Source organism: Girardinichthys multiradiatus, chromosome 22, assembly GCF_021462225.1.
Source record: "Girardinichthys multiradiatus isolate DD_20200921_A chromosome 22, DD_fGirMul_XY1, whole genome shotgun sequence".
Lineage (NCBI taxonomy): Eukaryota > Metazoa > Chordata > Actinopteri > Cyprinodontiformes > Goodeidae > Girardinichthys > Girardinichthys multiradiatus.
The window spans coordinates 23,750,407-23,880,897 of NC_061814.1; the positions used below are offsets into that span (position 1 = coordinate 23,750,407).

Consider the following 130,491-nt stretch of genomic DNA (forward strand, 5'->3'; position numbering starts at 1 on the left):
AGCATGTTGTTTTATTTTAGACCCAATCTATGAACCACTGGATCAAGTTGCATAAAAACACTGATGTAAAAAACAAAATTTGATGTGGCAAAGATAAAACATATCTTTTTAACATAAATCAATGTGAAATCCACTGATATCAATGGCTATTAGACTTGTGTTCTTCAGAAAACTGAAGAACAAAGTCAGTCTATGTTCAGCTTTCTTTGTTTCAAACCTTTTCAGACCTGGAAAATTATAAAAGCTAATTCCATACTTTAAGACTGTGCAGGAAGCCTGAAGTTGGTGTTAAGTAATATTAAAACTAAGTTTTTATGACAATACCATTCCTGAGTTTCAAGAAAAGTAACAGGAAGATGCCAGCTCACAACCAGGACCTCCCAAATGTGGAAAACATCATCTACAAACTTATATTTAGGCAATGAGGTCAAACAAGTAGGTTGTGCTGAAATTCTTCAGACATCAGTAAACAGACTTTTAAATCAAGAGTCACAGGAAGTCATTTTTTCCCCCACGTTTATTTGATGACAATATACAAGAACATCTTGAGCACGAAGACACCAGTCGGCTGTCCGGGCTCACTGCAAAGAGATAGAAGCAGTATTAGTATTGCAGCAAATGTAACTGCTAAGAACAGCATGATCTGTACCTTCATTATTCTGAAGTTAGAGTAGCAAACAAAAAGATAATTAATTGTATTTTCAAACAGTACAGTTCATAAGACCTTAAATTTCAGAATAAATATCCACACACAACCAATCTTTAGATTCAGTTGTTCCAGCCCCACAAACTCACTTCACAAATCTTTCTATCAACATGCGGTTCTCTGCATCTTAGGTTCAATCAACTAACGTTGGCAATAAAAGCACTCGTGTTTGAATTGAAGTGAAAACAGGGTAGTGCCTAGTAGATAATCCCATTACAGCAGAGAAAGACTAAAACACAGGAGAGGAAGAAACACTGAAGGAAAACTAATGGAAACGTAGTGTGACATGCAAGGCACTGCTCATGGCTATTGGTTTAGGATGCGCAACACAATGGCACTCCATGCTTTTTTGCTTTGATACCTGCAAAACTGAAAACTTCACTTCTGCAAAAGAAATCCATGGGAAGCAAAGTAAAGAACAAAAACAAAATGGAACCAACAAAATTGACATGTTACAAAATTCAACCATGGAATAGAAAAGATCTCTGAATGGACCTGCATTCATCAGACCCCGCAGCGAAGCCAATATACAGAATAATGTTCTTTTTGCTATTTAAGCAAGAACAACACACTCCAACTGTATGATAAATCTAGGTGAAACTAGCTCTGTAAATCCAGAGATCAATTCTAAAACAGACTGGTGTCATAGGGGGGTGGAGGAATAAACAGGGTTCTACTGAAACTACACCAGGGGATCTCACTGGTTAGTACATCTGTAGCAGCTAGTTGACCAGAGAATCTCCTTCCACCATCAATGGTTTTTCAAAAAAAGAAAAAGAAAACATCTACTACATTAGTTTTACTGTGGCATTGATTAGTATGAGGAAGGGGGGGATAACCAGCGCACTAATGGTTCAGTTTCTTTAACATTGGATGCAGCATCTACATCCAACAGGAAAAGCGTTATGGCTTCTCAGTTAGGCGAGGGTGCAAAGGCAAGAGTTAGCTGCCATCTATGACGCCAGGATTATCAGCACAATGCAGTTAATCCTCTTATGGACTACATTTACCTTCTACAGTTTCCGAAGACAAGGTGATAAAGTCGGAAAGATGAGGAAATAATTAAAATAGTAAAAAGCAGTGAAAAAAAAAACATGATTAAAGATGCTGGGAAAAGAACAGGTATGCAAGGAAAGGCCAGAGAGCTCAGAAGATTACAAATAATGAGCTCTGCTTTTAAAGATGGGAAACTTTTGCTGGCATAATCACTTTTGATTGCATATGTGTTTAACTATCAGAATACCTTTTTGCCAGCAGCTCCAACACTGGCCTTCTTGATGCCTCGTACTTTCTTCATTCTGTTCTTGCGTTCCTTGCGCTGTTTCCTTGAGGTCTTCTTTTTCTCATACAGACCATGCTAAGAAGGAAACAAACAAGAAAATATTACTAAAACCACGCTTTAATACCCGCACAGATAGGCCACTGTAACACTGCAGGCAAACACCTTTTATTTAACCGTCAGATATGAGGCAATCTTGTGAGGTCACTAAAAGTGTACTTGAATTAGACATAAATCAGCGAATGGCCAAACGGTACCTAAGAATTGCAATTTTGTCCTTTTTCGTACCTGTAAACCCACCACTTCATACCTGTGCATCTAAAGAATGATGAATCAGTGAATGTTGTAGTCCAATAATTAAATTAATTATGAAGAAATCTGTCTAAAAACCTCAAATCTAACATTGACTTAAATTCTGTTGTATATTGTCTGAAAACTTTACATTTAATTCCCATTTATTGCAAATCTGATCTGTTTGGGCCATTTGGCCGATAAAATACAAAAGATGATATATTTGTATATATCATGTGTATATAACCACATTTCCTTACAGTAAATGAGGGCTGAAACAATTCATGGAGTGACTTGAGTACCTCCATTTGCAAAATTCCTCCAGGCAAATGATCTATTTTGAGACTTCGTTAAATTCTGTACAACTATTCAGCGTCCGTGTTCCAGCCGGGTGGTTGGTTGTGTTGCACAAAGCTCTCACTTTCACTAATGGTAGCCTGATACATGGATGCCAAGTGCAGTTATCCATCAGCTATGACCAAAAACCTCGAAAGTTATGAAATGGTGAACGGGAACATGACCAGCAGCTGGGATATTTCCATAACTAGGAAAAATGTTGCACCGTCAAAACACTAATGAACATACAGGTCCTTCTCAAAATATTAGCATATTGTGATAAAGTTCATTATTTTCCATGTCATGATGAAAATTTAACATTCATATATTTTAGATTCATTGCACACTAACTGAAATATTTCAGGTCTTTTATTGTCTTAATACAGATGATTTTGGCATACAGCTCATGAAAACCCAAAATTTCTATCTCACAAAATTAGCATATCATTAAAAGGGTCTCTAAACGAGCTATGAACCTAATCATCTGAATCAACGAGTTAACTCTAAACACCTGCAAAAGATTCCTGAGGCCTTTAAAACTCCCAGCCTGGTTCATCATTCAAAACCCCAATCATGGGTAAGACTGCCAACCTGACTGCTGTCCAGAAGGCCACTATTGACACCCTCAAGCAAGAGGGTAAGACACAGAAATAAATTTCTGAACGAATAGGCTGTTCCCAGAGTGCTGTATCAAGGCACCTCAGTGGGAAGTCTGTGGGAAGGAAAAAGTGTGGCAGAAAACGCTGCACAACGAGAAGAGGTGACCGGACCCTGAGGAAGATTGTGGAGAAGGGCCGATTCCAGACCTTGGGGGACCTGTGGAAGCAGTGGACTGAGTCTGGAGTAGAAACATCCAGAGCCACCGTGCACAGGCGTGTGCAGGAAATGGGCTACAGGTGCCGCATTCCCCAGGTCAAGCCACTTTTGAACCAGAAACAGCGGCAGAAGCGCCTGACCTGGGCTACAGAGAAGCTGCACTGGACTGTTGCTCAGTGGTCCAAAGTACTTTTTTCGGATAAAAGCAAATTCTGCATGTCATTCGGAAATCAAGGTGCCAGAGTCTGGAGGAAGACTGGGGAGAAGGAAATGCCAAAATGCCAGAAGTCCAGTGTCAAGTACCCACAGTCAGTGATGGTCTGGGGTGCCGTGTCAGCTGCTGGTGTTGGTCCACTGTGTTTTATCAAGGGCAGGGTCAATGCAGCTAGCTATCAGGAGATTTTGGAGCACTTCATGCTTCCATCTGCTGAAAAGCTTTATGGAGATGAAGATTTCATTTTTCAGCACGACCTGGCACCTGCTCACAGAGCCAAAACCACTGGTAAATGGTTTACTGACCATGGTATCACTGTGCTCAATTGGCCTGCCAACTCTCCTGACCTGAACCCCATAGAGAATCTGTGGGATATTTTGAAGAGAACGTTGAGAGACTCAAGACCCAACACTCTGGATGAGCTAAAGGCCGCTATCGAAGAATCTTGGGCCTCCATAAGACCTCAGCAGTGCCACAGGCTGATTGCCTCCATGCCACGCTGCATTGAATCAGTCATTTCTGCCAAAGGATTCCCGACCAAGTATTGAGTGCATAACTGTACATGATTATTTGAAGGTTGATGTTTTTTGTATAAAAAACACTTATTTTATTGGTCGGATGAAATATGCTAATTTTGTGAGATAGGAATTTTGGGTTTTCATGAGCTGTATGCCAAAATCATCCGTATTAAGACAATAAAAGACCTGAAATATTTCAGTTAGTGTGCAATGAATCTAAAATATATGAATGTTAAATTTTCATCATTACATTATGGAAAATAATGAACTTTATCACAATATGCTAATATTTTGAGAAGGACCTGTATAGCTTAGCAGCAACTCACAGAAATTAAAGAAATTGAAAAAGAAACCAATTCAAACAATACAAGGAAAAAATCTGTTTACATCATTTTTATGGTAGGCCAGCAAAATCATGCCTTAATTTTAACAGCTGATCATTTATTATATTAAAACCTTCATTTATTCCTGAAGAATTTTGAAAAATGTCAAAAACATCAAAAGAGGATCATATAACATATAAATATTCTCTAGTTTTACTGATAGGGAAGAAAAAAAACTGGCTGGTGATTCTGGATTCATAAATTCTTCAGGAGCTGGACTTCCTCTTTATCTGAGCTCTGTGTCACGGTCCTAAGAAAAGCCTATCCAAATACATTTAGTTCTTTAAACATGAAGCACTGTCCATCATCCTCCACATAATCTACATCAGATTCTGCTGATCAAGGCAATTCTTACATTATACAGGCACTGGAAGGTCATCAGGCATTTCTGCTGTGGACTGTGGTGCTTTTTGCTTTATTTATATAATTCAACTGGTTCCACAATCCCCTTGTCCCCATCCAGCTCAAAGTGGAGAAGATTTTGTGACTACCTCCCAAGGTAGGTCAGAGGTGTAACATTGGTGTAACAACTTTAACTCCTAATTCCTTGTTGAAAACTTTCAGCTGACCTTTAGCTGTTAAGAATATGTGGTGACCACATATTGAAAGGTTGATCTGGAAGGGTCTGCGTACTGAGTACAGTACTGATAATAAACTTAATTTAACTTCAGGAATCTCTTTAGAAGCAAAATTCAAACCACTCTTTAAACCAAAGCAGTTCAGTGCAGTATTGACTCTGCAGGATCCTAAGACAGGCACATAAGACAGACAGGACTGTAAAGCAACAGTGAGTCTCGCAAGAAAAAGTCCTAATAAGTCGCATGTCTTCAAAAGTTCAGCGTACACCACATAGCGAGATTACTTCTTAAAATACAACTATATAATTAGAGGAAATAGAAGAAAAACTGCTCACAGAGCAGTCTCAACCTCAAATAAGTGTCCACATTAAGATATTTTGGAAAACAAGTCGCACCACACATTACGTTGTTGTTGTTGTTGGTGATTGTGGTGTTAAAGGTGTGTTTAAAAACTACTTCAAGCGCACAGTGCGCAAGGAGACCCACCAGAAAGTCCTTTTATTGCTACCTGCCAACAACTTTCTATGAAACTGCATTTTACATCCACAACATTACATTACTGTTCCGCAGAATAATAAATCAGAGCGCAAAACAAGTTGTGCTTCATCAATAATCACCAGCTTAAATGTTGGGGGACAGAAACACCAAAAAGTAGTCTTTTTTCTTAGTCTGTCAAAATGCACAGAGAAAATTGTTCCACACTCACCCTGGCAAGTCTGTGTTTGGGCTCATTCTTCTTGGCATAGTCTAAAGAATCATAGACCATAGCAAAGCCTGTTGTCTTGCCACCACCGAACTGAGTCCGGAAGCCAAAGACGAATACAACATCGGGGGTGGTTTTGTACATCTTGGCAAGCTTCTCCCTGATTTCAGTCTTGGGGACTGTGGCCTTGCCAGGATGGAGGACATCGACGACCTATGTTGACATTGAAGCACTGTGTAAACATCTTGTTTGACAGACACCCTATAGAAATAGAGGCAGAAGATGTAAAAACTTACCATCTGCTTCCTCTGAAGCAGTCTGTTCGTCATGAACTTGCGGGTCCTGACTGTTACTGTGTCATTCTGTGGATGTGAAAAAAAAAAAAGATCGATTACAGAAGTTGCAGCTGTGACCTGAAAGGTTTACTGTTGGTACCACTGCTCCTAAGGGGTATAGAGGTCACATTTGTTTTTATTCTGTGAGTAAAGTATTAGTAATATATCAATTAGTATGTAGAATAGAACCCTTCAGAGTGCTCGAAGTTAGCAAGTCTATGATTCTGACAGCTAAATAGACTTTTAGCAATTTCAAACAAGTCAAATGTTTAGATCTGTGGGATAAAAAGCTAAATTAGCAGTTGAATCACCTGCTTGTATAGAAACAATAAATAGTTAAGCTAATTAAGCAATGGTCCCTTGTGAAAGTGTAGACTATTACCCACTAAATTTCTAAATCAGTTAAACTAGGGGGAATTCGTTTGACTGTTATCATCAGTCCACTGCTCTGACATTTCCCATAGTCTTCTACAATATGGCATCTGTCTGCAACAGGTAACTCTTACTTTAACTACATCTTTAAGTGCACCAAAGGAGGACAACTCATTTTCTGTTCATAAGGACATTTCACCTCTTCACCAGTCCTTACCTCTTAACTGACAGTTACAGACTTTATTTCCTTGTTCAACCAGAGTTGCAGTTTAATTTTCAGGGCTTGCATCTCTAGCAAACACCCAAACTCAGACTGAGTAGTTTTACTAGACTGATTCTATCCAGAATCGTTTTCTTATTAGATTACAAGCAAAACCAGGCAAAAAAACAATCCTGCACAGCCACCATATATGCCATATCAAGTCGTTAAACACGCATAGGTGACAATGGCATGAACAACCCACAGACTGAGCAGATGAATACTGCAGTTAATCTTTAGCAACTTGCAAAGAACATATGTTCCAACAGCATTTTCACAACCCCCCACTAAACTAAACTGCCAACAGAAACGACTTAACTACGAGTTTAAGATATCTGGGAATTCAAGAAGCTATCAAACCCTCTACAGTTAAAAACGACAGACATTCACATCCGATTGAGTGTCTCTCGGCTAACTACTGGAAATAAAAGTTGACGATCTAAAAGATTAAAGGCTTTCACACCCTAATGAGCCGTATTTCTACCATTCCATGAAGGAGGTGCGGCGACTGGACTACTGTACACATTTTAAAATGTCTTCACACACACATGGGCCGCGTCATTAGCATCCTTCTGCAGTGCATGCTAACGTTAGCGACATTAAGCTAACAAATGTAGATTCTACCTTTTAGAAACGCCACAAATTAGGGAAGCGTCAGTTTATTATATCTAACCGTGAATGTGAACAAATAAAATGACTGAAGCTCATTTAGAGCAGGGACAAAAGGCGTGTGTAACAGTCGGAAACAGTTATGCTACATTTTGAAATGTACTGCAAAACTTTATCCAAACCACTTATTGTTGATTCATATTTCCAGATTACAATATAGTAAACACAACGCTTCTGTTAATTTGTAGTACGGGTGTGTTGGTGTACGGATGGCCTCGATATTGAACAGATTTTAGTTGTAGTTTTCTTCCCAACACTCACCATTTTGACGCCGGCCTCGCTCAGGGACGTAAAAGAGGAAGAAGGACCAGCGGCAGCCCGGATTATTGCCTGCACAAAACTGAAGAGGGAGCGTAGTGGTACTGCCTGACGTAAAACACGCAATATAAACAAATCTACTGTACATATCTAGCCTAAATATTAGTTCTGCATTTTCACACTCCCTGGTTACTCAACTAGCTTACATTGTTGGCAAGCAAGTTAAATGGGAAAATGGTCACTCAACTTTGAGAAACACAACATCAATTTAAATATGAATGGAAATGTTGCTCTAAAATTCTAAGTTAACTTAAGCAAAAATATGTTCTTAAAACATTGTATTGAGTTATTTTAAGTCATATGTTTTACTGTGTTACCTTGGCTGAGCCTACTCAAGCTCATTTGAGTAGCTGTTTGAGTAGACCTTCAGTTTTGCTTTTATTTTTTGATTAATGGAATGATAAAACTTGCCAATTGAACCAGCAAAACTAATTTAACTACTGTGCAAACGTAAATACAGTAAAATAAATCACTTAATCCCTAATCATCTGAATCAACGAGTTAACTCTAAACACCTGCAAAAGATTCCTGAGGCCTTTAAAACTCCCAGCCTGGTTCATCACTCAAAACCCCAATCATGGGTAAGACTGCCGACCTGACTGCTATCCAGAAGGCCACTATTGACACCCTCAAGCAAGAGGGTAAGACACAGAAAGAAATTTCTGAACAAATAGGCTGTTCCCAGAGTGCTGTATCAAGGCACCTCAGTGGGAAGTCTGTGGGAAGGAAAAAGTGTGGCAGAAAACGCTGCACAACGAGAAGAGGTGACCGGACCCTGAGGAAGATTGTGGAGAAGGGCCAATTCCAGAACTTGGGGGACCTGCGGAACCAGTGGACTGAGTCTGGAGTAGAAACATCCAGAGCCACCGTGCACAGGCGTGTGCAGGAAATGGGCTACAGGTGCCGCATTCCCCAGGTCAAGCCACTTTTGAACCAGAAACAGCGGCAGAAGCGCCTGACCTGGGCTACAGAGAAGCAGCACTGGACTGTTGCTCAGTGGTCCAAAGTACTTTTTTCAGATGAAAGCAAATTCTGCATGTCATTCGGAAATCAAGGTGCCAGAGTCTGGAGGAAGACTGGGGAGAAGGAAATGCCAAAATGCCAGAAGTCCAGTGTCAAGTACCCACAGTCAGTGATGGTCTGGGGTGCCGTGTCAGCTGCTGGTGTTGGTCCACTGTGTTTTATCAAGGGCAGGGTCAATGCAGCTAGCTATCAGGAGATTTTGGAGCACTTCATGCTTCCATCTGCTGAAAAGCTTTATGGAGATGAAGATTTCATTTTTCAGCACGACCTGGCACCTGCTCACAGTGCCAAAACCACTGGTAAATGGTTTACTGACCATGGTATCACTGTGCTCAATTGGCCTGCCAACTCTCCTGACCTGAACCCCATAGAGAATCTGTGGGATATTTTGAAGAGAACGTTGAGAGACTCAAGACCCAACACTCTGGATGAGCTAAAGGTCGCTATCGAAGTATCCTGGGCCTCCATAAGACCTCAGCAGTGCCACAGGCTGATTGCCTCCATGCCACGCCGCATTGAAGCAGTCATTTCTGCAAGAGGATTCCCGACCAAGTATTGAGTGCATAACTGTACATGATTATTTGAAGGTTGATGTTTTTTTGTATTAAAAACACTTTTCTTTTTTTGGTCGGATGAAATATGCTAATTTTGTGAGATAGGAATTTTGGGTTTTCATGAGCTGTATGCCAAAATCATCCGTATTAAGACAATAAAAGACCTGAAATATTTCAGTTAGTGTGCAATGAATCTAAAATATATGAATGTTAAATTTTCATCATGACATTATGGAAAATAATTAACTTTATCACAATATGCTAATATTTTGAGAAGGACCTGTATGTAACTAAGAGAACAATTCTCGAGAAATAGCTGTTTTGACCATCCACGCTGAAAAAAAAGGTAAATAAAATACAGAAACATACAGTAGTGCAAGACTGGTGTTTCAAGATCAACAACACGTTTTAGAATTGTGCTTTAGAAAAACAGAAGATAGACAATAACTTATTTAAAACCCATCAAGAAATAAAGTAACACCTTGAGTTAATATATCTATTACAAAACTATTTCAAAAATAATAAAGCCCTTGATGTAATTTGCAGTTTCTTTTTTCCTTAAACCCGACTATATCTTTCTTTGCTATGACTAATGTAAGCAGGTATGGATAAAATTGTCTATTTCAGTGGGATAGAGCCAGAGACACCTGAGAGTCTGTTGATTTCATACCCAAATATCAAATTCTGAGTGCAAGCAGGCAAGAACTAGAACAACTCAAGGAATTCAGAGGGCTTGTACTCTAGGAAATGATGAAATTGATTATATATTTGGGGAAAACTTGATAACTAATAACTAACACCTACAAACCATTTATCCTAGGAACACTATGCTAGTTCAAGGCTAGACCACCTTTTGTGTTAAGTCTGGCGACATTTGCCGCATGTTTTCCCCTGTCTTCATTCCCATTTTCTGTCTATCTACTGTCAAATAATACTGGAAAAATAAAGGCCACTAGTGCCGCAAAAAAAATCTTTAAAAAACAAAAATATTCCTCAAAGATTTGGGTCCATATTGACATGCTGGCTTCACGCAGTAGCTGAAGATTTGTCAGCTGCACATGATTCAAATCTCCCATTACACCACATCCTAAAGGTGTTCTATTGAATTTTCAACACTTTCTGTTGAATGTATAGGCAGTTGGAGCACAGTGAACCTATTGTGTTTAAAAAAAAAACAGTTTGAGTGGATTTGAGCTTTGTGACATTGTGCATTATGCTGATGGAAGTCGCCATTAGAAGATGTGTTCAGAAAGGTAATGGACAAGGTCAGCAATAATACCTAAGTAGGCTGTGGGTTTTAAATGATGCTCAGTAGGTACTAAGGAGCTCAGTGTTCCAAGAAAATATCCCCTACACCATAACACTCCCACCACCAGTCTCAACCACTGACACAAGGCAGGATGGATCCATGCTTTCATGTTGTTTTCATCTAACAAATGAATGTTGCAGCTGAAACTGATTCATTGGACCAGGCAGCATTTGTTCAATATATGGTTGAATTCTGGTCAGCCTGAATGAATGATACCCTCACATTTCTCTTGAGCTGTCAAGATTTACACTTGGTGTGGTTTTCCACTGCTGTAACCCATCTACTTCAACTTCTGTACTCAGAGATGGTATTCTGCACACCTTGGTTGTAATAGGGGGTTATTTGAGCTACTGTTGCCATTGTATCATCTTAAACCAGTTTGCACACTCTGCCCTGACACCAACAAGGCATTTTTATCCACACAATATCCACTAACTGGATATTTTTTATTTCTGACCATAAGAGATGAAAGTTCCGAGATCACAAATATCTGAAGAGCCCGTCTGTAAGACAGGAGGCAGTTCAAACTCACCTTAATGCTCTTTCTTTCTGATTCTGATGTTCAATTTTCACTTCTGCAAGTCATGTTCTCTACGTCTAGGTTTTTAAAAGCATAGAGTTGCAGCTATGTGATTGGCAGAATCAGCATTTGTGTTAAAAATCAATTGGACCAGTGTGGGTAATAAAGTAGCAGGAGAGTGTGATAGGAGATTCATGCAAAATACTTACAAATAGACTAAAAAGGCTTTACATAAGGAATTGTTACTTTTTCAAGCAGTATACAGCATAAAAAACATGATGGTAAAATACAGCAGCTCCAAAATTATTGCTCTTCTACAAATACAGCCAGAATGGCTTTATCCAAGCCTATGTTCAGTGGTTTATTTTATTTAATCATTATTCTATCAGGATGTCTCTTCAAATTAACATCTCTAGTTTTAAATTGACATAAAAATACATGAACAAAATTTGTTTTCATCATGGTCAGTGTTACAAAATATTTCACCTTTGTGCTAAATTGTATAAAATAAAATAGAGACAAGAAGACAAAATCTGTTACAGAATTTTATTGATCTTGCAGCATCAGTGTCCACTGACATTGGAGTTTCATTTGAAATAAAGTTATTTAAAATCAGAACAGAAGGTTACAGTAAGTTTGTCTCCAATCTTTCAACACATATTGTTAAGCCCTCATTGTTGAACCAAAAGGATTGGAAATAAATTTGCCGTCTGGATTACAATGCAAAAACATAACGACTTATTGGCCAAAAGGTGCAATGCAAACATAATTTAAGCAACTTGTGGATAAAATGTTCACCAGACTTTGCCAAAAGTAACTACAAAGCTAAAAGGAATAAGAAATAATATTTGACAAAGATCAGGCGGTGGTTCCAGTCATACAAAGAGAAAGAAAATTGAATGGAAAACATGATCTGCACGATGATTTGTTTGCAGAGTAGAAGATAAAACTTTGGAGTAAAACAAATCAACTAATCATTGAGTTAATATAAGTGGCACTTTTACCATGTTGCTGTCTAAAACTTCAGCTTCTCGTAACGTCACGTGTGCCATCACACCTCCAAACTTCACACCAGTCTGAGTAAGAAAATTACCAAGAAACTAAAATACCTTTTGCTCATTGGCCAAGCAAAATACAACCAGTTTTAACGCTGTTGTGCAAAAATAAACATCTGTCAGAAAGTACAAATCGATGACAAGTAAACTTGTCACTGCATTTCATGTTAAATAAGGCATGGGCTGGCAGGATGCATGGAAATTATGTCAAACGGAAAGATTTTTGGATTTAGGGAGAGCGTCTATTAAGCCCAATGCACAGGGTTTCCTGTTTCCTTGACAAAAAATCCGAAAGGCTTGACCAAACCAGACCGAAGACCCCGGTGAAGCCTCAATGCTAACAAAACGTCTTCAAACACAAAATGTTAAAAATGTCTAAATTTAAAAAGGAAATTTTACAGCCAAATGTTGGTGAAATTTGAGACTAAAATCTTGGAATGGTGTTAGATCCTTTCCTAATAGAAAAACAAAAATAACAGCATTTTTCAGATACCATCACAGGAAACGAAGCTGTCCAACTGGTTATGGATCGTGGAGTTATTCAAGTAGTTAAAAAAAAAAAAAAAAACAAGCAGGAAAATAGAGAATCGCATAGATAACGTGCTAACTGGGGTCTTTAAAAACAAAGACGGAAGAATATCAAAGCTTTTAAATGTTTCTAAGGTCACAAAGAAGTACCACTTCCTACTCAAATGAATTTGGAATAATGTCCGTTTCTCCAATCTGGACTCACAGAAAACTGTAAAATGAGAACTAAAACTGACTATTCGTGTGCAAAATATTCAGGTCCATCTTTATGTAAATGCTTAAAATTTGTACAGCGATCTGTTGTTACTCCGATAAACCGAATTCTCCGACTTGGCCACTCTGTATGTGCATCTAAGGTATACTGAATCGCCCTGGGTTTACACACGTTACATCCAGCAGTGAGACAAAGAGCTAACAAAGATGGCTGCCATGGGGGCTCACAACATTGGGTTCTACAAGCCAAGCCACTGGCACATACAGTGCCAGGTTGTTTCCTTATGCTGGTGTGGCAGCAGATGGTTAGATGTCCATTTCAAACTGGGCGTCGTCACCTTAAAGATAACAATAAAAAACAACAAAAAAGAGATTTGTTAAAAACATTGAATTACTCCAAGCCTTTCTAAAGAGCACCTCATTAATATATAAATAACAACAGAAAACAATTATGTAAAACTGATTACAAACTGTTGTCTAGGAAAAGTTCATCATTTACAAATTGCCCACTGAAGTGGTTCCAGTGCTTGACATGTACAAAAGCTTTAGCTGGTACCAGACAAGTTCTTTGTAAAGAAGATCGGTTTGGTTTTTCCACATTTCTGGATTTATTTCATTATTACTTGAAGCACATTTTTCAGCAGAAAGACGACTGATCGACCCAAATTGTCGTATTCCTCTAGTTCTTTCCACAAAAAGATGTCTTAATATCACATGCTCTAATTTCTTAACATTGTTTAAGAAAACAGATGGTGCTTGTAAAAGACTGGCATTTCTGAGCGAGTTTTGGTATTTCAAAATAGTTGTTACATAAATTGTTTTAAGCAGCATCTATAATCTGCATCAGCAGGTGATCTTAACTGTCCCAACAGTGTTTTTTTAATGTTTCTTGGCCTTTATTTAGTGGCCTTTATTCATTAGTAGATGGACAGGAGGTAGGGGAGAGAGAGAGAAGGGAAAGACGTGCAGCAAATGGCCCAGGGTCGGGAATTAAACCTAGGACAGTTGCAACAGGGACCGCAGGCTTAGCACATGGTGCACCCGCTCTACCACTCAGGTACACGAAGCTCCCCAACAGGGTTTACGTGGCTATTCCAAAACTTTATTTTCCCTCTCATCGAGTAATTATTTTGTTGATTTGGATGTTTGCTTGGACTCACTGTGATGCTGAAAAATAAAATTCCTCTTCATCTTCAGCTTTCTAGCATGCACCTGAGGGTTTTGGGTCAAACTGTCTGGCTTTCGGAACTGGTTAAAATTCAATTACTGAAAAAACCCCCCCCAAAAAAACACACACTATGTGACAAAAATAACCCCAGAGCATGATGCTGCCACCCTCATGTTTTACAGTGGGTTTGCTCTTTTTGGATATATGCAGTGCAAAAAATAGCTTTTGGAATTGTGGCCCACAATGTCCACATTTGCACTTTCCGACCTTAATATATTTTCCTACAAGGTTTCATCAACATCGTTGACTGTCTTCAGTGTAACATGGTACATACATGCATATGAGGTTGTGGATGCTACTGTATCCTGCTTCTGACTGATACCTTTGTACTTTTTTTTTCCTTTGAGACCTCCTTGCTAATTTTGGCTTCAGCTAAAGGATGCAAATGAGCAAATGTTAGAAAAATCCTCCTAATACTTAACTGTACTGCAGGCTAATTATATTCATAAGAATTGATCGCAGGTGTGAACCCAAGAGGACTAAACATTGAAATTAAACCCAAAGCTATTTCAACAAAATGTCAATTCAATGTTGTGCACATTTATGCAGCACAGGTTATTGTACTTTATTTTTTATTTTTCATGTTTTCCTCATAACAGATTTGTTTTTCATCTAGAAATTACATACATGTAATAATAAACGTGAGAAAACGTTGAAAATTATTTATCATGTTTTTTTAAATTTATTTTACATTTCAAAATCCAGACATTTTAACAAGGACACTTTTGAGGGTTAACTTTAACAAGGACAGTTTTGAGAGCCACTGTATGAACTGAGATGTAAATTGCCCATATAAATTCAGATAAAAACTGCAGTTGTATGTGGTCCCATTACCTGCATTCACTATGCTACAGGGGTTGGTGAAGCAAACAATAGAAGATGTGAGACAATGACAGAAGCTAATCCGACTCCTCATTGATCCTGAAGTTTAGTGAGGTTTTTCTGTCTTGAATAAAACCTGGCTCCGGGTCAATTTGCCCCTTTGTCATACCATCCTCTAGTTTCTCAACAACCTACTTCCATTTTTCACATGAGAACAACTCATTATATACCCATCTACTTAACCTTTGGGTTTAGGTTTATTTTTCTGTGTTGTTAAGCATATTCAAAGAATTATAAAGCTAATCCTAATAATGCTCAAATTTCACAGATAATGTAAATAAATAGTACATGTCCTTCTGGAGAGTTTATATTACTCTACATTTCTATTGATTGTGGCTCTGATCACCTGTTTGGGTGGGTCGATTCTTTTTAAATAAGACAGATTACGACACTTTTTTGAACCAAATTATCCTGGAAAAATCTCCTTGTGGTGAACATGAAAGTTTGGTCTCAGATACCCAGATTTCCTTTCAGTTAACGTTAATCAGATTCGACAAAATTACTCTAAATCATTGGTAGGTGGGTAAAAAAGCTTTACAAAGCAGGATCATATTGACACCCTGTTGGTACCAATGACATGCGCCTCCCTTTCAAGCCCCCAGGAATCTGGACCAAAAAGAAATGATCAAGAACTGCAAATACAAAAAATGTCGATTAGACATTAGACACACCAACAGTGAAACTAGGTGGAAATTTTAAATTAACACCCAATGCCAGATCTTGATGATGACAGTTCCTTGCTCTGGTCCAGTAACAGCTGGTTCTACTGAAGCACTGTTTTTTTTTTTTATGCTAAAGTCAATGCTTCTGTGGTTAAAACAGATTGAACTGCCGCCAACCAAGATCTCACTCATAGTGGAAACCCCCCCGCCCTAACTGAACAGGTATAAAATTATCCGACTGACGACTTTAACCTGTTTTTCTTGTCGTTCACGTTGCCCGCACAGATTGTGCAGTTCTGTCTATTATGGCAAGCAGCTTTGGACAATACTTACACAAGCTAATTTGTCATTTGATGTCAGTGTCTGAGTACTAAACGGGTCTCTGCAGAATTTGTTCGTAGACAGAGAATGTAACTTCAGCAGATGTCGGACCCCGCCACATTACGTAGAGTTAAAAAACTAACATAGGACAAATGGCTCTTTATACAGAAATATTTACAGTACTGGGAGATTAGGAATAGAAATCAAATAAAAAACCTTCTGAAAATAACTGCTGAGGTAGTATAAAAAAAATTTGTTTCTGGAGAGGAAAGAATTAGGACACTCCATATTTATTCTGACTTAAAATCCCTAAAATTACACACACAGGCATATCACATCAGTTGCACATGCTAAGAACGTCATTACTCAGCCTTTTTGAAGGAGGTTTGCCTTGTTTAAACCTCAGACATTTAGTATAGAATGCTCCTGACTGTTGACGTGAGAGGGAACACCATGGTGGGTCCAACCAGCTGTCTGAGGCCTTCAGAAAGAAGATTACAGCAGCTAGTCTAATAAGGGATTAAAAGAAATCTCGAAAGAATCTGAAATCAGCCCTTCCACTGTATGGACAATAAGCTACGATGGAGGACATTCAAAACAAGTGCCAACATGCCCAGGCCAGGCCGTTTAAGCTAGTTAACTCTGAGAGCAGACTGCAAGACGCTAAAAGAAGTCTTCAAAAATTCTAAAACATCATTACAGGACTTACAGCAGACTCTAACAACTGTTGATGTAAAAGGATAAACTTTAACTCTCCAAAAAAACATGAAAGCTTGACTGAAATGTTCCAGAGAGAATGTGGACCAGGCTGAGGACGTCTGGAATGTTCTTTGGACAGATTAGTAGAAGACTGTATATTTTGGACACCAGAACAGAGGACATGTTTGACATAAATCACAAGTAGCATTTAAGGGGAAAAAAGCCTTCTACCAACTGTGAAGCATGAATGTGGAATGTTATAGTTTCTGGGATGCTTTGTGGGTTTCTTAAATGTTCATGTTGCTATAGAGGCAACATCAGTCCAATAAAAGGTGTCTCAGATTACTTATTTTTAGTTACCATATCAGGCAAATGAACTATTCAAGAACTATTTTAGTTCTTATAAGCACAATCATCTTAATACTTTGTCTGTGTGGTAATAACATCTATGTTTTACCGGTTCATGTCATGCTAGCAGATGCTCAGTGTGTGCAATGTGCAGATGTTCATTTTATGGGGTGACAGTCAGCAACACATTTATAATATAATAAAGATTTATTTACTGTCTTTTGTTTTACACACAGACTGGGTCTGGACCAATAACCATAGCTTTAAAAGACCAATATCTTACCATTCTTTTATGACAAAAACAGCTTTGCTGCTCAGCTGGTTTCCAAATCACCTCCATCTATGAACATGAGATTTGGGCTGGGAGGTTTCAACTGCTTTTTAGATCCTCATTTTATTTGTCAGTTCATATGAGGTGTTTTCAGAAGTATTCTTGCCACTCCTTTTTCCTACAGCCATTTGCCCGATGGTGTGAACATCACTTTAAAGCCACAGGTTTCTTATCTTGGTCTGTCCATGTAAACACTTTAATGCAAATTGTGGTTTTGTGGCATTCTCGTTCTTTTTTTTTTTTTTACCCAAATCTACATTAAGAAAAGACAATCATCTTTTTGACCAAATATCACCTGTAGTGGGCTTGCCATCATGGTTTTTGATGTGGTTGTTGGCTGCGTTCTTCTGGTTCTCACTCAGGACACGTTGGCTAGTCACTCCAGGGATGACAGGCAGATGTGCAGGAGGAGTCTGAGCGATGGGAGAATTACGCCTGTCCAGCAGGAACTTGCGATCGTAAATGATCCGGGTTCCTACAACGAGACGCATAAGGTTTATTTTTCTGATCTCCTCTACAACTAGCAGGAGAAATACTGAGTGGGTGCAGCCAACAGCTGTTTACACACATTTGTGTGTTTTCCATCTTTAGTGAGATTTAATGATTAAAATGTATTTGACTCAGTTTCAGTCACTGCTTTTTAATACAGCAATCCATTCTGTTGTACACATTTCACAGATAAATTTTTACAAAAACTAAATGCAAAGACATCAGATGTTTGGTAAAACAATAAGGTTGTTTGTTATAAAGTAAACGTGTAGCTGAATTTTTAGGCTAAATCCCATTTCAACCATAGTCCCTCACTCTGCACCCTTAACCCTAACTTTCTAAAAGGTAAGGTGTCCCAATTACCTCTGTGAAGTAGTGGGAGGGGTAAGAAAACAGCTTCGTAACCCTTAAAAAAATGAGACTTTTCAGGGACAAACTGAAAAGGGTGAGGGGTTAGGGTTAGGGTTGGACAAATGGAAATGAAGCAGTAAGATCTGAGCTTACAAATGCATTCATAAATGTAAATATTTTCTTAGTTAACATTCTGATGATGCAATGACCTCTGTAATGTCATACTAGGACGTTTTCCAATATATTGCGTTTGTCATAACTGTTCAATGTTACTAGCAATACAAAAAACAATTTCTTTAAATTTTTAACCATTACACAATCAATATACTGTGAAGTACGATGCATATCAATGTATTTCTAAATATGTGTTTTAGGTTTTCTTTAAAAAAGGAAAAATAAAAAAGCATTATGATTCCCTGTTGTACACAATGTCACAAGTGGAAAGAAACCCTGCACAGTCCAGGCTGATGTAAAGGGATTCCCAAAGCCGGGGTCAGAAACCCGATGGAGGCTGTGAATCAACAGGTATGCAGTCATGAGATCCTCTTCAGAAATCAAACAATTACAACGCTAATAATTACTGTACGAAGTATAGTACTAAGTGTGTACCTAAGTACAGTATTTTTCCCTTCTCTGTATCCCTCAGAGGTAGGTGAAGTTGTGCCAGAAAACAGTCATGCAGCAATATGTTGCAATACCTTTAATAAGTTCATAGGTCGTCTTTTGCAATCCGTCTTGTAATAAATCATCCATCTGGCTCTGCTCCAGCAAAGTCATCCATAGCTGTATTATAGTAATTTCACAGAATCACATGTTAAATTAAATATTTTAGACATATGTGAGCCTAGTCTTCGATAATCAAATGGAGAGAAGTTCTGCGCTGCCAATAGGCCAATCAGGAAGCAGCCAGAGAACAGGGGGGCGGGTCTAATCTTTGTTTTTGTTTTGATCAGGATGACGAGGCAGCCTAGGCCACGCTGACAGAAACCAGTACCAGTTAGTGAAAATAAGACAGTTACATTTGATGAAACGGCAGAGTAAAAGAGGTTGCTCACCTCCAGGAGTGGTGGAAAATAAAGTGCCTCCAGGGGTGGTACAGTAGTCATGAGGTAGCTGCGTTGTGTCGTTGATCAACACCGTTCTGGTCGGGATGGCCCTGCTCTCGCTAAGCTGACGACTGGTCGACATTTTTAGGCGCCTGTTCGATGACAAATCCAGCAGCTACAGAAAACTGTGGTCTTATCTCCCGACGGACGGTGGAAAACCGGGCCGTTCCCCACTCTTTTATAGCTTCCCGAAAGCTTTCTTAGCTCTCCTTTCGTCCTCCCAGCCGTCAGCACCGTTCCCTCCCTCAGCAAGGCAGGAAGCACGACGAGCTGCGGGCGGATATGACGTTCTGAGCGCTACGTCACCATCAGTTTGAAAACCTTTTTTTTTCTTTAGAGTTATAGATCGGTTGGATAGATAATAAAGAAACATAAACTGACTTGATTGAATACTGTTCTTTACAACATGTCGTAACAAAAAAATACTGCAGGTGTAACTCATTGAATTAGGATATATGAAAAACTTTCAGCTTAAAAAGTCAAACTAGTACCATTCAGATTTAGATTACACAAACGTGTTTACTTCTTTTATTTTGATTTGGATGCTCATGGCTTATATAATCATCAGTTGTATCTGATTATTAGAATATTAAGAATATAATTATACCAGCTCTGAGCCAGTGATCATCCAAGCTATTGTAAGAAGCTTGTGGAAGGATACCCAAAACGTTTCACTCAAATCACACAATTTGAGGGCAAATCTACCAAATACTATGTCTATGTCTGTAATCTTCTCATTTTAAAGAAAGTAATGACAAATTCTCAAAAACATTCTCTCTATCATTATCTCCTCCCTGATCCTGACCAGGGCATCACTGAGCTCCTAGACAATCTGAGGTGCTGTACAATGTTGCAGGAACCATAACGTTCACTGTAGCTTCTTCAGACTCTTTTATGTCTGTCACATGAACTAAGAGCGAGCCGTATGTACCATCCTGGTGGAGTTGCACTGCCTGTGCAACCTTTGTTTTCATCGTTTCATTTTTGCCCCTTTTGTTCACCTGCTGTTTATTTCATTAACACCAAAACATCTGACACTGATTAGCAAGCCCCTAATTTACTGACCAGACTAATATTCCAGACGTTTAATTGACTTGATGTTATACTCTGCTTAAAAGGTGTTCCTTTTAATCACCCTTTACCATCTCAGCTCTTCTCTACACCCATGGCTTCTTAAAAATTGTCAATATTGCACACATGTAGTTCCACTTATGGCAAAATTAGCATCTCACTTGTAAATAGCTGAAATCTGAGTACCACTAAAGGGAGATTGGGTACCACCAGTGGTACACGTACCACAGTTTAAGAACCCTTGGTCTAAAGTCAGATATTAATTCTCTACTTAAAAAGACAAATATTCCCAGTAAACTTAGTGAATAACTGGTCTATGAGCAATCCTATATTACATAAGGAATCTAAAAGTGTCCATTACACCAACATGACACATCTTCCCCTCTGTTAAATCATACAAAGTCCTGCTTCTGTTTTTAAAGACATTTTTAAAATCAAAACCAAAATCTCACAATTGGGGATCATACAAATATTTTTAATAGGACACAAGTCTAACTCAGATTCATTTTCTGACTTACATTACATGGGCTGCATGGTGGTGCAGTTGGTAGCACTGTTGCCTTGCAGCAAGAAGATCCTGGGTTCAATTCCCAACCAGGGGTCTTTCTGCATGGAGTTTGCATGTTCTCCCTGTGCATGTGTGGGTTCTCACCGGGTACTCCAGCTTCCTCCCACAGTCCAAAGACATGCCTGTTAGGTTAATTGGTCTCTCTAAATTGCCCTTAGGTGTATGAATGAGTGTGTGCATGGTTGTTTGTGTGTTGCCCTGCGATGGACTGGCGACCTGTCCAGGGTGTAACCTGCCTCTCGCCCATAGACTGCTGGAGATAGGCACCAGCTCCCCCGCGACCCACTATGGAATAAGCAGTAGAAAATGACTGACTGACTGACATTACAAATGTTCCCAGTAGATTTGGTCAATAAAGAAGTAGATTACTGGGCTATGAGCAATCTTATGGTTTTGAAGGAAAGCTAAAAGTGTGCATTACACCAGTATGACTTATCTTCTCATCTGACACATCCTGATTCTTTTTTACTGGACTTTTTGTTACACTAAATAGCACAACCTCTTAGGGAGAAAAAACAAATTATACTGTTATATTCAAGAATATTTCAACATATTTCTTTACTCGATAATATATTGACAAGTACTACTCAATAATGCAATACGTTTAATGACAGTTTGTAACTTTCCAAACAGATTCATTCTCATTTTTAGAATTTAAGGGTTGGGAATCGTATTTTAAGTCTATATGACATAGGTCTATATTGTATGTTTTCCCTACACAGGTTGTTTGCTATACTGACCATTTTTTTTTCCTTGTTAATTTTTAGCCAGCTTACCCATTTTAAAATTCTTTGTAAGCCATTTTAACTGACATTAACGTATATGGATAGATGTGTTACTTATTTGTGCATTGGTTTGTGTCTGTAAAGCAGTATTTCTTGCATTGTCATTGATACTGCAAACCAATGTAGTAAATTATAAAGGATTTGTAAGAGGAAATAACCAAAAAGGAAAGTGATGGCTGTTCATAACAGGTTGAACAGACGGGATGGGATTAAATTAATTTATAGTTCTTCCTATTTTTAATCATATTAGGTTATTTATTGATTTTTCTTACTATTATTATTTCTTTAGCTGTGTTGGGTTTATTTGATCATAATTATTCAAATATATTCGAAGTAAAGAGTTATCATTATCATTCTTGTCACAGACTTTTCCGACAGCTCGTGAAGGCCGCATTAACGAATCGCTGAGGGCGCATGCGCGATGGCCCCAGTTGCTACCGACCTGTCGCTGCTGTGGTCTTCCGCCGCCATCGTCAACCCCGGAGCAGCCAAAACCAGAAACCCGCACTTAAACATGAGCTTCACCGTCGAAGAGAGGGGCAACCCGAACTCCCCGAGCTACCGCCTGTTCTTCAGTAAGTAAACAAGGAGTAAAACAGCAAATGTTTATCTTTCTTTGCCACTTTGACGTCTCTCTGTTGATATCATAGGCCAGCAGCAGTCTCCCACGTGGTAGTAATTCGTTTAATCTCAGTGGTTTTAGTTTAGAAACGGTGGAAATATGGGAATCTTACTTTTTCCCTGTAATGTGTTAAGTTTGGTTCGTTTAACTTTCACTTATCGGATCTTGTTTTTACAAAGTTAAAAATAAGATTTTAATTCTTTTTCTTTATGTTGTATAGATAGTTCTCAGTCATTGTTCTGGAAAAGGAACTTCATAGATTGAAGGATGTTTGGTATTTCTGGAAATCATTCAAGGTATTTTAACACGTCACACAGAAACCTAAAGGGGTGTGGCCACGTCCTCTGTTCATAATAAAGGCATTCATAAATATAATCTTTGGGACAAACAGTGCTTTGTAGCTTATGTTTATGTACCAGTTTTATTGTTTATTTTGCTCAAACCTAAATGAGTTCAGGTACAAGATATGTTTAAAAGTCATTGCAATGGTGTTAATAAGAATACTCGAATAAAGGCTGACTCCAGCTATTTCAGTAATAAGACAGAGCCTAATATTAGTAAAGTATAATACATTGTTTAGTACGCAGTTGGTTCCTAGTAGGTAATTCAAACATAATCTGAGGTGAATGAAATGAAAGTAAAAGTTTTGAACACTATGTTAAATTTCCTTATTGTGTTGAACACTTGAATGATGGCATAAAATGGGTCAGGTGCTTGCAGTGCTCATTTAATGTTTAATCTAACCACTTCACAGAAAATGGAGAAGGAAAGTACATCTCCCCATTCCATGACATACCAATATATGCTGATGAAAGCCAGGTGAGGAAGCCATTTGAACCTTTGCACAAATACATGTGTATATTTACACTTTTATGCACACTTTAAATCCAACCAGTGGTTAAATTCTATCCAGCGTTGTTGCAGAAAATGCAGTTCTGTGGCTCCTCTATCACAGCACACGACTGCTTCAGATAATACTCTGCACAATATCAAGGTCACAGTCTGTTTAAAAAGCTGCACCTTTTACTCTTTGCTTTCTAAGGGGTATGTCAATATCTCTCTGGGCTGCAGTTGAACAAATCTAATTTTTCAAAACGGTTAATTCAGCTCTGGTGTTTTAAACGTGTCTGCATATGGTACAAATGAAATTGAAGTTTTGTTTCTCTTTTAGAACATCTTCCACATGGTTGTTGAAGTACCCAGATGGACAAACGCAAAGATGGAGGTGAGAGAGCATCTTTTTAAAATTGTTTATAAGTTTAGCAGGTGTAGGTTCTTCTGTGTCACCGTATACTCGGGTGTATTTTCATGGTTAGGACCCCGTTTCATGAGCTTAAATACAGAACAGACACTAAAGTTTACATAAAGAAAACTTTTATTGTTATAAAAAAATGTGGTTAATGTCCTGGGGTTAAAGTGCACAAGAATAATCATCTGTAAGAGTTTAGTGAGCTCATGGGGTGAGATGTAACACTCCTATCAGCACCTTATCAGCAAAGCTTTAACACAACCCAAAGCCTAATTTGCAGAAAGTAACTAAGGGCATTTATGAAGATATTGGACAGATGTAAGGTAATAATATCTTTAAATTTTCTTCTGCTTTGTTCTTGTACGACAAAGCTTGTACTTTTTACTCCTCAACGTTTCAAATCAGTTTATTTACAGTATATAGCACCAAGTCACAAGAAATGGAATCTCAATGCTCCTAATGAGACAACCGGGTCCAGTTCACAAATTCAGATCTGTATTATCCAATCACATAGTCTGACCCAGAGGAAAGAGACACAGCTAAACACAGGATCTGTGGTACAAGTGTACCTTCTATCGAAACAATAAGATAGGGCAAGAACTCCACAAGGATTTGGAGTTCTTGCGAATGCCTCTGGTGTGGGTTGTTTAGTTGGAAATAATTAAGGGTGCATTTTTTTGGTGCACCGCCTGTGTGCTTTTCCTTTAAAAGTAGACAGGGAGCCTGCCAAGCCAACAAAAGCTGAGAACTGGTTCAGCAGAAAAGGCGCCTGATAACTGAAAGCTGTTTCTGCCAGTCGGAAACATTTACGATTATTATTGCTAACTGCTGCTATGTCATGTCTACTTAGTTTTCCATTTTATTTAACATGAATTAAATATTTTTCAATGAATAATCACATCTTTAATACTAAAACTTTTGTATTTCTGTTTTTCAGATTGCTACAAAAGATGTCTTAAATCCAATAAAGCAGGATGTGAAGAAAGGGAAGTTGCGCTATGTGGCTAATGTTTTTCCTCACAAGGGCTACATATGGAACTATGGAGCAATCCCTCAGGTCAGTATGCTCTGTAAAACACCTGTTGTGTGCATTGGATGTTATCATTATGTATTAATCAACAATAAGTGGTACTAATTTCTTTCATGCCGTTTAAGACATGGGAGGATCCAGCCCATAAAGATAAAGACACTAACTGCTGTGGTGACAACGATCCCATTGACGTCTGTGAAATTGGCAGCAGGGTACATGTTTCGTTTCTCTCTTTTGTTTTTTATTGTTTATACACATTCCTGGGACACTTTATAAATGAGTGAAAACCTGAAATGTCCTCATGAAGGTGTGCATCCGTGGAGAGGTCGTCAAGGTGAAGGTGCTCGGTATCTTGGCCATGATTGATGAGGGAGAAACTGACTGGAAAGTCATTGCAATCAACGTAGAGGACCCTGAAGCCAATGAGTTCAACAGTGAGTTTCCTCTTTTTTTTTTAATGCAACTGCACTCCTGAATCAGTCAAATCATGGTAGTTTACAATGTTCCTGTCCATGTTCAGACATCAGCGATGTCCAGCGCCTGAAACCTGGTTATCTGAAGGCCACGGTGGACTGGTTCAGGAGGTACAAAGTGCCAGATGGAAAACCAGAGAACCGCTTTGCTTTCAACGAGGAGTTCAAAGACAAGGTTGCTCTTCCTAAGACACATCATTAATCTTGTCTTTATTTCAGCTGTTAAGAAAGGATTCTGATTAAATAGAAGTCCTTAATCAGAGTTTATAATTTCCTTTTACTTGTTTTCATGTGCTGCTTCAATATAAAGTTTTAGCAAAGTTCAGGAGTTCGTACATAGTCTGAAACAATTAGGAATCCAAGGATTTTTCTGGTCTGGATAAGGATTGAAAAAGGAATTAAGAGTGTTGAAAAATATTCATATTTCCAGACGGTCCTACTGCCTAATAAAAGCTAGCAAGGTTCCAAATTTAATTTCTGACCACTGTGAAAGTACAGTAACATTTATTATAAACTTAAAAAATGCTGGAAACTTTAAAATTTGGTTCTGGAAAAGTATGGAAGTATGGTAGAAAAGTGTTTGGTGAACCTGAAGTTTGTCTGAATTCTTAGCTCCCACTCATTTCTGTTTTAGGACTTTGCCACTGAAGTGATCAAGAGCACTCACAACTTCTGGAAAGCCCTCATTTGCCAACAGACGAAAGCTGGTGAACTCAACTGGTAAACACTGCAGTCCAGTTGCTGCATTGATTTCGGCTCAATATGTTGCTTTTCTAGATATAAAAAAGTAGATTCATTCATTAAAACGATAACACTGTCTTACAAACAGCAAAAACACATGTGTGTCAGTTGGCGACAGCCCGTACTGCTGCTCAGCAGATGAGGCCAAAGTTGCTGTTGGTGAGGTAAGATTTTCCTCACCCCCTTTTTGCAACATAGCAGACGTTTCAACACCGAGACTCATAATTTACCATTTCACTCTGATTTTAGACGTGTCCTTGTGGAAAAGAAGAGCCTATCCCATCATCAGGTAGACGTTTACGTCCCGTCTCAAATTGAAAGATTGTTTTTAATATCTGCTGAATATCACTGATATATTTTTGTTTTTATTTTACATTTACAGTTGATAAATGGTTCTACTATGAGAAGAAGTGATCCAGGAGCTGAGTGGTTGCAAGAACAAACAAACCGATCTGTGACAGATGTACTTGAAGATTAACTTAAATTCGACACTAGTGGGATTGCCAGGTAGTTGCGTTTAGGTCCTCTGTCGACCTGTAGGTGGAGTGGTAGTGATTAGATACTGACAAAAATCCAAATGTACTCATGACCAACAGCGTTTTCCCTTATTTAAACAAAAATCTCTGTAGAGTTGTGCTGTCAGTACTGGAAATGTGCCTCATAGAAATGTGTGTGCTGTATGACACTGATCTGCTTTAATAAAGCTCTGCCTAAATTATTATCTGACTGTACGTTTAATGATTAGCCATGAGGTGGAAAAAGTAGAGATTTGCTTGTCTCATATTTATTTTTTTTGTGTGGGTAAGTTTGTGTTTTATGTGTGTGTAACATTGTGTTGACAGATATTAAAAGGTTTACACCAAAAAATGGGGTTATTAGATGATAAGTAGACATATAAATCAATGTTGTAAGTTAAGACTGATGACTTTAGAAGTAAATGGAATGCATTAAAAAGGTAAGCTTTAATTAGCTATATAAGGTTTTCTAGAAAGTAATTTTATTTGGCTGTGTCAGGGGTCTTCAACCTTAGTCCAGCTAAATAAAACTAGAGCCTCAAATGTTACATGATATTTTGAAAAAAGGCAACTTAGTGTTTGATGAATTACTACTATAAGAAATTTGTTGTCATTATTAAGGCACCACCAGTTATTTTTTTTATAAAGTCAATGTGATTAGTCCATGAAAAAAGCTGCATTTGTTATATCAATATTTAAAAGCAATAGTTGCTTTTTTGTCATTTTAACCAATGCTATTAAGAGCCCCGTGGAAGGTCCAAAGAGCCACTCCAGAGCCCCAGGTTTCAGATCCCGGGCTATATTGTTAATACTATAAAAGATTAGAGGTGAGGTCCCTAGCACTTTTGTCACACTGTAAGTCTTGGGGATTGTGAAAAGTTACAGCTTGGACAGGACACAATGTTTCAATATATTTAAATGTCCATAACAGGGTATAAATAGACACTGATGTTATAAAAAAGCCAAATAGTTACATCGTATAAAAATATCGACAAAAACGGTAATATTAGGAGCGTTAAACACTGAAAATGGTGGAAAATGTCCGTAATCAAGATCTAGTTACCCACCAGTATGCCACTACATGCATTTTTATAGTCATGTTGGTAAGGCTATGGTGCATTGAGGTCAACACTAGCTTATCTGTACTGAAATAAAAGAAAAAGTACAAAATAACTTTGTTTTATCAAATGTGAATTAAGTCTTTTTCAATACGTGCTTTGGTTTTAACAAATCAAATCTAAAATGCTCCAATGTGAAAAAAAAAAAAAAGCTCGGTAATATACACTGCTCAAAAAAATAAAGGGAACACTTAAACAACACAATATAACTCCAAGTAAATCAAACTTCTGTGAAATCAAACTGTCCACTTAGGAAGCAACACTGATTGACAATCAATTTCACATCCTGTTGTACAAATGGAAAAGACAACAGGGAAATCTTTGGTGATTAGCAAAACACACTCAATAAAGGAGTGGTTCTGCAGGTGGGGACCACAAACCACTTCTCAGTACCTATGCTTTCTGGCTGATGTTTTGGTCACTTTTGAATGTTTGTGGTGCTTTCACACTCGTGGTAGCATGAGACGGACTCTACAACCCACACAAGTGGCTCAGGTAGTGCAGCTCATCCAGGATGGCACATTAATGGGAGCTGTGGCAAGAAGGTTTGCTGTGTCTGTCAGCGTAGTGTCCAGAGTCTGGAGGCGCTACCAGGAGACAGGCCAGTACACCAGTAGACGTGGAGGAGGCCGTAGGAGGACAACAACCCAGCAGCAGGACCGCTACCTCCGCCTTTGTGCAAGGAGGAACAGGAGGAGCACTGCCAGAGCCCTGCAAAATGACCTCCAGCAGGCCACAAATGTGCATGTGTCTGCACAAACGGTTAGAAATCGACTCCATGAGGATGGTATGAGGGCCCGACGTCCACAAATTGATCCGATTGAGCACATCTGGGACATCATGTCTCGCTCCATCCACCAACGTCACGTTGCACCATAAACTGTCCAGGAGTTGGCGGATGCTTTAGTCCAGGTCTGGGACGAGATCCCTCAGGAGACCATCAGTCTCATCAGGAGCATGCCCAGGTGTTGTAGAGAGGTCATACAGGCACATGGAGGCCACACACAATACTGAGCCTCATTTGGACTTGTTTTAAGGACATTACATCATAGTTGGATCAGCCTGTAGTGTGTTTTTCCACTTTAATTTTGTGTGTGACTCCATATCCAGGCCTCCCTTAGTTAATACATTTGATTTCCATTGATGATTTTTGTGTGATTTTGTGGTCAGCACATTCATCTGTGTCCAGAACAAAGTATTCAATGAGAATATTTCAATCATTCAGATCTAGGATGCGTTATTTGAGTGTTCCCTTTATTTGTTTGAGCAGTGTATTATTTAACATAAACCTGATTTCAAGCTTATTTGGAAGCAAAATCTAAAATCAAGGATGGCTTTTCCACAATAGGCAGTCATTAGTGTCGGTTAAATTGTTCATTCATCACTAAGTGTTTTTGTGTGTGTTTCTTCTGAGTTGTCAGTGGCAAGGCCCTCAAATGTAAAAAAAAGTAACCGAATAAAGCCTCAGAATTAAATAATACTTTCACCAGCGACTAGTACTGTTTTGGATCCCATTTTTGTTGTCAGGACTGCCTTAATTCTTTGTGGCAGGCATGTAGCAAGGTGTCAGAAACTTTCCTCTGGGATTTCAATTCATATTGACATGATAACATTAACCAGCTGGTGCAGAAATTTAAATTATTTTTAAAGAGATATAGTCCATTGTAGGAGCTAACAATCTTTCATTCTTACAACAGTGAGAACAATTTCAATAATATTCTAATTTGTGGAGATGCACCTGTATTTGAATCACTTTGTCACATTGTAACTGTGCAAATAACACTTTTGATTTAATTGTTTTATAAATACCGAGTGTATAAGATCTGGTTAAAAGCGATTATGGGGAAAATATTGGTGAAATAAGCACTGCTTCAGCCTTCATTTTTCTGTCACTTTGGGTTTGTGTTTGTTTATTACACGTTTGTATTGTTTTATTTTGTTTCTCTTCTTTTTTGATTGCACGTTGAAAAAAAAAAGGTAAAATGACACTGAACAAACTTTAAAATGGTCGAGGATGTAGTTCAGAACGTGTGAGCAGTGATGATAGTGAACGATCACAGAATTAAATTAAATTATTTTATTTTATTAGTGTACGAGATGTATTTGAATGCAGCATGAGGTTATCGCCGGTGGCCATAAAACACCGTGTAGAAGCGCAACGACCCTGACGGGGAGGCGCATTTTCTGGACCAATTCTATCAGACGACGGGGTTTCACAAGGCAGACCAAGGTATGGCTAAATAAGAATGGAAGAGTTTACTTTAGTTTCCACATTTTCTGTTAAGCGTTTTCTTTCGAATTGTTTTTCCTGACAGAAAATAATCGACTCATTTTGGCTATTTAGGATCACTCGTGTTTTCCAGTTATATTATTTCCTGACATTACAAGCCGAAAGATGGTAGTAATTGAGAAATTAACAGGACACATACCTATTAGGAACTTAAGTTTGGGAGTAGTGTCTTATAGTGATTTCTTGTTTTACTCATATTTCTGGAGTTTATTTTAATAAAAAGTATTGACAACTTTTAAAGACACAGCAACCCTTTCAGGCATTGGGCAAGAATTATGTTTCTGTGTTAATCTATGGAGGATGCACATAAATATGTTTAAACTATGTGGTGTATTGTTTACCGGTGACCCAGGTTCAATAATCAACAGCTGGGTTATCTCTGGAAGCCTCCACTCACTAAAAGCGTCTCTATTCAACAAGAACATTGAGTTGCCAGAGTGACAGGTGCTGGTGTGCCCATGAGGCAGAGGCCAGGGACACTGTCCAGATCAGATGTCCTTCTCCCAACTTGTCATAAAAATAGTCGGAGAAAGATCAGTGCAGCAGAGAGAAAGAACGAGACGACTCTCAGAACAAGCACTTGGCTGTTTTTCATTCACGTTTCAAAACTTTGAATGTGATTACTCAGAGCTTATGCATACCAGTGGAGTAATCCTGGGCCAGAAATAACGATTACCAGTGAGTCTCAGTTTTGGCCTCCATAACAGAACAAGGTCCTTTTGCAATATATTACATTACTGTCTCGTATTCTTAAATCAAATTCAAAATACCAGAAAGTCAACTCTTCTACTTTAGTGAAAGAACAATCATGTGTTTTCATCTTTCATTCCATGATGTGTAACTTCAGGTATGTTTATTTTAGATTGTCAACAGAGATGTCTTTTATATTTGACTGGATCTACAAGAGCTTCAGTAGTGTCCTGCAGTTATTAGGTATAGTATAATACAGGAATTCTGTATCTGTTTCCCTACAACAAAGTGTCGATTTAATATGCATGGAGCCAAGAAGTACTGTGTTGACCACATTTAGTCTAAAGTCCAGCTTTTTAGAGTCCAAAGCTCAAAGTGGACAGACCTTACGGCTTCTGCTGTAACATTCCCTTATTGGGTTTATCTTTTATTTCTTTGTTTCGTCTCGGATTTGTGCTTGTATTACCAACTCCGTGATATTTGGCTTTATGTTCTTTGTAGGTTTGTTTGGTTCTCTCTAGGGCAGCACAATAATATAATCCTTGGTATTGCAATATAAGTTCTGAGCATTGCAATGGATATATTAATTATTTTTCCTCACTGTACTTTTTCTTTTGCATCACCACAATATCCTCATTGTTGTCCTGCAACTTTGTGATCTAAGGCATTAATAATTGTGAACATAAAGAACACTGAAATCCCATCAAAGTTATCAAATATATGATTGGTGAGATGAGTTTTAATGCGGGGCAATCCAGATATTATCTAATCAATCCTTTGTGACTGCAATATCAGATACTGACAATACAATGAGGGTGCTGATTTAATGTATTCTGCAGCTCTATTTCTTGTATGCTTTTAATTTCTTCGATTTATTGGTGTTTAAAAGCACCTCTTTAAATTTTATTTCATAAAAGCAGTCCTAATCGTTGCTTCTCAGGATGTGTTTTCCTAGTTGCCCTGGCTTTTGTATTTCTTTGCATGGTAGTCCTGTTGGCTGCATGGTGCTACTGACTCTGTGGTTAAGATTTACACTGCCAGTCAGAGGTTTACATAGACTCATCATCTGCATGAAGGTCAGAATAATTCCGACCTTTTAACAACGCATTTGCCATGCTTTTGTAAGGTATGCTTATACTACAAATAACTTAAATGACTTTTAAAAACAAGGACTGGGTGCACAAATTTGAACTTATTGTGGATTTCCTCTAATCTAGACCGTTTCAAAGGTGTCTCGGTGATTCCAAACATATATCAAAAAAGGTCTTGGAAGGCTTTCTTAATGGCCCCCACCAAAGCCACGACCTTAATTTGATTGAAATTTTATAGAAAAGGCTTGAAAGTGGGCTCCATGCCGGGAAACCAAGCAATTTAATTTAGCTCTACAATTTCTGATAAGAAAATTGGTTAAATATCCATCCAGAAATATGCTAGAGCAACACAGGGTTGCTGACCAAATGAGTGTGTCTATGTTCCTAAATTATTGGCTTCCATGTGACTTCATGCTGGTCTCTAATTGGTAACTTAAAGATTCCCTCTAGGGCACAGCTCTCTGCGCCCTAGAGGGAAAAAAAGCAGATAAAGGAATTTGGACCGGACCGACCAGACTTGAAAATCCAGCTGCAGGCAAGTGACCCTGGACAGATTTATGTTGTGTTGCAATCCACGGCCTCTAGTGCGACTCCCACCAGCCGTCACTGCATCTGACCGATGCTGTAAACAGACTATTTGTTGTAAGTGTATTTGTTTTCAATTTTAAAAAATATGTATTTAAATTTTTATTTTACCTTAGTATTTTTGACAATTTTATGTAAATACACCCAACATACAGTTTTTTTTTCTAGGATTTAATGCAGCTTCACAGAAACATATTTAATTAATTAATTAATGAATTATTAATTACCATTCATATATAAAAGCTCTCGATCCTCTGTTAGATCATCAGTCTTCATAACCTTTAGAGCAGGAGCAGCTCATTTCAATGCTTTTTAAATGTTCTTTTTCTCGTTAGGGTTGTACAAGAAGACTGGGAAGCTGATTTTCCTCGGACTAGACAATGCTGGGAAAACAACTCTTCTGCAGATGCTCAGAGACGACAGGCTGGGACAGCACATGCCAACAATGTACCCAAGTGTGTGCAGTGAAATTGATGTTACACGGTCCGCCTTGTTTTATGGTTTCATCACTCTTCAAAACGTTGTGCTCTCTTTCTGCTCGCAGCATCTGAGGAGCTGACCATAGCTGGAATGACATTCACCACTTTTGACCTTGGAGGTCATACACAAGGTAAGAGTACAGAATATGCTGCTTAAATGCAGATTTATGCCAAAGAAAGATGTACTAATGCATTTGTAGGGTGTCACATAAATCCTGAAATGCCCTCACAGCTCGAAGGATCTGGAAGAATTACTTCCCAGCAATTAATGGGATAGTCTTTTTGGTGGATTGTGCTGATCATGACCGTCTAGCGGAGGCTAAAGCTGAACTGGATGTGAGTTCATTACATTGATGTCACCTGTTTTATCAACACAGCTGCCTATTTCTGTGATTGTGAGCACTAATGTGTTCATCTGACACTTGTTGGGGATAGGCGCTGTTAACAGATGAAACCATCGCTAACATCCCAGTTCTTATCCTGGGGAATAAGATAGACCGTCCAGAAGCCATCAGTGAGGACGGACTCAAAGGAATGTTTGGTCTGCATGGACATACAACTGGAAAGGTGAAGGACACAGAGTGTTATGTAAAAACCAGAACTTTATCACGGGTTATATATCATATATGCAGCTATCTAGAAAAAATGAAACAGCTGCTCAATATTATTTTACTTCTTTTTCTTAAATAACTAATGACTACATTACTTATGTAAATGCAATGGGAAGTTACTGGCTCCCATCGCATAACTATTGCAGTTTTTGTGTCAGTAGTGTATAAATCCTCTAAGAAAACAGACCACAATGATTTAAAGTCCAACAGCAGGACATGTTTTAATGATGAATGTGAGTGTGACAGGCGGCAGCTCTGCAAATATGCCCCTTAATCTCTGTTCTGTTGTACCTTGAAATGTATTTATACCCCTTGAACTTTTTCACATTCGCATAGCAACCACAAACTTTTATGTATTTTATCGGAATCTAATGTGATAGGCTTAAAATTACATAGTTATGGAGTGGAAGGAAAAGGGTGTGTGGTTTAATTTTTTTTGACACATAAAAATGGGAATAATATTGCCAATATTGGCACTGGCCAACTTACATCCCCAACACACTATCGCCACAGTGAAACATGGTGGTGGCAGCATTGTGGTCTGGAGAAACTTTTCTTCAGCAGGGACAGGAAAACTAGTTTATGGGAAGATGAAAGGAGCTAAATGCAGAGAAATCCTGGAAGCAATGCTGTTTGATGCTACAAAACACTTGAGACTGGAATACAGGATTACCTTCCGCCAAAACAACGGTCTTCAATATACAGCCAAAGCTACAAGGGAAAATTTTGATTAAAGCATGGTAGGGTGGCCCAATAAAAGTCCGGACCTGAATCAAATTAACAATCTGTGGCAAGACTTGAAAACTGATGTTCATAGATGTTCTCCATCTTATCTGACAGAGCTGAATATATTTTGCAAATAACCGGCAAAATTTGGATAGTGGATAGGCCACAATTTAGTCTTCTCTAATAAGACACATACCCAAAGCCCATGCAGCTGTAATTGCAGGCAATGTATTTCTACAAAGGAAAAACTCATGGGAGCCGAGTACCAATGCACACCAAACTTTTCTGATTTTCAGCAGTCAAAACAAACCCTATTTAATTTTTCTATCACTTCAGAACTATGCACTAGTTTGTTTTTGTGTCACATAAAATCCCAGTAAAATATAATGAAGTTTGTGAAAATGTAGAAAGGGTGTAATGAATAAGCCACTGTATAAGCAAGAAGTGGCACGGTTAAGAGATGGAATAGGTCTTATTGGTTGTCTGTGCATGATGGAGCTGGATGTTTGAGCAGAGAATACATAGCTTTTCTGACTGATATATATTTCCTATTTATTTTCAGGGTAAAGTTTCACTGAAGGAGCTGAATTTGAGGCCAATGGAGGTGTTCATGTGTAGCGTGCTGAAGAGACAAGGTTATGGAGACGGTTTTCGCTGGCTCTCTCAGTATATTGACTGATTATGGTATCTTTTAATAGCATTAATTGGACTTCGTTGCTGCCTGTACACACAAAAGCGTGTTTTGCAGAAAACTATCTGCAGTAAGCATAGGCTTTATCAAATATGCCATTTCTTGCACTTTGACAGCAAGTGAGGAATACATGTAAGCATTAATTTTCCTATATGAAGGTGAGGGTAGAGGTAATCATTTATACTGCATTGCTACCCTATTTTTAAAGCATGTAGAAAAATATGTGATGCTGTGACCCGGTGTCAGAGCTGGGTTTATATTTGGCTGCTGGTGTTGACTTACTGTTGACATTATATGGATGAAGAATCTCCCACTTGGGTTAAACTGTATAATTAATCTGTTACAAAGAACTAAGCATGAAGGTCAATGCAAATTATGCTAATATTAACACAGTAGCAGTCACTGCTACCTCCTTAGATACTGACCTATGTATTGATTGCATGTAGCGAAGAGCTTGTGGCTACAGATGTCATGATAGCCTGACTGTTAAACATATGCAGGACAACTGCTTCAGCATTGCTAAGTAATGTAAGAAACTCGTAGTTTAATGCAGGAAAGATGCTACACTGTTATCATAATGGGTCACCTGAGTACTTTGTGATTAGTTGCTGCTCACAACATGCAGTGATTTTATGAGAGTACCTGCACTTGAATACAATTATGCACATTTGCAGAAAGTAACGGTGCAACAGATACATATATTTTTTGTGTAAAGTACCTTATTTATATTTAGAAAAAATAGTCTTACCTCGTGTTATAAATGTCACACCGAAATATGAAGTGAAGTCTGTTACAAAATGATGTGATTCTATTGTATGTGACAATGTAGCACAATAAATACTTTTGGCAATTATTACAATGTTTTTTCAGTTATTGAGCAATTGTTATCGATTTTTTTTTTTAGATGTACAAATGGCTTTTATACTGTGTTTTTTTTATTGAGACCTAAAATAATTTATCAAACATTTTGGTAAAATTCTCACAACAATAACTGAGAGAATAGTATGTTTTTATTATGAATATTTGTGGAAACCTACAGCTTCTCTGTAAAAAGCTGACAAGCTTTTTCTGCACCTAACACAAGTATTAGAAGTGTCTCCTCTTGAGGTTGATTGTGGTTAAAACAGTTTATTATTAAATTTCTTGCCAATGAAACTTCAACCCCTGAGTTAAAGCAGGATCTAGTAAAATAACAGAATACATTAAAACACATTTTGATAACTGAACAATTAACAAGGAAATGGCTTTCACAATGTTTTCAAATTTCTGAGCATGTTTTAACTAAGTATTATCATTTACCAACAACGGTATACATTAGTAAATTGCCTCATTAATGTAAAACAAACAACAAAATCCCTTTATCAAACCCATCATCACTATACATCTATCGTTCCAGAATAAAATCATGTGTGGAGAGAAGTTATGGTTAAAATTATTTACTAGTACAGCAGAACTACTTGACAATTGACAATTTCTGAATATAAAAATTGCATTTGATCCAAAATTTTCTGTCACTGGATCTTCCTGGGAGATGAAACCAAAGTGTTTTTCCGATAATGACTGTAGTCATTTGTATTTATTAGGAACCATCCTTTGGCAGAGAATCTATTATATTTAACCCACCTTCCTCGATCCATTTCATTATTTCTTGTCACTCTTGATTACTTTCAAGATCCTTGCCAGTGACAGTTTAGAAGGCACACAGACATAAAAACAGAAAAACCTACTAAGAACATTATAAAGTAGCTTATTTTGTGCAAAGACCTTTATGTAATATTACATGTGTTTAGATTAAGACTGTTTTTTATTGAAACAATTTGATTGTAATTATTTTATAGTATTTTGAGTGATTAATATAAAACTAAATTGAGTTTTGATCATATTTTATTATTACATAAAAATCAGGTTTCATTTCGAAAAGCTCGTTATTCTTAAAGTTATAAATAAAACTTCGGTGACCTTTCGTGGTTTAAAATAAGGATTTACTTATTTTGGAGTAATCTTAACATGGATCGTCTAGTGTACGAGTTACCCTGAATGCAGCATGGCTTTAAAGCGCAGCTGTAAAACTCTGTGTTGAAGCGCAACACTATTTCCAAAAATCTCAACGTTTTTGTCAGCAGTTTAGCGGGTAAAAACACTTTGCAGATTGGCACTGATATGGAAAACGCACTCGTGGGCAATGAAGTGAATACATAGGAGCATTTTATTGTCAGTTGTAAAGATGCGGCTCCTTTAAATTACCTGGCTTCTCTTTCTTGTTTCTTATTTGTTAGATAACTTCACATTCTGACCAATCGTGTAGAACATTGAGGCACAAACAGGAAATGAGAATTTATTTGTTAAATGTACTTGCGATCAAGCTGTAGTTTAAATTTAAATTCACTGCCGTATTTTACTTTGTAATGCAGGCCTATCTTTTTTTTTTTTTATCGTACCATTGTACCGTAACAGTTTTTAGTGCATTGCCTTTGAGTGATTTTTCATAAAGTTGATCTACGCCGCTGGACTATGGAGCTGACGGATGTGGAAAAGTGTTGCTGTGTGGTGAAGGTTTCTGGGACACCAGGAAGGAAACCCGCCAGCTGCAGTGGAGTAATCGTCGACCCTCGGTCTGGTACTGTCGTATGCACCGGCCTCCCGTTTTCCCGGTTTGTCACCGACAGAGAGCTCCTCTCCTCGGACACAGAGATCCTGTTTCCCCGCAGCTTCAGCGACACACTGAAAATCCGCGTCTGCTTTTCAGATTCTAAAAGGAGCAAACCAACCCGGCATCGGGAGGTTTCAGGTGAGCTCCTGATGCTGGTGAACTGTGTGGAGTTCAAACAGGCCTTTTTGGGAGTTTTCCAAGAAGCAGACCAGTGGCGTTTCCATGGCGATGATGAAGATACTGAACTGATCAGAGATGCCCAGTCCCTCAGCTGGTTTGCAGTTCTGAGGGTGTGTTTGGTGGTGGAGAACAGCAAAGATCCAGGACCTATCCCCTGGCAGAGCAGCTCATTTATACCGAAGGGCTGCCCAGTTGTTGCATGTGGCTCTCCTTTTGGCTCTCTCTGCTTAGACCTCTTCCTTAGCACCCTCAGCAGAGGAATCATCAGTAACCTTGCTGGAGAAGACAATGCTGTCATCCTCACAGATGCTCGCTGCCTACCAGGCACAGAGGGTGGAGGGTTGTTTGTGGTGGAAGCCCCAGACAATGTCCATCTCATCGGTCTGATTGTTTCTCCATTTGGCTGGAAGTCAAATGAGTGGATAGGCATCACTTTGGTCTGCTCTGTTCACTTGATCTTCAGGAACATCATCCGTTACACAGGATTCCAAGATCGGCTTTGTGGGGTTTGTCTCCAACCAGGAGAGGCGGACATCCACGTGTCTAACACAGCTCAGGTGTCTGAAGCTGTTAGATACCCCACTGTGTGCTTTGTGGACAGTGGACAGGTCTGGGGCTCAGGGGTTGTGGTCACCACAAAGCTGGTTGCAACTTGCCGGCACGTAGTTAGCGGGAAATCTTCGGTCGCCCTGAAGTTTCATCAAGGGGGCAGGTGTATCATCATTTCCTGTTTTATTATCTGATAATTTTTTCATACTATCACTCACAAAAAGGGAAGAATTCAAATATGTCCGAGAGTGAGTGACTGCCAATCAGTTATATAATAACACTGTCCAAATAAAGAGAACATAGCAACATCTTCCCATGTAGGCACAATGCAAAACAAACAAATAGATCTCAGACATCTCAAAAATGTACAGCGTCTTGCAAAAGACTGAATAGCTCTTTACCTTTTCCACATTTCTTCATATGAGAAGCACAAACCTGAATGTGTTTTATTAAAATTTTATGTGAATAGATCAACACAAAGTAGTGCATCACAGTGGAGTAGAAGGAAAATGCTAAATGGTTTTTAAAGTTTTTCATAAATAAAAATCTGAAATGTGTGGCGTGCTTTTGTGTTCAGCCCCCTTTAGTTAATACTTTGTAGAACAGCCTTCCGCTACTATAATTTTGAACATTTACAGATTAAAATGTTCATTTCTTTGCAACCTAGCTCAAACTTAGTCAGGCTGGGCAGAGTGCATAATGTGAGCATCAGCCATTCCAACATGTGAATATCTTTTAATCTAAATCATTGTGGCTCTGACTGTCTGTTTAGGATTATTATCCTGCTGGAAGATGAGCCCCCGCTTGGACTTCATGATGCTGTTTCCAATGTTTTCGAACAAACCCGTAACAGAACATTTAGCTTTATTCTGAGATGGGGGGGGTACATTTGCTAATTAGTTGGTTGCACTGGTTTTTATTCAGGGGTGTTAGATTAATGGGGGCGGACTACATGTTCACTGCACAGTTTTCAGATTTTGTTTTGTAAAACGTGTCAAAAACCACGTATTATTTTCCTTCCGCTTCACATTTATCAAATTATTTTTGATGGCTTTTTATATAAAATCTCAATACAATACGTTTAGGTTTGTGACTAATTTGACAAAATGCAAAATAGTTCACAAGGTGTAAATACTTTTTAAAGACACTGTATGATACAGAAACACCAGAGGGAAGATAGACATACAGGTCCTTCTCAAAATATTAGCATATTGTGATAAAGTTCATTATTTTCCATAATGTCATGATGAAAATTAAACATTCATATATTTTAGATTCATTGCACACTAACTGAAATATTTCAGGTCTTTTATTGTCTTAATACGGATGATTTTGGCATACAGCTCATGAAAACCCAAAATTCCTATCTCACAAAATTAGCATATTTCATCCGACCAATAAAAGAAAAGTGTTTTTAATACAAAAAACGTCAACCTTCAAATAATCATGTACAGTTATGCACTCAATACTTGGTCGGGAATCCTTTGGCAGAAATGACTGCTTCAATGCGGCGTGGCATGGAGGCAATCAGCCTGTGGCACTGCTGAGGTCTTATGGAGGCCCAGGATGCTTCGATAGCGGCCTTTAGCTCATCCAGAGTGTTGGGTCTTGAGTCTCTCAACGTTCTCTTCACAATATCCCACAGATTCTCTATGGGGTTCAGGTCAGGAGAGTTGGCAGGCCAATTGAGCACAGTGATACCATGGTCAGTAAACCATTTACCAGTGGTTTTGGCACTGTGAGCAGGAGCCAGGTCGTGCTGAAAAATGAAATCTTCATCTCCATAAAGCTTTTCAGCAGATGGAAGCATGAAGTGCTCCAAAATCTCCTGATAGCTAGCTGCATTGACCCTGCCCTTGATAAAACACAGTGGACCAACACCAGCAGCTGACACGGCACCCCAGACCATCACTGACTGTGGGTACTTGACACTGGACTTCTGGCATTTTGGCATTTCCTTCTCCCCAGTCTTCCTCCAGATTCTGGCACCTTGATTTCCGAATGACATGCAGAATTTGCTTTCATCCGAAAAAAGTACTTTGGACCACTGAGCAACAGTCCAGTGCTGCTTCTCTGTAGCCCAGGTCTGGGGAATGCGGCACCTGTAGCCCATTTCCTGCACACGCCTGTGCACGGTGGCTCTGGATGTTTCTACTCCAGACTCAGTCCACTGCTTCCGCAGGTCCCCCAAGGTCTGGAATCGGCCCTTCTCCACAATCTTCCTCAGGGTCCGGTCACCTCTTCTCGTTGTGCAGCGTTTTCTGCCACACTTTTTCCTTCCCACAGACTTCCCACTGAGGTGCCTTGATACAGCACTCTGGGAACAGCCTATTCGTTCAGAAATGTCTTTCTGTGTCTTACCCTCTTGCTTGAGGGTGTCAATAGTGGCCTTCTGGACAGCAGTCAGGTCGGCAGTCTTACCCATGATTGGGGTTTTGAGTGATGAACCAGGCTGGGAGTTTTAAAGGCCTCAGGAATCTTTTGCAGGTGTTTAGAGTTAACTCGTTGATTCAGATGATTAGGTTCATAGCTCGTTTAGAGACCCTTTTAATGATATGCTAATTTTGTGAGATAGGAATTTTGGGTTTTCATGAGCTGTATGCCAAAATCATCCGTATTAACACAATAAAAGACCTGAAATATTTCAGTTAGTGTGCAATAAATCTAAAATATATGAATGTTAAATTTTCATCATGACATTATGGAAAATAATGAACTTTATCACAATATGCTAATATTTTGAGAAGGACCTGTAGAACATGATAAAATGCCAGGCAGGATGAATAAAAGGTTTAGATTTATACATAAATTACGGATTTAAAAAAAAAATGTTTTGTGATTGTTTTCTCCTCACAGAGTCCGTGACGCTGTGGGTGATGTTTTGTTCTCCACTAAAGCATCTTCACCCTATGACCTGGCTTTAATTGAGCTTAGAGTCTCTGTCCCAGAAGCTGTGATCCCTCGAATGTCACAAAATTTTGACCTAGGTATGATTTCAGAGTTAAAATTGGTTGGTTAAAGGAAAAGCAGGGTTTATTTACCTTAATAAAACTGCTGTGAGATTAACGCTCAGCTGAGTTTTATTTTTTTACGGTTTCAGGTGAAGCCGTGGTTGTAGTGGGGTATGGTGGGTTGGGCCGAGTCTGTGGTCCATCCCTGTCATCCGGTGTCCTCTCCAAAGTCATCTGCTTGAATCGGCAGCCTGTCATGCTCCAGACCACATGTGCAGTACAAGCAGGAGCCAGTGGGGGTGCTGTGGTGCAGAAACATTCAGGAAAGCTGCTTGGTGAGAAGCTGTCCTTAAAAACAAAAAAACAGCATACTCTTGTTGAACACTGGGAGGCGCACGACCACCGCAAGAAAACCTCTCTGTAATGCACATGTGTAGACAAAGCTGGACTATTCTAATCAGTTCTCTCAGTGGTTGCAGTTTTAAGAAAGGGTCACTTATTTGCTCTGTTGCAGGAATCGTATCGAGCAACGCACGAGACCTGGCTGCAAGGGTAACATATCCCCACCTCAACTTCATCATCCCAGTGCTTGTTTTCCAAAGACTGCTGCAGGAGTTTCACCAGACAAGAAATGTCAATGTGTTCAGCGTGCTGAACACAACAGAAAAGGATGTCAGACGGGTGTGGAGGCTGCAAGGCGCGCAAAGCAAACTCTGACCTGCAATTCATCCCCGTTGAGACGTGAAGAATTCTACTTAAATTATTTTGGACAGACACTGAATTAAATATGCGGGCATTATTCCTACTAAACTGTCTCAGAATCATTAAACATGACATTAAAAAAAGATGTTATTATATAGTAATACCCATGTATTTTGTTTCAATTTAATTTGACTAAAATAAAGATTCCCATGTTGTTTTTAACTGAGTTTGTGGTTGTACACACTTTCCAAATGATCTCTATTATAACAGTTTTAACACATCCAATAAATGTGCCTTCCCTGTTAAAGATGTGTAAAATGCCTTTAAAATAAAGGCTTCTTTTATCACAGTAGCATAATCTTATGACAAATCTAGAACAAAATCTAATCTGAACATATTGAGGGGAAAGAAACACCTAACCCTGACAGAATTTTTAATTAAACGTACCTTTTATCCACACAGTCATAAATAGGTGCAATATGTTAGAAGAAGGTACATTTGATCCCCACTTATTTTACAGTTACAGCATCAAGGGTACTATTTCTGGTAGCATTTGTGAGGGGCTAAATCTGCTTCCGCTGCATAGGGTTTATTTTTTATTTTTTACAAGCAGGAGCAAGATTCAGCATAATGAGCTGACAGGTTGCTGGAAATGATTGGTCCCTCTGGGTAGCATGAGAAAGCTGCTGTGTGTATATATCAGGTATTCAGACATCTGTTGGCAGGATCATTCAGTCACAGCGTGCACATTGGAGGTTTCAGCCAATGGGACCTTACTGGTGCTGATTTCCATTATCACAGAAACATGAAACTGTGAGATGACATTTCCAAGGATTGGTTACTGTCAGTTTTTACAATGCTGAGACAGGCGTTCTTGGCGTGTACCTTTGAAGACTTGGAGTATAACATACTGAAGGGTTTCTGTTTCACTGTTACCAGAGTAAATCATTAGCGGAGGAGAGGCTTGAGGACATGCAGGTTTCTGTAGGTATTGGTCTTTCAGTCTCAAATGCAGACTGAGGTTTGAATCCAATTTGTACTGGTTTCCATATAAGTGACATTTCAATGGCCAGCGTGACGCCTTAAAATGAATGGTTGTCATGGAAACCTGGTGACCATAAGATGCCACTCTTTGCTGCAGTTCCTTTATCACTAAGCTTAGAGATTTATTGTTGGCCTCCCTCACCATCCTTCTCACGGTGCGTGGTGGTCAGACAAATGTGGGAGCTCGTCCAGCCTTGTTTTGGCAACGTTTAGTTGTTTGAAAATTTTCTTTGACTGGAGATATGGGAATGTTTTAATTACTTAGCTATTTTCTTGACTAATTCAGATTAAAATGTGCTCTAGCTGAATGGCATGTTCTCTTGTCTTGTTGATTTTGAAGAGTTGCAGACAGACAAAAAGGAAGGAAGGAATTATTCATGGCAAATATATTTGCCATATTCATGGCAAAAAAACAGATTATATTCTATTGAGAAAAACCTTACTAAACAAAATAAAAATGACTCCTTGTATGTTCAGTGTAATTCTGTTGTAGAAATTTCATGCAGATATGTCATAAAAATGCTGCCAATCTACTAAAAACTTTTTCATTGCCTTAATATTTCCAAATACTACACAGATCTGTATTAGTTTTGACCAAAGTTATTAAGAGCAACTGTGAAGGGTCTGAAAAGCAGCATGCTGCAGGGTGCAGAGTAGACCCCTGGGCTATAGGCCTCGGTAGGCCAGTGGTGCTTAAAAGACAGGCAGCTCGTAACTTGCTAACCCTAGTCCTAAACCCTTATTTTATTAAGGGTGATGGGTGGAGCTCATTTTGGTAATGCCATCAGTTTAGTACCTGATTATTGTCAGAGAAATGTTCTGCTTTTTACTTATTTATCACACCTCTGACCAATCAATATTCAGGTTTATAATGTCTCCTCAACTCAAGGGACTAACCAGAGTTGTGCCCCAATATAAGATACATTAATGCATAGACCTTCATTTCTCTTCTCAAGGTGAATTATGTAGTAAAAAAAAAATCAATCATTGCTTCAACTTTGAACGAACTGTCATCAGAGCTGCTCGGGTTAAAAATCTAACATGGAATGAAAAGAAAAAAATTGCATATCACTGCGGACCAGTTGACAGCACTTTTACATATGGAAATATTTCCTTTTCTGGTCATGATGCACTGTAATCTGGTCACTTTATGCCCTAAAAACGACGGCAAGCCTCAAAAAATCACAATCCAGACTCAGAAGAACGGTGGCCAGACCAGCCACATAGATAAGATTTATTTTATTTGACAATTTTTTAATTAAACACAATAACCGATGCACATTATATTACGATGTACACTTGTCAGCTTAGTGGTAAAGCTGCCAGTCTTTCAAGGCATTGACCAGCAGGTGACATTCTGTCTTCTGATGCACACAATATGTACAAGCTGAGGAGTGATGTGTGAGAAACTTCTTATGAATGAGACAGAGCACTACTGTCACATATGAGCTTAAGCGTATGAGGTGAAAACAATAAAGTCAGAGGGTGCTTTTCAATATTCTAATGCAGTTTAATTTCCTTTACTGGGAGCTTTCAAACTAAAACCCGAACTGGTTTTGATCTGCACACATAGAAGATTAAGAAGACCAATCTAGACTATTGAAAAGCACCCAAACTGGATAATTTTTTTATGCGAGCACCTGCAACTTCTTAAAATCTCAATTATGCATCAGCTAAAAACAGCTCATAGATAGTTCAAAGGACATACAACAAAAGAGAACAAAGATTCACAATTAAACGGCAATATTTTTTTAAACTCCAGACCCAGAATTTTTGTATAACATTCCCGATTTCCTTTTTCCCAAGACAAGAACAATCCTGCAACAATAAATACACCCCCCCTTTCCAAATCAGGACTTTCCCCCATGTTTTTCTAATCAAGTGTTAATCTGTGTGGAGTGACTTCATCACGTCCATCGTCAGCTGTGTGTGTGTGTGTGTGTGTGTTTGTGTGTGTTTGGGACCCTTAAAATGCTCCCCCAGAGAGGTTGGACTAAGCGCTGAACCTTCACCAGATATACCCCCCATCATCCACTTCTCCCACCTCTCCCTCCTCCTCCTCAGCCTCCTCTGCAGTCTCCTCGGCTTCTTTCTCCTCCTCGTCTTCCCATCCAACTGCACTGCCGAAATCCCCTGAATATGTCATTTCAGAATCTGCAAAAGAAAGCACGCAGAGAAAGTGAATTAAGCTACTGTGTGTGTGTGTGTGTGTGTGTCTGAGTCCTTTCTGTTTCAGAATATTGATGGCGGTGACAGCTAAGGGGGACATGTGTTTGACTTTGTCTGGGTTTTAATAGCTACTTCTAAACGGTGCCAGGGGAACCATTCTTATCAGGCGCCGGTTCCGTCCAACCAGTCCCCCCCCATTTATCTTGAAAGACTTTTCTCACAGCGACAAACAGCGCTTTAGAATGCCAATGACTTTAGACATTTAAATGAGGCACCAGTCTCTGAATCAAGCTGTGTTTCAGTGTGGCTCAGTTCTTTAAAAAAAAAAAAGGGGACCTTTACAAAAATGCTTGTGAGGTTGCCCCCCCGGCAACCTCACAAGCATTTTTGTAAAGGAGCGAGCAGGTATGCTATGGTTACTTAGAGCTGTGTTTCTATCATTCAAATCCCAACATAAAAACTTTATGAAGTCCTTGACAGCTGTAAAATCTGCAGGACTTACCACAATTCGGCTTGCCGCGAATCCTTGACCCTGCTAATTCTCCTCCGTTCTGGTCAACGCACCAGCACTCGCCTCTGTCGCATTGCTGCTTCCTGTAGTAGCCGTCCTCGTTGCAGCTGGGGATGAATCGACCTGGATCAACCACATACACAAGCTTAAATCAGTCAGGCGTGGACCTTACCTTGCAAACCAGGTTGTTTCTATCCCCACGATAGAGACCACAGGATTTGCTTGTATTGAGGTATCAAGATGAGATTCTGCAACCAGTGGCTTTCCATTATTGCAAGTTCATACAGTGTTTCTTGTCCCCTTTTGCCCAGCCATGAGCGCTTCCACCACAGTCTTCCTCTTCCTCTGTTCAGCATCCGACTCTAAGTGCAATAACACCTGTAACTTGCTGTTCATGTATTGATGGATTAATATGTCTTCCGTATCTTTCTGATGCGATTATGCTGCACCATCAAGTCATGCAGTCTGGCATCCTCCGTTGTGCAATTTGACAAGAAGGCCTACTATCGAGGCCCCTGTTTATTAAATTAAGACACTGTTGAGTTCCCAATATGTCTCGTTTCTTCGAACTTCAATTATTCAATCCAATAAATGATGCCAAGCAAGAGTCAGTTGCAGAATTAGCTATTTGGTAATGATAAAATTTTCATGGGCATAACCCACATACTTGACTCTGGTGCTCAACGCACAAATGCATTTCAAGCAAAAAGTGGCATCATTTAAAGGCGTTCCAGTTGCTTTCCATTATTGCAACATGTAAAGTGTACATAGAAAAAGATGGAACTATCCTTTACTCTCCGAAATTAGGCCAATTTAGAAGTGCCTTAACCTTTCATAATATCTGGTGGTCAAGGTGCTCTGGTGGTGATGGATGGATGGACAGTTTATATACAGTTGTTTATAAACTGTTTGACAATTTGGATCTTTTGAAGGAAAGATGCATAGGGGCAGGCCTGAGTTTGAGCTGAAAGACAGCTTCTTAGTGGGAATGCATCATTTTCTCAGTTCTCAAACCGGTCTACTCCTCGCCAGAACTAAAAGAATGTCACAGAGATGGAAGAAATACAGGCAAACAAGGCTGTAATGGTTTATTTTTGGACTGTACCATTCACACCTAAGCAGGAAAATTACATTTCTCAGATATAGACAGATTGGTTGGAAAATGAAATATTCCATAAACTCTTTACTATGTGGTAAAATAAATAAATAGAAGCCAAATCAGAGAATTCATCCAATCTTTCAGGGGAACATTTGAGTGTCTTGCTGGCAGGCAGCTCTCTGCTTGCCACCCTGTGTCCTTGGAGAGTCCTGACTCAGAGCCCAGTCAGCCAACCAAATTCTGCAGTGCATACACACTCTCACACACTGATATCCAAATATGCACATTTAAATGACGTCCATCTGCTTACACACGCATTCAGTACGGACAGAGGGCTGTGCTATGTGTTAGCACTATATATTTCCCACCTCCCTCTATTTATTTAATGGTACCCAAATAAAGATATCTAGGTCTAAAAGTGTTGGCATGCAGTTAAAGAATGTAAATACATACCAAGCTTTTTCTTGCCGCCATCCAGTACTTGAATCCTCTCCAGTTCTGCTAGGCAGGGTGGTTCTTAAACAATATTAAGAAAATTATTTTTACAACGGGTGGTGGAAACCCATTTAGGTTCAGTTACAGGGCTGATTTAGAACCATACTGCCAACACAGTGACAATTTTACCTTACAAAGTGACAGAAAGCTGAATTGGAAGACAAATATCACTGGAGCAACACATAACACGCAGGCAGCAGAAAATGTCAGCAGGAAGACACAAAACGTGCCTTTGGATATAAAGCTAGCTCCAATCAATCTCAGGAATACTCACTCTCTCTCCAGAAGCAGAGGCACCATTCAGCAGTGGAAACCTTTCCGTCCCTGTACGAGTCACAGGAGTTGAAAAATGGCCGAATGCAGACCTCATATTTGTCAAGGTTGATGGCAGCCAGCTCAGCCTGATCCAGGTAAAGGTCATTATTGGTATCAAGCTTGGAGAACATCCAACCTATGGAGTCCTTACAGCTGGCGACCAGGCTCCTGTCCAGCACTGCCGAAACACACGCAGACACACACTTATTCATTATTAAATAGTACAACAAATCAGGCCAATGTACTCAGGATGGAGGCGCCCGATTAGGAGGATGCAACTGTGGTGATAAAACAATCTCCAAAGCTTACTGTTAAAGAGCTACAGAAAACAAAATGAATTTTGGGTTTAGAAACTCTCCTTAGGAACCATATTAAACATGCTAATGTGAGTACTGGGACTTTAACTGGAACCATTTGCTTTGGTCAAATTAAGATTGAGCCTTTTGACAACTAACCCTCCCAGGTTTGTCTCGTATAAAACAAAACATGAATATGTAGAAGAGTACCTCACAGCCACTGTTAAATATGGTAGAGGATCTGTGAAGCTGTTGGCCTGTTTCTCTTACAAAGGCCCTGGCGTCATGAACTATTTGAAATAACAAGATGTTTTTAAATAAATATCTGGTGACCTCTACCAGAAAACTGAAAATGGGTTATCATTAGCTCATTCAACAGAATAATGATCAAAGTTCTAATCAACATAAAATGGTTCAACAGACAAAATTAACCTGATGTCATGGTTATTTCAGTTGTAAATCCTCTAGAAAAGGTGTGGGAAGGAGCTGAACAGAGAAATGCATACTCTGGTTGATCTAGAGCAATTATGTCAAAGACCCTACTCTCTGTATTTTTAAACCGTTTTGATTCTAATTAATCTTACATTTTGTCCTTTTGTCGTTTGCATCCTGACTGCTTGCTGCTGCACCTGCACATTTGATCTCCCACCTTCTACTACACTCCTAACTAACAAATATTAATGGTCTGATATGAAGCTGCACAATATCAGGAAAACCTTTAATTCCAATACTGAATATTGCAATGACAGTATTAGTTATGATCAACCCATTTCTCTGTTCTTTCTTTCATTCACAATTGTCTATCAGGTTTAGCTTCTCAGCTACTAAACATATACATATACATATATGCAAAAGTATTCGGCCCCTTTGAACTTTTCAACCTCTTACCACATTTCAGGCTTCACACCTAAAGATAGAAAATTATAATTTTTTGTGAAGAATCAACAACAAGTGGGACACAATTGTGAAGTTGAATGAAATTTATTGGATGTGTCAAACTTTTTTAACAAATAAAAACTGAAAAGTGGGGCGTGCAATATTATTCGGCCCCCTTGCGTTAATACTTTGAGGCGCCACCCTTTGCTGCAAATACAGCTGTAAGTCGCTTGGGGTATGTCTCTATCAGTTTTGCACATTGAGAGACTGAAATTCTTGCCCATTCTTCCTTGCAAAACAGCTGGAGCTCAGTGAGGTTGGATGGAGAGCGTTCATGAACAGCAGTCTTCGGCTCTTTCCACAGATTCTCGATTGGATTCAGGTCTGGACTTTGACTTGGCCATTCCAACACCTGGATACGTTTATTTGTGTACCATTCCATTGTAGATTTGGCTTTATGTTTTGGATCATTGTCTTGTTGGAAGATAAATCTCCGTCCCAGTCTCAGGTCTCTTGCAGACTCAAACAGGTTTTCTTCCAGAATGGTCCTGTATTTGGCCCCATCCATCTTCCCATCAATTTTGACCATCTTCCCTGTCCCTGCTGATGAAAAGCAGGCCCAAGCCATGATGCTGCCACCACCATGTTTGACAGTGGGGATGGTGTGTTCAGGGTGATGAGCTGTGTTGCTTTTATGCCAAACATATCGTTTTACATTGTGGCCAAACAGTTCAATTTTGGTTTCATCTGACCAGAGCACCTTCTTCCACGTTTGGTGTGTCTCCAGGTGACTTGTAGCAAACATTAAATGATACTTTTTATGGATATCTTTGAGAAATGGCTTTCTTCTTGCCACTCTTCCATAAAGGCCAGATTTGTGCAGTGTAGGACTGATTGTTGTCCTATGGACAGACTTTCCCACCTCAGCTGTAGATCTCTGCAGTTCATCCAGAGTGATCATGTTGGCTGCATCTGGTCAGTCTTCTCCTTGTTCGAGATGAACGTTTAGAGGGACGGCTGGGTCTTGGTAGATTTGCAGTGGTCTGATACTCGTTCCATTTCAATATGATTGCTTGCACAGTGCTCCTTGGGATGTTTAAAGCTTGGGAAATCTTTTTGTATCCAAATCCGGCTTTAAACTTCTCCACAATAGTATTTCGGACCTGCCTGGTATGTTCCTTGGTCTTCATGATGCTCTCTGCACTTTGAACAGAACCCTGAGACTATCACAGAGCAGGTGCATTTATACAGAGACTTGATTACACACAGGTGGATTCTATTTATCATCATCAGTCATTTGGGACAACATTGGATCATTCAGAGATCCTCACTGAACTTGAGTTTGCTGCACTGAAAGTAAAGGGGCCAAATAATATTGCACGCCCCACTTTTCCAATAAATTTCATTCTACTTCATGTTTGTGTCCCACTTGTTGTTGATTCTTCACAAAAAATTTGAATTTTATATCTTTATGTTTGAAGCCTGAAATGTGGCAAGAGGTTGAAAAGTTCAAGGGGCTGAATACTTTCGCAAGGCACTGTACATCTAGTGAGGGGACCAAGGTTAGTTAAGAGTCAATCTAACTGCCCAAATAATTATCGGGATGCAAAGTGTGAATGCAGGTCAATGCAATTTGATATATCGTGCAGCTACAGTGTATTATTATGTGTTACGCAACATTACCTTGATTGATAGACTATTTCGAAGAGTGTTACCAGCATGTCTGGGACATCTGGTGGAAGCAACAATGACAGATCAATAATTTTTTCTTTGCTTGTTTTTTTATTTAAAAAACAAAACACAAATCTGAATGGTAATGTTTTAGGAATATATGGGAAACAATCCCACTCAGAGTACTGTGATCATTGTTTTCTCAGAAGCAGCATTTGCCAATCAAAATTTTCAGTTCTCTGAGGAAGTACACTCAATAAAAAAGCCGATTTTGAGTGGTGAATATCTAAACAATTTACTCCGTGTTGTTTTCCTAACGTTGTTGTGACTCATTGAGAAAAAGCTCTAACCTGACGTAGTGCTGGCTGCCGAGGATCTGGCCCCTTGCTTGCTGTTGTTGTTCTGCTTGGCATTGCTCTGCAGCAGCTGGAACCAGTCCCTCAGACGCTCGCCCAGATCAGACAGATCCTGCCCAGTACAGCTCTCTGTGAAAGCCAGATGGAGGGAAATGCATGAAGTATTTTTTGCACCTAGTAGAGGGCATGTGTCAAGGGAATAAAAACGAGAAGCCTGATTTAACACGTATGTGGTTATCATGCCTATGTGCCACAGTTATTAATTATTGTGTCACAGATTTGGATCTCACCGTGTTTCCCCTCCCTGGATGCAGGGGCTGCAGTTGGGCAAGGACACAGACCTGAACACTTCAGGGTGAGAGCTTTCCCAGTAAGGCACGCCTGCTGCTCCAGCTTGCACTGCAACACACACACACACACACACACACACACACACACACAAGCCAGCAACGTCGACAAGGGGACTCAAAGGTGAACCAAAATGAGTTATTGCTGCAACACAGATCAAATATTCATGAGGTGACTGACTGTAAGCCCTGATTCAAATATGAGACTTGCTCCTAAATGTGCCGATGTCCAACCTCTGCTAACATACAAGGTCAGGAATAGGGATCCACAAGACAAAGCATTAATCAATAAACACACAGGACTCTGTCACCACAAGCCGCCAATTGGTCCCTCTGAGGGAGCATATCATGGCTCTTTGTCCTAGTTTTTAAGGAAAGAAGTTCCTTGGTCGGCTCAGCTCAGAGCGTACTTCTGTTTTTAATCCCAAACTGCACAGTACGCTGTCTGAATATATAACAGATTTAGAGCTTTTAATAGCCGTGTGTGTGTTGTATCAATTCTTCACACAACATATGGTTCCTAAACACGTATTTAATAACCACCACACTAAAGGTGATGTTTAACCAATGCATATATTTCCATATTTTTACTGCCTCATAAAGAAGAACGCAGCCAAGATTTTTATCCCCCGTCGACTTTATGTACGTCCAGTCATTATTTCTGTTTAATCCTGAGAAAATAAAATAGTTTCTAGCCATCTGAAAGCGACAGAAATAAACTGTGAGTAAAACACAGATGAACACATTAACACCTTTAAGAATATATAGTAAACAGAGGAGCGTGGGAGAAGATAATGTGATTCAGTAGAAATAAACAAACTACAGTCAAATTCAATAAATTAGAATATGTGCTCTGATGAGGCTCGTCTGTCAGATGTCAGAAGTACTTTTTGAAAATAATAACCTTTCAGCATCTATTAAACATGCTTTCATTGAGCCCACATTTCTGTAATAAAATGTTTTTATTGGTGTAATGTAATATTCTAATCTTAAATGTCATGTTTTTATTAGCTGTAAGTGGAAAATCCTCCTTAACAGAATTAAAGGCGTGAAAACATCAATCTGTGTGTAACTGATCTATGTTATGTTTGTTCACTTAGCAAATTGAGTTACTGAAATTAATGAACTTTTGAAAATATTCTAATTTAATAAATGGGTCTTTACATTCTGTATGTGTACAAAAAACTATGCTATATTTTTCAAAAGAGAGGAAATTCTTCTTTCAGTAGTCTACTACTGGTAGAATACAATATATCACAGTAGAGTAAATGCATGTGAAAGCAAAGTGGGATCACTTGATTTCAAGTTGTCACTTTCTACACCACAAGACATTATGATCAAATTACTAGTTAATGCTTTTTGCCAGTAATAAGATCTTACAGCAAAATTACATAAGTAATAATATCAAATGAAAATGACATCATAATGATTGTATGATTAGGACCCAAACCTTAATCATGATACCCTAATCCTTCCCAGGAAATTAATTAATCTGAACCCTGAGACTCTGTGGCTATCGCTGACACCGCCGGTTGGAGCAGGAGAAGCAACGGGTGAGTTTTGAATGAGTTTAAAATACGTCTTTGACAAGAGAATTAACTTTGCCTGCCTCAACAAAAGGTTAATGGTGGATCCTACAATCAGAGATGTTTAAGCACCGTACCTCCACAAAGCGCCACTCCAAACGTTCAGGGTATAAATCAAAAGTAGGCGACTACCTACCAACCAGGGTTGTTTTCTGGGGTACATTTCTACCCATGAAATCTGTTTTCCCTCTGATAGATTTAGTGAAAACAGAGGGGAGTTATATAATGACCCCTCAAAACTACTATAATTCCTGGAAATAATAGAATGTGCAGAAACCTCAGAAAATAAGTAAACTGCGAACAAAGACTTAAAATGAACAGTGTATATAAAAGATACAACAACAAAAAAGTCAACTCAATTAGGAAAACACAACATTTTATTCTATTAAGCAAAATGGACAAAGATAAACAATAAAGCAATATTAAATTTAAGGAAAACACAATGACCAAACCCTCCTTAAAACCTGGCAACAACTCTCTAAAACAACAAAAACCAACAATACAAAAGCTATTAAACATACACTGAGACATTTGTTATATTTGTTATATTCAAATGTTATGTTTTTCATTGCGTTATTTGCTACAGTTTAAGGAAAAGGTTTCTGGCCTGTTGCTTCACTTCGAAAACACACTGATTTTTCAGACTGTAATGTTGTTTTGGCATTTTAAGCTCTCTCTCTCCTAAATAAAATGTGTCTTAATGTGTCGCTGGTTTTGTCGTGTGAGCTTCCACAGTATTCATTCGTACAGCCCCTCTAACCACAGGAAAGCATACCTTTGAGGCGTAGTTGTGTCCATCTGATCCACACACTGGCCCGGTGGAGGAGATGGGACAGGGCTGGCAGTTCCCATCAGGAGAGCGGAGAGTGGGCTGCTTCAGTCTGTGAGACAGTGGACATGCAAACACTTCACCCTTACTTCCTCAAGCTGAGACAGCCACAGCCATGCTAACTCAGAGCACAGACACAGCAGCTTCAGGCTGAACAAGAGATCATGATGCAAACAGTCCCACTCCATGTTGTCTGAATGTATTAGCCTCTCATTACACAGCAGGAAACTCTTATTGTTCGTACTCTGGCCAGCAGCAAAACACATCCCACTCTAGCAGCAGTGTAGACTATCTGTGTTGACCTCATGTCAGTGTGCTGGAGGAGCATTTCTGACTCTGTGTTTGGGGAATTAGTCATCCGTCTTTCTACACACGCTCACCTGTGCTCGATTTTCTTGCGGTTGACGCACACGGCTTTCTGGTAGCCCTGGGCGATGCACACCTTGTGTCGGCTGCACTTAACCTTTTGACAAGGGTCCTTGGTGGTGTCTACATCTGGGGAAAAACAGGAAATTAAATGTGAACAATAATGCTTCCATAGCTTCACTTTTCTCATATCTAATGGATTCTGCTGCTCATCTTTTTACATTTTGCTGCCAGTTTTAGTTCCCACGTGCCTCGCCTTGACTTACTCAGAAAGACATGAGAGTTGGTCTAAATTATTATATAAAATTACACTCTGATACAGACTGTATTTTACAAAAAGGATGAATCCCGAGAAGGGTGAGGGATGCTGAAAGACCTCGTTAACGATCTAAAGAACAGTCACCATGATGACCATTGGTAACGCCCATCTTAATTTGCCATTGAACATCTAAATAATTCCAGAAGGACTTGGGAGAAAGTGCTGTGGTAACATGAGACCAAAATCAGGTTGTTTGGGTTGGAGAAAGCTAAGGTTACAGAATGATTGAGAAGCATATGGATGGGGTCATGAACCAAAAAAATATTGGACGAGAACCTTCTCGCAGCCAAAAACACTAAAAATGGTCTGGGAATGGGTTTTCAAGCATGACTATGACTACTGCTGACATAATGCTAAGATATTCATCAGTCAGTTTTTCATTAATGTGTAACTGCTACAATTTCTTTAATTTATTTATGGAAATTAAATACTAGACTTTAGATGACTCTGGAAGACAAAAGCTTCTTGGAAATTAGACTAAGTCTGGATTGCTCGCTGTATAAAACTCCTCTAGCAACTAATGCCAGCCAGTATGTCAGCCTTTCACTACACACTCATCTGTCACAGCTATCTACTCTGAACAGGCCTCCCAGTGCCTGACCTGGATGTGGCCCTGCAGTTTTTCTTTTAGCACTGCCGGCCTTTCATTCGTCTACATATCCGTCAGTGCAGCAAACAGAAAAGAAGCGGCTCATCTGTGTGACAGAGCTGCCTGTAAATCATGCTTGAATTCATCTCCAGCTCTCAGTCAGAGCTGTTTTATGGCTGTATTATCATCAAGCAGACAGGCTTATTATCTCCTCTCTTGTCCCTTCCACTAAATCTATTAGTGTGGCAGATACCTTTGGATTATTGTAGCAGTCCGACATATATCTGATTTTAGAAGCAAATCCAAAACAATACGACAAGATGTCAGGACTGAGAGAGTTGCATGACTGACTGACTGACTGGCTGACTGCAGGACCTGTGAAACTCTCAGGTATTAACGCCCAAATGCAAACTCCTCATCCATTTAGACTGTCAGCATTAGAGCCTCACACTTCGTCAGTCGGCTTACTGTATGCTTTCGGTGTAAGTATCTCTAGCCTTGTCTACTGTATTTTTTTTGTCCATCTTTCATTTTCCTGCAGCTCTGTGGTTTATTACCTGTCAAAGCACAAGTAAAATCAAAATGCAGCACCAGGAGTCTTCAAGAAATTGATTGAGCTGCACGTATAAAAAAGTACATTATTCGAAATTATTTTAACCAAACCTTTTGCTAAAAATAAAAAAACGATAATCCTGTCTTCTAGGAAGGAAACATTTCTGATGAAATGTTCCCTGCGAGCAGCTAGAATACTGGCACAGTGTTGTGTTGTAAGTGCAGAAGCATATGGTGGCTGCCTGAGCCTCATGTTAACTTAACAAGCTTCCACGGATTAAAGCAGCGCCTGCCATGATGACGTTTCCATAGCAACAGGCTCTCCGTGGTCTGAGAATCATTTCTTGGTAGACTGTGATTTGCAGTTCAATCTGCTGTTTCTGAGAATCCTCTCTCTAGATGTATTTGAAACCTACCAATGTCCAATCGTCCCACTAATCGGCATTTCTCTCACCTTTTAGCATTCCTTTGTGTGGTTCCTGACTTCCGAACTTCTGAGTCTGCCTTGTGTGTGCTTATAATTTCCTCCATGCATCCCTTCTTTCTCGGTTCAATCCCTGAAGCCTCCTTCTTTCTGAACGACTATCCTTTGGTATTAAACTAATGCATGCAGTGGAAAATCTCTCCTAATTAAACCTGCCAGTGCTTCTGTCTAATCCAATCCAGATTTGCATGAGGTTATCCCAGCAGACCGAGGATAACCGGAACAGAGCTCAGGCCACATCCCCTTCATCAGCTCTCTTATATTGGGAAACAATGAATTTACTGAACTTTTGCACTGAATGAATGTTTATGGTTGTTGTCCTGCTAGAAGTTGAACCTTAGATCCACATCTTGAGCAGCCTCTAACTGTTTTTTCCAAGATTGCCTAGTATTTAGCTCTATCGTTGTCGCAACAACCCTGACCAGCTTCACCACAGCATGATCCTGCCACCACCATGTTTCATAGTGGTAGTGGTATTTTTAGCGTGTTCTGTCTTGTTAGCTTTTGTGAATTTTAGGCTTAAATGTTACATTTTGGTCTCATCTGACCAGAGCATCTTTTTTTTTCCATGTTTGCCTTGTCCCCTACATGGTTTTAGGGGTTAAACATGACTTCATTTAGGCTTTTTTCCACCTATATGAATTGCGATTAATAATTAGGTGACTTCTGATGGTAGTTGGTTTTACTTACTTTTATTTAGGGTTATTGGAGTAAAAGTGGCTGGATATAAATGCACACCAGTTTTCAGATTTTGATTTAGAAAGAAAACTTTAAAAAAAGATAGGGAAATGTTCAAGAAACACTGTAGCAGTTCAGACAAATCAGCGCCAATAAGAAGGATGCTAAAGAACTGAGCTAAAAATCTAAAAGGAAAAGGTTACACAGGATTTATTTTGATGCAAATGGGATGATGTAGCTTTAACTAAACTGTCCTCTTTACAACCTTTTACGTAGAGTACAAATATAAAAAACAGACTACCTTTAGTGTCTGTGCATTTGAAGTACCCAGCCCCCAATAATCTATCGAAGCCTCAATAGGTGTTAAACTCTAAACCTTGCAGAGTGTGAACTCAGCGTGTTTTTCAATCTTCTTACTGTCTGTCATTGATCTAAAGCCAAGAGTTTGCTGCAAAGTGTATGTTCTCTCTGTTATTGGTGTCTAAAGATCCAGTGTAAACCGGAAAGCATGGAAGGATTAGGCTTTTTCAGAGCTGTGAGCAAGCCTTAGACTGTTAGTGTGGGTGTGTGCGTGCACTTGTTTGATCTTACAAGTCTAAATTACAAGCGCCTCGGCTGCAGTGTTTGCTGTCTTAACAGCGAGGTGATTCAATCAGCAGCTAGAATGATGAATCAACTGCAGAAATCAGCTTCAAATTCCCCTGACATCTCCCTCGCTCAGCACACTGCTGACTTAAGAGCAGTCAGCTGCTGCCGTGTCTGAATGCAAATTCAAACATCAGCCTGTTGTCGTCATTGACTTTCTAACTCTGAGTGTAAGGAGTGTTGACAGTACTGAAGCTCTGCCTTCCTGTGAACGGATGCCTGGCTGAGAAATGACGCCCGCAGGCACAGAGCTCCGGAGTTAAGACATCACACTGATTTAGGAATGTCTCAAAGGGACAAATCTCTTTTCGCTTCTTCGCTTCATTAGGTCACTCATAAAGGAAGGCAGATCAATGGAGGGAGGTAGAACAGTCTCATCAAAAGGAGGAAAGGAAGTAGATTAAAGGCTTGAAACTGTATAAAATTAAAGTAGAAATTCTCCTTTCTGACACAACCTTAATCCTTGAAAATGTCACTGGATAAATTCTGATCGATGATGGTTTGGCTGGCTGTGAGTCAAGACAACAGTTGTTGAATAAAATAATCTCCAGTGCTTGTTGAGATCTTAATGAGCCAAATTGTGCAATATGTGACATAGAAACAAATCAAATTAACAAAAGTCCCACCTTTTTTTTTCATGCAGGGGCTGAATTGAGATCTTGGAGAATTTTGTTATTTTTCTTATCTACATGAAGACTGTCTCATGAAGTTTCTGTTAGCATGTGTCTTTGTTTGGTAAAGTAGGTGTCAGCTATTAATATGAGCCAGAAATATGAAGATTTGCGGTTTAAGCTTTAAATTTTGATGTTTGCAATGTTTGTGACTCTAATCTAAGAGTCAATTAAGCCTCCATCACTTTTTAAGAAGGGGCAATTTTGGGAATCAAAATAAAAAAGCAGATACTAAAATTAGCATCTGCTTCAAAATGTCCTAATTCTACACTAAACAGAGATTCTTTAACCCTCCAGGGACATTTTGTCCCATTCATCTGTTTTTATTTTGGAGCCATATTGGTTCTTTTGAAAGATAACACTTTAAATTTTCTAGAGAATATTTATCTTTAGAAAGTTTTAGAATTGTCATCTCAGTACACAAAATTAGCCTAAAATCACTAAACTACATAGAAACCAACACATTTCTTCCTGAGGAGAAAACAATGCCCTAAAACAATTGAAAATGCCAATTGGGATCCCAAGTTAATCTTAACTAATGCATTCCTTAATGGCAAGATACCTTTATAGGTATTTAGCGCTATATAGCTATCAATTTGTCAACCAGGTGGAGATACTTTTTCTCATTCAAAGCAGAAAGCCAAATTTCTCACATTTTACTGTTTGCTGTGAGTTGCCTTGCAACTGCAATAACTGTGTGTTGCTTTTGATGATGAATAACATTGCATTATGTGCATACACAGCTTTTGCATTCGGCCCCATCAACTCTGATACCACTAAATAAAATCCAGAGAAAACATTTGCCTTCAGAGGTCCAGCTGTGTGTAATTTAATCTCAGCATAATTGCATGTCAGAGTGAAGAATTAAAACCTCCCATACACGGATGCTCTCCATCCAATCTTACTGAACTTGAGCTAAAACAAATTGAAAACTGTTTCCTTTTCCTGTGAATTCCTAAACATGTGCCACTTCATGTCAGTCTATCACAAGGAATCCCTACAAAACATCATGGAGTTTGTGGTTGGAACACAAGATGTGAAACTTCAGGGCGTATGAATACTTTGCTTATGTTTTATGCAAGCTGATGCCGATTGTGTATACTTTGTTGTATAATTATTGCTCATTCATATCTGCCTTTGATTTTAAATCTCAACAGTCCTAATTTCCTGGTAAAACAAAATGTACTATAAAAACAGGCATGCAGGAAACAGCTAGTTGATTCGAGAAGATGTAACACTGTGATACCTTGCTGCAGTCACTGAAACCACTAGCGAAGTCCCAGAGCATGCAAGAGTTTTTCCTCTTATGTTTATGCCAGCGAGTGCTCTGCACTTCCTTCATATAAGCCATTTGTTTGGAAAGCTGTGAAAGATCTGCATGTTTGTCCATGTGAGTCTGTTGGAACGAGCAAAGATCTAGTTTTTCATTACTGAACAAATCACAGCTCCTTCAAAGAAAGGGATTAGATTAGAGCTCACATTGCTCTGTTTTTTCAAGATATGGAGCTATAAGATGTTTGAACGGCTTCAAGTTAGTTTCGATTATTTTGCCTTTTTTTGTGTCTGCAGTTCAAATTGTGTTTGCTCATGTGCACCACTCATTGGCTTCCTTTCAGCAGTAGTTTCATTTGTGTTTGTGCAAACAATATCTTTTAGTTTAAAATGCTTGCATGTCAAATAAAATTGAACCAGATTATATAGAACAAATACTAGGTATGAAGAACATTAGATCAGCTTAAGAGCCATGAAATGTCAGGTATGGTTTAAACCAGAATATAGCTGTAACAGCCAACAGATCCCCTAAATCCCACTAGTAACCAGAAATCTAATCTAGCTGGATAAACTGGGAAGGTGATGTTTAGATTCAGATTGAAAGGGGTTTTATGGTCTTGCATAGGTGAATTCTGTTTTACGGTGGTAGAAAAACACATTTAGGCCATATTGGTCAAGATAAGACAATAAAAGAAGGTAAACTGTAAGGCATAAAAACTAGACAACAAAACTAGAATTTGGTTTTCAGCACGACGCTCATAATGTTTTGATTGGCTGTTGTACCACATGTTACTGCCCTTACCTCCTGATGAAGGTGGTTCTTTTCTCTGGTCCAGCAGCATACTGGTGCTGGGTGAGCAACAGTTCTTTTGGAGGGGGCGCAGAAGTTGAGATTGCTTCAGTGAAAGCACAAAGAACTGGTGCTTATTAGGCACTCACACAAGTTAAGCACTAGAGCGCAGCACTGGAGGCCACATTATTCACTTTTTTATTTCAGTTTGGAGGTCTTTATGTTCAGTCCAGTCCATGGCTGTTTATATTTTGTTACTTTTCCTTCAGGCTAAAGGACCTCAGCTTCATCTTTAGAAACAAACCATGAAGAAAAACTTACATTTTCAGCTGAATCGCACTCTTTCTAAAACAGTGAACTTTTTTTTTTTTAACCCTGTTCTCTTTGTCCAAGTTGTCTTAAACTTGGCAGGACTAATGTAGATGTCCTCTCTTAAAAAATAAATCAGAGCACATTAGTTCCCACTCTCTCCTCCAATGCCGCTACCTCTCTGTCAAGCTTTTTATGAGAAACTATAATTAGTCTTTCATTAAGCTCTTTGATATTGTGCTAATGTACTCTGCCCCTCAGCCGACTCCACTTAAGCTGCAAATCGGCCGAGAAAGACAACAATGCCTGACAACTTGACTCCGTGTCATGACTTCGTTTTGCAGAGACTCAATTAGGGCCGCAGTTGCTGCAGGAGTCAAGGAAGCGACCACAGACATTTGGGCTCTACGCATGACTCCAGCTTCAGCTCCAGCAGAGACAAGTGAAAGAAGGAGGAAACGGGGAGGTGCTGCTGGGTTTAAGTTAAGACAGTGTAGAGCGGTACCTTGAGGGAAAATCACTGGTACAAACAACATCTTTCAGAGGAACTGTTTTTTTATGAAAACCTCCTCTCATTACACAGTTAATGTTGAGCTCTCAAATAAAACATATTGTCGTCAGTGCATCTCTTGGATGTATTAAGGTTTTATTTGAAATTATATGGATAAACAGTGGCTTAAAATATCCTTACTACTAATAAATACTACCATACATTTATTGCACTGCTTAGAAGAATTTAAAATAAACTATGCAGATGTTTTGTTTTGGAAGAGGAACCAGTAAAAAATGAGCCTGTCTGCTCTATTTATTTTATCTGAAAACAATGCTCGTTCCTGTCTGTTTTTCATTATTTTCTGTAAGTGTTTTTTTCTTAAAATTTACAACTTATATGCTTAGAATTATTGGATGTACTTTGTGAATATTCAGATGCCCTACTAATAAATGTATGACTTTATTCTGATAAATTCTTTTTATATTTTCTTCCTGTTTTTTTTTATTTATACCTCAGGGTGTAACAGTGTTGATGTTTGGTGTTAGTTTACCACCGACTTCTAAACTGTGTTCCGTGGTCTTCATGGTGACATTTTTTTTCCGTCTAACAAACCTCTGAGAGATCACAACGCAGACATATTAAGATGAAGACTAAATCATTCACAGCTGGACTCTATTTAACAGTCTTGAGACTTCTTGAGGCAGTTGGTTACACTGTATTTTTCTTTAGAGTTTAGATGTCCAAATACAAAAGTGCAAAACACTTTTCAGACTTTTATCCTAAGTTTCTTTCTGGTAAATGTAAGACCCTAACTCTTGAAATTTAAAATTATATTTTGCAATTTATTCACTAAATTAGGATTAAAAAAATTAATGACATTTGTTATGAAAAACTAGTTGTTGACAGAAGGGCAAAGTAAATAGAAGAACTAAATGGTTGCTTGTTTCAGGGAGTAACTTTGCTGAGATATTGCCAGCAAAAACAAGCAATTTGTTAGCTCTCAGGAACTGAACTAATCACACTTTCAGACACAACACAGGTAGTGTGAGACTTACTGTCATTAGAGCCTTGGTTTTCATCCCAGGTACGCACATAATCATCCTGCAGAAACATGGAAAAAGTCAACAATGTTATCAGCAGCCGCAAGGAATAAGGAACAGTGTTGCAGGTGGTCTGAAAGATATAACATCTGAGCATCACACAGCAAAAGAAATATGATTTTTTTTTATCACTACAAACTGACTATGATGTGACGACTGGCATGAAAAGTGACTATCAGCAGGGTAAAACCGTGTTCTGCATGTTTTGTATGGAAATGAGCTTAACAAATCTGCACCCACTGCTGATAAGTGGAACATTTGCCATCACTGGGAAGGTATTTTAACTGGGCTGCTTTCCCCCCATTTAATTAGAACATTATTCGTTCTATTAAATTGCAGGAGATGGATGAAGGAAAACATACACGACACACAAACAGATAAAGAAACGGACCATGAATGCAAAAGTAGCAGAGAAAGGGAAAAGAACTGACCTCAACCTCCTGGTGAAACGTGAGCAAAAAGAGAGAAAAGAGTCAGTGTTAGTAAAGAGAGAAAATTTCATTTTACATTCAGATATAAAACTGCATGCAGCGATATTAGAATTTGATGAGAGAAGCACACAAAGTGATTGTTCTGATTAATTTAAACATGTCAGAAAGGCAAGAAAAATACAGAAAACTAAATGATAAGAATATTCTTTAAAATAAAACTCAGTCAGATGCAAATAAAAACCTGTGTTAGCAAGTATTTTAGTCTAGAAGAAAATTAAAATAATCATTTACACCCAAATCTTAAAACACCCACATTCGTAAACGCATTAATGTACATGTGTTTGTGACTAAATCTGCTTTAAATCAGGGAACCCCTCAGGCTAGGCTGCATATGTAAAGCTTTTAGTGCATATTGCCCCATCTGACATAATACAAACATGAGTCATCTCAATCTCATCTCAGTATTTCTGTTTGGTCACACAACCAATCCTTAAGCGATGACTTACTCATCACTCTAAACATTTGCTGCACTGGAGGCGAGAGTCAAACAGCTCCTCGGGAGGCGATAAATCCCCAAACAACACGTGAAATAAGCAGTCTTCATTAAAGCACGGACTGCTGCTACAGTTTTTTTATTCACATACTAACATGGACTTCAGCATTACTCTCCTGAATGTCCATTGCAGAAGTATTCACACCTCTTGAAATTTGTCTCTATAAAACCACAAATTTCAGTTTGTTTTTGTTGTATGCTTGATATCAACACAAGGTAGCACAACTGTGAAGTGGAAAGAAAGAGGTAAGTGAGTGATCAAGTTATTGTGCAAAGAAGGACACTTCATAAATTGAAGAACATTATGGAGAACCCTGAGCATCCTCTTCATGAGACTGTCCTACAACAACAGAGTCTCTTCAGTCAGAGGCTTCTTCAGATCTGCTGTAAGACAAACCTCTACAGGGGATCCTTCCTGCCCACAGCCATCAGAATCTACAACATCTTTGAAGAAACCTGCATAACATGAGCTACAACAACTTTTAATTTCCCTTTGGGATTAATAAGGTATTTTTGAATTTGAATTGAAGTTTTCCACAAATACAAATCTAAAAACAGTTTTTGTATTCAGGTCCCCAAAGTGAACACTTAAAGCCATATTCAATGAATTAAAATATGTGTTCCAATGAGGCTCATTTGTCAGAAGAAAAGTACCTTTCTAAAATAAAAACGTTTAAGCAGGTATTAAACATACTTTTCATTAAACCCACATTTCTGTATCAAAATTGTTTTTTTTCATTGGTCTGATGCAATTTTCCATTACAATTGAGTTCAAAAAAGTAACTTGACGTGATTTGTATGTGACACAAACAGAAAAACAAGGACCTGGTGCTCAGTCTATGGCTGTTGTCAAAGTGACTCTAGATAAGTAGGAGGAGAGGGGGGGAAGCCATGGAGTGGTCTCAAACCAAGGGTAAGCTCGTACTCGTCATCTTCCGCTTATCCGGGACCGGGTCGCGGGGTCAGAAGACTCAGCAGAGACGCCCAGACGTCCCTCTCTCCAGACACCTCCTCCAGCTCCTCCAGGGGGAGTCCAAGGCATTCCCAGGCCAGCCGAGAGACATAGTCTCTCCAGCGTGTCCTGGGCCGTCCCCTGGGCCTCCTCCCGGTGGGACGTGCCTGGAACACCTCCCGAGGAAGGCGTCCAGGAGGCATCCAGTATAGATGCCCGAGCCACCTCAACTGGCTCCTCTTGATGTGGAGGAGCAGCGGCTCTACTACGAGCCCCTCCCGGATGGCCGAGCTCCTCACCCTATCTCTACGGGAGTGCCCGGCCACCCTACGGAGGAAGCTCATTTCAGCCGCTTGTATCCGGGATCTCGTTCTTTCGGTCATGACCCAAAGTTCATGGCCATAGGTGAGGGTAGAAATGTAGACCGACCGGTAAATTGAGAGCTTTGCTTTTCGGCTCAGCTATCTCTTCACCACAACGGACCGGCACAGTGCCCCCATTACTGTGGCAGCCGCACCGATCCGTCTGTCGATCTCCCGCTCCATTCTTCCCTCACTCGTGAACAAGACCCCGAGATACTTAAACTCCTCCACTTGAGGCAGGAATTCCCCTCCAACCTGAAGAGGACAAGCCACCCTTTTCCGGTCGAGTACCATGGCCTCGGACTTAGAGGAGCTGATCCTCATCCCAGCCGCTTCACACTCGACTGCGAACCGCCACAACGCATGCTGTAGGTCTTGGCTAGAGGAGGCCAGCAAGACCATGTCATCCGCAAAAAGAAGAGACGAAATCCACTGGTCCCCAAACCAGACCCCCTCCGGCCCTTGGCTGCATCTAGAAATCCTGTCCATAAACATTATGAACAGGACTGGTGACAAAGGGCAGCCCTGCTGGAGTCCAACATGCACCGGGAACAGGTCCGACTTAGTGCCGGCAATGCAGACTAAACTCCTGCTCCACTTGTACAGAGACCGGATGGCTCCCAATAAAGGGCCCCCGATTCCATACTCCTGGAGCACCCCCCACAGGGCATTACCTTGGACACAGTCAAATGCTTTCTCCAGGTCCACAAAACACATGTGGACCAGTTTGGCAAACTCCCATGAACCCTAGCATACCCTGTAGAGGGTATAGAGCAGGTCCAGTGTTCCACAGCCGGGACGAAAACCACACTGCTCCTCCTGAAGCCGAGGTTTGACTATCGGCCGGACTCTCCTCTCCAATACCCTGGCGTAGGCCTTACCAGGGAGGCTGAGAAGTGTGATCCCCCTGTTGTTGGAACACACCTTCCGGCCACCCTTCTCATGAAGGCAATGCGGACCAAACTCCTGTTCCGCTCGTACAGGGACCGGATGGGCCCTAATAAAGGGCCCCCCATTCCATACTCATGGAGCACCCCCCACAGGGCATCACGAGGGACACAGTCGAATGCCTTCTCCAGGTCCACAAAACACATGTGAACCGGTTGGGCAACTTCTTATGAAGGGGGACCACCACCTCAGTCAGCCAGTCCAGAGGCACTGTCCCCGACCGCCACGCAATGTTGAAGAGGCATGTTAACCATGACAGCCCTACAACATCCAGAGACTTGAGGTACTCAGGGCGGATCTCATCCACCCCCAAAGCCTTGCCACCGCGGAGCTTTTTAACCACCTCGGTGACTTCAGCCTGGGTGATGAAAGAGTCCAACCCCGAGTCCCCAGCCTCTGTTTCCACCACGGAATGCGTGATGGCAGGATTGAGGAGGTCCTCGAAGTACTCCTTCCACCGCCTGATAATGTCCTCAGTCGAGGTCAGCAGACTCCCACCCCCACTATAAACAGTGTTGGCGAAGCACTGCTTCCCCCTCCTGAGGCGCCGGACGGTTTGCCAGAATCGCTTCGAGGCCAACCGGTAGTCCTTCTCCATGGCCTCACCAAACTCCTCCCAGGCCCGGGTTTTAGCCTCTGCCACAGCCCGGGCTGCAGCACGCTTGGCCTCACGGTACCCGTCAGCCGCCTCAGGAGTCCCACAAGCCAACCACAGCCAATAGGAGTCCTTCTTCAGCTTGACAGCATCCCTTACTGCCGGTGTCCACCACCGGGTTCTGGGATTGCCGCCGCGACAGGCACCGCAGACCTTACGGCCGCAGCTACGGGCAGCAGCATCGACAATAGATGCGGAGAACATGGTCCACTCTGACTCTATGTCTCCAACATCCCCCGGGATCTGGTCGAAGCTTTCCCGGAGGTGGGAGTTGAATACATCCCTGGCCGAGGGCTCTGCCAGACGTTCCCAGCAAACCCTCACTATGCGCTTGGGCCTGCCAAGTCTGTCCGGCTTTCTCCTCCTCCAGCGGATCCAACACACCACCAGGTGGTGATCAGTGGACAGCTCAGCCCCTCTCTTCACCCAAGTGTCCAAAACATGCGGCCGAAGGTCTGATGATACGACAACAAAGTCGATCATCGACCTCCTGCCTAGGGTGTCCTGGTGCCAAGTGCACTGATGGATACCCTTATGTTTGAACATGGTGTTCGTTATGGACAATCCGTGACTAGCACAGAAGTCCAATAACAAAACACCACTCGGATTCAGATTGGGGAGGCCATTCCTCCCGATCACGCCTCTCCAGGTGTCACCGTCGTTCCCCACGTGGGCGCTGAAGTCCCCCAGCAGAATAATGGAGTCCCCGGGAGGGGCACTATCCATCACCCCCGACAGGGACGCCAAGAAGGCCGGGTACTCTGCACTACCACTCGGCCCGTAGGCTGAAATGATAGTCAGAGACCTCTCCCCAACCCGAAGGCGCAGGGATACGACCCTCTCATCCACTGGGGTAAACCCCAACACGAGACCTCTGAGCTGGGGGGAAACAAGCAAACCCACACCAGCCCGCCGCCTCTCCCCGTGGGCCACTCCAGAGTAGAAGAGAGTCCAACCCCTCTCAAGGAGATGGGTTCCAGAGCCCACGCTGTGCGTGGAGGCGAGCCCGACTATTTCTAGTCGATATCTCTCGACCTCCCGCAGAAGCTCAGGCTCCTTCCCCCCCAGCGAGGTGACATTCCACGTCCCTAGAACCAGCCTAAGCATCCGGGGATCGGGCCGCTGAGGTCTCCACCTTCGTCCGCCACCCAATCCTCTTTGCACCGGTCCCTCACGGTTCCCCCTGCAGGTTGTGGGCCCAATGGGGGATTCTTGAACCACTCTTTGTCTTACCTGTCACCTAGAGCCTGTTTGCCATGGGAGACCCTACCAGGGGCATTTAGGCCCCAGACAACATAGCCTCTAGGATCATTTGAGCACTCAAACCCCTCCACCACGTTAAGGTGGCGGTTCAAGGAGGGGGCCGAGGGTAAGCTAATGCTACCTAATGCTAGCTTGCTATAGTGGTCATATACACAATAAGCTCAGTGTAAAAATACTTAATAGATGAAAATTTTAGTTACTGAAATATGCTGTGACTACCTAATCAGTGACTGACAGTCTTCAGACATTTTCGCCATGACCCGGCACGGGTGAAACCATATCCAACCAGGTACTAAAAATAGTAACAGTTCCACATAACCATTACTAATGGAAAGCATAAAAACCAAGAAGAGCTGTGCTGAGTCGCGCTTAGTAGGGACTATCAGAAAAGGGTCATTTGTAAAACCAGTTTTCACCACAATTATGGCGGCTCCAGAAACCAAACTTTTTTTTGCCCATTGTTATTTGCAAAATAGCTTAGTGTCGACATTGACTGGGCCATTTCAACAAATAAATCTAGGATGGACCTGCTGTATATTTAAGGTTATTGTCTTTCTAGAAGGTGAACCTCCCCTCCAGTCTTTTGTAGCCTCTAATAAATGTTCTTGTGTTTAGCTGCCTTTCATCTTTCTATTAACTTTGACCAGCTTCCCATCCCCGATGAATGATGCTGCCAGCACCATGTTTCACTATGGGGAAACTGTTTTCAAGATCATGTGCTGGTTTTTGTCACACACTGGATTTTGATCTCAGACCAGAGCGTCTTCTTCCATGTCTACTGTGCCCCTACATGGCTTGTGAGAAAGTGCAAAAATGACTTCTTTCCTCTTGGGATTCTTACATAAAACCCATATTTGTGCACAACTTATAGTTTTCCTGTCAACAGCTTCTCCCACCTGAGTTGTGAATTTCAGCAGTTCTGCCAGAGTGTCTCTTGGGTGCATCTCTAATTAGTATGTTTCTTGAAACAACGTTCTCACGTTCTGTGAGATGTTCAAAGATTGGGATATATTGTTTTATAATGTAACTCTACTTTAAACCACATCTTTATCTCTGACCTGTCTGCTGTGTTTCTTTGTCATCGGGCTGTGATTAGTTCACTAATGTTTTCTAACAGAGACAATCTGTATATTTACTAAGATTAGAGTAGACTAAGAGGTTTTCTACTAACCAATTGCATGACTTCTGAAGGTATTGATTGCACAAGGTTTTCATGGGTATCAGAGTGAAGGGTGTTGGATACAAATGTGTGTCACGCGTTTCACATTCCTATTTGAAAACATTTAAAAACCATGTCTCATGTTCCTTTCACTCTAGTTTTACTTTATGTCGGTCTATCACATAAAATCCCAGTAGAAAACAGATATCTTTGTGGTTGTAATGTGCAAAAATGTGAAAAGGGATATAAATACTTTGGCAAAGAGCTGTGTTCTGCGCTTGCTGCAGCCCTTTTATCATCAAAAAAGTGCACCTGCAGTGAGCTGTCTTTGCTAGCTGAGCTTCATGAGTGATTGTCAGTTATGTTGTTCAACCTTGTCGGGCCTGACGGAGTCCAACATAACAGCCGGGTGAGACCTCAAACAGTTTACGACCTGGCCGTTAAAATCTGATGCCTCCCATGCCTCCTTTATTGATGCCACGGCTTCTGCATTATTTAGCAGTCTTTCTGTATTTGTGCTCCTGCCAGCACAGATAAGGAAACCATCCTGCAGCGCTGACAAGACGGGAAATCAATGATTTTATAAAAGAGAGGCAGCAGAAAATGTATTTGGGGGAGAAATAAATTATCCTGACTGAACACTGAGAGTGAGCTTGAAGCATGTAGAGAGGTGAAACAACTGAGAGGACACACCATAAGTATCCTCACAGACAAAATGCAGGTGGAAAAGACAGGTAGGTTTATCAGTGAAGTGACTAAATGAAGCAGATTGAGAGATGAAAATACTCAAAAATATCCAGGAGCTGTAGGATCAAGCTGATAAGATCATAAGGACCTGAGAAGCTTAGCATCTATAATAAAGTGCCAAAATACTGATTGAAAGAACACAATCCCTCAATGCATCAGGGGGCGAATCCCTATCTTCGTGCTGAAAAACATGGCTAAACACAGACAAAAGCAGGAGTTTGACAGACAGAACCGTATCTGTTTGGCTGGTGGACAAAATGACAAACAATGAGGTTACTGAAATGTGTGGATGCGACTTTCTGGGTTCGTTTGACAAACTGCTTGTGTCACTGACAGGAGTTGCTGAGCGAATGTCAGTTGTCACCTGCAGCCTCTGTTCTCTGCGTTCAACGGAGGGGTTTGTGCAGAGAGCGTCGCCACGTCTTCGACACTAAAGGACGCAGTAATAAGCCTCATCTGTAGAGCTCTGCTGCTACCAGATGAAGGTTCCTACTTAACCTTTTTCTTGCAATTACTGGTGATATTGTCCTTCAGTGGATTCATGAACCACATTAAATATTTTTTATCATTTATGCAATGTTTTATTTTATCTGTGGCGGTGAGACGACAACAAAAAGGAGCTGGTAAGCTTTAAATGTTTCCACATTTACCTGGGATTAAAAAATAAATATTATGTTCATGTTAGAATAAAGGTTGTCCAAAAGTTTTCATACCTTGGTCTCTTTAGTCTAAAAATACAGAGCAGTTTATACAATATTTAGGATAATAATCATTTTGAAAGGTTTATGTAACCCTGAGTGTTTCCATCCTTCCTTCTGTCAGTCAGTGTTAGCTTTACCATTATTTAGCTTCTGTCCCACACTCTCATGCAGTGTTTTATAATGTAGCTGAATTCCCAGGGAATGGCTCTAATTTCCTCTTTCTGACATCACACAACTGACCGAATGTGAAAAAGTCACTGCAATAAGGCCTGTTGGGGTAGCTTATTAGGCATCATTCCCTGACTCCAAAGCCACCCCCAGCAGCTGGTTTTAACGTTGCCTCAGGAGGGACTGAGTTTGCATGTTCGGCTCACAGTTGTTTAAGGAAGGAGGTCAGAAAAACGTGGCAAGAAAAGCAAATGCTGCTTCTTCTACTGTATGTTCCTTTGTTTAACATAAGCTACAAATTTTCCAAGGTTTTGCAGGCATTTTGAAAAGGTGCCGCTTTTAAAGGGCTTAGTGACCAAGGTTTCCAGCTGGCAACAGACAGCAGAAGTATTCTTTTATCTGTGAATCAGAGAGACAAGTATGGATTTGTATACAAATTTATATTATCTTGGTCAAAATGACATTTAGGATCTTGTTAAACAATTTTTAGAGTTGAACATATTTCTTTAAAAACTGAAAGCCATTAACCCTCTGGAAAAAGTCCAGTCTGCTCTCTGCAATTTTAGTGATTTCATCTGCTGTAGATAAAATAAAATGTATCATATATCAATAAACATTAAGGGCTGCTGTTGTTAGCGCTGTTGCCTTGCAGCAAGAAGGTCCTGGGCTTAGAACCCCATCTGCATGGAGGTCGCATGTTCTTCCTGTGAGTGTAAGCATGCATTGTTGTTTATCCTTTATCTCTCTGTTTTGCCCTATGATGGACTGGCAACCTGGTGTAACCCACCTCAATGGGCGGAGTGGTTTGAGATAACGGAAGGGCAACAAGGGCTCAAATAAACCCTCGTTACAACTACGATATGCAGAAAACATCTTAGAACCTCCAACGTGTGGAACCTTGAAACATACAATGCACAGGAGCAGAAGACCACACTGGATACCACTCCTGTCAGCTAAGAATAGAAGGTGCCGAATGAAGGCTTACAATTCACGCACACTTACCTAAAGTTGACAGTATAAGAAAAATGTCTGGCCAAATTGAGTCTCGACAGCTGTGACATTCAGATGGTAGGGCCAAAATTCGACATAAGCACTATTAAAGTACTGATCCATTCTTCCTTGTATCAGCCCCTTAGTACTAACTGAGTATTGTTTAAGCACTACAGCCTACCTCAGTATTGCTCCTGATCATGTTCATCCCTTTATGATTGCAGCGTACCCATCTTCTGATGGCTACTGCCAGGAGGGTAAACCACCATGTCACAAAGCACAAATCATCAAACTGGTTTCTTGAACATGACCTTAATCCTAATTGTTGGTTCTTACTGCCTTTTAAAAGTGCAAAACACTACCCCCTGCACTAATTACTGTTGTGTAACAAGTATATCTTGAATTGTAGCACCTTTGTGGAAAGGCTTATCTTATAAAAAATCTAAAAAATGCATTTTATCATCAGACAAAGGACTCAACTAGTTTGGTCAGACCTTGGGCCAACAGCTATACGGACCTTCAGTAGTGATCACCATCTGACATTTAAGATCCGCAGGCCTAAATCTTACTGCTAAAAGATCTAATTTCATCTTCTTTTCAATGATCAACAAGAGGGAAGTTGTCTTTGCACAAAAAAGCAAAGCTTGACAAAGACAATAAGCCTTTTAAACCTGCAAAACATTAACTTAAAGTAGTTGATTTGTCAAGTGATACGGCCATTTAAGCGCTGATTTCATTTAACTTAATTCAGCATTTGTGGAACAGAAATCAGCTAAGTCAGTATTTGTTGTAGCTGGACTAAATGACTCCCAAACCTCATAAGATACAATTTATTATAAAACACAGAGCCACTATGAGGTGTTCTTCACTATAATATATAATGCTGCATTCAACATCATTACAATTCCTCCCACCTAGTGGTTCCCATAAGCATTTACTAGCAGTTCACAGTTTCAATGCTTTAGTGTCACACAGAGCATGGCTGAGATGAAACAAAGCTCCCTCCCTCACCACTATTCTCATTTTATACATTTTCTTATCTTTAGTGAACACTGGGCTCCAGGGCATGAGACACAATCCTTATTCCTGCTTGCACACAAGAGGACTTTATATTGATGCTTACGATCACAGAGCACAAGCATGAAATGAGAGGATGGAAGAGAGGCTTATGTAAGACAGCTTGGAGTGATGGGTAAATGAAAGGTGAAGCAGAGGTGAGCATTCTGGAAACCTGATTAATGGTTAAAACAGAGCAAGAGAAACAAAACAACTACTGGTTTCACGTAAAATCACAAGAAACAATTCTGGAAAAGAGCAAATAAATTATTTGGAAGATAACAAAGATTTCAAACCTGTATACTTATGTTATTTTCTTCTCATTTTGAATACATTTTAAGCAATGAAACAAATCCTATGCTAACAAATATTTGTTAACATAAATTATCAGTGCCACAATCACTGGTGACCCTAACTGTTACTACTAAATATAACACCAGTATTGTAAAATTTGCACTTCACTTTATTTGTACTTCACTGGATTGACAAAAAAATCCTGTGTGACATTAATTTTGTCATCTGTACCTGCCCACCAGAACCTCTGCAGACATCTGCATGCTGCCACGATTTCTGTGAGTGCACTGGCAATAACATTCCCAGTCAGAGCAGGCCAAATACACAACAGATAAAGAAACTGACACATCAGAAAATTGGCAGAAGAAGAAAAACAACAGCAAAGTGTTTTTTAAAGAACCATAATGGGAAGAGATGTGCTGTTTTCCCAGTGAGGCAGTTTGTGTATTCTTGTTGTTTTTCAGAGACAACAAGGATACACAAACTTCACTGACAATTATCATGAAAAAATCTATTTTTCTTTCAAGTTCTTTTCTTCTTCTCCTCTTAAGTAGACAGGGTACAAAACAGCTCATCATCCCCTCCAAGAGGGGCATGAATAGGACTGAGTGATTACCCACAAAGGTCCATAGAGAGGTATGTCCAACCCTTATAAATGACAGAAAACAGAGGTCCATTTCTATTAACCTTAGGCCATCAGGCTGGACAAGGAACCAAATTTATCTTGCCACCACATACAGGTCCTTCTCAAAAAATTAGCATATTGTGATAAAGTTCATTATTTTCTATAATGTAATGATGGAAATTTAACATTCATATATTTTAGATTCATTGCACACTAACTGAACTATTTCAGGTCTTTTATTGTCTTAAGACGGATGATTTTGGCATACAGCTCATGAAAACCCAAAATTCCTATCTCACAAAATTGGCATATTTCATCCGACCAATAAAAGAAAAGTGTTTTTAATACAAAAAACGTCAACCTTCAAATAATCATGTACAGTTATGCACTCAATACTTGGTCGGGAATCCTTTTGCAGAAATGACTGCTTCAATGTGGCGTGGCATGGAGGCAATCAGCCTGTGGCACTGCTGAGGTCTTATGGAGGCCCAGGATGCTTCGATAGCGGCCTTTAGCTCATCCAGAGTGTTGGGTCTTGAGTCTCTCAACGTTCTCTTCACAATATCCCACAGATTCTCTACGGGGTTCAGGTCAGGAGAGTTGGCAGGCCAATTGAGCACAGTGATACCATGGTCAGTAAACCATTTACCAGTGGTTTTGGCACTGTGAGCAAGTGCCAGGTCGTGCTGAAAAATGAAATCTTCATCTCCATAAAGCTTTTCAGCAGATGGAAGCATGAAGTGCTCCAAAATCTCCTGATAGCTAGCTGCATTGACCTTGCCCTTGATAAAACACAGTGGACCAACACCAGCTGCTGACACGGCACCCCAGACCATCACTGACTGTGGGTACTTGACACTGGACCTCTGGCATTTCGGCATTTCCTTCTCCCCAGTCTTCCTCCAGACTCTGGCACCTTGATTTCCGAATGACATGCAGAATTTGCTTTCATCTGAAAAAAGTACTTTGGACCACTGAGCAACAGTCCAGTGCTGCTTCTCTGTAGCCCAGGACTGGGGAATGCGGCACCTGTAGCCCATTTCCTGCACACGCCTGTGCACGGTGGCTCTTGATGTTTCTACTCCAGACTCAGTCCATTGCTTCCGCAGGTCCCCCAAGGTCTGGAATCGGCCCTTCTCCACAATCTTCCTCAGGGTCCGGTCACCTCTTCTCATTGTGCAGCGTTTTCTGCCACACTTTTTCCTTCCCACAGACTTCCCACTGAGGTCCCTTGATACAGCACTCTGGGAACAGCCTATTCGTTCAGAAATGTCTTTCTGTGTCTTACCCTCTTGCTTGAGGGTGTCAATAGTGGCCTTCTGGACAGCAGTCAGGTCGGCAGTCTTACCCATGATTGGGGTTTTGAGTGATGAACCAGGCTGGGAGTTTTAAAGGCCTCAGGAATCTTTTGCAGGTGTTTAGAGTTAACTCGTTGATTCAGATGATTAGGTTCATAGCTCGTTTAGAGACCCTTTTAATGATATGCTAATTTTGTGAGATAGGAATTTTGGGTTTTCATGAGCTGTGTGCCAAAATCATCCGTATTAAGACAATAAAAGACCTGAAATATTTCAGTTAGTGTGCAATGAATCTAAAATATATGAATGTTAAATTTTCATCATGACATTATGGAAAATAATTAACTTTATCACAATATGCTAATTTTTTGAGAAGGACCAGTACAGTGAGCATAGCGGTAATAAAAATGTCAGATCCCCTCACTGTTAGAGAACTGCATCAAAGAATGGCATCTTGGGGTCACCGAGTCTCCATAACAACCATTAGATGCTATTTACAAATTAATTGGTTGTTTTTGGATTTATGCCAGAAACAAAGTCTTTTCGGTCCCCACTTCACAAACCTAAATACGTGATTTAGTTCAACTCTACTGGGATTTTTAATGGAACAATGTTCTTTGTTCAGGTGAGGCTAAAATTAGACTTTCTAGAAAAAAAACACTCCCAGGTGGGTCTTGTGTGAAACAATGTAGGAGTATGTAGAAAAGCACTTCATGCTCAGTGTTAAGTATGGTGGAGGATCTGTGATGCTGTGGGCATGTTTGTCTTGAAAAGGGTCTGAGGAACCAACAGGTGATTAATTGAGTACCTGTGTATTTTTACCTGAATAATTTTCCTCAAATAAAAAGTTGGCTTTTTCTAAATTCTTCACTCAGACATGATGTTACTGCAATAAAATATGTCTCGTTTTGTCCTAATACCTAATACTACTAACTACTAAGAGGTTTTAGACTGTAACAGCTTTAAAACAAGTTTCCATCATACTCCAAGTGTTTAAAATCATTTTAATGAGAGGCCAGAAAAAGCGCCAGAGTCAGCTGTTTTTTAGAAGTCACTTAAAAGTTTCCCCCGTTTGGAAATTTTTCTGGTCGTGAAAAACATGAACTTTCCTTGTGTGGGTACCAAACCTCAGGCTGCAAGGTTTTGTATTTGTCAGTACCTATGCTTCACGACAAGATGATCTCTGGTTTAAATCTGGGCTCCTCAGACCTCTCTACACTTTGCATCTTCAGGTGCTCAAATATTTCCCCACAGAATAAAAAGAAACATGCATTGTTGTTGGTTAAGAGCAAGCCTGTACATGCATGGTTGTCTACGTGTTGGCCCTGTTATAGATTTTGAGATTCTTTCCTTAACCTTGCCGATTTGCAGAACGCACACAGAAACAGCCATAAAAATTCCACTTGTCCCACAAAATGTCTGTGCACTCAGGCAGGCCCCTGTACTCACTGTCTATAAATAACGGAGACCCTTGTGCCTCTCAGGGCCCGTGTGGGAGATAAGGAAACAGTCTGCAACTCACAAGAGAATCAGGTACAAACAGCAAGAACCTTCACACTCCACTGGAGACACCAAGCTCGATGGAAAAACAAGACTTGTATGACAATGGAAAATCAATGGAGTTGCCTAGGTGAGAGATACATGAAGGATGAGAATTGGGCCCCACGACTTTAGGGAGAGGAGGCTATAAGAAGTTAACTGAATAAGAGGCTCAAATAGAGCAACAGTAAGAGGGCTAAATTTGGCTCCTTTTGAGGAACAGCAGACTGGGAATAACATTTATTGAGATTTTAGTAGAGTTTGGATACATCATATTGCAAAGAATCAACAAACACAAACAAATCGTAACAAACCTCCAAAAACTCGATATCCATGGTCTCTTTTCTGCCTATTTAAGGTTGGCTTGTCCTTGTCTTTTTTTAGCCTAGAAAAATACTTTATTTTTGCCCATATGTCCTAAATTTAGACTAGACAAAGATGCTGAAAGTCTGGCTTTTATAGGCCATTTGATCAACCTTGACCATCTTTCTGTCCCACATTTAGACATAATCAGACATGTTTCAGTAGATATTTTTCATCTTTCATTTATCAACTATATTTTCATGTTGTTTAACCAGTAGACATCATTGTCTTTTGTGTTAGATTGATAAAGAAAGTCTTGAAAAGACCTGCTCATGAATAGATTGTATTTCAAGCTGAGTTTATTCCCAGCAGCACTCATATTTTCATTATTTTCCATTTCTGGCTAACGGTCTTCCAAGTGTACTCTGAAAAAGCTCACTTCCACAGCATGTTTTCATTTTGTTTCTTCACTCCTCTGTCATGCTTTCATGTAGCCTTTTTTTATTCCGACAGTCTCCATCTAATACTGGTTGCCAAGTCTCTATCCAATGTCAGTGACCTCTTCCACCAACAGCAGCAGGGTAAAAACTCCAGACACAACTCTCCTTTGACTTTCCACTTTAAATTATACATATTATGCTTATTATACATTTTGTAGAAAATCACCAAATATTTGGTACTTACTGGTAGTTTGTGCCAAAATGTCCTAAATAACTAATTTATTTCTGTTAATATTGTTAACTGTATGTTTTCCTAAGCTTGATGGGGTTGTCCTGTTTGAAGTTACTGTAATAAAATGCTAGCTCAGACTGTTTGACACATTTCAGATTATTTCTAACAGCTCTGCTTTGAAACTTCAAACCCAGTATAGTTTTTTCCACGTTTTGTTACATTAAGGCTTATGTCTTGCATGCCTTGCCAATTCTAAAATCGATTTGAAAACAATTTTGAGGCCTGAAATCCAGGCCTCATGTTAGGAAGAAAAACAAGTACAGCTCATCATCTGAATAACAACACTCCTACTGTAAAGCAAGGTGGTGGCAGCATCATGCTGCTAAGATGTATCTTCTGCAGCATGAACTGGGCGGCCAGTCTGCATACAGAGTAAGTTGACAACAGCCGAATATAGATTCTTCAAGAAAGTCTGCTTGAGAGTGCTCTGCGCTAACGAAAAGTCTCATGACCCGAGCTACAAAGCCAAGATAAGAAAGAAGTGTCTTCAGAAGCAGAGCTTGGAGTAAAATCCAAATTGGCAAATAGCTGTCTGCCCACGCTACCGCTCCAACCTGACTGGGCTTAAGAGGATCTCCAGGAAAGAATGGGGTAAAAAAATACCCTAAAACAGGTGCGCCAAGCCAGCAGAGATTTACCCAAGAAGACCTGAGACTCAGTCATTTCTTCAACAAAATATTAGGTCATCTGTGTAAATGCTTATAAAATACTTAATAAGCTTTAGTCAAAAAAAAGAAATTTGCACATTTTTCTAAACAGCTAGAAATACTCAAATCTATTTTGGAATAAGTCTGTTTGGCTTCAGGCCAAACGGCAGAAAGGGTAGGGACAACTGCTGTGACTAAAGACTTAATGGGACCTACTGCTATGTCAGGTTTTGCATTCTTCATGTGAATCCACATAACACCCCAAACTCGATTAAAATTCAATCACATTTTTACTACGGATAGTCAAAGCGGGCCTACAGCACAAAAGAACAAAGCAGCTGCTAAGGACCAAACCAAGAGCGGCCAAAGAGCACTAGAATTGTCACACAAGTCATTAACAAATGCAGATTTTCTTTGAATGAGCGACAGATCAGAGGTAATGATGCAAAACAAAACTTCATAATATTTAACATGTTATATGTAAATCAGGGTATTTTGGACTTTAAATACTCTTACTGAAAAACCATTTAGTCGTTGACTATGTTGATGTGTTAGAAGCAGCATAGCTTTTTTTGTGCTCCGCCTTTCTTCAAGTGACAATCCAATAAATACCAAATATTATGTTTTGAAGGAACAAAATGGAGATTAAGGTGTATTCTTTTAGATTATTTCTATCTGCTACTTAGGCAGTATTACCTGCTATATGCTAAAATGTTAAAAACATTTTGTTTCACTTCAATTTCTTTACTTCTTGTGTGCTCTACACACTTTGCAGGGAACAGTAGTTATCCTTATGTTTAGATAAAAAAGATATTACACTACAAGCTAATGAAATAATTAGTGTTGTTTTGGTGAATAAAAGATAGAATTGATGCTTAGAATGTCATTTTACATCTGCCAACTAATCTATAATTCATAACTTATCTTTACAACACATGTGCCTTCAGCTGTGGTTTAGATCATTCTAAGAGGCTGTTTGCTTTTAGTCTTCAGTGCAATCACAGCCCCACCATACCTCTCCTAACCAGCCAAGACACCCCACAGAGGCACTGCTAGTCATTTCAAGCCCTGAACAGCGATGAATGGACCACCCGTCCCAGAACAGTTGGACACGATTAAGATGCAGTCCATCTGCCTTTGCTGCAAAGTTTCTGGATGTTCGAGGTTGCAAAAAGTATCTAGAATACGATAAGAAATGACTCATGGCTGGTGCAAAAGCATGACTAGGAAGACTAATGGGTTTCAGATAAGCTGTTATCATCCATGTTATTAATGCATCAGAGGCAGTCTATTTGAACATCAGGGAACCCTGGGTGGCTGAGCCAGACCGAGTTCTTTTGCTGATAATTTACCGTTTCTACAGATTGTCTTTAATGGAATATTTGGCTCTGATGTTACAGATGCCATTATCCACAATTATGCTTTATATGTCATAGTGTAATGACAAACAAAAACAGGAATGAACATATAAGCACAGTTTCTTTAAAGGTGTGATGCCAGTAAAAGCAAATGATGGACTAGAAGAAAAAAACACTGCTTTAAAGGTTTAAAAGAGGATAGATCTGCATTGAAATGTTATCTAAATGTAAACCAAACAAATGCAGCCTGACATTGAATTCATAATTCAGTTTCAATTTAGTTTATTTATATAACGCCAATTCACAACACATGTCGTCTCAAGGCACTTCACAACAGTCAGGTTCATACATTCCAATTAATCCTAATCATTGAACAGTGCAGTCAGATTCAGTCATTTATTCAAATTGGATAAAAAGCTTTTCTGTCTAAGGAAACCCAGTAGATTGCATCCAGTCAGTGACTTGCAGCATTCTCTCCTCCTGGATGAGCATGTAGAGACAGTGGACAGTCACTGGCGTTGACTTTGCAGCAATCCCTCATACTGAGCATGCATGTAGCGACAGTGGAGAGGAAAAACTCCCTTTTAACAGGAAGAAACCTCCAGCAGAACTAGGCTCAGTGTGAGTGGCCATCTGCCACGACCGACTGAGGGTTAGAGAGAACAGAGCAGAGACACAAAGAGAACAACTATGAAAAGCTTCAGCTACTGCACCTCTCTGCACACTGAATCTACTGACACTAATGAGGGATCTGGTGGTTTTGTTTTAATGCACAAATGTTTTTTCTGCTCATTAACAACAAACCTGAGAGAACAGGTGCAGGAAGGAATGGTTTTGGATGGTCCATCCATCCATCCATCCATCCATCCATCCATCCATCCATTCATGCAGTGAGTACAGGTGATATGTCCACCCGCCTCGAGGCAGGTGAAACAGGTCACCGGTCCATCAAAGGGCAACACACAGACACACAGGACAAGCAATCATGCTGTCACACACTCACGTCTAAGAGTAATTTGGAGAATCTAAAAGAAATGTCGCAGCCTAAATATATTATGCTGAGAAACTGTACTGGAAATCACAGAAAAAAAACAATTTGTGGCCATCGACAGTAAATAAATAGAATAATAACCTTTGGTTTCAAGAATGCTATGCTGGAAAAACAAAATAAATGACCATACATCACTGTAACTGCCATTTAAATTCAAACTGACACTAATGATGTTATTGTTTAGAATAAAGTCATACATTTGCATTCATTTCCCATGAAGGTCTTTCCTGTTGCCCGGTTTATCTTTTTTTTTTTCCTCAGGATTTAGTGCATTAGAGGAATGAAATGCTGAGTGCACCTGTCAGATTAAAGGATTGAAGGTATCCCCCATTATTATTTGTTGAGTGTTACTGTTAAATTTAATCGCCTTGTCTTCCTGTGAAATAAATTGAATTGGAGCGTGGGAGCGGTTTTTTTACTTGAAGTGAAAGAGCCTCTTATCCTGATTCTGCTTTTACATCCCGTGGAAGAATAAATATGAAATATTTACAGTGTACCCTGCACACAGTCCGCAGTGCTGCATGTTTGTGTTTATCTGTGTGCTTACATGAGAGACGGGGAGAGGCAGAGCTTTTCTTTCATGTTATGTGGCTTTGATTATTGCTTACCAGACTTAGATTTATAATATTCCAGTTCTAATCTCTCAGAGGAATATGTATATCAGCATCAATTTATTTACTTAGAATTGTGTCATTGGCAGTAATTTGCACTTCAGGGCACGGCCATACGTCTAAACTGGTTCTCTTCTTTCTTTCATTTTCTTTTTTTTTTTTTTAGCTCAAAGGCCAAGAAAAAGCACAGCCAATTAAAGGTTAATTTCATTTACTGTTAGACACTGCTCATTAGGAATAATGAGAAAGATATAAGCAGTGTTATTTTAGCTGTGGAAGTTCACAGTTTTTAATGATTTGAAGAAACTTAACCAAAAGGATGTTTTTTCACTTTCCCTCCCTGAAGCAGGGCTGGTTAAGGGGATAGAGTCATCAAACTCCCAGGGATCCATCCTCCATCTCAGTGCAGGGGATGCTGTTGCTACAGCAGCCAGCTGAAATCAAAGTGGTTTCCATCGGCGATTCCCGGGGGAGGTTGAGCAACTCACTTCTCTGACGTTTTTCCTGTTATCTTCATGATCACCAGAGACACCACCACTCTTTAATGCAGCGGGATCAAAGTCCTGTTTATACGCTTGCACAAGTATTGACAGCAATCACATATCTGTAAACATCTGAATGCACATGTAGAAGTTAAGGAGTACTGTTCATATAAGTGATAGCTGTCAGGGCTGTTTGTGCTGTTAAGGAACTCACATACATGGAAAAGCAGAGCAGGTGGCATCTTCATGATGAAAGAGAAGCTTTGAAGGGGATATGCCAGTTTTATTTTAGGTTAAACCTTCAAAGGAGTTAATATCACACCGGAGGTAACTGATCCGATATCTTTGCTTAGTATAAATCCAAATTAGTTGGACCTGGTGTCTGAAGCTAACCGCTAGTCAGAGAGGGACGAAGACCACCGCTGACTTTTACTGTCTTAAAACAGCTCTGGTCTCAAAAACCTCACTGAGGTTTATACAAAAGCTATTTTAGGAAAGTTAAACCATTGCCCCGTTTGCACTGGGCTGCTTTTTACACAGACACAGAGGCCTACTTACGTGGCTAATGGAAGTAAGAGGCTGTGCACCACCAATGAACGTTCTGTGTGAAATATGATAAAAAAAAGAACATGTAAAGTGTTTCCTTTCAGAATAACTGCTCTATATAAATGAAAACGATGTAAAAAGCAAAGATTATTCTTCATCTAATTATACACTGTCTTACTTTGCATAAATTGGTGTTGATGTCATGTTTGGTGTAAAAATAAAATTCACCTTTTTTCACAGTCAGTGTTTAAAAAATTACAAACTGTGTTTTAAAGAATTTGATCAACATGGAATATTCCAATTCAGGTTTATTTAGCCTCCATATTGTGGAATATATGTATGTCTAATTCTAAGATGATCCTAATGCATTAAAATGCTCCTTTTTTGTGTTTACATGAATAGCCTAAAGGTGGTTTATATTAGTATCATTGACTGTCTGTTCAGGGTAGAATTATCCAGTTACGGCCTGATCAGTCTCAAGGTTTTAGATTTTGAACAACAGGTGATCAAATGCAATCCAGACTCATTAAGAAACTGAAATATCTCTTATTGCTTATAGGCGTGGAAGTAGATAACGATTAGTCAGTCATGATATTCCCACAGTGTTTACTATTTGTTTGTATCTTGCCTGTAACGCTGCTTCTTTTTTCAAACAAGGAAATAAAAAGCTGCCACACAGACACAGATGGTGAGGCTTCTTCAGTGCTTGTGTAACCAAGTGTTGTAAGTCAACCCAATGAGGTTTTTTATAAGCTGATTATATCAACACAACAGAGCAATGACTCAAAAACTACTTCATTTTATACTTCAAAATAAGAGTGTAAAACAGGGTGTTAAGCTTAAAGCACTCAGCTCTTACATCTGTACTCATAATATTGGATATATACACTTTCTTCACCGACAAAGTGACCAGCTGACAGTATAGAGTTCGGCGAGACAGATTTCACTTTCATGAGAAATATTGTGGTGTTTTAACTTCGTGAAATCTAGTGTGACGAGATCCTGTCACAAATTAGGCAGTTAAAGATATTTTCAGCACTAGTATAGCCTATATTTTTTGACAGTAGGCAGACAGGAAAGAGGGGTAGAGAGAGGGGGAGACGTTCGGCAAATGTCGCCGGGTCCGGGACTCGAACCCGGGACAGCTGCTTCGAGGACTGTAGCCTCAGTATGTGGTTGCGCGCTTAACCCCTACATCATCAGCGCCGCACCACAAATTAGGTAGTTAATCTGACTTAAAAAGACCTTATAATTTATTTCATCCTTGCATCCGTGTTTCATTTAGGAAGATTATTGGTGATGCACCACCTCCAACCTTCATTTCCTATGTAAATAATTATTGGCTTCTGTGTATATTTTCGCCCAATGCACTTGTGACTTTGACTTAAAGGTTAATAAAAAAGCACTATGATGATTTTGAATTTGGACTTGTTTTAGAACAACCTTTCTTAAAAAAATCGTAAACTGCACCTTAGTACTAGAAGGAGCAAGATTCATCGACACATGGTAGAGGCTTTCTTTGTTGCATGGCCAACCAAGATGTGCTGAATTCTGAAGGTCATTGTTGGTAAAGCAAACATTTTAGATCAAAGCTGTGTAAATATAGATCAGCATCCGGTGAATCATAATCCCACAATAAATCCAATTTAATCTTTCCATCCACAAAATTTCATCACTTCCTTACAGTTCCAGACAACGTGTTAATCTTTTAGTATTTACAGTAAAACAAAACCTCTCTCTTTGTTTCAGGGCCTGGTTTTAAGGAGGTTTTTTACTGAACTGACACTACAATCACTCTGAAAGAAAAAAAAAACCCCAAACATTCTCAAACACCGTCAGCAACTTCTATTTCTAATCCAATAATAACACATTTCAAATGCAGAATGCAGTCTCGCAGGATCAGTTAAAACTAAATTAACATTGGCCATATGCAACCTAATCCAGCTGCAATATACTGTCCAAATCCTGTTGGGGATCATTAGTAATCATTTCACAGAGCCGGAGGCAGAGCAGCACCCATACGTCCACATACATGGCAATTTGTCACCAGGCATACCCTGCAGGCTTGAATCAATCCCAGCAACCCAGATCCGTCTGTTCAATAGGTGCATGTGCACATCAATCAATCAATGAGTGCACTCTGTCTTAATTGCTTAATTCTCTTGCTTGTGAAATCCCTGGAGTCACCTCTGAGGTGAAACACCTAAGGATGAAGGGCAGTATGATGGTTTGGGCCCATAATGCCGTGCAGAAACAACTGAGACATTAATTGCTTATATTAGAAACAGAAAAGCATTGCTGCGAGTGAGAGAGTGAAATAGAGGGCTAGGCAGTATGTTGTGTGTTTATATTGAGTGTGTTTTATCTCATGCAAGTTTTCTGATTAAATCCAACTTTGGCTACCAAGATTTTCCTGGAATAAGTTATATAAAAAAAAAGCTAAAAATACTCATCTGAAAACATTTTCTTCCAAACAAACAAACAAACAAACAAACAAACAATCAGAAATCAAAATGCCAATAGCTGCATCAAAGTTTTAAATATTTATTTATTCGTGTTCACTGAGTGTGGCTGGCTGTAAACCCGCAGAAAGAACCAAGTTTGTGTGAAAGATGAAGTAAACATGGCAGCGTTTCTCCAACAGCGCATCCACACCGCATTCTCTCTCAGTCAACACTTACATCTCGGAAGCGATTCCAGTGCTTGATCTTGCGGCTGTACTGTGAAATGGTGGCCAGCCACTGCTCGTCTTCCATGAAATTCCCGGATTTTTCCGCATCTCGGACGCTCTTGTCTTCCGCCTGAAAGGTGGACCCCGCAAACATCAGCAGCGGGACGAGAAGGCATACCATATCCGACATTTCCACCATGTTTAACCGGAGAGGGGGGGAAAAACGAGCACACAGGACACCTCCTCGCACGTAGCAACACCGTCTGTCGGCTCTCCTCTTCTGGGAGGCGGCGGATGCTGAGGCTGGATGGAAAGCTCCACCTGATTAGCCTGTAAGATGCTCCTTCAGATGGGAGGGAGGCAGACAGAGTGATGGTGGTATACAAAGTGAGTCCCCCCTCAGGCTGCCGTGAGACACCTTTTGTTAATTTCATATAGGGGTAAACTTTGGATTTATTATTCCAGAGGGATGTAGATATTTATAAACTGGTAAATAACTTCTACAATTATTTAAAAAAAATTAAAGGATCCAGTATTTGTATACAGCTCCCTTTGAGCTCTTGGAACCACCATCCACTTCAATTACAACTGCAGATTTATGCCAAATCCAAATCAAGAAACAGAAAATGTTGCCCATTCTTCTTTGCAAACTAGCTGAAGCTCAGTCAGGCTGATTGGATGGAGAGCCCATGTGCACAGCACTTTGCAAGTCTTGCAACAGACTCTCAATTAGATCTAGGTCTGAACTTGGACTGGGCCATTCTGCTTTGATCTAAACCATCTCATTGTTGCAGGAGCTCTACATTTAGGGTCATGTAAATTATTTCTGTTCTTTAAGTCCTTGATGCATTGCTTACGTTGTGTTCAAGTTACGCGGTGTTATCACCCAGGAGACTTAGTCCAGGAGACTTAGTTACAACTGGCCAAGGAATATCAAAAGATCATTAGGTTGGGTTTACTTTCACATTGAACCTTTGAAGGCAGACAAAATACCTGGCCATCATGCAGGTGCTTGTATGGGATGCATCACAGAAAGCTGGTAGAATTATCTCATTGGTCTTTGTGATACTGTTTGTTCATTGATAATAGAACAACCGTATTTATACTGAAATTAAATCACACACAGGTGGACATTTTTAGTAAACTGACTACTGAAGGGCAACTGTTTATTTTGGATTTTATTTATTGCTAATTCGAGTAGAGTGGGCTGATCTACAAATAGATGTCACCATTTTCATATTTGCATTTGCCAAAAAGAACCCCATTGTTTTTAATAACTTCACATATAAACATTAGTTTCATTACATGAAATCCCAGTAAATAAATCAAAGTTTGTAGCTGTCACGGGACAAAATGCAAGACACTGTATATGATGCAAGCTTTAAAAAACATAAGTAGTATACTGGTTTTTTTTTTTTTATCTGCAAATTTTTAAAAGTGTGCAGTTTGTGTGCAATGAACACAATAGCTTTTCTAAAATGTATTGGCAAAGAGAAGACCCACATAGATTACAATAGCAAAATAGGTAGGTTCAATCATTGTACTCGGTTGATTTGTTCCTTTAGAGCTGAAGATGTTTAAGGTCTCAAAAGAATGATTAAATTAGAGGATCTCCATGTTGTTTTAGACAAACTAAGTTTGATTTGAAGGTCACAAAGAATTCATTATAGGAAACACTTTATAGTACTGCTTATTTCTTTAGATTTGTTTTGAAGAGAGTGTCATTTAAAGAGAGACTTTCCTTTATTGTGATGCTGACCAACATGTATCCAGGCTTTCTAAGGGTTTAAATATTTTTTCTTTGTTGGTCTTTTATGTTTGTTCTGTCATCTTCTTTCTTGTTTTTGACCAAGATCATATTTTACCTTTGTCAATTTTATGTATCTTGAATGTTTGGCGCTTTGTAGATTTAATTACAGAAATGGGAATGGCTTGTGTCTATGAGGGGTTGCTGGTAACACCAGGAAATGTTCATACAATGTCATTGCTCAAGGTTCCTGAAAAGGCTTTTATAGTGAACATTTTGTATAATGTGTTAATAGTATGCTAAAATTTTATTTTTTAATTGATTCCACTAACTAATAAGATTTTCATGAATCTTTCTGCCTATAAAGAATTATTCAATTTAAATTAATCTTTTATTTATTTATAATAATTTAGTTTCAGTAACACTCAGCTGCATCACAGTTACAGCAGTTTCTTATTAAGATCTCAGTAGGAGGCACTATACACTATAAATAAAATAATTGACCAAATTAAAGGTATCCAGCAGCACTGCACCTACACAGGGCTAATTTACCTGCTTTTATAAGACACTTCAAATCTTTTCACATTAGGTAGATGGAGCTGTCACTGGGATAAATGTGTCAGCAATTTTTCTTTATTAAATAAATGGAATTAGTGATCTGAGTAGTAAGAAATTAAATATATTGCTCTTAGGTTTTGTGGACTCTATGTTTTTCTCAAGAAAAATTGGCAGGCCTTAACAAGAAAAAAATTTAACAATCTTCCTCATGATTCACTTAAGAATAATATTTTTGCAGGAGTGTAGAAATGTAAATAAATATTAAATATGAAACAATAATTGAATGACTATAGTTTTCCCTGTGAAATGTTTTAGGTCACAAAGAACGATAACCATGAAAATAATAATAATCAAAGTTAGTCACAGGAAATATTAAGTTTTAATCTTAGTACTTTGCTCAGACCACTCTTATTCTAAACAATTTGCTTAAATAAAACCAGGAGTTTATATGAAAGTTAAATTTTGGGTCAATAACATTGCTTTCCCTCTGATTTCTCACTTGAACTGATAAGGAGACACTAAAAACTAGCTGTTTTCTGAGTGTGATTTACACCTTTGTTCATAAGCATTCCTGTGAAAGCGAGTGCTTGCATCACGAGTCTGACTGCACCATGTTAGCTTGCTCTACGTCCAGCCCTAGAGAGTCCCATCAAACAGGTTGTTACTAAAATGCTGGATTAACTGATGCCATTTGATTCCCATTGAAGTGTCTTTAGGCTGTCCTGATAAGGTCAAGCACCCAACAAGGGGTCATCTAATCTCGGCTCAACCCGATCAAGTTCAAGGAAAGACAAAGAAACAAGAACAAGAAACTTTGATACCATTATCTTCTGCATGCAATTGATCTTGTCTTTATGCAGACACATTAACAGATGTAAAAGACTTATACACGTGCACTCAGTTATGCTACATGGTCAGCTGGGAAATGAATTATTCATGTTGGAAAAGACCTACAATGCAGTTATTTGGAGTTAGACTAGGTTTTCTTTTTAGAAACTAATGTGTGGTCATCTTCTGACCTATTTAAGGCTGTACCTCTGCAGCAGCTGCCATCTGCTTTTACGCCTAAAGACGTTATTTAAATGTAATCAGTCAAATCAAGAATAATGTATTTTAGGGCATATATCAGAGGCTGAAGTGAAAGCCCTGAAGCTTTTTCACTTTTGGGGGTCAACTGCAGTCCTGCTTTAGTCATGTTCTGGGGACAACAGCATAGCAACAACTTTTATCTCATTCATGGAAGGTAGTTATAAATAGTATCATTTTTGAGTAAAAGAACAATGGGTGGTTTTATTTAACGTCATACAAAACAAGTAAAATCTCTTTGTGTATTTTTAAGTGTTGCTGAGCTGATTTTGTTTGACAGTAATTGACTGCAGCCAATTAACAGATCTGAATGTGGCGTCAATATTCTCATCTTTCGGTAGTTTACTACAAAGAGTTTACATGTCACATCTTGATCTCTTAAGATTTGACACAATTCACCTCTTACATTCTCTCAGGTCATACATACAACCATTTACCTCCCACCTTCAGCAGCGCTGCATTCCTCCTGTCACAGCGGCTCCCAATCTTCTCTGATTCTTCTTCTTGATTATTTGTGCTTGGCAAACAACACGTTGGTGCATTACCGCCACCAAATTTCCTCTGATTACTCCTCTGGGTTGGTTGTCATTTCTCCAGCCCTGAATCTGTATTAAAGCTCTCTGCTTCTCATTATTCTCCACTGGATCCTTTCATTACTGTTCCCTTTTTCCTTCTCGCCACGCTCACATCTCTTCATGCCTTTTTGCTTGTTTTGTATTTGATTATTATTAAAACAAAATTTTTGCCGATTACGCTCTGCGCTTGGGGCCTTCCTTGAACACATCATGGACAGATGATTTTTAATTCTTATGGTTGACTATTGTTGCAGTGATAGTTTTCATGTTTTAACGTTTTTGTTAAGCACTGTTTTTGTGGTTTAAATGCCTTTTAAGATTTCTGGTGTCTTTTTAAAAAATGTCTCCTTTCTTGTTAAAGTTTAATTGAGGGTTTGTCATTCAAGCTCTACTAGAAGAATATTATATATCATATCTAGTATTGTGCCCCTTACTGATTGGTTTGAGAGACTTACCAAATTCCCCACTTTAACCCTATGGTTCTCCAAGCCCTCACCAAGCCACTCTATAAAGTTCTGCCTGATTGTCTGAGCCCACTGAGACTATTTTGGAAAATCTTCTGTTTGATTTTCATCACGTTGGTCTAATCCTGCAGTGCAAGCAAAGAGACTTTTTTCTGTCGAAATCCCTAAGAGACTGTGTTTCCTATCACTTCACTTGGAACCTCTGTTAGCCACAGCTAGAAAGTAAGCCATTTTATCTCATTTCCTCCTCCTTTCTCAGAGGAAATCAGGCCAGTGCTTAGGGCTTCAGGGCTGTTTTGACAGAGAAAGAGAATTTTGAGTTAGTCCCTTTTCCCTGCCTGTTTGCTGGGACCCCGAGAGCCAAACAACGTGTTACTGATGTTTCCAATCAAAGATGAGGTTGGAATAATTCTGTGGTGCTCTGCTGATCTGAAACTGGAGAAAATAGATGTAGAAAAGAGAACTTGTACCAATTTACCTTTTCCCATTTGATCTGGGATAGAAATCGTATAAATACAAGGGGACCTTTCCCCTCGAGGTTTTTGAAAATCCGATGAAGACTGAATTACCATTAGAGCTTGATCTGTTAAAGACTGCTGAACATTAATTCACCTCCACAGAAGTTTAATTTTAATTCTTATCAGTATAAGTAGTTGTTTTCCATTTCTTCTTTCTAATGTCTTTGTTTGGCTATTAGGTTGTTACTTTTATTAATAGTCAGAAAATGCATGCAATTCATAATTGATTTAAACTTTGATTTAATTGGTAGCTAATGTTGATTTATTCATAGAATTTAGCTGTACAGTATTGCTAATTTGTTAATGAATTGGAGCACATAGAAATAGGAAATATCTTTCTCATCTATTTAAATATGTGAATGTAATAATTTATTAGACAGGTAATGTATTCCCTTCAGCTTTATAAATTGATAAACATTAGTTACACAGTATAGTTTTATCATTTTAAGCATAAAGCTACTAAACATTGAAAGTAACAGAACCGCCAAGCAGGGCTTGAGAAGTTCTGAACCATCACTACTGAATAATGCAAATGTTTCTAAACTGAGTGATCACTTAGGGACAGATGCATGTAGGAATACTTCAGAAATATTACGCGATTCCTTTCTCTAGGTAGTGAGATTTGCTTACCCTGTATTGGGCATTATGTGCCAAAAGACATTTGGTTTATATTAATAATAAAATTGTTCAGTGAAATTACAGTACAAACTAGATACTATGAATCAATATCCTATGGGATTTTAATGTCAGACTTGCGGAAAACGGAACAAAACCATACATATTTAAATGTTTTTGTTGGTGCTTTGTTGTTGCTGTAGTTAAAAAAACAATGGCAAACAAAAACACTATGTAAAATATCTGCTTTCGTACTTTTTACAGAAAATGTTGAGTTTATACCCTTTTCATTACATAACATTATAGTTGGTGTCTTGCAAAAGTATTAGTATCTTGAACCTTTTTACATTGTGTCATATAACATCCACAAAGTTCAACGTATTCTGAAAGGATTTTTTGTGATAGTCCAACTGAAGTAATGCAAGATGTGATGTGGAAGGAAAATGATACACAGTTCTTAACAGGTTTTACAAATAAAAGACTGAAATGTGTGGCATCCATAAGTATTAAGTTCCCATGGGTCAGGTTTTCATCCAGGATTACCTTGTATTTAGCTCCATCCATCTTCTCATAAACTCTAACCAGTTTAATTGCCTCTGCTGAAGAAAAGCATTAGCACTGCATGATGTTTCCACCACCACAAGGTTGCATTTGGGCCAAAAAATTAAATCCTGGGTCTCATCTGACCAGAGCATCTTCTACTACATGTTTACTTTGTCCCCTACCTGAGTTAGCAACTGTAAACAGGAATTCTTATTGCTTACTTCTTAAAACTCTTCGATAAAAGCCGGATTTGCAGGGTGCTTTAAAAAAAACCTATATTGTTGACAGATTTTTCCGCATGAGCTATGGATCTCTACAGCTCATCCAGAGCTGCCATCGGTGTCTTTGTTGCTTCTCCGATTCATCCTCTCCTTTCGCAGGCTGTCGGTTTAGATGGATGGCCATGTCTTGCAAGGTTTGCAGCTGTGCCATACTCTTCCCATTTTCAGATGATGAATTCAAAAGTGCTTCATGTTCAAAGCTTGACATACTGTTTTATAATTTAACTCTGCTTAAAACTTTATTCCTGACCTGTCTGCTCTGTTCCTTGGTCTTCATGATGCTGTTTGTTAACTAATGTTCTCTAACAAACCTCTAAGGCCTTCCCTAAACAGATATATTGAGATTTAATTGCATACAAGTGGACATTGTTCACTAGAGGACTTTTTTTGCACTTCATTTTATTTAGGCAATTTGGAGTGAAAGGGGCTGAATATAAATAAACAGTAGACTTTACATATTTTTATTTATAAATAGTTTTATTCTTTTCCTTCAGCTTCACAACTATGTGCCGCTTTGTGTTGGTCAGTCACACAAAATGAGTATAAAATATTTTTTAGCTTGTGGATGTAACTTGAAAAAAATGTAGAAAGATTCAAGGGGTATAAACGGTTTTTCCAGACACTGTAGTACTTTGTACTAATTCATACACATGCTTTGGAGCAGCTGCCACATAATCCATTGCACAAAAAACATTTTTGAGCCGACCTTTCTTTAAATCAAACAATAATGATAAGAGAAAAAGTCTAGATTAATCTACAACTGTACTAATATTTGGAGTAAAGGCCATTTGAAAATGGCATGTAAAATGTTAAGGCTGTGATAAAGAAGAGCGTGCCTCAGCAAAACTTGCCACACATCAGAGTTTGGCCTCCCTAGAGAAAGCTGCTCTGATTCTGCTTCCTCCGGCAATAAATCAGCTCCAGCTCCAGGTGATGCAGGATTACAAGGCCAGTTGAGAGGGTTGAATCGAGTGTTGAAGGGTCTCTTAACAAGCAAGTGAATTGTATGACAGAAACGACATGCTCACAAAAACTTCTAGGATGTCTTTGTTAAAATAATCCCCTTGATGTTACAGAAGCACTTTGTTGCTATAGCCACAACCTATAAAAACATATGAGAACTACTGAAGTGTGAATTGATGCAGGCATTTTCCCAAAAGCTTAAAAATGAAGCGGGCAAATAGACTTGAAAATTACATATTTCTTTTTATTTGGTATTCACATTGAGGCTTGGGTGAATAAAACAAACTGTTTAAGAGAAAGTCTCTTTATAACTAACCATTAGTCAGGAGGTCTACCGCACATAAATTACCAAGGCAGCCCAGACCCACAGTTCTCCTAGGCTGATATGAATTGTAAAACAGTATCTGACTCGTCATGGGTGCTCATAGAAAATGGCAAATCCATGGTCAGAGGCACATAAAACAAAACACATGCATTCACAACTTATTGCTCCGAGTGTCATCGTCAGGTGGCCCTTTAGCGCCATCATGAGGTTAATTTGTTTCTTCAACGATTCCATTTAAGATTTTAAAGAGAGCTGGTTTTGTAAGAAGATTAATTCACATTTACTTACAAGACAGTTGCTTCTGAGGATGAGATTTTACACAATTACAAATGTAAGAAGTCTCTAAAATCAACATAAAAATAAACAGGTGATTTTTTCCACTTAAAAATCTGTGCTGTGACAGCTGGGTTGGCCAAACAGAATGTTGTTTTTCAATTAAACGTTTGACTTGTGTGTTTTTTTGCCCCACATAGGCTCACAATTAAAAGCAAGACATAAGGATAAGGCAATAGAATAAGACTAATTAACAACAATACAGTGCATCCGGAAAGTACTCACAGCGCTGTACTTTTTCAAAACGTATAAATTAGTCCACTCTGCTTTACTGCTCCACTTTCTTCTACAATTTTTGAAACCAGTTCAAACTTCATTAATGCAGGCTTCAGGATAGGACTTCCCATTTTTAATCTTGCAGAACTGAACATCAGGGTCATATAATGCATTTTTACCACAATAGTTCAGGACATTTTATATCCACTAAATCTGCCACCTGGAACAACTACTTTTTGGAGACAGTATGGGACCCTGAAGTGCAAAAACCACTCTTGGAACAAGCCCTTTACTATCAGCCATAGCTGCCCTGAACAAGCGAACACATTGGGGAGTTTTTGTGACATGTGACACAGGAACCCTGCCAGCACTGCCTTTGTCTTACAGTTACACGTGTCTGTTAAATTTTGTGCCGTGAAAACAAAAGGCCCACCTAGGTACAGGAAAGTCAAAAGAAATTGGTGCATTAAAAATTGCACATTTAAATCATCAAATATCTGAGACGTAAGCTCAAAAAACTGAGATAAGATGTGTGTATCTGGACATTTAGGTTTGATTTCAACATACAAATTGAGCCAGTTTTGCTTCAAGCAAATAAAATGTGTGGCTGGCAAGCCGAAGCTTCACTCTCAATTAAAAAGAAAGAAAGAGGGACTTACTGTATTTTTTTTTGTTTAAAGCCTTTATGTATACAATGATTATTACCTCCAGTAGGCTTTTGGTCCATGTTATGTTTTGATAATTAGATTTTCTCATCAGAAACAACTACGAGGAAACATTATGGTTTTAAAAATAAGAAATATTAAATAGAAATCCAAGCCATTTTAAATTATAATTTAAAGTTGTTTTCTTTTATGAAACAATAAAAACATGCAATCATTAGTAAAGAGAAACTAAAAATGAGGCTAAATTCTCATATTCTGAGACCAGTTTTGGGCTCGCGCTTTGTTAAGATCATCAGTGTTTAAGATTATTGTTAATTTTATGTTCAACATTATTTTGTAATTTAGAACAAAAATCAAATCATCTCTCGCTTCATGTTTTTCTTTTACAGTTTTTGATTAAAACATTCAGTTACCACAACATGCAAGAACTGCTTCAAATGAAGCAATGTCTACCAGCTCTTATTATTAAGAAGTGGGCAAATTATAAATACCATCAGTATTTTTCTTTCTCTGAAGAAAGCATGTCAATGCTTCTATCATTGGCATACAAATTTACAAGGATAGTCCTATTTGCATGACTTACATAGGAGACTTCTAGAAACTTCTCAAAGGCCTGTGTTAATTTTACTCCCCCACCACCACTGCCTTAGACCGGGGAGGGGGGAGGGGGGGGGGGGGGGGGTGTTTAGGCAGAATAAATGTGAAAACACAGTGCTGTGGGTGGAAAGTTATTTCTTTGCTTACAGATTTCTAACCACTATGAAACAAAAATGGTATCTAATCCAACCAAACCCTATGGGAAATAAACAGGTGCCTCTCTTATTTAGGTTTAAATTAACACCACTCTTTGATGGCACAGAATTCAGTTTTTTAGAAAGCTGGGCTGCTTGCCACATCCGGAGCTTATTAATGCCAGAAATGTTGAAATAAGGAATCACTTAAAGAGAACTGGTCCGACCACATGAAGTAGGCCAACAGATCTCAAAAATCACAGCATCATACATCGACCTAAAGAAATAAAGAACAAATCAGAAACAAAGTCATTGATATCTAAAGAAAGAAAAGAGCTGCAAAGCCATTTCTAAAGTCTGTCACAAACCAGCAAAGAATAGTTGCTCTGTGCTGAGGTTTTTTGTAATCTCAAACTGTATCCTGCTAAGGATAAAGTGTGAAATATAATTTTTTTCCCTCTACTTACCTAATGTGGCCTCTTTTCTCATCTAGCAAGGGCAGCACCTGTGAGTGGGCAGCAAAGCCTCGGTGACCCGTCCCCCCATTGTCTTGTGTCATGATGGATGTTTGGATGGGTTGTACTGGAATTCTAATTTCCCCTCGGGGATCAATAAAGTATCTTTGAATTTGAATTAGCTGTTGTTCATAAATCACTAATCAAGCCAACGGTCACCTACACAGATGTGATCTTTAAAAAAATCACACCATGCATCATGGAAGCAAAGGAGGTGAGGGGTAGAGCACAGCAAGGCTGTAAGAGAACATCAACACAAAATGAGTGTCATCTCTATAGGATTAAACACATGAGAGGCATGAGATACCTTTTAGTTTTTATCTATTTTATCTAGAAACCAAAATATACTTACCTGAAGTCAACAGATCTGTTATGTCTTGCACTCTAATGTCATCCGTGTGGATTTATGGGCAAATATTGTGGCTCTGGGACTCCAGCGAACCACAGGCAGCCAACCAAGATTCTCCAGGAGAGCATCTATAACCCATCCAGTAGTTCAAAGAACCCAGAACAATGTATGAAGCTTCATAGGTCTCACTTGCCTCAGTTAAAGTTAGTGTTTATGATTCAAAAATGGCATGCATGGAAACCACTGCTGACCAAAACAAAAAGCATAAAAAAAATAGAAAGGCCTGTAAAAGTTTTGCCAAAAAATAAGATTTACAAAAACTATTCTGTGGACTGATACCTTTAATAAAATACCATAAAACAGAATTTTGCATTTATCAAGGTTATCTTTGTTCGAGACATTTGTTGAAACAATGAAAGGGCAAAAACAGCAAAAACCAGTCAGTATAGCAGACACTTTTTATAGCACCTTAGATATTCCTCCTCAAAACTTTAAGTCTAAAAAGATTGAAAGCAGAAGGAACACCTTTGTGATGTAAACAGGTGGGGCAGTCAACTATCCAAACAGAAGTGATTAAGTCTTATTTTGTTGGAAGGTGGATGCTTGTGTAGAAATAGTGTTAAACGTCCGGAGGAGTTACTCATAAACGTTGCTTGTTTTCTAATGCTCTCTAAAGCCTTTAGAGTTCAATAAAATATGCCCATATTTGATCAATTTTGTTCTAAGCAAAATACAGTAATACATCTCCCAAGACAGGAGGTCCTACATGATTTCTAGAAAGATCTGTAATTATTCTGGAACAATCTATCCCAGCAGTCGCTGACTTTTGACTTTATTGTAGATAAATTCACCATATGACGCTTAGTTTACTTCAGAGCCGTTTGTAAACGGGCTGTTGAGCTTCTTTACGGTTAAAATTTGCCAGAAGAAATGTGCAGCCTCCCTTTATCCGACAACAAAAAGACGAGCTCTACGTGCATTACGTGCCTCTCTCAGTCAGTCATTCACAACATCAGCTACTGGTTTCGTCGTGTCTTTCCTGCTTCTGCTCTGCGCTGGCATGTTTTCTGTGTTGCAAAACTGACGCTACGCGGCGTCCGTAGATTCGCTTTCTTTGACAGTTTAATTTCCAACTGTTTGATGATTAAGAGATAAACTTTTCGGAATGAGTGTAGTTGGGAGCGTCGTTTGTTTCCCAGCCGTGGGGGTGGATGGCTCGTCCCGTGAAAGGGATCACGGCGGTAACTAGGCAGGCTTTTGCGCTGAGGACGTGAGCTAAAACCCAATTGGCTGAGAAATTGGGTGGGCGGGGCTAACATATGAGTAGGTATTTAATGCTTTGTCCCATTGTTAGTGTTTTCCAGCTGATCCAACTCAGGAGAAGAAGGACCACCGCACTTTTTTTTGTGTCCAATCGAGACGCTGCACTTTTTTCGTCTTTTACAAATAAAACATTTGTTTTATAAATGTCTTTTTCTTGCAACCAATCACTGAATGGTAGTTTTCCTCCGTCTCCAGCGGAGGACCGGGGCTCGCAGAGGCTGTCCTGGAGCAACCTGCTGCAGAGGCTGATTGAGCTAAAGGGGCTCAATCAGAGGGCCTCCGCAGATCAGTACTGCAGGAGTGAAACTGGTGGGTACGATGAGTTTTTATTATTCATTGGGAAACAAAAAACACGAGGCGGCAAAATTAAACCTAGACTTTTTTCCATCTTTACGAGAAGAATTTAGACTAGAGTTTAACACGTTTAATCTTGGTTTCAGGATCTGTGGCAGACCTATCCCTGTCAGAGTCCGACAGTAGCTTCTTCTGTTACCCCCCGGAGGAGGCCCTGGCTGCAGAGGTGGTGGCCACAATCACACAAAGCCTTAACAATGCTAGACCCATCCTGTGCTGCTCCAAACTTATCATACCCGACTGTCTAATACACAACATCAGCCAAGAGCTGCTCCATCTGGCCGTCAACGAACCCTGTGGACTGAGGGGAGCCATGATCGACCTGTGCGTGGACAAAGGGGATCAGGGGTTACTGTGCACTGTGGATCAAATAGCAGTGGATCCCACCCTAGTCCCGACCTTCCATGTGACCCTGATGCTGAGGCTGGAGACTGGGGGACTGTGGCCCAAGGTTCAGAAGCTGTTCAAAGGTGGCAAGCCCCCATCTGCAATGTCTTCGAAGCACCACAAAGCCCTGAGGCTGAGCAGCAGCTTCAGGGCCATCAGGAGGAAACTGTACAGTTCAGGACAGCTGCTGATAGAAGAATGCTGCTAACTCCGGAGCACCCATGTGCCTTATTAGATGAACTTATTAATTGCACTGACATCAGGGTCCTACAACAGTTGTAATGTGGTAAATCAAAGGACCAAACTCCCTCTCATGGCAGCTACTCACCTGATGGCAGGTGACTCCACAAAAATGATTTTTGTATGAACATGAGTCATTTTCTTTTATATGAATGAATGTGGATTTCCATTTTTTAATGGAATGTATTTACTAGCATTAAATATTACCGCCTAAAATTGTTTTGTACCTCAAAGACCAGAGAATAAATTATTTTCTATTATTCTGTGCATGCTTTTTTCATTTGTTCTGTGTTCACATCAGTTTTATTCAGGATCTACTACATCATATGTTATAAGGAATGTCAATGGCTAGGGTTTCCTTTGTTCCTTAGACTTGGACAGAGACATCAGAAGCTTTCAAAGGGCATTTAGTGTACACCATTTTCAACAGGGTTTCTGCAAATACCAATTTAAACCTAAAGCAATTAAAATTTCAATTTAAAACTTGTTTAATTTACTGAATATTTTCAAAAATGAAAAATGTTTAGTATTGCAATGCTTTTTACAGCCTAAATTTAGGAGACTGAGACCACAATATCAATATATATATATATAAAAAAACATGTATACTAAAAATTTAATAACTGGTTAAATTAAAACGTTTAGTTCACTAAATATGATTTAGGATTGACAGGGAAGAACAAATGTACAATTTAAGACCTAACTAAATAAATTTAGGTTAGTTTTCAAGACCTTTAGGACTATCTAAGGTCTAAAATTGATTTTATGGTTTTTAGGACCTTGCGAAAACCTTCATTCGATATTATATCAGTGCATAAACATGAGGACACACTAAAAAGTGTCAAACATGGATTTTATAAATGTATGATTAAAAACAAAACAGTCATTCATCAGACAACTTTTATTCAAATAATTGTATAGAATTTTAGCTTGTTAATTTAATAAATAGGTTTTACTTTAATCTGTGCAACAATTTTTACTAGTTATGATCCAACAGGCTACAAGCAAATTCACAAAACGGTTTTGTAAATGACTACCATCCCCTGCACTGTTAAGTAAAATGAGTATTTACATTGGTAAGAACTATAAAAATTACACACTTTTTTTCCTCATGAGTGGCTCAGACTGTCTTGTCTATGAGAAAGGCCTTCAGGTTTCTCCAGGAAGAAAAATAAAAAGATCAGGACAGAGGAAGCTAATCTCAGCAGCCTTCTTTATCGTTTGAGTAGATAACAGAGGCTCACTTTCCACCATGACGCCCATCGGACTCTCACCACTGGTTGAGACCGGAGAGGAAGAAAATGTCAGCAGGCAGCTCAAAGCTTCTTGCGGCTCTACAGGAAGTGGATCGAGCTGCAGGAAAGGTCCCCTGACGAGGCCCCTCTGCACACAGAGTGTTATGCTTGTTTAGATTCTCTTGGGTTGCTGCAGAAATTTGCTCCAATTAAGAGTGGCCCCAGACTGATTTCTCCTCCTTAGATTCAAGTACCGACGAACTCTAAAGATAAGGACACCAGGAGTTAAATTGTTACCTTTCAAATGCTGATGTGCCGTTTTGTGACAACTAGAGCAATGCTCTCTATAAGCACAACAGCTACAAAAATACATAAATACCAGGCACCTTTTTCCTTCCACTAAGTTTTCTATTAATGTGCTTGGATACAACGTTGAATGATCGGTTTCTTTAGCAGAACCTCTGAAGGCTTGCCCTCTTTGTGGAGGGTGTCAAAGAATATCTAACAGGACAGCGGTCAAGTCAGCAGTCCTCCCCATGATTACACCGGCCATATACAGGTCCTTCTCAAAAAATTAGCATATTGTGATAAAGTTCATTATTTTCTATAATGTAATGATGAAAATTCAATATTCATATATTTTAGATTCATTGCACATTGACTGAAATATTTCAGGTCTTTTATTGTCTTAATACGGATGATTTTGGCATACAGCTCATGAAAACCCAAAATTCCTATCTCACAAAATTAGCATATTTCATCCGACCAATAAAAGAAAAGTGTTTTTAATACAAAAAACGTCAACCTTCAAATAATCATGTACAGTTATGCACTCAATACTTGGTCGGGAATCCTTTTGCAGAAATGACTGCTTCAATGCGGCGTGGCATGGAGGCAATCAGCCTGTGGCACTGCTGAGGTCTTATGGAGGCCCAGGATGCTTCAATAGCGGCCTTTAGCTCATCCAGAGTGTTGGGTCTTGAGTCTCTCAACGTTCTCTTCACAATATCCCACAGATTCTCTACGGGGTTCAGGTCAGGAGAGTTGGCAGGCCAATTGAGCACAGTGATACCATGGTCAGTAAACCATTTACCAGTGGTTTTGGCACTGTGAGCAGGTGCCAGGTCGTGCTGAAAAATGAAATCTTCATCTCCATAAAGCTTTTCAGCAGATGGAAGCATGAAGTGGTCCAAAATCTCCTGATAGATAGCTGCATTGACCCTGCCCTTGATAAAACACAGTGGACCAACACCAGCAGCTGACACGGCACCCCAGACCATCACTGACTGTGGGTACTTGACACTGGACTTCTGGCATTTTGGCATTTCCTTCTCCCCAGTCTTCCTCCAGACTCTGGCACCTTGATTTCCGAATGACATGCAGAATTTGCTTTCATCCAAAAAAAGTACTTTGGACGACTGAGCAACAGTCCAGTGCTGCTTCTCTGTAGCCCAGGTCTGGGGAATGCGGCACCTGTAGTCCATTTCCTGCACACGCCTGTGCACGGTGGCTCTGGATGTTTCTACTCCAGACTCAGTCCACTGCTTCCGCAGGTCCCCCAAGGTCTGGAATCGGCCCTTCTCCACAATCTTCCTCAGGGTCCGGTCACCTCTTCTCGTTGTGCAGCGTTTTCTGCCACACTTTTTCCTTCCCACAGACTTCCCACTGAGGTGCCTTGATACAGCACTCTGGGAACAGCCTATTCGTTCAGAAATTTATTTCTGTGTCTTACCCTCTTGCTTGAGGGTGTCAATAGTGGCCTTCTGGACAGCAGTCAGGTCGGCAGTCTTACCCATGATTGGGGTTTTGAGTGATGAACCAGGCTGGGAGTTTTAAAGGCCTCAGGAATCTTTTGCAGATGTTTAGAGTTAACTCGTTGATTCTGATGATTAGGTTCATAGCTCGTTTAGAGACCCTTTTAATGATATGCTAATTTTGTGAGATAGGAATTTTGGGTTTTCATGAGCTGTATGCCAAAATCATCCGTATTAAGACAATAAAAGACCTGAAATATTTCAGTTAGTGTGCAATAAATCTAAAATATATGAATGTTAAATTTTCATCATGACATTATGGAAAATAATGAACCATATCACAATATGCTAATTTTTTGAGAAGGACCTGTACATTTGTGTGTAAAAACTGCTTGTTTTATTTGTCTTAAGAAAAATTCTAATTTTCTGATAAGCCAAATGTTTGGTTTTAGTTTCTTATAAGCCATAATAATCAAACAGAACAGAAATGAATGCTTGATATACCTAAATGTGTGTGTAAATCTAAATAGCATCCAGGTTTCACTTTTTGAATTGTATTGCTAAGGTAAATTAACTTTTCAATGCAGCTGTAGATGGTTTAACAAGTTAACTTCTTCAATTCTTACCCTTCAAATAGCTGGACTTTAACGTTATATTGCTCAATAAACACGTTATCCACAATAAAGTAAGTCGCCTGATTTTTAAAACAACAAACATCCCCCTCTCCCATCAACTCTTTCGCAAAGACTTGACCCTTGCTCAAGTTAGGCAATCCATCAGAGTGACGTATCAGGAGACGTCTGTCCTCTGAAAAACGTAGCTGACTCTTCAATATCTGCATCAGCATTATGACAGGGTGCACTAAGGAAAGTCAAATCAAGAAATGACTTCTAAGCAACACAAAGATGGGTTAAAAAAAGCCACAATTTCACCAACATTCACCTGAACGTACCCATGTGTTTGCAAGCGTTTCCTAGCCATCCAGTATGACCTGAATCTCAGATAGTCTGGAACAGCTAGGGGTCCCCATTCTTTGAGCCCTTTGGTACAACTCAGAGTCCCCAAAGTAACGAGCACGATACAACAAGCCTTCCTCTGAAAGGACAGAAACAGGGTGTCAAAAGTACAATCCTCTGTCAGCAGTCCAATAAACTTAGCAATCATTTTATCAGGTGTTCTGATCTTACATGGAGTATTTCTGTGTGGAAATAATTACAGTCCAACCATATGCCCATATTGGTCATCAGTAGATCCTAAACTTCTGAAACATATGGGTCTTAGACTTTATGTCACGCACCAGTTTATTGCATTTCAGCTGCAAGAGAACCAGTAGGATTTGCTAATGGCTGGGTGCAAAGTGGAAAAAGGCTTTTTCATTGGTTTTTTAAAATCTTTTTTTTGGCATTTGAACAAACTCAAAACAGCTGAGTTTCAAAACCTTTACACAGATATGAGTTAGATTATCCTACATTTACTATGTCTTCCTTAAAGAGCAGCATGTGATCATTGGTACCTTTTCTCTGTCAAAATTATAGTTGTGATTGGAATGTCGAAGGTAAAATAAATATGATCATTTACAGATAAATGTAAAAACAAACAATTCATTTTTTTTAAATATTCCAGATAATAAAACGAGGGAAGATTGAAATCATTTTCCTTACAAAATATTCTGTCTTTCATACTTATTACAACCTGGAAAATAATAAATAGTTTGTGACCTTAAGCTCAAGAGCCATTGGGTTGTGAAGTAGACCACCACCAAGTCCACCTCTGAATAGCTTAAAGAAAAAGCTCTTGGAGTGGCCTAGTCAAAGTTTCGATTTAGGGCTGATTAGGATACTGAAGTGTCACTTTAAATAGACCATTACGGCTTGAAAATCCTGCAAAGTGGCTCAATTATACCAACTTGTGAAGAAGCGTGAACCAAAATACCTTTACATGGGTTAGGTTCCCACATAGACTCAGTGCCAGTTATCAGAAAAGCTTTCTCTAGGTGGAATACCACTTTTTAGGGTTAGGGGGTTATTACGTTTTCCACATAGTTTCAGGTTGGTTTGGGTAGATTTTATCACTTAATAATAAATATCTGAAAACTGTATTTTGTATTTACTCGAGTCATTTTTGGCTGATACTAAAATCTACTAGATAATCTTTGAGTATGATTAAAAAAATAAAAAAGCAAAAACAGAAGACCTCTTTAATTAAGAAAATGGGGAATGCAAAAGTAATCCATCTTAATAAGCCTTTAGACTTACTCTGCTGCTTCTCCTTCCAGCAGTTGTTTCTTAGGTTAGAGATATAGTCTTCTTCTACACTTCTTTCAACAGTTTTCAGGTTATTGCCTGTAAATTCTTCATTGAAACGATCCCCCACATAGAAAGGCACCTTTAGGTGTGACGTATGCCTTTTGTGAACATGTCCGGCTGATCTGACAAACAGAAGAACAGGAAAGGTCAGACGGATGCTGAAACACTTTTGCACGAGTTACACTCCCACAATCCCCCACTTACGGACGATAGCTAAGGCTGTAAGGAGGCTGCGTGACCATCAACTGGCTGAGAGCAGAAACAATGATGAGAATTAAGATGGGCATCAGCTGGACCAGCAGAGCAAACCCTCCCTGTTCGGAGAGAAAAAGAAACATTTCAGACGACACAGATCAGTTCCTTTTAAAACCAGGCATTAAGAAACAAATCCAGCTTACATCTCTCTGCTGTTCCCGTCTTTCTTGTCTATTCTGGTGTGCAAAATGCATTCTTCCATTCCTGTAAACATGGACGTTACCTGAGAATATATATAAGCAAACAAATATAGTTAAACATTATGATCACCTGACTGATTATCAAATACTCATTTCAAGAAATCTACAGGATGAGTGTAATTTTTTTGTAAGGTTTCCCTGCAACATTTTCATTTGTTAACCCAGTCATACTTTTGGGACACTCGTTTTAGTTGAAAACTGCATGTTCTGCATATTACTGTACATTTATTCTACAAAACAGCAGAATTGTAGGCCTATGCATTACGCTCTAAATATGTAACAAAAGATTTATCATGTAGCCAAGTTGTACTCGGTCTCTGCGTCGGTATTATCCTGGGTTCCTACAGAATATGAAAATGTATCACTTAAAAAATAATTCAAAGGATAAAGAGCACATCCAACAAATCTAACTCTACTCCATAATACAGAGAATGTTTGATTGTAAAGGCCAACAGTAATATGAACAGAGTCTGACTTTGGGCTGAAGATGCCTCGTGGTTTATTCACTCACAAGAGGTCAGCACATATTATCCAGAGACTTGAAAAGGGGCCTTCACACCAGTGATCATGTGTGACTTGATAGAACATCCCTGCTCTATATGCAAACCAGGAAACAGGAGGACCACATAACCAGCAGCTGAAGAGGGTCAGTTGTAATGATCCACGACCCAGCGTTGAATTTTGAAGCAGCACTGAACATTACTTGCATTTTTTATGTATTTTAGCCTCCACTCACTTGATGGGAAGCCTCCACCAAAGAACATGTTAAAAAGGTCCTCAGGAGAGATATCTGCCTCAAAATCGTGGTGGTGCCTGTGTCTGTTTGGCTGTGTTTGCTCCTCTCCATACTGGTCATATTGTCTTCGTTTTTCGGTGTTACTTAGAACAGCATAGGCATTACCAATGGCTGAAAGAGACACACAGAGGTGTTGTTACTGCGAGTTCCCAAGAAACATCACAGGAAAGGCTTGAAGCCATACGCTTACCTTTAAATGCCTCTGTGGCTCCAGGCGCGTGATTTTTATCTGGGTGAAATTTCAGGGCCAGCTTCCTGTAAGCCTTTTTAAGGTCCTCCTCAGATGCTGACTTTTCCACTCCCAGAATTTGGTAATAATCTTTACAGCTCTTAATCCTGAATTAGAATTAAAAAAAAAATAAAAAAAAACCACAAACATATATGGGTATGGATTTTTTTTTAAAGTTACCCTTAAAAAATCCATACTGGGATGTTGCAAAGAAGGATTTAGCTGACAGTAAAACCTGTCATTCAGGATAAGCAACCTTGTTTTCTTGGCCTGGTTGCTGAATAGATAATCTCTTTGAATTCGAACAGAGAAGAGCTTCTTGATTATGGGAATAAAATGAGAATGATGCTCACAATCAATTCATGTGTTTTAGTTGAGTGTTCACAGAATCCATGTCTCTTATTTTACTTTGCTGTGAGTGTTAATTTCTGTCATCTGCCCATTTTATATCGACATTACGACCCCTAGACCCCTAAATTACTGGAAAAGATAGGACACAGTCATCATCACCTTTTATAGTTCTAACTCATTTTATATTAAAAAATACATATTTCATAAAATAAGCTGTTTATCCAATTATTATACATAATTTTTTGTTGTTGTCTTGCAGCACAAATGGGTTTTATTTTTGTTATTTTTCTAAAGTAGGCAGATGGGAAGTGGTGTGGAGAGAGGGGGAAGACATGCAGCACAGGTACCCGGGGTCAGGACCAATACAGGACCCAGGATGCATATACCGTATTTTCCGCACTATAAGGCGCACTTAAAAACCTTTATTTTTTCAAAACATTACAGTGCGCCTTGTAATCCTTATATATGGATAAATTGGTTGATCCATACTGGTTGTACACGGCGCTCTGTCAAAATGTTTCAGTACGACTGGTAAACTACAAAGCCGCACCGCTTGCAGCATTACGGCTACCGTAGTCAGGGGCGTCGCCGAAGTAATAGCGGTAAACACCTGTACTGTGCTTACTCCTAGTCCAACACCACTTGTGTGTGTATAACGTTTGAATGTACTGTTGCAGGAATTGCCTGAACTATATGTGATTAGAAGCTCAGTGTGTGGGGTGTATGTTTCGTGTGTGTATGGAAGATGTTGACATTACTCCTCCGGACAGAGGTGGCGCTGTGTGCTGCCGTAGCTGAGAATCAAGAGTGAAGGAGTGACGTCGGTATTATTGTGTGTGTAGGGTGGGTAGAGACGGCGACCGGAGCAGCGGTGTATGAGTCTGTAAGCCCTGTGTTTTTACGTGCTGCAAAGTCATTAAAAGGAACCCCGAATCTCGTCAACAACTCAGTGTTTTGATGCTGTTTCTTCATGCTCAACTCAGCAACGTATGAGTGAGGGAGTTAACCCCGAGGAAACTAGTAACTTCGGCCCTGGAGAAAGCGTTTCCCCTGTGTCATCAGACTACGGTCAGGGGACAGAAACAGGAAAGGTTAACAGTACTAACGTTTGATTTAGTGCATCAAACTGTTTCTTTTACGTGTTTACTGAATCAGGGAAAAGTTCCCTTTCACGTTTTAACTAACGTTTGATTTCAACTTCAACTTCATAGGCTCCAATGCATTCCTAACGTGCGGTTGGCTCTATTCAATAGATTTCTATGTAGAGGAGACCTTACCATGAGAGTGAATGGAGTTATCAGAACGCTGGTTTGTAGTGTATTAATAAAGTTTGACTGACTGACTTATCTGACTGTTTTGTTGACATTCTCTTTAGCACAGCTCCATCTAGTGGATGCATAACGCAACCCCGGTCAAACGTTTGACTGCAGTAGCTTCTATTCTATGCGCCTTATAATCCGGTGCGCCTTATAGTGCGGAAAATACGGTACAAAAAGTGTCCTGGGGCCAACAAATCCAAATTTAATTTCCCATAGGGATTAACAAAGTATTTCTGAATTAAAGTGGCTAAACAACTTTCTGGGTATGCAGTGAGGTTCTCCAGAGCTCTGCTAATAAGCCAATTATTAGATTCAGGTGTGCTGAGGCAGAAACCCATCTGCATATTGCAAGACTCCAGCCCTCGAGGACTGGAGTTTGACCCCTGTGGTCCAAATGGTGGGACATTATGTAAAACACGACCAAATCTGAAAGACTACGACGTCACTAACTCGCCTGTGCTGACATCTAAAATGTTCTTGTTTTAGGTCAGTTAGGACTGCTCAAAATTATTTATTTTTGCTAAATCCCAGAATAATGCTAACGTTTACATACATTTACTTTGTATTTGGTAGATAGAGCTTTAAAACTGTAAACATTGTTGTACCTAACTCTACAAGCCTGTCCCAATAGTTTGCTAGAATTTTGGCCCATTTCTCTTAACAGGACCGGTGTAACTGAGTCAGGTTTGTAGGCTGCCTTCTTTATACACACTTTTTTTTGGCTCTGCTCACAATTTTTTTTATGCCGCTGTGATCAGGGCTTTTTGATGGTCACTCCAAAAATACAGACTTTATTGTCTTTAAGCCACTTTGTAACTAATTTGGTGATAAAGTTTGAGTTGTTGTCCATTTTGGATTAAAGCTTTACTTTCTTGGATGTCTTGGAATGGCTTTGAAATATTTCTACATAATGTTCTGTCCTCATGACATAATCTATTCTTTGAAGTTCACCAGTCCCCCCTGCAGCAAACCTCATATATCACAGTTCAGATGATGTTCCAAAGCTTGCAGCAATGGTCTTGACCAAACACTTACATTTTAGCTTTATTAGACCACAGGACATGTCTCCAAAATTATGTTTTTTGTCCCTGAGAGCATTTGCACATTGTAATCTGTCTTTTTATGTTGCTTTTGAGGTAATGGCTTCTTCCTCGCTGGCTGGCCTTTAAGCTTGCATCGATATAGGATTTTTTTTTTACTGTGGATAATGAAACTCTATTAGTAGCTTCAGTCTGCATCAGATAAACACGGCACCTTCAAACATCTGGAAATCGTAAAGAAGTATAAACCAGACTTGTGGAGGTCCACGTTTCTTTGATATCTTGGCTGATTTCTTTTGATTATCCCATTATGTCACAAGAGTGTTGGGACCCACATCCATGGATTTCAACATGAAAACTCCGGTACAAACTTTTCTGGAACTTTCAAAATAAATTGAATTTAACCGACTTCCAGCACAACTTCAGAAGGGGAAAGGGGGGGTAGCAGCGGACATCCCATGATGCCACTGCCCGTATAAAACCCACACCTTTCCAATGGTCCTTTCTCTTCCACTGCTCATCTGCGGGACCAGGAGGCACAGCGCGCTAATTTCTCTTTGCTGGCAAACGGACATAACTCTTCAACTGGATCCGAGAGTGTCATACGATCATCGATCATATGCACTAATATAAGTACAAATGAATCACTGTCTGTGTATCCGGTAGATTCATTCATGAATGGGAATTAAGGTACAAGCCTGGCTTGACTTTTCTCTCTGAGGCCTACAGAATCAAGCTGTGTTATAGAGAGTTCCCGGCAGAGGCGCTGTTTCTACAACTCCGAGTGGAGCAGCTTCCCGAAGGAAGACAACGGACGCATCACCGTGGTCACCAGTAACTTGCCGTTTGGTCAGCGGACAGAGTGAGCCGCGCCATCAAACAGCTACGGAGGTTAGCTGAAGCTAACCCCTTTGTTCACAGAGTTTCTTCAAACGTCGTCGTCCGGACAACTCCTCTTCAGCACGTTTTAAACGAGGTTAGGGTTTGGGCAGAGAGATTTAGGGTGAAATGATCTGAACGTTTTCATTTTCTGAAGTTTGGTTTTGTTTGTGAACCTCTGCTATCTTAGTGCTAGCAGGCTATCTGCAGCACGTGGTCAGTTTTGTGTTCAGTTTGTGTGTTTTTAAAGTTAAGACAAACTTTACTTGAAGGGTGATTTTAAACAGGAGATTGATCATAATGCGCTGTCCGCGCTTATGCATTTTAACCCTTTTATTGATGGTATTTTAAAGGTGTGTGTTTGATTCTGGTGCTAAAGAATATTTACCCAGAAAGGTTGTTAGCTTTTAATCTAGTAAATAATCGTTCCCTAAACATTATTTTACTAAACTTGATAACTAAATAAACACCATTAAGCCCCATTTCTCCAGAAAGATTTGGCTCTTTTCCAAAATATTTCCTTGAATATTTTACCATTTCCTTAATAATATTTCTTTAAATATTATTTTAATAAATAAAGGCAGCTAATGAGACACCGTTGAGAATTGGTCATCCAGAAGGTTGGTTTTATTCAGCAGATCATTCTTTAAAACATTATTTTATTAAAATAATATTTTATCTGATCTTGCATTGTGAATGGTTGTCTAAAGGTTGCTGATTATTGCCTAAGTTGGTTCCAAGACTAACTTAAGTTCATTTCCAGATTCTTCAAGATAATCCTTGGTTCTCAGACATAAACATTGCATGGTAATGTTGCATCACTTTTTCAGTAATGGTTTCAACCATCTTTAATCAACTTGTTTATATTGTACATAACCCATTAGTCTTCGTTATTCTTTAATTCTGCTTGGTAGTTAGTTGGATTGTTTTAGCATAGTAAAGAGTTTGTTGATTGAAATATGTTTGACTATGAGTTGACTTATTTTTGTTAATAAATTCTTGTATTTTAAGAAATTGTGTGAATTCATTCCATATATGTGCAGAGTTTATGCTGTTCAATAATGTCAGAGCTCGTCTCACACCTTTCTATTTTGTCCTAATACCATCGCCTTACTGGGCTGGTATTCACAGGACAACCCTTAACAGACCAAAATATTATTTGATAAAATATTAATATTAAGTAATATTTTCAGATTCATAGTCACAACAAGAGGAAGCAGTGTGTTTAACATGTGCCTTTAATTAACGTAAATGCTATGAGTGGCGGAGCGGTCAGGGCGTAGTGGTAGACTGCACGACCCAGATATGGAAGCCTCAGTCTTCAACCTGGTTCGAGCCCCAAACCTGGAGGCCTTTACTGCATGTGTTCAGTCTCTCTAACCCACTGCCTGTCTGCCTACTTAAAAAAAACAAGTAAAAGGTCACTAGCGCCATATCAAAACCATAACATAATCTGGGCTTTCCCAATTTATTTGAAGGTGTAGTAGTCTTAGTGTATGTGAACATCTGGCTTTGAAGAAAGTAATAAATTAAAAATTATCTTGTTCTTCTTCATTTAAAATCAGAATCAACTTTATTTGCCAAGTTTGTGCACACAAACAAAGAATTTGACTTCCGTTCCACTTTGGTTTCAAATACATTTTAAATACAAATAAATAAGCAAAAATAAAAGCTTTTTTGTAAACATCAATGCTTTTACCAAAGAAAATGTTTCATGGTTCATGTAGATTTAATGATAAAAAATATTATCAAACTACCTGCTTGATATACAGCTCAGGTAACAGGAGGGATGCTACGATCATCAAATTTGCTGCTGCTTTTTGGGCTCCAATCCCTTAATTGGTGATTTTGTACAGGCTACACCATCGTCTCAAAACTGTTTTTTTACTTCCTATTACTGGTTTGCAATTTTGAGAATTCCTGTTTATGACATAAAGCTGGAGCTTATTGAGGAAAGTTTAGTCCGACGAAACCGTGTTCGATTTACATTAAGGCGAATAGATTTTTCTTTTAAACCAATACATGTTTCTCCTAATGTTATAAATTACTTATATATTGAATTAAAAAAATAAGCTGATTTGATACGTAAGCAAATGATTAATTGGCCAATGTAAGGTAAAAATTAAATCAAATTTGTATTTTGTTTTTTTCTTAATTTCAATATTTAACTATAATGTTAAATTTGAAAACAAAATGCCACCTGAATGTCTTTTTGAAGGCAGATTATTCTATTTCCCTGTTTTAATGGTAAAAAAAAAAACCCACTCTATTCTACATTAACAAACCTTCCATCTGAATGGAAGGACTATTACAAGTGAACATTTAGGTTGACCACTCAGTATGCAGAAAGATCATTCATTAAAGACTAGCTAACGTTCCATGCCAATATCTAAAAACATTTGTGAAATTAAGCAATGTTTTGTGGTTTTGGTTTACGTCCTTTCACAGGTTTTAAAGGAAACTGGGGGACATAAATTAGCTTGTAAACTTTTAATACGTGGCAACTTTACCATTTTTCAACACACACGATCGAGGATTTGTTTAAAAGTTATTCTAATGCTCGTTCAGACACAATGGTTTGACTTCATTTACAATTCTTTAGAAAATGTTGATAATATACCTAGATCTAATGTTCAAACAAAACCCCCTACATTACTGACATAATCATAAACACACTACCTTTGACAACATGTGTTAACACATGACCAGACCACTTGTGGTTAAGATAATAACTCATATCAGAATTCAAGAGGAAAGCTAATAAATGTGCTCTCACTTTTTGACAGCCTCCAGCTGCTCTGCTGTGTAAGATTTGTCCGAGTCTGTGTGGCCCTGGGAAACATTAGCTCCGTCTCTCTCGCCGCGGTGTCTCACCCCGGATCCATCTCCGTTTACAGCACTGCCGTTCTCATCTGGAGGCTTTCCATTCTGCGCTAATGACTCCAAAAGGTCTGTAAAAGGGCACAGTATTATAAAATGCTGCCGTTTGAAGTTGCTTCGTGATCAGTTAATCCGCTACTTTAGACGGCTAACATTTAGGATCGTAACAGCTACAAAGAACTTCAGCACCAACAGTCAGTAGGTACACCACAATTTAAGGTTCCAAACAGCTAAATATGCTAAAGAAATATTGAGTAGTATGTAAAAAAAACAAACAAACAAAAAAAACAAACTACAAGTACCAGTTACGGCCTGTAGCTAATAATAACGGATATGCTAGCGTTAGCTAGGTCGGTCTCAGAGCTCTGGCCCTCCACCTTAGATAGCATCGCTAGCAAACAGGCGTAAATTCGACTTACTTTTGGCCTTATCTGTCGGAAATAAACGCTGGGCCTTCTCCAAGAACTTTCTGGCTTTCTCCAGCTGATTATTACTGATTGCATTTAGTGCTATTTTAATGCAACGTTCCGCTTCGTCCTTGTTTGAGTCCATCGCGACACAGCGGAACTGTTTACTTGTCCCTGGACGCAAAGTGATGACGTCGATTCTCCTTCTTCTTAAAGTTTTACGGCGGTTGGCGACCAACTTAATGGGGCATTACCGCCACCCAGTGTTCCAGAGTATGGGTCAGCCACTACCTAAACCCTCCAATAGATCCCTGTACCTTTTAAAAAGGATACCAATACCTGAAATTGTACTATACTTCCCAAACCCAGAATACTTTTCAAAGTGAACTCTTTTACTCCTAGTTCCTTTAATCTTTCCCTCAAAATCTCCCTATTAACACTAACCTCTACACCTTAAAACCACATGTTCAACTGTCTCTTCTTCCTGGCAACCCTCACATCTCCCTGTCCCATGTTTCCCTATTATGTATAGTGTAGTATTTAGTGAACAATGTCCTATCCTCATTTTTGTAATAACAGATTATTTTATCCTATACCCCCCTGCACTCTGGACTCTGCCATTCTGCTGTGAATGTTATACAGATGTCTTCCCTTCTTTCCATTATCCCACTCTCTTTGCCACTCCTGATTTACGCGTTTCCAAATTATGCTCTTTACCTCAGATTTACTCAATTTAACCCTCATTTCCACTGTACTTTTTTAGAGCTTCTTTTGCCAGTTTGTCCACTTTTTCATTCCCATTGATCCCCACATGTGCTGGCACCCACTGAAACTGAACTAACCCACCCCCCACTCCACCCCCACTGATGAATTCTGAGAATAACAAGTATATCATAGAGAATATTCTGTCTACTGTTTGAATGGAATTATCTTATACTTGAAAGGACAGAAGTTGGGTCCGAGCATATTAAGACCTTGTTTAACTGCAAGCTCTACACATCGTAATGCCACCAAGATTGCCACCATCTCCACAGTATAATCCCCCAACCCATCTGGAGTGCGTCTATTAATCCCAATTCTCCTTGCTGAAACTGACACCCCAAAACCTGTCACTCCTGTCTCTGGATTCTTGGTTCCATCTGTGAAAATGTGAACATAATCAGAATATTTGCTTTCCACATAATGGTTAAAGATGATAACAAGATCTTCTTTTCTTTCCCCATCTCTCTTTTTGTCAAAGAGGTACCAATCAACCAAAGGGCATATCATTAACCAGGGGTGTACATCTGGATACGCCACCGTAGGACAAATCCATAGACCATCTATTTCACATTCCTTAGCCAATCGGTTCCCCACCTTCCCAAAGTGATCCATCTGACACTTTCCATACTTCCAGCAGTTTTCAAGCACTTGTTTAGTGGGGTGAGATTTGCCATGCTGAGATGAACCCAAATAGTTTGCCATGATCTGTTCTCTCCTCAATTTTAATGGCATTTCTCCAATCTCCACCTGAAAAGCATTCACTGGGAAAGTTTTAAAAGCACCACAACACACTCTCAACACCTGTCCTTGGATCACATCTAATTTTTTTAAGCGAGCAGAAGCTGCTGTTCCATATGCTATACACCCATAATCTAATACTGACTTAATCATAACTTGGTATATTCTTTTTAGGGCTAGGCAACTTGCTCCCGACTCCCTTCCTACCAAACACCTCATGACATTTATTATTTTTTAGCATTTTCCCTCAATCCTGTCAATATGATCTCTCCATCTCAAGCGTGCGTCAAATATCACACCCAAATACTTGATCCAACATTCTCCACTTCCTCTCCATATAACTGTAGTTTGAAGTTTTTATTCAATTTCCTCCTTGCAAAGAAGACTGCTTTAGTTTTTTCAACTGAAAACCTAAACCCCCAGTCATTCCCCCATTCAACTACATCATTTTTAGCTTCTTGGACCTTATTTAATATATGTTCAATGTTTCTCCCTCTCTTCCACAGTACACCATCATCTGCAAAAAGAGACCAACCAATATGCCCTGAAACAGCAGAAAATATTTATCATGATCAATGATAATGAAGAGCAAAGGACTTCCCTGTGGAGTACCATTATCAACTGTGTATTTGCTAGACAAAGCTGAATTGATTCAAACCTGAATCTGTCTGCCAAAACAAAAGTCTTTGACCCAATTAAAAACCCTGGCACCAACAATCAACCTGTGCAATTTAATTAAAAGGCGTTCCCTCCACATCATATCATATGCCTTTTCAATATCAAAGAACACTGCAATTACAGTTTCCTTGTGTACCTGGGCTTTCCCGATTTCATTCTCTAGTCTAATAATGGAATCTGTAGTATTACGTGCCTTCCTGAACCCATTCTGGAAACTGGCTAACACTCCTCTTCTTTCAAGAGACGGTTTAAACCAAGTTTCCGTAACACAAATAACATCAGGCAAAATTGAAAATTCTTTAATGAAATGCTTAAACTCTTGGCCATTGGCCAGTAAACTCCTTGAATTCCACTGAAGAATAAGCACCATAATGAGAAAAATCATAATGAATCCTGACTAGACTAATTAGTGAGATTCTCCCTCACCTCTTCCCATGTCAGTCCTGTTACACCAAGATGTTTAATTGCTGCCTTTACAATAAGCTGTATTTTCAAATTTTTTTATTTGATTTCTGCAGTACTATTTATTACCCCAGCAATAAATGTCACTAATGAAACTTTGTCAAAGAGAATATCATTCCTTCCTTGATGTTGAGGTATTGGCATATTTAATGTACCCTGCCTATTCATCACATTGTCCTCTCTTGTCACTCTTACTGCCTCTGCATAAAAGATTTTCCTCTCAACCCTCATTTTTTGCACCTGCCTTTCCTTTTCCATAATCTCACAACCGGCAAATGCCACACTATGAACCCCTCCACAGCTACAACACTTAGGTTGTACTCCTGACCCACACTCTCCATAATTATGGACCCCACCACATCTGGCACATCTCCTCTTATGAGTACAGTTTTTTGCTATATGACCAAAGCGCTGGCAGTTGTAACATCTCAGTGGCTTAGGTACATAAGCTCTGACTGGTGTTGTGGAATTTTCTTATCAAAGTGGGTAGAAGTTGACTCACAAGAGAAAATCCAGACTTTGTCTTTATAAGTTTTATTCAAAGGCATTCAGTATTTGAATGACTCTGTCACTGAGGTTAGTCAGTGAAACAGAGCCCTGATCAACATTTACACACAGTATTTATACCAGAACATGACAGTGTTATCTCAACACTTCAAAGAGTCTGTGTTTTATGACCCCAGACCCTTCTCGGGTTCAGAGGTGACGAAGTTATCTAGGAACCCATCTGTCCTTCCCAACACATCATCCTAACTTTGGGTTTTAACCATTAAACTTCTGATAATGGCTTTTACAGCTTCCTTCACTAACACAGATGCTCATAGGAGTAAGGTAAACCAAAGGTCATACACTGTGGAATGCTTACTGCAAGAATTTCCATCACACTCCTTTCTTCTGATTACAAGATAATCACAACTAAAGGAAAATTCTTCAAAACCATCACCCCTCTCAGCTAACAGATAATCCAAAGCCATTCTAGTTTGCAAACTCATCGTTCTAAGAGCCTGCTGTTCTGTAGTCAGAACAGTGAAACCTTCCTCAGATAAAGCAGTAAGATTAAAAGTTAACACAAAGGGATCAGGGACCAAAGATCCTGAAATAGTAGAAGGATCAGTTCTGATAGGACATGACTCAAATTTATGTCTGTTGATTAAAGCACATAAAACAGATATAATAGCTTGGCAACCTACTGTCTTCCCAAGGAAATAAGGTCTACTTTCCTCCTGTGTAATACAAATATCTGGACCTTTAATCGGATTTCTATTACCCCGAATTCTATAAAGAGTTCCTGTAGACGCACATGTTAAATTAATCTCACTAGAAAATTTACTAACATTTCTGCTTTCCCTAACAGTATAATTCCTCACAGTTTTGATGCATCAGTTGCCACCAAACATTATCAGTATGATCATAGTACTCAGGAAAGTGATGAATCTCTCTTCGAATCCGCTGATGAGTATTATTAGTCAGATTAACCACACATTGCCTTTGCTGTACCTTTCCCAAAATGAACACAAGAGTTATAAAAATACTTGCAATACCAATCATTAGCATCAGAACAGACCACCTTCCATATAGCTGCATTGTGACCTTGAAGTGGAATGTCCTTTCTTCTGGTACTGAAAGCAAACAGTTTTTTTTTCAAAGAAAGCAAATTATAAACACAACTTAAAAAACAAAAAAACAAAAACCCTGCTGTCTCTCCTGAGTGGCTTCAAGCTGCCCTGTTACCAGTCTGGTACAGGTGGGCGGTCGTAGGAAGCTCCTCTAGAAATATATTTAGAAACAGGAACTCTAACCTGCTGGAAGTTAGGCTTCCATAGTCCAACTAAACAACAGTGGAAATGAACACATTCAAATTTGTAATAATACCATAATGATAGATATCAAGCAATAACCATGAAAGTTAGATAAAAGCATCCGAGATTTCCTCCTCAGAGTCAGTTTCGCTGTCAAAGTGAGAGAAAAGAATTTGGCTGACCCTTGCTGTCCAGGCAAAGGAGCCCCTAGTAGCCACCAAATGTTAAGAAATTAAGGAGAATAAGCATCATGGCGCATATTTGACTGTCTCTCTGTGGCAGACGTCACCAGTCCATCATCCAGAGAAAGGTTATGTGCAATGTGCAGAGGTCTTCCCTGTATCTTTCCTATGTGTCTCTCACTGTGGTGTGTGTGCAGTGAGGCAAATGACCTTATGATTTCTAACTTTCAGGCAATGCGATGGCCTTAAGTAGATTCTGAAATAACGTTGCACTGCCCAAGGGATTATTGTGCCCTTGTAAGAACAGTGTTCTTCAACCACCTCTTCAATCACTCGCCAGTGATCAGCTTACAATTCTTTGTCTTGTGGTGGTCCGCTGTCCTCACACCTTTCAGGCCGTGGATGATCCAGTTAGAAGATGACTTGTCCTGGAAGCCAGATGAAGCTGGAGGAGCTGGAGCTTTCCTGCAGCTTTCCTGGGTGTCTAGTAGGATCTGATATGGGCCATTCCAGCCCTGGACTTCTTGTGTTTTCTCCTAAATTCTCTGAGCAGAATCCAGTCGCCACTGTCTGTGAAACTTGAGAAAACACAGTGGACAGGTTTTGACAGTAAAACAACATCCTACCTTCACAGAAAGATGTGGAAGAAAATGATCTTGGCAATATCCCCATGTCCAAATTAGGAGACCTGCCACACAGCACTTCAAAAGGACTGAGATTTGCCTGTGTCCTTTGTCTCAATCTTATATAAGTGAGAACAGGGCCTTCACAACACTTGGCTAATTTTCAATTCAAAGTCCCATTCTCAAACCTAAGTGCTTAACTACATGAACTTCATCAAAACATCCAACAAAATCCAAAGAATTGATCTTCTGACTTCACCTGATATACTAGCAATGACCATCAGCTAAATATTCTGAATATCAAAAATGCGACATGATGTTTGAGGAAGGCCTGATTACAGGCCAATATTTCATAGTTTCAGAATACCCAAAAAGAATTTCAAAAATGTTCTAATCTGTGGAGATGTTGTAATGGAAAATTCTTTTAAAGTGCTCTGATATTCCCTTCACCTCTCTCCTCTGACCTCTGTGTTTTATTAGTGTTCTGTTATTTAGAGCAGATGGACTCTAAATTCAAATGCTGGAGAGTTTTATGGTTAACGCTTCCTGAAGTGTATATTTCAAGGGAAGGTAGATGGGTGCCCTCATAAATAACTTTGTTAACTCTGACCCGGGGAGGGTCTAGGGGCCATATTTCTAAAACTCTTTGAAGTTGAGATAACACCCTCATTTTTGGTATAAATACTGTTTGTGATTTCTGTTCGTTGCTCTGTTTCACTGACTAACCTCAGTGTCAGGGTCTTCAAACGCTGAATGCCTTTGAATAAAACTTATAAGACAAAGTCCGGATTTTCTCTTGTTATGAGTCAACTTCTACCCACTTTGATAAGAAAATTCCACAACAATGTAAAATTTCACAAAAGAATCAACACCATAATTTCAGAGAGGTTTTCAGAATGTGGTCTTAGGAAGCTATGCACCATTTATATAAACAAAGTACAACGTCTCTCTCGCATTGTCACTAAGTCCTCACTGGAGGAATGGGCTACCCTTTTTTTTTTTTTCCATGAGTGCTAAAACGTTTGGAACCCCATGTTACTTTATTCTGACATTCCCCTCTTCTCGCCCTGAGGTATCAACTGAAAATTTTCCCAACTCTCTCATGTGAAGTGCTTTTTTTAGCTGATCTTCGTTTGGACAATGAACAAGTAGGTTTCCATCACTAAGAACCTTAGCAGATGTTATATCTCCCAACTTATTTGCCAGTTCTGTTGTCAAAGTAAAGGGATTCATCTATTTAACAATGGCCTGTATCTTTTCCTTGAATCTTTTCCTTGAATCCCAGGCAAAGCCGAGAGACATAGTCCCTCCCGCGTGTCCTGGGCCGTCCCCTGGGCCTCCTCCCGGTGGGACGTGCCTGGAACACCTCCCAAGGAAGGCGTCTGGTATAAATGCCCAAGCCACCTCAACTGGCTCCTCTCGATGTGGAGGAGCAGCGGCTCTACTCCGAGCCCCTCCTAGACGGCGGAGCTCCTCACCCTACCACTAAGGGAGTGCCCAGCCAACTTACGGAGGAAGCTCATTTCAGCCGTTTGGATCTGGGATCTCGTTCTTTCGGTCATGACCCAAAGTTCATGGCCATAGGTGAGAGTAGGAACGTAGACCGACCGGTAAATCGAGAGCTTCGCTTTTCGGCTCAGCTCTCTCTTCACCACAACGGACCGGCACAGTGTCCCCATTACTGCGGCAGCCGCACCGATCCGTCTGTCGATCTCCCGCTCCTTCCTCCCCTCACTCGTGAACAAGACCCAGAGATACTTGAACTCCTCCACTTGAGGCAGGAACTCCCCTCCAACCTGATGAGGACAAGCCACCCTTTTCCGGTCGAGTACCATGGCATCTGACTTAGAGGAGCTGATCCTCATCCCAGCCGCTTCACACTCGGCTGTGAACCACCCCAGCGCATGCTGTAGGTCTTGGGTAGAGGGGGCCAGCAGGACCATGTCGTCTGCAAAAAGAAGAGACGAAATCCACTGGTCCCCAAACCAGACCCCCTCTGGCCCTTGGCTGCGTCTACAAATCCTGTCCATAAAAGTTATGAACAGGACCGGGGACAAAGGGCAGCCCTGCTGGAGTCCAACATGCACCGGGAACAGGTCCGACTTAGTGCCGACAATGCAGACCAAACTCCTGCTCCACATGTACAGAGACCGGACGGGACGAAAACCACACTGCTCCTCCTGAAGCCGAGGTTTGACTATCGGCCAGACTCTCCTCTCCAATACCCTGGCCTAGGCCTTACCAGGAAGGCTGAGAAGTGTGATCCCCCTGTAGTTGGAACACACCTTCCGGTCACCCTTCTCATGAAGGGGGACCACCACCCCAGTCTGCCAGTCCAGAGGCACTGTCCCAGACCGCCACGCAATGTTGAAGAGGCGTGTCAACAATGACAGCCCCACAACATCCAAAGATTTGAGGTACTCAGGGCGGATCTCATCCACCCCCGAAGCCTTGCCACCGCAGAGCTTTTTAACCACCTCGGTGACTTCAGCCTGGGTGATGAAAGAGTCCAACCCCGAGTCCCCAGCCTCTATTTCCACCACGGAATGCGTGATGGCAGGATTGAGGAGATCCTCGAAGTACTACTTCCACTGCCTGATAATGTCCTCAGTTGAGGTCAGCAGCCTCCCAACCCCACTGTAAACAGTGTTGGCGAAGCACTGAGGCGCCGGACGGTTTGCCAGAATCGCTTCGAGGCCAACCGGTAGTCCTTCTCCATGGCCTCACCGAACTCCTCCCAGGCCCGAGTTTTTGCCTCTGCCACAGCACGCTTGGCCTCGCGGTTCCCGTCAGCCGCCTCCGGAGTCCCACAAGCCAACCACAACTGATAGGAGTCCTTCTTCAGCTTGACAGCATCCCTTACTGCCGGTGTCCACCACCGGGTTCTGGGATTGCCACCACGACAGGCACTGCAGACCTTACGGCCGCAGCTACGGGCAGCAGCATCGACAATAGATGCGGAGAACATGGTCCACTCGGACTCTATGTCTCCAACATCCCCCGGAATCTGGTCAAAGCTCTCCCGGAGGTGAGAGTTGAATACATCCCTGGCCAAGGGCTCCGCCAGACGTTCCCAGCAGACCCTCACTATGCGCTTGGGCCTGCCAAGTCTGTCCGGCTTTCTCCTCCTTCAGCGGATCCAACTCACCACCAGGTGGTGATCAGTGGACAGCTCAGCCCCTCTCTTCACCCGAGTGTCCAAAACATGCAGCCGAAGGTCTGATGATACAACAACGAAGTCGATCATTAAACTCCTGCCTAGGGTGTCCTGGTGCCAAGTGCACTGATGGACACCCTTATGTTTGAACATGGTGTTCATTATGGACAATCCGTGACTAGCACAGAAGTCCAATAACAAAACACCACTCGGATTCAGATCGGGGAGACCATTCCTCCCGATCACGCCTCTCCAGGTGTCACTGTCGTTTCCCACGTAGGCGTTGAAGTCCCCCAGCAGAATAATGGAGTCCCCGGGAGGTGCACTATTCAGCAACCCCAACAGGGACACCAAGAATGCCGGGTACTCCGCACTACCGCTCGGTCCGTAGGCCGAAACGACTGTCAGAGACCTGTCCCCAACCCGAAGGTGCAAGGATGCGACCCTCTCAACCACTGGGGTAAACCCCAACACGAGACGGCTGAGCTGGGGGGCGACAAGCAAGCCCACCCCAGCCCGCTGCCTCTCCCCGTGGGCCACTCCAGAGTAGAAGAGAGTCCAGCCCCTCTCAAGGAGATGGGTTCCAGAGCCCACGCTGTGCGTGGAGGCGAGCCCGACTATTTCTAGTTGATATCTCTTGACCTCCCGACAAGCTCAGGCTCCTCGAGAGCCAGCCTAAGCTAGCTCTCGGGGATCGGGCCGCTTAGGTCTCCACTTGCGTCTGTCACCCAATCCTCTTTGCAACGGTCTCTCATAGTTCCCCTGCAGGTGAACATATTGGTGAGCATATTAGTTCTATAAAATATTAATCAGGAGTTCATATAAAACTTAGATTAATTGATATGGCATCAAAAACGTGGGACAGCACCTAAAATGATGTTCACACTTTGCAAAAATACAGAGAAATGACACAAATAAAACAACAATGCTTTCTAAAGGGAATATAATTCACCTTTACTTCAGACAAAATTAATCCGTATCATTAAGAGAAGAAATCACAAAGACACACATAAATCTCAATATTCAAGCAGATGAAACTATCACAAAATATACAAAAACTCACTCCGATGTTTATAGAAGCTTGACTTATACCTTGTCACCATGTGTTATAACTGTCAAAGTTCTTCTATTGAATTTTTTGCTTTTCAAGCATGTTGAATACTGATCCTGATTTTGGCAAGAAAGTTCTGAATGTAATTAGGTGTTTAGTTGGAGGTGAATGGCGAACAGACATAACTGCTTTGAAGGCTACATACACGGGATTAATCTGATCAATGTTAGATTATGGTTGTGCGGCGTACGGGTCAGCAGCAAGCATATTCCTTAAAAAAAGTAGGGTGCATTCAAGCACAAGCTTTAAAGCTAATCACGGGAGCATTTAAAACAACGTCTCCAAGCGTTGCAGGTTGAAACAGGAGAAATACCACTAGACATCAGGAGGACACAGTTTTTGTTGAATTCCTGGGTTGGTTTGCTGGGTCATGGTCAAGAGCATCCAACAAGAGAAACATTGCAACCTTGCAGAGGCAAGGGAGAGGGGACAGGAAGCTTTGGATGGATAGTGCAATAAAAAAGCAACATAGCTTAAATTAGATTAAATGAAATATAATCCAACAATACCGCTACCAGCAATCTATCCCTGGACGCTTCCTGATGCCATAGTAGATTTTACATGGTTGAAAGAGAAAAAAGAAAGTATTGTTGATCAACAGGTACAGGCATACATCAATAGTTATCACAGTAATATTTACATATACACGGATGCATCCAAATGTTTAGGTGAGAGACTAGGTATTGCATTTTATTTCTCAGAATTCCACATCAAAGTAAGTAAAAGAATAAATGATGAGCTGTCAGTATGCACTGGAGAAACGCTAGCAATATTGCCAGCAATGCAATGAGTAGAGGGAAACAAGACCACTGATGGCACTTATATGTTCATGCTCAAGTTCAATATTAACCACTTTACAAAATAGTTTATCTATCAATCAATCAACTTTATTTATACCCGTAGGTAGATTTGGTAAGAGTGAGGAGAGTCGACAAGACATATGACATAGACATACAGTAGACACAGCATAATTAAAAGTGACTAGATACTTTAAAATGAAAATAAAAATAACACCCCTACCTTAAGAACTGTATAAGAATAAGGCATAACAATGAGAGAAGACAAAATAAAAAGATTAAAAGATTAAACAATGCTAAATTGAATTTCGGAGACTGATGGCAACAGGAACAAAAATGGTTTTAGTTTTACATTTTGGCACTAAATATCTGTGTCATGACAACTGGGGCCTGAACTCACCATACAGAGGATAAGACACATCTTTTTAAATGGATCCAGATAACCCCTGTACCTGCCTGAATTACAAAGATTCTGGATTTAATTGCATCTCACCCGTCAGCTTTCTGGACTACTTTACAATTTGGTTCAGGCAGTTCTTGTTTTTGAGAGAAAAGCAGAAAGATAAAGCTGATTTAATAAAAGCCCGATATAACAGTCAGCATAGTTTTGTCAATGTAAAAGGAGGAGAACAGTTTCCTGGCGAATAAGGTGCTGGATCCCTTTTTTATAAACAGCTTCACAATTTGCCTCGAATGTCAGTTTACAGTCAATAACTGTATCAAGATATTTATACATACCTAACACAACATCAGACAGTAGACATTCCGATGCAACAAGTATTACACTGAATTCAAGTGATGGGTGTTACTACAGTATTACTGTTGGAGGAGCGGTGGCCTAGTGGTGAGAGAGCAGGGCATTTGCGTCCTGGAGAGGTCACAAGTTCCCTGGTTTGAATCCCACAGCCTGCCACTCTGGGTCCCTGAGCAAGACCCTTAGCCCATGAATGCTCCCCAGGCGCCGCACAATGACAGCCCACTGCTTCCTAAGGGATGGGTTAAATGCAGAGAATCGTTTCTCAATTGTGAGATCAATAGTCTAAATTATTATTCTTATAACATTTATATACCAGCACATGTAGGAATTCAAGTAAATGAAATAACTGATAAGGTCACTAAGGAGGCATCAAAAAATAGATCCATTGACATGACGGTTAAAAGATAGAAGTTTTACGCATGATAAAACAAAGCCTGAAGCAAATTTGGCAAAGGCAATGGAAAGAGAAGAGGAAAGGAAGTTGGTTTTGTAGAATTCAACAGATAGTTGGAGAAATAAGCAATACATAAAGCTACCGGAAAGAGGAGGCAATTATTTCAAGACTTAGATTTGGACATACTGGAATAAATGATACTCTATTCAAATTAGTAAAACAAATGTAGACAACAAGAATCAGTGGAACATGTTGTGGTGCAGTGCCAGTAGTATGAGGAAAAAGAAGATGCTTGTCTGGAAATCAGAGGGAGGTGAAAGCTAATTTTACCTTAGAGGACATCTTACAAAGGAATTCAAGAAATGAATGTTACCTATTTTCATTGTAATATCTAATAACGACAGGCTTAACTAGAACAATATAGTTTTTTTTTCTTTTAAACATGCTTGAATAAAATTGCTTTTTTGACACACACTCCTCACCGGTTGTTGGCAGTAATGAGCCATATAGCTGTTTGGCAACCGCCAATAAACCCAGAAAGAAGAAGAAGAAGAAGAAGAAGAAGAAGAAAGAGGGGGTTTTAAAGAAAAGTTTATCATGATGAAGTTGCTGTACTTGTGTGTGTTGGATGTCAAGCCTTGATACTCTCGCTCATCTCTCGGTGGTCTTAAACTGATCTTCTTATGAAACATGTCTTTAACAGCGACATGCAGCAGGTCAGTTATGTTTATCAGACGAAATACGTTTTATCTGAGAAGGACCGGCCTGCCCTTTTCAACTAACGTTAGTCCGGCTGATAAAGCGAGAGCGGGGTCCCACAAACGATGGACAAGACGTCAGAGGAAATCAGCCTGGACTGACGGCCTCTCCTGGGAGGAGAGGCTGGCTGATGCGGTCACCCCTCTCTGGAGGCTGAGCTATGAGGAGCAGCTGGAGCTGAAACAAAACAATCAGCAGAAAATCCTGTCTGAACTCTCAGGGTCCCTTTCAGCTGATCTCAGGTCAGATTTCACAGCACCTGCCACAGCTAAACCAAATTTCCCTGTCCTGTCTGTGCTACCTTCCCCAGTCAGGGATGGCTATCGCAACAAATCCACATTTTCTGTCAACAGAGGAGTGGACGGGAATCCAAAAACAGTTGGATTGTACGTGGGTACGGGCAGGCAGGGGAACATTGTCTGTGTGAACGCAGATCACCTGCTCAACATGCCGGAGAAGCACAAACTGGTAGCCAGATGTTACCAGGACTTCATCCGCCTCTCCTCTCTGGACCCCTGCTTGCTATTTCACACTGGGGGCCACTGGAGAGAGATCACGGTGAGGACCAATGCGCAAGGACACACCATGGCTATAGTGTACTTCCACCCACAGAAGCTGACCGCAGAGGAGGTGGCTGTCCATAAAGAGGAGCTGGTGGAGTATTTCACACGGGGTCCTGGATCAGCCTGTCAGCTAGACTCCCTGTTCTTCCAGGAGAGCACCATGACTCGCTGCACACATGAGGAATCCCCCTACCAGCTTCTGCATGGTCAGCCACACATATATGAGGAGGTGAGACCTGCTAGTGTTACACAGAATTTGGAAATGATGGTATATTTACAGCTCTACAGGGCCTTGCAGAAGCACGCTTACCCACCCAACACCCAACTGAAATGTGTTTTATTGGGATTTTATGTGATAGACCAAAACAAAGTGGAAGGAAAACAACTCACTGTTTTTCCTACATTTTTAACAAATAGAAATCTGAAAACTATAGCATCCATTTGTATTCCATTTTCTTTATGCTGATACTTCTAAATAAAATCCAGGGTCATAAATTGCCTACGTAGAAAATATAGTCTACCTAGACCTGGGTGATATGGACAAAAGGAATATCACAATATTTCTTTCTATATTTAACATTTTGTATAATTATCACAATAACCCAGTTTCTAAGGTAGTAAGCTGATAGAAATATTTTAAATAAATGTTAACAAATGAGATTTATTTTCAAAAGCTGCCATAAAACTAAACACACAATGTCCATAAACATTGTGGGACATGATACATTACAAGTGACCAAGCTTGTTTCTCAACCAGCTGTATGTACAAAAACCATTTGCAAAACAACGCTAATCAAATTTACTCCATTGTTTGCAATCTTTTCTCCATCTTGTAAAATGCTCGAATGCCCCACACTGCCTGAAAGGCCCCATGAAATGTTATTCTTATTGAATTTCAAAAACTACTGTTATCATTGTTATAATTTTTTGGTCCCTCAAAAAATTTTTGCAATTGATTTATTGCCCAATATAAATCGGTTATACAGTAATTACACCTGCCAATCTGATGGATATCTGGTTGATGTCCATCAGTGGTTAAAACATAATAACTATGTACTCAATTTGAAAAAAATAAATAAATATTGCATTGTGTACCTGGGACATTTAAAATTTCCTCACAAAATGACACAATTCAAGAGGTTATTAAGTTTTTTAGGATAACATGGGCAGTCAGCTTTTTTTTATTTATTAAGGGCTGTCAACTTTGGAACACATTATCAACTGAAATGAAATTTCATGAAGCTATAAACTCTCTGTAAACCACATCCGCTGAAGTCTATGTATTGATCTTATGTTAAACTGTATCTTCTCTTATACAAATTAAAATGTAAATAACAAAAAATAAATCAGCAATAGTATCACAGTATAACATTTAGCCAGAGTCCAGTTTCTGGTTATGTTTCAGAATATGATTGAATGCAATTGTTGTGTTCTGTTTAGCAGCACAGTTGCACTACTATTGTTTTAGGGAATATTAGCCTTCTTGATAAAGTTAAGGCTCTGATTATGTGCAGTGACAGATTTCTCGCCAAAGACATACCAAATGAATTTCAATCATTTTTCTTCTGACTTTTGTCATCTGAATAAATACCAAGAAATATTATTTAAAATGTTTCATCCATGGTTCACAGACACCATCCGTCCAATCTGACTGACCTTGAGCTATTTTGCAAAGAAGAATGGGCCAAACCTTTTGTCTTTCAGTGTGCAGAGCTAGTAGAGACGTAGCCTAAGAGGCTTCCGTCGGTAATTTCAGCGTTAGGTGGTTCTACTAGGTATCAACTCAGGGGGCCTAGTACCAATGCACACCACATTTTTCTGACTGTTATTCATAGAAAAATAGTTGAAAACCATGAATCATGTATGTTTCACTTCAAAAGTATGTGTTCGTCCACCACACAAAAGCACAACAAAATGCATTGTTTGTGGCTGTAAGTTAATTTGCAAGGCACTGTAGCTGCTGCAGAAAACTTTATATGTTTAGAATGCAAGTAAGCTTTCGACTTGATACAAATAAGGTTTTTCTTATTTAATTTCTTAAACTAACAGTGAAGAGTGGGGATGTCCAATCTGATGTGACTGTTGTCGCAGGTGCTGGGCTTCAAGTTCCGCATTTCTGCTGATGCCTTTTTCCAGGTGAACCAGGCAGCTGCTCAGGTGCTGTATAACACTGTCAGAGACCTGTGTGTCCCAGTCACCGAGGAAGGAGCGTCACAATCGAAAACTAGAGGTACTCTGCTAGATGTGTGCTGCGGCACAGGCGCCATTGGCATCATCGCATCTCCCAGAGTAGACAGGGTTATCGGTATTGAGCTCGTAGAGCAGGCAGTGAGAGACGCCACGCACAACGCAGCTCTCAATAATGTAGAAAACTGTGAGTTTCTCCCCGGTAAGGCAGAGGTGGTACTTCCTGCTCTTATGACTCAGTTGAGCTTCGGAGCTGGAGTCCTTACAGCTGTGGTGAACCCGTCTCGAGCCGGCCTCCACCCCAGAGTGGTCAGAGCATTGAGAAAGCAAGCCGCCATCCACAGACTGGTCTACGTTTCCTGTAAACCGGACGGAGAGGCTATGAGGAACTTCAGGGAGCTTTGTTGTGCTCCTGACCAAGAAAAGAAGCTCGCAGGACAGGCTTTTTCTCCCACTCTGGCTGTGCCTGTGGACATGTTCCCACATACTCCTCATTGTGAACTGCTGCTTCTGTTTGAGAGGTAGCACGTGCATTTTTTGCTTGCACTACCTGTCTTAACCAGCCTGAATGGAGCTAATTAAAACTGTACTGACTTTTAGATGATGACAGATGAACTTGTAGTCACAGACAGGTTTCTTTTTTTGTGTTTCTTTGTACGTTTTCAGAAATCTGGTGATATAAAGATGCTTTGAATTGTTTATTTTTGAAATAAAAACATCATTGTGTTTGCTCATTGATTTTTATTTCACTATATATGTAAACAAAGCCAAATGCGGTTTGTTTCATTCTTTTTTGTTTTTTCCACTGGCAGATATCAAATAAAACTGAGAAGAAACATATCCCCATGTTTTGACGTTTGGGATTCAGCATATGCTTGATGAAATCATTCAGTTAGGCTGACATTTCGATTAGGTGTCCCACTCATCAGGTAACTTGAAAATAATAATCTTGAAGTTATTTCAGCTGATATTTAAAATATACAGTGCTCTTGCAGTTCTGCTTTAACATGTATTATGATGGTAAAATATAAAGGAAATTTACTGCAAGGCTCTGCAATAAATTCCATTTGCAGGTTCATTCAACCAGACATGGTTCAATGCCAATTTTGGATGGCAACATTTTATTTTGGTCCTAGTTTTTGGTCCCTGTTTAGTTTACAAAACCATCTAAAGCTTGACAGTTTTGACAATCGTAGGTTCTGGTGGTAGTGATTGTTGCACCAAATGAAGCCCTGCAAATGTGATGCACCTCTTGTGTAAATAATTACACGTATGTATGTATATATATGCATGTTGTACATATGTTTTTAGTAACTCATTAAAGATTCTGAGTACTTAACCCATGAAAAAATCATTTAAAAACAATGTGAACTGTATGGGATTACAGATGAAAAATAGCCATTAGGTTAATTCTGGCTTCTTTACGTTGAATTGTCATTTGTTTTATGAAATTCCACTGTCCCATTTTAAATTGGATAACATGATACCAGGACTATAACACTACTGCATTGTATGGGGCATTTGTAAGTCACACTGGCTCTGAGAAGATTCATGGTTTTCTATATTTACTCTGTAGCACCTTGAAAGAAGACTGTTTGTCTGCAGCTGAAATAGAGGGGCCATCACAGAGGAATTGATATAACTTTTAAATTCTTTGTGATCCTTGAAAAGTGTGGGATTGCTTACTGAAGAGGATGCAGTTGTGGGATCTAATGTTGATGTAGATGAGCCTTCATGAATCTGGTCTGCTTTATGACGTCTAAAATTTATGTGCTTCACCCTTTTCAACTCAACATTCTTTCTTGTGCCTGCATCCCACTTTCTCTGTACATCAGTGCATGAGATCCCTGTCTTTCCCTGTCTGACTGCATTCTCAACCTGAATCAAAAATTAATTCAAAATGTTAGACAGGGTTTTTACACTGTCAATACAAAATGCTATTAACATGATTATTAAAACAAACAAACAAAACAAAAACCAACCAGTATGTACCTTCCACAATATTGCAGCAGCGTGGCTGCAAGATCTGCCTTGTCCTGCAACACATGAACATCCAGCTGTCTGAATTTCACCTGATGTTGAAACTAAAACCCAAGCTCGGTGATAAGGTGCTTTAAGGCTTTGGCTGGGCTCTACAGGTCCTTCTCAAAATATTAGCATATTGTGATAAAGTTCATTATTTTCCATAATGTCATGATGAAAATTTAACATTCATATATTTTAGATTCATTGCACACTAACTGAAATATTTCAGGTCTTTTATTGTCTTAATACGGATGATTTTGGCAAACAGCTCATGAAAACCCAAAATTCCTATCTCACAAAATTAGCATATCATTAAAAGGGTCTCTAAACGAGCTATGAACCTCATCATCTGAATCAACGAGTTAACTCTAAACACCTGCAAAAGATTCCTGAGGCCTTTAAAACTCCCAGCCTGGTTCATCACTCAAAACCCCAATCATGGGTAAGACTGCCGACCTGACTGCTGTCCAGAAGGCCACTATTGACACCCTCAAGCAAGAGGGTAAGACACAGAAAGAAATTTCTGAACAAATAGGCTGTTCCCAGAGTGCTGTATCAAGGCACCTCAGTGGGAAGTCTGTGGGAAGGAAAAAGTGTGGCAGAAAACGCTGCACAACGAGAAGAGGTGACCGGACCCTGAGGAAGATTGTGGAGAAGGGCCGATTCCAGACCTTGGGGGACCTGCGGAACCAGTGGACTGAGTCTGGAGTAGAAACATCCAGAGCCACCGTGCACAGGCGTGTGCAGGAAATGGGCTACAGGTGCCGCATTCCCCAGACCTGGGCTACAGAGAAGCAGCACTGGACTGTTGCTCAGTGGTCCAAAGTACTTTTTTCGGATGAAAGCAAAATCTGCTGGTCATTCGGAAATCAAGGTGCCAGAGTCTGGAGGAAGACTGGGGAGAAGGAAATGCCAAAATGCCAGAAGTCCAGTGTCAAGTACCCACAGTCAGTGATGGTCTGGGGTGCCGTGTCAGCTGCTGGTGTTGGTCCACTGTGTTTTATCAAGGGCAGGGTCAATGCAGCTAGCTATTAGGAGATTTTGGAGCACTTCATGCTTCCATCTGCTGAAAAGCTTTATGGAGATGAAGATTTCATTTTTCAGCACGACCTGGCACCTGCTCACAGTGCCAAAACCACTGGTAAATGGTTTACTGACCATGGTATCACTGTGCTCAATTGGCCTGCCAACTCTCCTGACCTGAACCCCATAGAGAATCTGTGGGATATTGTGAAGAGAACGTTGAGAGACTCAAGACCCAACACTCTGGATGAGCTAAAGGCCGCTATCGAAGCATCCTGGGCCTCCATAAGACCTCAGCAGTGCCACAGGCTGATTGCCTCCATGCCACGCCGCATTGAAGCAGTCATTTCTGCAAAAGGATTCCCGACCAAGTATTGAGTGCATAACTGTACATGATTATTTGAAGGTTGACGTTTTTTCTATTAAAAACACTTTTCTTTTATTGGTCGGATGAAATATGCTAATTTTGTGAGATAGGAATTTTGGGTTTTCATGAGCTGTATGCCAAAATCATCTGTATTAAGACAATAAAAGACCTGAAATATTTCAGTTAGTGTGAAATGAATCTAAAATATATGAATGTTAAATTTTCATCATTACATTATAGAAAATAATGAACTTTATCACAATATGCTAATATTTTGAGAAGGACCTGTATGTCTGCTTTAAGATAGAGAAGATTGTGTCCCACCTCTTTTAACAAAATGTGACCAACTTTATTACTATGGAGATACTGATACGCTTCTGAGCTTTTTAGATTACTCATCGCTTTGCCATCTGAAGCAACCGCGTTAATGACGTAACTAAATATGCTAGTGTAGGTTATCTGCGGCCATTTTTTCAGATCGTCCTCCCATCCCTCGATAGCTGTAGCTAGCGGTATAACAGTACTGCCACATTTGAGCTGTGTCAGCTGATGTTCCCACATATTTTTGCCCCAAATGCTCGAAAAAGGAAGATTAGTGCCTATTGTTAGCATGAAAACAAAAGCCGGTTCCGGTTGGCGGCGGAAGTCGTACCCATAAATCGCGCAAGGCATCATGGGGGATAGGAATAAGGTGGATAGGCTATAGGCTTTCTAATAAACACTTTGAATGTACATGAATTTATTAGGTGGCACCAAATCGAAATATTCCCACACTTGGGAACACTTCCTAGATGGTTGCTCCATGACAGAATAATCCACCAAAACTCCGAATATCCAAAAACGAGGGCCTGTTCGTAACGTATAATACGTGTAGAATGGGGATGTGAACCGGAGCTTGAGAGCATCTGAAATACACTGAATCGCGCCAGATGTTTGAAACTCCACCAGTCAACTCAAACCAGTCAGCTGACTCGGTCTGAATGAAGCAGTGAAGTGGTTTACACGTCATCGGTGACGTCACATGAAGCAAGCTCCGGCCCACTGCTTTGAACACCGGTCCATTTGTTGATGACATTTTGAATGCACAGAGATACCATGACGAGATCCTGAGTCTCATTGTTGTGCCATTCATACCTCATTGAACTGAGTGTTTTTTCTTTACATATTTGCCATTTACAATGAATTTAAAGTAGGCACCAAATGCATGGTGTTTTATTTTTAAGTTTAAAATACTTGTTTATCAAAGTATGATAATTTATTAAGAGTATCTCTTGTTAGATTAATCAATTAATGGAAAAAATAATCGCTAGATGAACCGATAGCTGCAGCCCTACACCAAATACTGACTGGTTTCGGGACCACATCCAAAACAATTAAACCGCACATTTTAGGGTGGCTTTTTCTGTCTAAGGCACACCTGTGCGATAATCATGCTGTCTAATCAGCATCTTGATATGCCACACCTGTGGGGTGGATGGATTATCTCAGCAAAGAAGTGCTCAGTAACACAGATTTAGAGATTTGTGAACAATATGAGAGAAAGATATGCCTTTTGTGTACATAGGAAAAGTCTTAGATCTTTGGGTTCAGTTTGTGAAAAATGGAAGAAACAACAAAAGTGTTGTTTATTTTTCTGTTCAGTGTATTTGACTTGCCTATTGAAAGGATTCTATTTTCTTCAAATTGTCCTTCATGGGGGAAAATGCTCAATTGAAATACAACATTTATTTAATTTCTCTTATGTATTATTTTACAACTTCGAAATCCTTTCTTCAGTATTTCTAATGAAACACTAAAAACTTGAAACTGATGAAGCTGATAGCGCTGCTAAAGCCTTTGTTTGTCTTTACATTAATGGCAAATGTGGAATTAAGGAGAAAAAATGCATTAAACCCTGCTTC

At 39.8% G+C, this 130,491-nt stretch overlaps 9 protein-coding genes across 19 annotated transcripts; 5 read left to right on the plus strand and 4 right to left on the minus strand.

Annotated features, from left to right (window-relative positions):
• Positions 1-499: 499 nt before the first annotated feature.
• Positions 500-7,799, minus strand: rps24 (ribosomal protein S24). 4 transcript variants are annotated; one of them, XM_047350667.1, is made up of 7 exons: positions 7,721-7,799; positions 6,121-6,186; positions 5,828-6,037; positions 1,950-2,063; positions 1,717-1,719; positions 1,068-1,090; positions 500-581 (listed from the first exon to the last, which is right to left on the minus strand). In XM_047350667.1, the coding sequence occupies exons 1-6, from the start codon at positions 7,721-7,723 to the stop codon at positions 1,085-1,087; spliced, it is 402 nt and encodes a 133-aa protein (XP_047206623.1). In that variant the 5' UTR covers positions 7,724-7,799; the 3' UTR covers positions 500-581; positions 1,068-1,084. The 4 variants fall into 4 exon arrangements, with proteins under 4 accessions (XP_047206623.1, XP_047206625.1, XP_047206624.1 ...); XM_047350669.1 differs by lacking the exon at positions 1,717-1,719; XM_047350668.1 differs by lacking the exon at positions 1,068-1,090.
• A 3,916-nt stretch (positions 7,800-11,715) lies between these two features.
• On the minus strand, positions 11,716-19,659 carry eif4ebp2 (eukaryotic translation initiation factor 4E binding protein 2). Its single transcript, XM_047352091.1, has 3 exons — positions 19,346-19,659; positions 17,746-17,925; positions 11,716-13,317 (listed from the first exon to the last, which is right to left on the minus strand). Exons 1-3 carry the CDS (start codon positions 19,476-19,478, stop codon positions 13,286-13,288), a joined length of 345 nt encoding a protein of 114 aa, XP_047208047.1. The 5' UTR covers positions 19,479-19,659; the 3' UTR covers positions 11,716-13,285.
• A 2,579-nt stretch (positions 19,660-22,238) lies between these two features.
• On the plus strand, positions 22,239-26,654 carry ppa1b (inorganic pyrophosphatase 1b). The gene is made up of 11 exons (XM_047351870.1): positions 22,239-22,395; positions 23,197-23,261; positions 23,614-23,667; positions 24,629-24,748; positions 24,847-24,933; positions 25,029-25,155; positions 25,242-25,369; positions 25,829-25,914; positions 26,024-26,099; positions 26,185-26,224; positions 26,318-26,654. Exons 1-11 carry the CDS (start codon positions 22,242-22,244, stop codon positions 26,347-26,349), a joined length of 969 nt encoding a protein of 322 aa, XP_047207826.1. The 5' UTR covers positions 22,239-22,241; the 3' UTR covers positions 26,350-26,654.
• A 3,055-nt stretch (positions 26,655-29,709) lies between these two features.
• Positions 29,710-35,584, plus strand: sar1ab (secretion associated, Ras related GTPase 1Ab). Of its 3 annotated transcripts, none has more exons than XM_047350976.1 (7): positions 29,710-29,798; positions 30,721-30,791; positions 32,560-32,679; positions 32,769-32,834; positions 32,936-33,039; positions 33,139-33,270; positions 34,603-35,584. In XM_047350976.1, exons 2-7 carry the CDS (start codon positions 30,734-30,736, stop codon positions 34,717-34,719), a joined length of 597 nt encoding a protein of 198 aa, XP_047206932.1. In that variant the 5' UTR covers positions 29,710-29,798; positions 30,721-30,733; the 3' UTR covers positions 34,720-35,584. The 3 variants fall into 3 exon arrangements, with proteins under 3 accessions (XP_047206932.1, XP_047206934.1, XP_047206933.1); XM_047350977.1 differs by lacking the exon at positions 29,710-29,798 and adding an exon at positions 30,516-30,536; XM_047350978.1 differs by lacking the exon at positions 30,721-30,791 and having other exon boundaries at positions 29,764-29,798; positions 32,560-32,671.
• Positions 35,585-36,937: 1,353 nt separating this feature from the next.
• Positions 36,938-41,985, plus strand: tysnd1 (trypsin like peroxisomal matrix peptidase 1). The gene is made up of 4 exons (XM_047351794.1): positions 36,938-38,273; positions 40,967-41,097; positions 41,211-41,396; positions 41,576-41,985. Exons 1-4 carry the CDS (start codon positions 37,243-37,245, stop codon positions 41,776-41,778), a joined length of 1,551 nt encoding a protein of 516 aa, XP_047207750.1. The 5' UTR covers positions 36,938-37,242; the 3' UTR covers positions 41,779-41,985.
• Positions 41,986-44,009: 2,024 nt separating this feature from the next.
• On the minus strand, positions 44,010-84,123 carry spock2 (SPARC (osteonectin), cwcv and kazal like domains proteoglycan 2). Of its 2 annotated transcripts, XM_047352518.1 has the most exons (11): positions 83,778-84,121; positions 62,057-62,065; positions 61,581-61,626; positions 53,738-53,852; positions 53,304-53,409; positions 50,886-50,994; positions 50,590-50,724; positions 47,356-47,574; positions 47,040-47,102; positions 45,479-45,610; positions 44,010-44,961 (listed from the first exon to the last, which is right to left on the minus strand). In XM_047352518.1, the coding sequence occupies exons 1-11, from the start codon at positions 83,964-83,966 to the stop codon at positions 44,816-44,818; spliced, it is 1,269 nt and encodes a 422-aa protein (XP_047208474.1). In that variant the 5' UTR covers positions 83,967-84,121; the 3' UTR covers positions 44,010-44,815. The 2 variants fall into 2 exon arrangements, with proteins under 2 accessions (XP_047208474.1, XP_047208475.1); XM_047352519.1 differs by lacking the exon at positions 62,057-62,065 and having other exon boundaries at positions 83,778-84,123.
• An 11,441-nt stretch (positions 84,124-95,564) lies between these two features.
• LOC124858775 (DNA damage-inducible transcript 4 protein-like) lies at positions 95,565-96,815 on the plus strand. The gene is made up of 2 exons (XM_047350986.1): positions 95,565-95,883; positions 96,015-96,815. Exons 1-2 carry the CDS (start codon positions 95,718-95,720, stop codon positions 96,521-96,523), a joined length of 675 nt encoding a protein of 224 aa, XP_047206942.1. The 5' UTR covers positions 95,565-95,717; the 3' UTR covers positions 96,524-96,815.
• Positions 96,816-97,441: 626 nt separating this feature from the next.
• On the minus strand, positions 97,442-110,411 carry dnajb12a (DnaJ heat shock protein family (Hsp40) member B12a). 3 transcript variants are annotated; one of them, XM_047350672.1, is made up of 9 exons: positions 110,219-110,410; positions 109,696-109,870; positions 103,292-103,437; positions 103,042-103,212; positions 102,249-102,328; positions 102,055-102,164; positions 101,800-101,972; positions 100,497-100,639; positions 97,442-97,938 (listed from the first exon to the last, which is right to left on the minus strand). In XM_047350672.1, exons 1-8 carry the CDS (start codon positions 110,349-110,351, stop codon positions 100,518-100,520), a joined length of 1,110 nt encoding a protein of 369 aa, XP_047206628.1. In that variant the 5' UTR covers positions 110,352-110,410; the 3' UTR covers positions 97,442-97,938; positions 100,497-100,517. The 3 variants fall into 3 exon arrangements, with proteins under 3 accessions (XP_047206628.1, XP_047206627.1, XP_047206629.1); XM_047350671.1 differs by having other exon boundaries at positions 97,442-98,053; XM_047350673.1 differs by lacking the exon at positions 97,442-97,938 and adding an exon at positions 99,919-100,405 and having other exon boundaries at positions 110,219-110,411.
• Positions 110,412-122,212: 11,801 nt separating this feature from the next.
• Positions 122,213-125,909, plus strand: trmt2b (tRNA methyltransferase 2 homolog B). Of its 3 annotated transcripts, XM_047350882.1 has the most exons (3): positions 122,213-122,667; positions 122,779-123,217; positions 125,080-125,909. In XM_047350882.1, the coding sequence occupies exons 1-3, from the start codon at positions 122,357-122,359 to the stop codon at positions 125,698-125,700; spliced, it is 1,371 nt and encodes a 456-aa protein (XP_047206838.1). In that variant the 5' UTR covers positions 122,213-122,356; the 3' UTR covers positions 125,701-125,909. The 3 variants fall into 3 exon arrangements, with proteins under 3 accessions (XP_047206838.1, XP_047206836.1, XP_047206837.1); XM_047350880.1 differs by having other exon boundaries at positions 122,213-123,217; XM_047350881.1 differs by having other exon boundaries at positions 122,213-123,217; positions 125,125-125,909.
• The last annotated feature ends 4,582 nt before the right edge of the window (positions 125,910-130,491 follow it).

Bases quoted from the DNA above. Each gene is read 5' to 3' on its own strand.
- rps24 (XM_047350667.1), bottom strand. The intron at 6,038-6,120 runs GTAAGTTTTTAC...ATGTCAACATAG, and splicing joins TGCTTCAGAGGAAGCAGATG to GTCGTCGATGTCCTCCATCC. The intron at 2,064-5,827 runs GTGAGTGTGGAA...TTTCCTTCTTAG, and splicing joins CCAAACACAGACTTGCCAGG to CATGGTCTGTATGAGAAAAA.
- eif4ebp2 (XM_047352091.1), bottom strand. From the start codon at position 19,478: ATGTCGACCAGTCGTCAGCTTAGCGAGAGCAGGGCCATCCCGACCAGA. The intron at 17,926-19,345 runs GTGAGCAACCTC...GTCTCGTTGTAG, and splicing joins ATTTTCCACCACTCCTGGAG to GAACCCGGATCATTTACGAT. The intron at 13,318-17,745 runs GTGATATTTGGT...GTTATCTTTAAG, and splicing joins TGATGGCAAGCCCACTACAG to GTGACGACGCCCAGTTTGAA.
- ppa1b (XM_047351870.1), top strand. From the start codon at position 22,242: ATGGCCCCAGTTGCTACCGACCTGTCGCTGCTGTGGTCTTCCGCCGCC. The intron at 22,396-23,196 runs GTAAGTAAACAA...ACCACTTCACAG, and splicing joins GAGCTACCGCCTGTTCTTCA to AAAATGGAGAAGGAAAGTAC. The intron at 26,225-26,317 runs GTAGACGTTTAC...TTACATTTACAG, and splicing joins AGAGCCTATCCCATCATCAG to TTGATAAATGGTTCTACTAT.
- sar1ab (XM_047350976.1), top strand. From the start codon at position 30,734: ATGTCTTTTATATTTGACTGGATCTACAAGAGCTTCAGTAGTGTCCTG. The intron at 30,792-32,559 runs GTATAGTATAAT...TTTTCTCGTTAG, and splicing joins TAGTGTCCTGCAGTTATTAG to GGTTGTACAAGAAGACTGGG. The intron at 33,040-33,138 runs GTGAGTTCATTA...TGTTGGGGATAG, and splicing joins AGGCTAAAGCTGAACTGGAT to GCGCTGTTAACAGATGAAAC.
- tysnd1 (XM_047351794.1), top strand. From the start codon at position 37,243: ATGGAGCTGACGGATGTGGAAAAGTGTTGCTGTGTGGTGAAGGTTTCT. The intron at 41,098-41,210 runs GTATGATTTCAG...TTACGGTTTCAG, and splicing joins GTCACAAAATTTTGACCTAG to GTGAAGCCGTGGTTGTAGTG. The intron at 41,397-41,575 runs GTGAGAAGCTGT...GCTCTGTTGCAG, and splicing joins ACATTCAGGAAAGCTGCTTG to GAATCGTATCGAGCAACGCA.
- spock2 (XM_047352518.1), bottom strand. From the start codon at position 83,966: ATGGTGGAAATGTCGGATATGGTATGCCTTCTCGTCCCGCTGCTGATG. The intron at 47,575-50,589 runs GTTAGAGCTTTT...GTGTTTCGGCAG, and splicing joins GGCAGCCAGCACTACGTCAG to TGCTGGACAGGAGCCTGGTC. The intron at 45,611-47,039 runs GTATGTATTTAC...TGGTTGATCCAG, and splicing joins TGGCGGCAAGAAAAAGCTTG to GTCGATTCATCCCCAGCTGC.
- LOC124858775 (XM_047350986.1), top strand. From the start codon at position 95,718: ATGTCTTTTTCTTGCAACCAATCACTGAATGGTAGTTTTCCTCCGTCT. The intron at 95,884-96,014 runs GTGGGTACGATG...TCTTGGTTTCAG, and splicing joins GTACTGCAGGAGTGAAACTG to GATCTGTGGCAGACCTATCC.
- dnajb12a (XM_047350672.1), bottom strand. From the start codon at position 110,351: ATGGACTCAAACAAGGACGAAGCGGAACGTTGCATTAAAATAGCACTA. The intron at 103,438-109,695 runs GTGAGAGCACAT...ATTCTAATTCAG, and splicing joins CAGCTGGAGGCTGTCAAAAA to GATTAAGAGCTGTAAAGATT. The intron at 103,213-103,291 runs GTAAGCGTATGG...TGTCTCTTTCAG, and splicing joins AGCCACAGAGGCATTTAAAG to CCATTGGTAATGCCTATGCT.
- trmt2b (XM_047350880.1), top strand. From the start codon at position 122,357: ATGTCTTTAACAGCGACATGCAGCAGGTCAGTTATGTTTATCAGACGA. The intron at 123,218-125,079 runs GTGAGACCTGCT...CTGTTGTCGCAG, and splicing joins AGCCACACATATATGAGGAG to GTGCTGGGCTTCAAGTTCCG.